Source organism: Strigops habroptila, chromosome 10 (genome assembly GCF_004027225.2).
Source record: "Strigops habroptila isolate Jane chromosome 10, bStrHab1.2.pri, whole genome shotgun sequence".
Lineage (NCBI taxonomy): Eukaryota > Metazoa > Chordata > Aves > Psittaciformes > Psittacidae > Strigops > Strigops habroptila.
In genome coordinates, this window is record NC_046359.1 from 36,065,713 (window position 1) to 36,185,639 (window position 119,927).

Sequence of the window (119,927 nt, forward strand, 5' to 3'; positions counted from 1 at the left end):
GAAGGAGGGTGTTAATGCCCCCATTCATGTTGAAGGCAGATTTTGAACCCAGCTTTTTGCGTTTGAATCAGTGCGGAACAGAAATAGCACTAGCTCACTAGGGACATTATCTTTTGCTATTTTGATTACAAAAATTAAAGCTATCAAAACAGTGGCATAAAAATAAAGTTTTTCCTGTTACAAATAATAGGAATTGCCCCATTATTGCTCTGTCCTGCCACTTGTAGTAGCCAACATCTTATTGCCCCAGAAGAATCATCTGTATCACATAAATGCGCTTGTGTTTGCTTGGTTTAAGAGAGCTCTTACTAGCCTGAACTCCCTCTCTCTGTCTGGGCTGGCTGGAAAGGTGAAAGCTCACCTGGTCAGGAAATGATGCTTGGGTGGAAATGCTCTATAGTTTCCAAATTTTCCTGTTTAAAAGGAACAGCAAAGATATCTCAGAGATAATGCACCCTCTTAGCTGAAAACTGGCCACATACTTTTCCTTTCTTAACGGAAAACCTGTATTTCACTGCAAGATGCCCATTTTCTCCAAAGGAGAGTAAAGAGATGAAGAACTACACTTCTTATATTGCTCTTTGAACTGATACATGATGTACTGATTAGAGGTAAAATCCTTTTTGAATAGCCTTCAGAGTTTTAGCTCATCAGGTAGCTGAGACACTTGAAGCTCATCAGGTAGCTGAGAAAGGTACAGCTCCAGCTGTACGTATACCTTTACCAATATCAACTGTTACCTTCAAAGCAGCAGGATGTGCTATTTCCACATGCTCTTGGTAGAAGCCCATGTATCTTTGGGTACTGGTTTGCATGGAGCCCAGGTATGTTTTGTCACAAACCTGTCTTCTCTTGCTCCCAGTTTTCTTCCCCCCGCTGTGCCCCAAGAGTCTGCTGCACACTTTAATTTGCTTCACGAATACCATCTCTGCAGCCTCCTCACTCTCTGCTACTGCTGGACCTGCAATGCGCAGAGGGCAAAGGGGTAATACTCCTACCCAGTCCACTGTGAATGGCACCAGGAAACACAGAGCTATACCACAGCTGTGACACAGTGTCGCTGATTCAGTGATTCGTGGCAGTGCATTTCACAGATTGACTAAATCCAGCTGGGTGATGCTTCCTAACAGCAAATTGCTTCAGCTGGCAGGCCTGGGTATACAGCCTTTCCCCACTGGCAGCTGATGGGTGAGTGCTCTGTCATACACCTTCTCACTTCACAAACTGTGAACGATGCGGCACCGGCATCAGCACGGATAAACCTTACCTCATACCTAACGCATGATGAAACATTGGGGCATCTTAAAGATGCTCCCTCAGAGCTTCCCATCAGGAACCCCCTTTTGAAGCGAAAACAACCAGAAACCACCAGAGGCGTGAGCATGAACTTCACGTTTCTCAGCCCTTGGAAGTGTTCGGGCTCCCGTGGAGCGGGGCAGTGAGAGCCCTACCCCCGCCCCACTTCCCACCCGGCGGGACACCCATTCCGTGCCGTGCGCGGAGGGGCGCCGCAGCCCTGCCCGCGGCTGCCATGCGTGTGCGCGGCGGCGGGGCTGCCCGCGCTGCCGCTGGGCGCCGGCGGTCCCGCAGCGCAGGGCTCCCCGCGGCCAAGGACCGGCGGCCCGGGCAGGTGAGCGCTGCGGCTCCGCGCTGCCCCCCCCCCGCAGGTAGGGCTCAGCCGCGCTGCGTGTGCCGGTGTCTGTGTGTGTGCGCGCCCGGCCCCGAGCCGCAGCGGCGGAGGCAGCGGCGGCAGCAGCAGCCGCGGAGGTGCCCGCCGGCGCTGGCAGAGGAGGGGGGGACCCCGCAGGTAGCGGCGGCGGTGCCGGGCGGGGGGGAGGCGGTCCGGGGGCGACCCTCGGAGCCCCGGGCACCGGCGAGGCGGAGCGGCTCTCTCGTTGCAGGCGGCGGCTAACCGGATGCCTTTGGCGGGCAGAAGATGTGTCATGGGAAGCAGGCGAGCGGCGGCGGTGCCGTCCCGGTGGCGCGGCGGCGGGCGCTGGCCGCGGCGCTCTGGATGCAGCTGGCGCTGAGCATCGGCCCGGTGCCGGCGGCGGGCGGTGAGTGAGCGGCTCCGGCCCCCGGGACGAGCCATCCCCCTTCCTCTACCTCCACAGCCCCGGGGAGGGGGGGAGCGGGGAAACTTCCTCCCCCAGCCCGGTGCCCTCCGCGGGAAGCGAAGCGCCGCTCCGTCCTGATCCCCCCGTCCCTCGTAGGGACCCCCGGGAGGAGGGAGCCTCACCCCGGCCCCTGCTAGGGAGCAGTGCCCTGTGGAAGTACAGCATGATTTTGAAACAGCCGATTTTCTTTGAATTTAAAGAAAAAAGGCCAAAAAATGAGCTTTCCCCCACCGCGGTCCACACGGCCATCTCTCTGCTGACTCGTATCCCCATGCAGCTGGGAAGAGCAGAGATCTGGGGAGGAAGCGGGCGATTTGGGTCTGAAAATGCAACGTCCTTCAGCACTCTCCTCATGGAGGAGCGACCCAGCCTCATTTGGCCTTTTTTGTTTTAATTACATTTTTTTTACGCTATCGTTTTAAATTATTGAGCCTGTGAGATATTTTCAGCAGGTACTTTTAATTACAAAATTGCTTTAAATTGATTCCATAATTAGACTTGGATTGCTGGAAAAGTCTTAAAGTAAACTGCTTTGCTGTAAAATGAACTTAGCTGTGATAATCAGAGCAGCTCCACATTTCTACTCTGGTATGATATTATATATCTGTGTTGGGGGAATAAGCCATTTTATGATTGAATCGCATCACTAATGGCAGATAGAGTCTAATATAAAAATTGCCTGGGTTTCTTCTCATGCCAGAGACTTATGCCAAAAATTTCTAACTTGAATGCCTAAGCCCAAGCAGCTCCGATCCAGATGTGTTTTCTGTCACTGAAACATAGACTTATAGAAATTCGACTGAAGAGGACCTCAAAAGGTCGTCTTGTCCATCCTCCTCCTGATGTGTTTCAGTCCTAATTTCCCATCTGGAGACAATAATGCCATTTTCCAATGGAAATCCTGTGACTGCAAATGTGATTCCAGCTAAACAAGCTTTTAAACTGTTGCAGTATCTACAAATCTCTCTTTAGAAATCAATGGCTTTTTTTTCCCCTCCAACTGCGTTACCCTTGGTTTCCTGGCCAGCTTGCGTTTCAGTGTGGTGATGCCATTCTGCCTGTCCTGTGCCTTCCTTGCAATCGGAGTTGTGTGAGCTCCTGTCCTTCTCTAACCTCCTTCTTATGGCTCCATTCATAAAAATGAGACTGTTCCATGGCCCCCTCCTCCCTGAGGCTGTGTATATCCTGCAGTTTGATTGTCGGCGTTTATTTAGCTGATTAGTGCAAGAGGTTCTTCAAAATATGGTTTATGTTTCCCTTGAATGTAGTGGTTTTCATCACAGCCTGCAATAAATTCTTGTGTGATGTTGATCATTATCAACACTGCTGCCTTTCACCTTGGTAGCATAACTAATTCTGTGTCCAATTGCATTTGTAAGGCATTTTAGGATCTTTCCAGAATTTTTATCTTTATTTTTTTGGTCCAGAACCTAGGAAAAGGCAACACACTGAGTGATTGTGCATGGGTAAAATGACCAGGGAACAATACTCATTGCTGTTCTGAAGTTATTATTGCTATTTTTTTTCAGTGTGGTTGTGCTTGGAAGTTAGGCACTATATAAATACCAGTAAATGTATAGATCTTTCATGTGGTAGAATATATGGTCATTGGGGTGGTTTTCTTTTCACCCTTTGTCATTCGAGTGGTAAAAATAACGAGCTTTGTAATTAGAACAGAGGACTGTAAATTAGGATCCCTCCTATTTCAGGCTCTGTTGTATCTGTGAGCGAGCTTACTGTGCTTATGCAGCTTGCTGTGAAGTCTCAGCCTGTAGATCCCCAGCTGTGACCCAGAGTCTGAGAACTTGTAGCAGTCATTGACATCAACCAAAGTCGTGGTTTCCCAGGACCTTTGCAAATTTGGTTTCTGTATGGATATGTGTAACCAGACAGATCCAGGCATTACTGACTGCTTTGGAAAACGTAGCCCCAATCTCTTTCTCTATCTTCTCATTATCTGTTAAATAAGGATAATCATACTTCTCTCCAAGATTTGAAAAGAGCTTTGATGACACTTAATGAAAGTACTATGGAGGTGGAAAGAATTTGTTTCAAAAGCTTTAGAAAAACAGCAGTGGTGAAATGCTGAAATAAAAACTATCTCATATTAAAAAATGAAAATGAATAGTTTAGGGTTATTTTTTTTATCTATAAAGCAATCCCCATTTTATGTTTTGGATCCCATTTATAGCTTCCTCCCTTCCTTAGCTGATAGCAGGATTTGGATCCTGTAATAATCCTGTCATGACTTGGGTGACTCCTGTTTTATATCTGACTAAGCTCTATTGATTGTCACGTTCTACCATTTCACCCCAAATCAATACTACTTATAACTCTTTTTTTCTTGTCAATAACCCTACAGAGAGTAACTCTGTTTATTACATTCTGACTTTCTCAAAAGTGAATCTAGCAGAAAATTTGCTGTAGAAGTGAACTCAAATGAACAAACCTTTCAGCTATCAATATACCTCATTCCTCCCTGATGTATTTAACTCTGCTGATACCGAGGATAAAGTAAGTCTCTCATACTTCAGCTTGTGGCTTTCATCTAAACACCTTTATTTAGAGAATCATAGAACTGTTTAGATTGGAAAAGTCATTTAAGATCATCGAGTCCAACCCAGCACTGCCAAGGCCACCACTAAGCCACTCAATGTCACATCTACACAGTCTTTTAAGTACCTCCAGGGATGGTACCTCCGCTACTGCCCTGGGAAGCCTGTTCCTATGATTGACAGCCCTTTTGGTGAAGAACTTTTTCCCAATATCCAGTTTAAACCTCCCCTGGTGCAGCTTGAGACTGTTTCCTCTCGTTCTGTTACTTGTTTCTTGGGAGAAGAGACCAGCCACCACCTGGATCCATCCTCCTTTCATGTAGTTGTAGAGAGCAGCTAGGTCTCTCCAGAGTCTCCTTTTCCCCAGACTAAACAACCCCAAGTCCCTCAGCCATTCCTCATCAGACTTGTGCTCCAAGCCCTTCACCAGCTTCGTTGTCCTTTGGACATGCACCAGTGCAGTGTTTTTCTTTAAGTGAGGCGCAAGAAAAGAAAGAAAGAAAGTAGGAGCAGGGTGGTGTTGTGGTTTAAGCCCGGCCAGTAACTCAGAACCACGCAGCCGCTTGCTCACTCCGCCTCTTCTTCCTCACCCTGCTCCTGGAGGGATGGGGAGGAGAATCAAAAGAATGTAAATCCCATGGTTTGAGATAAGAGCAGTCCAGTAACTAAGGTATAATACAAACCCACTACTGCTACCACCAATAATAATAATGATAAGGGAAATAACAAGGGGAGAGAATACAATTGCTCATCACCAGCCAACCGATACCCAGCCCGACCCAAGCAGCGATCTCGGCCTTCTGGGTAACTCCCCCCAGTTTATGTACTGGGCATGACGTGCTGTGGTATGGAATACCTCTTTGTCTAGTTTGGGTCAGGTGTCCTGTCTCTGCTTGCTACTCGCTTCCCCTCCTCCCTGGCAGAGCATGAGACGGAGAAAGTCCTTGATTGGAGAAAACATTACTTAGCAAGAACTAAAAACATTGGTGTTATCAGTGTTGTTCCCAGACTAAAGTCAAAAACACAGCACTGCACCAGCTACTAAGAAGGAGAAAAATGACTGCTACTGCGGAACCCAGGACAGGTGGGAAGGCTCATAAGAGGAAAAATGGAATGCGCGAGTGGATGGAGCTGATGACAAGTTATTTTTGAGTTTTAAGGCACTGTGCAGGGTTTACTGTTAAACATGTAGTTTGGAGATAATAGCTGTAAGAATATATTTTCCCACGTATTTCAGATTCCTGGAATTGTATTGAAATTGTGGGGGAGATGGGGAATCTAAAAGGAAAGGAAAAAAAACAGTTCAGTAAGCTTCTGGGTTTGAGGTTCCTTATGTGGCCTTAGAATTTTGTCGTTGTACCTGGACGTCTCCCAGGTACGTTTCTGCTTTTTTGTCCTAGGTCAGTTGGGCGAGCTCTGTTCTTCTGCATGTTCCTATGGAGAGGCTCAGAGCTGCAACATACATCTCTGTAGGCTTGGACAGGGCCATGGACTGTCACCTCATCTTGCTTCCTAGCCTCAAGCAGGGTCAGGTGTAATTGTGGTCTTCTTGCAAGATGTTTGTTTAATCTTCTTTAAAAGTTTCCACCTCTTCTTTAAGCATCCTCTGCCAGTGCTTCATCAACCTTTACACTAGAAAGGTTTTCCCAAGGTCTAACCTGAAACATCCTTGCTGCTGTTTAAGCCTGCTATTTTCCATCTTGTTCACAGCAGATGTTCAGCAGAGCTGCTGCTCTTTAGCTTTCAGGCTGTCTTTGGTGTTCTGTTCCATCTCTTCAGTCTTCTGCTGCAGAAATGCTGACTCCAGTTCCTCTAAAGACTGGATAGCTCTAGTTCCTCCAAACTTTTCTAAGTCTACATCATACTTTCTAGATTTCTGGTCATTTGGACCATGAGCTTGCTCCCATGGAGCCATGTCCCTGTGGAATACACTGCCCAGCAGCCTCACCAGTGCAGAACAGAGCTGAAGGATAGCTGTCCATGCCTTAGAGCTCTGCTCCTATTCAGACACCCCAGATACCTTTCCCATCACTATATGATGCTGCCCGTTTTTCTTCAGCTTCTGATTCCCTGTAGCTCCCACACTAGTTCCTGCAGGGCTGCTACCCTGCCAGTTGTTCTCATCCTATTTTACTGTTTTTATTGGTATTGCAATCAATTTGCTGGGTTTCCCTGTTTGCATGTCCTGCAAACAACACCTCTGCATGTCTGTGGGTGCTTTTAAGATGGGAAGTACTGTACGTCATTCATGACAGTAAAGAAATCTGGCATGTTATGGAGCCTTCAAACATTATATTCAATGTTAGTGATACCATGCAGAATAGTGGTGGGTTTTTTTCTGGACCAAAGCTGAATTTTTACTGCTCTGTGATTTTTATTGCATTTGATTGAAGTCTTGGTTATGCCTTGGTTATAGTATCTAACTGTTGCATTTGGCTATAGTGGCTACCAAAAACATATCCATCAGGTTTCTGAGGAGGGTGGACTTGTTTCCTTGGGGTAATATGATTTTTTTGTGCATGCTGATGATGCAAGCTCACCATAAGGCTTACTTTTTGTCAGCCTGCAGTTGGTTTTGATGAGAGAAGCCAGACAAAGATTCCCCCTAACCGCCTTGCATACGCTTCTGAGATTATGAACAAGGTTTTCTGAAAAATCAGAATGTTTTCTTATACCTTCTCACTAAGTCTTTAGTTAATGTATTTTACTCACTCCTTCTCAGTGCGTCTGCTTTGCTTGTCAAGCCAAATAGACATTTCAGCCTTGAGTTCTCTGTACATTTGATGAAATCATCAGTTATTTTGCAGGACTGTTTTTAACCTCCAGCTTCTCGGAGAAGCTCAGTATTTTGGAAGGAGCAGATTTTTCCCACTGTGACACAATCTTATTCTCTATCCCACATCCACCTCACACAACATCCGTTCAGCTCTCTGAAGACTTATCTTGGCAGTTAAGCACCATTTTGTAGCCGTTCTGATTGCAAGTGGCAAGGCCAATGTCATTGATGGCAGCTCATCATTTGTCTTAGTGGCACATCCACTGCCTACAGCCTTGTGAGAGGTGGGCATCTTTGATAGATTAACCTCAAATTAGCACCTTGCAAGAGGGAGGTTTATTCCTGATTTGCCGTGGGATTTAGAGACTGAAGTTAACTTCTCTGCTTTGCTCCCTTACTCCCAGAATTACCCAGAGTAATTTTGCTCCCTTACTCCCAGAGTATCTTTGATCTCTGTATTAGGGATGATTACAACTTTAGAAGAATAAATTAATTATGCTTTGCTTGATTTTCTCATCTGTAAAGTAGATAAGTGATGTGTTTCATGGACATGTTATGAAGTAGTTTGAGAACCTCCCCAAGAAAATGTTACAGGAGTGAGAAATAGGGATTTTAACAAAGTTTACCAAAACAGAAGGTCCTCTAACATTTGTGATTTTTGTTGTTGTTTTTGTGTGGATTAATAATTAAATATCCTTACCAGAATTAGGCAGATGTTATCTCTCTTGACTTTTACAGCTTCTTGGGATTCTTTGTACATTTTCCTTCATGTACATCAGGTTTTTCCATATATTGTCTACCTCTGATTGAGATTCTTTTTTTTTCTTTACAACAAAATACACATAATTAAAGTAGAAAAACCTTGCCCTTGTGCTCATGTTTCAGTGAAGTTTTAGGCATGAAAAGGACAACAAAGTGTGGCTGAATTCATACTCGCTATATGCCGGTGCAGACGTGAATGAAAAACTGGGCTGCTCTTAGCGGTGGACAAAACTTAGTCAGGAATTGAGCTTGAGGGATGTAAGTGGTGTAATGTGTACAATTTGATTCCGTAAGTGTAAAAATTTGCTTTGCTAACATATTAAAGGGACTGAAGGTACATACGTCTTACCAAATCCAGCAATTTAACTGTGAAACCAACATCTCCTCACTTGGTTTCACGTCTTCTCAGCTACTTTCTTTGACATGGCACAAGCAAAGCGTTATGAAACCAATTACAGGCTGTATGTGCATCTGTAAGTTTCACGGTGGAGCAGTTTATAGCAGCAGATTTTCATCTCCACGCTTACCTTCTGACTCTCCTACCCCATTGCTTCTGTTGACATGAGTTTGGCTACCTGTTTTTCAGAGGGGGCTCCCAATAGTGTTTCCTGAACAGCTGGGCTGCTGATGGGATTTATCCAAATCGAGGTGTTTCTTTTTCCATGTACTAAAAGCACTGGAAGTGGTTGTTGGTGCCATCTGTGCTCACTGAGCTCCTGCGGGGAAAACGTGTTGGATGTGTTTTCATGCTTGTGATGGGTGACCCCAGCATCGTCTCAACTTTTAAACTGGGTAGTGTCCATCTGAGTTCAGTTTGTTATTATGGGATTATACAAAGCTTTTGCTCTGTAGAAAAGTTTCAGAATTTATCAGGAATGTTTCTGTATTAAACAAGCCTTTTTTTTGTCAGTATGACCAGCTTTAGAAAGTGGTATAGGGGGCTTTTCTGCCAGCATCACTACTTACTTTTGATAAGTAAATCTTATTAAACCCATAATTTGACAAATATTCTTGCTCGTGTTAGGTTAATAGAAACAATAGTGATAAAAATGTGACCTTTTTTTCATATAGTCCTTCTCATCCATAGAGTTCAAAGCACTTTATAAAGGAAATTTTATTATGTCCCTTCATACATGGGGAAATGACAATAGAAAGATTAAATGGCTTGAAGGCACGTTCCACATAAGAAACAGATCTTGCCATAGACAGGGAAGAGATCCTCTGCATCTTTGTCCAGCACTTCATTCTGTAAATAGAATTTAGGGAAATTCCTAATCCACATTTGTATGACATGGCCTTTGTAATAGGATTTTTTGGCTGTGACTGTCTTCAAAATGAAATGAGCAGCAGATTTCCTATTCACATAAATTGCTACTTAAGCAAATCACAGAGGGAGTTTTTCCAGTGTGGTTTATTTGCCCGATTCCTTTTTGTCTGAGGCAGCACATAGCAGTTTTCCAGACATTGTAACATCATCTTCTGAATAATAAAAAAGATAAGAAAATGTTATGTTAGGGTCAAGCCCTGAAAAACGCTATCATGCAGTTTCTCATAGTGTGAAGCACATATCAACAGGAATGATATTTCTGCCTTGCTCAGTCATGTGGTTCCTGATCATAGTTTACATGAAACTTAGAAACATGAGAAAAATACCATGTGTGATTTTTAATTAATTCTAACATACTTGACCACTTAAAGAGGAGAAGAGCATTGCATGACCAGGTAGCTCTGTGCAGACTGTGGCATGAGTGCCATTGCCTTATACCGCCCATTGCAGTTCAGAAATCAGTGGATGTGAAAAATTGAGTTCAACAACTGGTTGCTTGTGAAAACGTAAGGAGTAATGTAAAGGACATAAAAGGATGAAATAGGAATAGTGCCTGGTTCCTTGCTGTTTCATTTGCTTAATGCAGGTGATGAAGCAATGCAAAATGCAGAGCTGGGAAGCATACCAGGGCTAAGGGTGCAGCAGAGTTTCTGTGTAAAGCCAAATTCTGCACTTAATAAAAAATTTCAAAATAGAAGAAAATAGATTAGGTTACTAAGGTTAGATTATGTAGAAGTTGGGTTATCAAGGGTACCATGAGATAGTGTTCTAATAATAAACTTTCTTGTACACTGCTAAAGAACAAGTGGGATAGAGCACACACATAAATCAGGGGAATCGTTGTATCACTGGACTCCAATTCTGGAGACCTAAAGAATACACTAAAAAGAAGAGGTCATCTTTGAAAATGCAGAGCTTTCAGATCTTCTTTCTGGTACTGCAGAAAGGCAGCACCACACATACTTGTTTATCTGTCAGGAAACTGGAGAGCACCATATAAATTCAAGAGAGAAGCTCCCATATGTGCCGGGAGGGAGGAGAAGATGCTCAGAAGTGAAAGCCTGTAAAGGTGGTGTCCTATTCTCACTTCTGTCATTAGCACCACAGCATGCATACGATAAAAAAAGTATGGAATAAAAAAAATCATTTCCATCTTTCTGGAGGTGGGACAATAGACTTGAGAGAAGCAGCACAGAAATAAGACTGGAAAAGATCTCATAAGCTCCCACAATTCATCCTCCTGTCCAGAACAGTTGTCATGCAAGACTTTATGTTGCAAACTCTACAATCTCCCTGACTATCTATCCCAGTGCTTCACTCTCTTAACAACTAAAAAGGTTTTTCTGAAGTCTAATTTGAATCTTTGCTGTAACATGGGGAACTCTGAGGATTTATATCTCTAGTGTGGGATTCCAAAGTATTGCTTCCTCCACTGTGCTGCCTGTTTGTGCAAATCTGCCAGTGCTGTGTCTTTGGCTATCCTGACTGCTGCTACCTACCACTTCCCTGGGTCAGAGTGGGAAACATCCTGACTGCTCCAGCCCAGTATAGCATCTCTGAAAAATTAGATGTTAATTAACAGTCTGGGAGCTCAGGTTTAGCTGTAACTGCTCTATGTTCATATGTTGAACCCACATACAAGGAGCTGTTGTGATTCTTCATGGTGGAACTTACATTTTCTGGTTTAGTTAAGGTCGTAGCTAAGTTTGTATTTAACATGAGATCAGACATCTTACCAGCAGCTATGAAAAAGGTCAGCTTCGCCTTGCTAGTTTGGAAGGGCTTGCAAGTATTTTCCAAAATCACAATCGGAAAGAATCAGGAATAACTCTCAGAGCCCTCTTATAAAAGATGCTTATTTGGACAATCTGTTCTCCTTGGGGATATTAGACCAACTCTTCGCACTTGATCATGGTGTAAACAGTATGTTATTGCCACACTAAATTGCACCCAAGTGAATTTGTATTTTACTTCTGTAGACTGAGCGAAGTTGTGTATACTGAATAGCCCCGTGGTAATAGATTAGAACCACACAAAAGCCAGTCAGTAGCTTAAGGCTTCCATTGTGTTTGCAAATAAACAATTTTAACTGGAATTTTTAGAAGCAGCTACTTAGAGCGGTTACCTCCAGTGCCTGAGTTCCCGTTCCCAGTAAAACAGATGCTGATAGTGGGTATCCAGGAAGATTGTGTCATTCAGGAATCTGGAGCGGCACAGGGACAGGTGGGGGATATTAGAGAGCGTGTGGGGAGGAACTGCTTGTTTAGGCTAAAATGGAAGTTTGGGAGATGTAGAGCCATGCAAAGAGATGAATTAGCAAGAGGAAGATTACGATGGTGTGGGGTTCAAAGTCAACAGGACTGCTTGCTTGAGTAAATCTAGTTGTAAGAACTTCATGGCATACAGTATGGTTTTTATTTATTTCTAATACTCTGTGTAAGCCTACCATGCTGTTCCTGTGTTTGTGTAATAATGATTTGTATTCTGAAAGCCATGGGTACTTATGAGACAGACAGTCATTCTTTCTGTGTCTCTCCACTTCGTTGACATTTTTAGGGATATTTTGTACACATCGTATTACCCAGAGAAAACCCAAATGATCCACTTAGAACTGAAAATAAATAATAAATAATTTGGTCTCCTGTAAATTGGACTTATAAAATAGCTTGATTGCAATTACCAGCATTGTAATAATCTTGAAGGAATTAAGATAAAATGGCATTATCATGAGCAGTAGTAAAAATGAGAATACACAGATGTTTGTCTTGAGCTTGTAAAATGCAGAACATCCTTCTCTCCTCTGAAGGGGCACCATGACCAACATAAAGTACAGTGACAGCCATTTTGGGGGAGCACCACGCTGCTGCGACTGCAACCCAGCTCCCACTCTATCCCTCCTTGGATTCAGGGATAATTGTCCATGGCAGTTCTTCCCATCACTGACTTGTTCAATCACATGCTCTCTTTTTGCACTCCTTTTTTGCTCTCTTTGCTGAGACTTGAGGTTCTTCTGTGCTGCCAGGGAAGAAGTAGGGAGGGTACAGCCTTTCTTTTCATCAAATGTAACTCCAGGTTAATACCACCTAGAGTTACATATGAGAGGTGGTATTAACCTGGAGTTATACGAGTATAACTCTAGGTGGTATGAGGGTGAGCTGGAGTGTATGACGTGGTTGTGATAGCACAACCCAGCTGCAATCATCAGGTGTTCCACCTCCCTTTTTGCTCCTCAGGAAGCCCTTCAGTCACAGCAGCAAGCAAGAAACAGAATGAATAAGCCTTATGTCTAGAAGCATCAATGGTGTAGATTTATCAGAGCCACAAAATCCTTAATTTACACACCTTATCATGATTGCACCTCTCTTTTATGTGTGCCCCTGTGCAAATTATACTGCTGTAGTCTGGTCTTTTGACAGCATTCAGATACCTCTCCCACATTTTAAAACTCTCCCTCTCTCCCTGGCATATGATTCATATCCCAAAGAGTGGGGTGGTTGTTTCAGCTTTTTTCTTTTTGAAGAATGACACTCTGAAGTGGTTGTCCAGATAGAAGAATCCATCTTGCAAATCTAGCAGAGCCATTCACTGCGCATAGCCTGTGTGTCATCTGTCACTGTTGCCTTTAGCCACTGCGTCTGTCTTAGAGGCCAGCGCAAGAAAGGTACAGTCTAGGGCTGATTTTGTCAAGACTAGGCTAGTTTGCAGAGGCTAGGATATTGTAGTCCAAACGGAATATCCCAGTGAAAATCCTCACCAAACAAAACACACAAATGATTGCAAAATGTGTGTAGATGAAGCCCAACTCTATTTTACCTATGATCTCTTTGAAATTGGGTCATGATGGGACACACCATGGCACACCTGTTATAAGAGGTGCAGTGGAAGAAATTGCAGGAAAAGGCACATGGACTATCAGGAGTATCTGGTGATGAAGGAGGGGTACGTAACTGTCTTTGTATGCACCCATGCACTATTGCACTTAAGCATGCCCTTACTAATCTTACATGGAAATAGATAGATAGATAGATAGAGGTGTGCATACATGTGGGATAATTGTTAAGAAACTAAAAAAAAGAGTAAGAAACTAAAAAAAACCCCTAGCAATGAAATTGCAAAAAATATACTACTCTCATTGACAGTCATTTCAAGGTTCTTATGCTTGTTCTTAACATTTGCAAGGTTGCTTTTCACACTGAAAAATGGATGAGCGTTTCCTCTAATGCTTCTCTTTGGGTGCAAGAATGATATTGGATTCATGCGAGGGATGGAGAGCAGAACAGTGTTGGGTATATTTAGATTCTATTTCATTTTTATTTCATATGCAGTAACATTAAATAGAAGGACTTCATTCCTCATTTCAAAGAAATCCATCAGAAAAATTGCATTCACTGTGGGTAGAGGAATTTTGTCAAAACCAAGATGAAAGATGCCTTTTTGCAGTAGCCTTGATGTAATAGGAGGTGTGTTTCGTGGGTGCTACGAATGGGTGCATTTTTAAACTCTGGGTTCTGCATGTGGTAGAGGTTTCTTGGTTCTTCCAGCAGGCTATCTGAGAAACCTTGCACTTAGAGCAAGTAGATCTATGCCATTCTAACTCATTCATAACACGAGTATGTCAGCCAGGCCAAGTTTACAGGGATATAATTTGATAAAGTAGACTGAAAAAACTTGTATTTGAAACAGTTTCTTAGAATGCTAGCATTATTAGAATATAAAAAATGCAAGGGGGCGTTCATTTAAAGTAGCTCAGGATTATGTCAGCTAAAGAGATTTTGCATTAGTATCACAGGTAAGTGATTCATTACCTTTGCCCTTCTGGCCTCTTTAAAGCTGTGATTTAAAAATGCAGATTTTCACAGGAAATAGTTACAAATCTGATCTGAATTCCAAACTGTTTTGTTGTTTGTTCCCCCCCCCCCAAGGAAGCAGAGTAACAGCTCCCAGTTGCAACTGTTCAGTCATCTTAGCATTTGCTGTTTGTGGTCACTTTTTGCTATATTGAATCTCAGTTTGATTCTTTGGTTGTTTTGATAGAGAGGAAAACGTTCTTTGACAGTGCATCTGTACATATATTGTTAGAAAAACCTATTTTCCATACGCTGATTTTTTCTGTCTTTGCAGTGAAATGATTCTGTTATCATAAAATCTCCTCTGAAATACAAAGCCAAAGCAGTACAAGGAGCTGCAGCAGCATTTCAGGAGCCAATGAGACTGGCAGCTTACTGTGAATGTTAACACAATACTGCTATTTGTTAGCTTGGAAATACCATTTGCTGTTTTTTCCCTGATCCGAATGTCTTTGGAAATATGATGTAGGGATTTTCCTATTCATCAGCTTTCCATTTCTCCTCTGAAATTGCTTTCTTGCTCCAAGGCAGTCATTCAGGCTGTGGGGGCTCTGATTGCCAGCAGCACTGCCAAATTTCCCACCAGAGCAAACGTGGATCCTCTGTTTTATCTCCTACACTTGACCTTGGGAATGAAAGAGGTAGTAGTGAGTGGAGGTTTTAGGAGGTGAAGAGATTTGGCCTTATGAAACAGTTCTAAAACAATATCTCACCTCAGTTTACATACAAGGATGAAGAAAATCTCGTATTTCTAGAACACAAGATGATGCTGGTCCTTCTGGTTGGATATACAGCCTCTCCTTTCAGCATCTGAAGACTGATCATTCTTGCTCCCTTACAGCCCTGACAGTCCATAATTAGCTCCTCCTCTGACCTATTTTCAAAAGTACTTAAAAGAAAAGAAGTGGACTGGTGCTTTTCCTGGGAGATTCTCTGTTCACTTCAATAATGTTTAATACGTTTCTTTTGTAATTTGGCTCCTGTGTAGCCTTCTATAGATCATCTGCTCTGTCTGTCTAGATCAGCTAGTTCTTAACAAAATTCTTCACAAATGCTTTATAACCGTTTGCATTGATCTGAAATAGCCAAAAAAAAGACAGGAAGAAAAAAAAAGACAGGGATGTACTCGATGGGGCTAAAAGGGATTGAGGGATGGACTATTCAGAGGTTTACGTATAGCTTCCCTTTTCTTCCTAGCTGTAATGTTAATTTCAGTTTTGCCTCTCCTATTGAACTTGACTGCGTTAATTTCATTTATTCCTGAACTACCCTACTGAGTTTTGAAACCAAGGGCTGGTTGGTGCCCTGTTCCTGAGTTCTCATGTCCTTACTACCATTTCATGACCCGTGGTATGATGGAAATCATTCTGTACATATAAGCCTAATGACCTGAATTTGTAAAGCTAAATAGCAACACTGCTACTGGCATAACTCACTATTATTTTTAGCTCCGATGAGGAGACAGTGGAGCAAAGGTTCATCTTTCCATACCAGCTCCTTCTTTTGTTGAATGACCTGATATTGCTGAGAGGTTTAACCTTCATGTTTCTGTTTTTAATCAGACTTCTGCAAGATGTCATGCATCTGTTCAGTTTCTTTTCATAATAGGCTTGCTTCTTGAGAGAATGGCTCTATGCTCTTCTTGTGCAGCATAGGTCCTTGTTTAATATTTGTAAGGACAGAGACTTTGCAACTTGCACTGTTGCTTGAAACAGCTGACCTAGAAAAGGTGACTGATTTAACTGAAACAGCAACACAAGTCTTTGGATCAAGTTTGTGCTAGTCAAAGCATAAATATTTTCTCCCTTGCCCTTCAGAATGCTAATTCTTTTATGTTTAAAGAACATTTTTCAGAGGTGAAACGTTTGGTAGCACTGATATAATAAAGACAGACTCATATTTTCCTGTGGGATAACTGATCCAAACTGATTCAGTTTGGAAAATTAAACTGATTTCTGAAAGCTTTTGCTCCTAGTCTTGTGGAATGCTGCAAAGCCTGGCAGATTGCATGGCCTCTGCATTCCTGATGGGGTTACCTGGTCATTAAAATCCCCTGTGGCATCCAAGCTGTTCCAGTTTCTAACACTGAATTTCTAAGCAAAGGTGAGTGGTGGTACTGTCAGATTTGGAAGAAAAAAACCCATGCTTGCATGTTAAAAAAGCAGTTAAGTGACTTTGGAGGTTAAAAGCTGCTTTAGAATTGGCATAGGCACTGAAGAAAACTTAAAGTCCACAAACTTTCAGTGGAACAAAGGCCCTCAGCTACTGTGAAGGTACAGGGCAGACCAGAGAGGTGCTACTGCCTTTGGGATACCTGCTAAAAGTATGACCAAAGCAAAAACCTGCATTTGAATTACATGGAGTTTAGGTCTAAGACTGTAGCTCATACTGGTGATGAAGCATATTTCGTAAGGAGGTTACTGCTTGTATGTTAAGTTGAAGAAAAGATTATTTTTGGGGTTTTTTTCACTCACAGTGGGAAGATACCCATACAGAAACCTTTTTCTGGGCAAAAACCTACCAAGCAACCAAAAAAACCACAACAAAAAATAACCCAATTTACCAGTATTTAAATTTAATTAGGATTATTTCTTAAGAAGAACATATGATGCTGAATGTCAACCGAGCGATACTAATACATTCTCTGTAATCAAGCCTTGTTCTGCTACATATGGAAGGTTCATCTGAGCCAAAAAGGGAAGCAAGGGCAGGGAATAAGGAATAGGGGGGAAGAATGTGCCTTGCGTTGTTAGGGAATTGCAAACTCAGATAAAGAAAGAGACAGACATTTTGTCAAAGAAGTCGGGTATGTAAGTTTAAAGCTTGCTCTAGGCAGTTTTAACTCAGCCAGCACTTCCAGCAGCTGAAAACCTAAAGTGACACTGACCTTGGCAGACTTACAAGGGTAAGCTTTGCACAAGGATGGATTATTTCTTGATCAGTTGCTCAAGTATATGAGGCACAGTCCAGTATTCCTTCAGTATAGATTATGGATGTTTGTTTTGTCCCAGAACAAATGTACTGATTGTAGATAGGGAAAGTAGAATCAGTCTACGTATTTGAGCTCTTCTGTATCCATAATATAATATCCTGGGGCACAGTGAACCACTGAGCTTATGCTATGCCTCTCTCTCCTTGCTTTTTTGACTCATTCCTTTTTCAAGCTTTAATGCACGGAATAGGAAATACTGGTTTTGTTCAGGAAGCTTCTGCACAACCAGCCTTTTGGCCAGGTTGTCTTTTTCCTGGCCTTGTTGCATTCATGTCCAGGAATGCTTCATGACCTTTGCTTGTGCACATGCAATTGCAATTGTACAGGTAGTCTTCAAGTATGACAAGTGGCTGCTTTGAGGTTGTCAGTGTTTAGAGATAGAGTGGTGGCAATTCAGCTACAACGTCACTATTTTTAATTCATCCTCTGTGTACTGAATCACTGTACCTCTTGCTAAATCTGTCCGGGTCCGTGGGTGTTAAGTGCTGCTAGGATGTAAATTGTTTCTCATAAGGAGCTACTCAGACTCAGGAAAGAAAGTGCCATGGTGGGAACAGAGCTTGATTGTACCCTCCCAACACGAATTGTAGTGGTTTCTAATAGCGGAATTGGGCAGCTCTGGAGTCGCACCATAATCCAAGCCCTTTTCTGGAAGGTCATAAATTGTGAACCATTGGACAGAGCCTTTTGGTTTCTTGAACTAACAGAATGCTGTCAATGCCAAAATTCCCAAAGATATTCTTCTTTTAAGCTTAATATATTAAAATGCTTGTGGCTAAAAAAAAACAAACCACAAAACCAAACACAACAACAAAAACAGCACCAAAAATGCTATCTGCTACGTTAGGGAACGTGACAGCTGAAGTATCCCTTCTAGTTCTTGCGCTGAGCAACTTGCTGGGTTCAGAGATACTTTCGCACATGCTACTTTGCCCATCTGTTCTCCTGCTTTCTCAGACCCCCTGAGCAGGCAGAGAAGCAAAACTCAAAAGATTTCTATTCTCTGCTCGTCAGAGAAAAAGAAATGGTGTCAACTGCAATACACTGCTTGGACACAAAAAACCTGAGCTGGCAGGAAGAAAAGCAGATAGTATCCCTGACATGTGAAAGGCTGGTCCAGAAAGGCTCCAGCCACCTTGGTTTTAGCAGTGGTCACTGAGTTACAGATCTGGATGCTAACACTTTTTAGACAGTTGTTTGTTTGTTCCCTTATTAGATATTTGAATTAAGGATGTAATATGTGGTGATAAATGGATTAATTTATAGCATTTTCTTTAACAGCATGGACTTTAAGGCAATAACATGTTGTAAGACTCAAGCTCTTTGTGAGCTAATCTCTGCTGACAGCACATAATTGATTCAATGTTGCAGATGGGACAGATTTCCTTGTTGTGTCTCAACCTGTCTTTTGATTACTTAGCCACTGACAAACCAAAAATGTTAATATGGATGAGTGCTCACACATATGCCTTACACATATGTGAACACCCACTCCTTTATGAATTGCTTGAGGAAAAAATATCCTTGTACACAATAATCCTGTCCTTTATACATGTGTAATACAGAATGCAAAGTTATGCAGCCAGAAATAGGAGCAGGGGTTGGAGAAGTTGGCTTGTAACAAAAATCAAAAATGAGGATTGAATGGTTGTATATTAAAGACTGCTGAGTACAACAGGGATTTGTACTTGATCATCGATCCTTCTTCCTTCCATAGGTCATCACTTGTTAGCTCCAAATCTGGAATTGCTTTTCAAGGCTGCCTTTTCCTGTGCTCTTACGGGATACTTATCTGTCTTACAGCTCTAGGTCACTTGACACTAATTTCTGGTAATTGCTGGCAGTTTTGAGAGAAAAGATAGTACTGAAGAGGCAAAGATTGTTCTCCTGTCCCTGAAAGTTTTACAGTTGTCCCACAAGGCTGCTGCTGTGGTCTCTTCTATGTATTTTCTGCATGTTGCCTGGTTCAGCGAAGACCACAGAAATTATGCTTTGGCTTGCATCAGATGCAGAATGTCACAGTTAAGTAGAGGAATTCAGTTTCCAAATTTTCCTGGAGATACCATATAGACATTGAAAGTATTTTAAAATACGAAAGTTCATTCAATATTCAATTTTCTTAATCTTAATGCCAATTGGTATTTCTGTTCAATAGACTGTAGTTGTAGTAGGCTGACACCTACACAGCAAGATTTTTCTGCCCTGCCAGATCTTGTAACTTATAAAACTGAGCAGGGAAGACCCTTGGTCTCTCTGAAGGCTATATTGTGACTGCAGTTTATTTGGGCAACTGATGGCTTGCATTTCTTTTAGGTTTCAGAGTTTGTTCTCTAAGCATTTATTTTCCCATTTAGTGTGAAATCTCTGCCTGTGCAAAAGAGCCATGACACATGAAGTGGCACCCCAAGATCAAATGTTATTAACATGAGAAAAAGCACTGGAGACCATTGGTTTAATCAAAGGACTTCATTTTCAGAGGTGGCCTGCCCCTAATTTCTACCATCTTTCAAAACTGAATCCTAACCAAAGACAACTTAATCGTATGGTACCATTAGTGGGGAATGATTTCTGGCTGCTGTACTGAAATCTCTTTAAAATGTGACCATCTGCCCAGAGTTTTTCAAAGGCAGGAAATATTAATTACAGGATATTCTGACAGCTCTGGATTTATACACTGCTGAATGTGGCCCATCATATTTACAAAACTGATGTTGATCAGAATTTATGTAAATGAAAAACTACATAGTTAAACAGTGCTTTGTTTTCCGAACCTTTACCTTTGTAGAAGAATATTAGACAAAAGGAGTAAATTTTAAAAGACATTCAGTACACATTTGCATGAAAAGGGTACTGTTGCTACAGGGTGTGTTATGAACTCTTATATAAATAATCTGTTTTTAAACAGACTCTAAATATCTGTTTATGCAATGTAGCAGTTAGAAAACTTAGTATGTTTTTTCAGATTGACAGTAGTTTACTGTGTTCAGCATCTTTTGTTTGTACAGCAGAATATTTTTCACTTAACATAGTTAAAAAAGCCAAAGCAAATACCAAGAGACATACACCGTGTACACACAGTATTTAAATATAAAGTTCAAGTTGTGTAATGAGTCAGCTACAACTAGGAAAATATTCAATCTGACAGTTTGTTAGTGAATGTTCTCCTATGCCTATATGTTATAAAGGTTATTTGTCAATAGATAATGCTGTATATGCTATGAGTTGAGTGAACTGAGACAAAAAGGAAATACACATCAAAGCTACAGTCTGATTCTATTTGCCAAGCCCATGAGAGGACTGTTCTCTTCAGCCACGCTATTGGGTTCTCTTACTTTGTCTGCAGAACTGCTCACAGACTGGAGTGCCTGCTTACAAGGGCAGTGCCTATGCCATCTTGTATCTGTTAGCACTGCCAGCTGGGAAGGCTCCTTAGGCAAAAGATCTGACTGTTTCAAAATTATAATGGTACAGAATAGATATAACATGTAGAAGATAATAATTTCATCCTTTGGGTGTATGTCTGTGTAGGATGAGGAAATTAGTGGAGCTGGTCTCCTGCCTCAGTTTCCTTAATACTCTGTATGTATTTTAGTCAACATTCTGGTTTTATAAAGAGCCATTCACACATCTGGTTTCTTTCTGTTCTATTTCTGGCTCTTGGAAAGTTCTGCCTTATATAATAGGTTTGGAGTTGTTGAGATATTGATTTAAATATTTAAATTGTGAAATACCTGAAATATAGCATATTTTACTTTAGAAACATCCTCAAAACTCTTGAAGACCAACCCTTTCTATATCACTGTCTTCTAAAACTCCAGGAAGGAGGATCTGATCACTTGTAGCTTCCAGTCTGTCCTTGTACTGGGTACAGATCTTTGAGATGCACTGAGGTCATTGGTAATCAATCCCGCATTCGTTTTCCAATAAAAGCATTAATCTGATTGATTTTCAGTAGCATTTTGCATTGAGAACTGTAGATATGAACCATGCACTTTGGCTTTCACATATTTAACCCCAGTTTGCCCTTGTATATCTGTCTAATTTGTAAACATGTCCAATACTAGAGCTTTCTGTGAAACAAAAAAAAAGTCAAAAAAGCAATCATTGACCATAAATATTCCCTCTTTCTTCTGCATTAAGCAAGAGTGCAACATAGCTAATTTTTTTCTTGATGCTTTTTCCATTTGTTCTCATTGGGAAAATTCCTATACGAAAACCTAGATTGAGACATGAGCCTTTTGTTTCATTCTGGTAACATTAGGTATTGAGATCACAATCATTCCATACTTGAGAGCTCTGCAGAAGAAGTGAAATTCTGACACCCATTGTCACCCACATCTGTTGTAGTTGTGGGTCTTGTCTTTGGCATCTCGGAGAGACTGCAGCAGTTGTGGCCATAATAAAGGAGAAGGTGGAACCTTCTCACATTGAGATTTGGAAGATCAATTTGATTTTGGGTCCTGAAACACATGTGGCATGCTGGGTTATGGGGAATGTGTTCTTCTTTCTGTTAATTATAAACTCTGTGGCTTTCATGTTTGTCTCCATGTATCGTGTGACATGATAGTTGAAACAGAAGATGTGAAAGATGTAGTGTGCTTTTGGCCATGACTTCAATTCCTAACTGACTTAACAGAAGAAGTATTTACAATTACAAAAGCCATGTGGATATCAAGTAAAGAATCCAGAATACACTCCAGATTGCAACAGACTACCTACCACTTGCCTTTGATTGAAAGCAATCTTCAGCATGTAGCAAATTCTTTAAAATATTTTCCTTTTCAAGGATTCACTTCTTCCTTGGCCAGACCTGGGAATCAAGATAGCTCAGTAAGTTTCATCTGTGTGTTTAAGATGATGGATGTACAAAGTAGAGGTTCAGTTGTATTTCATAGGAGACAGAGAACCTTGTGGTGTTCACTGGAAATTTATCTTCTCTTGTTATACAGGAGAGAATTGAATCTTATCAAATTACACCAGGGAGATGTTTTCAAAGCAGAAGACTAGCTGTCTCTTCTGATCCTGTGTGAATGTCTGAGAGGAATGTTTTAAATCAGGGTAGTGCAAGCTGAGCTCTCCAGTTTCAGTCTCATGTTTGACTCATCAACACCTCATAGTCAGCTGTAACAAATTTCACTGTCTGGCCTAGCCGAAAGTACCCCCCTTTTTTTTTTTTTTTGCTATTTGTGCATATACATCCAACTCTGTTGCTATGTCGGCACACATTTTAAAGCAGAATTTGTTTTCAGGTACTTCTGAATCCTATTAGTTAGCTTGGGCCCAACTGGATGGAAAGCAGCTCTGCAGAGAAGGAGCCTGGGGTCCTGCTGAACAACAAGCTGACCATGAGACAGCAATGTGCCCTTGCAGCAAAGGCCAACAGCATCCTGGGCTGCATTAGGAAGAGAGAGGGGCTGGGGCATGTTTCATGTGAGGATGGTGAGAGAGCTGAGACTGTTCAGCCTGGAGAAGGGAAGGTTCCAGAGAGGTCTTACTGATGTATAAAAATAACCTGAAGTTAGATGGCAAAGATGACAAAGCCAGGCTCTTTTCAGTGTAGAGATATTCAAAGCCTGACTGGATACAGTCCTGGGCAGCCTGCTCTAGCTAACCCTGACTGAACTGAGGCGTTCAACTAGATAAGAAGGTCCTTTCCAGCCTCCACAGTTCTGTTATTCTGTGATACGCCATGCTTCAACATACATTGGAGAAAGCCTGCCTGTCAGACTTGTCTATCAGTCCTGTCCAAGGACACAGGAAGTGAGACACACTCTGTTATACAGACATTATATAGTTATGGAATGACTGAATATGATGCACAGGTCACGTCCAAAGCATATGAACCCGCGGCAAGTTGGATGCAAGGCTAAGGTGTGTTTCTAACATGTAGAGGCAGATGAAGATCTAAGACACACTATTTGAATTTTTAAGTGTATCCAACAAGATTTGTGTGTATAGTACACACATGTGGGCATTCCTGCTGGTGTTCAAGAGTCTGAATGATTCCAGCGTGAAACTATGGCCAAAGAAATAAATCTGGTAGCATGTCATCTACCTTTCCTCCCCTTTCTTCCACATCTCTTCTAACTTTAGTCCAGAATGAATGTAGTACTTGATCAAAGTGAAGCGATTTAGCAACCCTTTCAATACAGAGTTAAAGGTCTATAGCACAATGTAAGTAAAGGGAATGACTGTTAAAAAATAAACTATAGAGACATTAGGTATGGCAATGCTGTTTTGTTGTGGTCTGTTATTACTATTATCATCACTGTTACTGCTATTATGACGGACATTGTTGTTTTTAACATAGTCTGGCTACAATTCTCAGCTGAAATTAGGAAGAGCTTGTTGTATTGGTGTCTTTATGAACACACAACATGACCGTATGCTGCCTTGGCGCAAGTAGGACCAAACTGCTCACATTCTTCAATGTCCTTGTGTTGCTGCTTTCATTATAGGAACAGATGGCTTAGCAGGAGTGTTCCCAGCTTGGTTAAGCAAAGATGCAGAAGGTCATATGAACTGGCTTTTATTGGAATATGCTGGCTATTACAGTTAGGTGTTATTTAACAATCACTCCTAGATGTACTTCCCCTCCATTGGACTGATAGAATAGAATAGAATAGAATAGAATCGTAAGGGTTGGAAAGGACCTTAAGATCATCTAGTTCCAACCCCCCTGCCATGGGCAGGGACACCTTGCCCTAAACCATGTGGCTCAAGGCTCTGTCCAACCTGGCCTTGAACACCGCCAGGGATGGAGCATCCACAACCTCCCTGGGCAACCCATTCCAGTGCTTCACCACCCTCACTGTAAAGAACTTCTTCCTTATATCTAATCTAAACTTCCTCTGTTTAAGTTTGAACCCATTACCCCTTGTCCTACCACTACAGTCCCTAAGGAAGAGTCCCTCCCCAGCATCCTTGTAGACCCCCTTCAGATACTGGAAGGCTGCTATGAGGTCACCACGCAGCCTTCTCTTCTCCAGGCTGAACAGCCCCAACTTTCTCAGCCTGTCTTCATATGGGAGGTGCTCCAGCCCTCTTATCATCCTCGTGGCCCTCCTCTGGACTTGCTCCAACAGCTCCATGTCCTTTTTATGTTGAGGACACCAGAACTGTACGCAGTACTCCAAGTGGGGTCTCACAAGAGCAGAGTAGAGGGGCAGGATCACCTCCTTCGACCTGCTGGCCACGCTTCTTTTGATGCAGCCCAGGATACGGTTGGCTTTCTGGGCTGCAAGCGCACACTGCCGGCTCATGTTAAGCTTTTCGTCAACCAACACCCCCAAGTCCTTTTCTGCAGGGCTGCTCTGAATCTCTTCTCTGCCCAGCCTGTAGCAGTGCCTGGGTCTCTTGGGTGTGAGAAGCATACATGACACAGAAGTTAACTGAATGATTTCAAGAAGTAACATGCAAAATGACTGATCTGGTAGACATAATTGCATTTTGAGGAATTTCTTCCCATATCTGATTCTGAATATGTAGACACAATGTTTTCGTTGTATAGCAATAAAATGACTGCTCTGTTGGCAGCATCTCATAGTTGATTACATAAAAGCCACAGTGGCCTTGAAACCTTGAATCTGGACAGAGGGATAAAGAAACAGTTGTATTTTGAGCTCCTGATTCAGTGACCTTAGTTCAACAGTGACAAAAGTTTGCTGCTATCTAAATAGGTATTAAATGACTTCACAAATGTAAAATGGTCTTTTCGGTTGCTCTGGTGTCTCCATCACATATGGTCTCCTCATGACCGTTCAGTCTCAGCAGAGATGCCAGTTTTGGATGAGATCTTGAAGATGAATTGTGCTCGGTTGTAGAAGTTAACTGCTTGGGGCTGAAGAGGTGCTGCTGGGCATGGGAGAAATCTGCAGTTCCCCTCAGGGTACTGTTATTTTATTTCCTAGCACCTCACATCCATGACAAAAGGAAAATCCTTTTGATGCTTTTTAGACTATATTCACTGATGTTTGCTCACCGTATTTTGGTCTTGCTACTAGATGTATAGTTTACTAGATGTGTGATTTATGTCAGCATGTGACTGCTTGCTGAACTCATTCCTGAAACTTGAGGCAAAAAATGCTGGGAACAGATCTGCAAAGTGGTTTTATCTCACTTTCTCCTTTATTGATTTTTGCATTATATTGATCTACATTCTTTTCTTTGTTCTGATGTGTATTTCTTGGTCTCTTAATTTTCTGCATAAAACTCAAGTATTTACTCACAGATCCATATATATATATCAAAAGAGGAAAGAGGTCAGTGAAGAGACTAATGATGAGAGGGAGAGGAAAGGTGCTTTTGAAAATGTGTTTCTAGTTTGATTTCTAGATTTTGCTCCTGGTTCTAACTATCACATCTTTGCAAACTTTTAACTCCTGCAACCTTGTTAGGTTATATTCCAAATCAATTGAACCTTCTGGCCAGCATGCCATTAAAGGGACATTTTCTAGTTCATAATTGTAGCAGAGACAATACTGCAGGTTTTGTGAGGAAGGCTTTGCATGACTGCAAGATGGTCCATTTTTTATAATTATCTTAATAGGTCTAGCAAAATATATTTATTTTCCCTACAAATGTTGCATTGGTATATCCTGAAGGCAGTCACAGCTACAGCACTATTACTGCTGCTCTGAAAGTCACAGCTGAATGTCAGTGGGAGTCAAAGTAAAAGGTGCAATAGAAATGTTATGAATTATTATTAAGATACATGAGAAAGCTCTGCAGGGATGAACGGGAACATCTTGGGAAATGGGCTGCAGTCAGCCATCTGGGAAAGCTGGAGACAGAATGTTAATAGAAATGTTGTTTTTAAAAATCACCATGACATCAACATTTATATCAAGTGCCTTGTGGTGGAGCTGGTTGTATAACTGTGATTATATTAGGTGTGATGAGCAGCTGTGTAGTTGAGGGGAGCTGTGCTGTGTTGGGGAAGGTGGAGTTGGTAGTAATGCCAAGTAGCTGAAGCTGCTTCAGTAGGTGTCCTTGTTTTCAGAGCCCTATGACTTTATAACTGTTCAGCTGAAATTTTCCATACTTGTTTTATCTCTGGCTTTATAGTTTTGGATTTCACGAAATGTTAGAACAAGGCTTATAAAGTACAGAATTGTGCCCAGTGTGTTACCTTTTGTATTAATTAATTATCAGCGCTTGCAAATGTCAGAAGGCATTTAGGTGCTTGCAAAAGAATCTCGGTATTCCTACACTGCATGTTACCCTGCCCCACACATTTGGAGCATTGAGTTGCAGGAGAGAGGTGTAGCCTCCCCTTTGTAACCTAAGGGAAGGAGTAACTGGGCTTGAGTTTGAGGCTGGAGCTACCCTTTTGCCCAGAAGAGTGTTGGTCAGAACAGAGCTACATAAAGCATCAGTTTGCCTTCGTAAATTCATACTCAGCTAAAGTTAAAGACGTACTAGAAGAGGTTGGAAGGACACTGGACTGCAAAACCCCTCACGTTACAAAATGCTGAAGTTATGCTTGCTCAATGACTATTCTTTCAGTCCTCTATATCTGAGCCAATTATAAGCATCTGTGATCTTTCTCAAGACTATCACTTATTTTAACCTGGGTTGTTTGTGTAGACTTCTTTAGGATATATGAAGAAAGATAGCTTCAAATTATCAGTGGTGTGGGTTCACCAGTAGGATATTCCAGCATGGGTATGAGACATAACCAGTATGGGTTCCAGTAGGATATTTGCTTCAGTTACGGAGAAAAAAAATCCAGAACTGAATTCCCCTAGCGTACAGGAGAAGCATCTTGGGAGAGTATGGTAAATACCATACATAATCTAGCAATCAGGCTGGTACGTGCTTGGCAACATTTTCCTCCACTAGTAGGAAAAGAAAGGGAATGTCCCAGTTCCAGCCTAAGTAAACTAAAACATAAGTTCTTGTCATTGTGAAGAAAAGCCCCTCTGGCAAAATTTCTGGATTAGGAGGATGATAGTTAAGAATAACAACGTACAAAGTCCTTATATGGCAAGCATCTTCTCAAAAACAGCATAAGCAACTTAGAAGTAGTTCAGGGACTAGAACAACTGATGAATATTTCAATAAATGTACTGTTGGAGATACCAGATACAAACATACTATATCCCTTTTCATCCTCTAAGCAATATATGTTTTAAGGCAGATTTCTTCTAAAGAGCCATGGAAGGAATAGGATATAAAAGCAACCTGGTCTAGTGGAAGGTGTCCCTGCCCGTGGCAGGGGTTGGAACTAGATGCTCTTTAAGATCTTTTCCAGTCCAAACCATTCTATGAAGACACAGATGCTACTCTGTAGTAGCATATTTTTAATATTTCATATTCCTAACAACATTTTGCAGTCAGCTGTCTAGGGAACATGAGAGAGTCGTGCAAGATGTTGAGAGGTCTGAGACAGCTCTGCTGTCTTTTCTGAAGAACTCTGCTTTCATCCATCTGCTTAGCAAGGCAGCTGTGATGCATATAAAACCTGTGTACACACAAGCTTCATATGTAGGAAACAAGCTATATGTTTTCTTTTGCAAAATCCATTTAGAAGTTGATGTCTAGATAGTGAAAATTTGATACTATTCTACTACCTTCGCATATTTATATATTAATATCTGTTTGCAGAAGGCTCTCTTGTGTCATCTGAATTGCTTCTAGCTACTCACTGAGACTGAAGAGTTGCTGCATTTTTAGATGAGGCAACTGTTAATCAAAGTTCTTCTCATCCCATTCTGGTTCTTGTCTTTCCTCTGCATGCTTTCCATTTTGGAGGGGGCCAGTTATGCCATAAATTAAATTTTTTCACAAAACCTTACACTGAAATAGAATTTGGATTTACAGCAAAGCTGCTGCTGCTGCTTGGAACTCAATTCCTCAACTGTAATTATTCCCACTAATTTCTGTGTCTGTTTCAATAGTTTTTCTTCTCTAGCAAGGTATCAGAGGCTCCCTCTGGAGGATACATTAACTTCATTTAGCTTTTGGCTTTTTAAAAAGAAAGATGAATTAAAGAGTACCCCATAAAATTAAAAGCCCAAATCAAAAGAAACAGTAATAATAATGCAACTGTTGTACAGGAGGAGCAGTGTAGGTTCATGCTGAAGAGGGAAAAGGTAATTTCTTGGAGGGATAGCTGAAGGATCTGCAGCACAAGACAAGTTAATTTAACACATTTGTACACCGTTGCTATTGAGCAGTGTGCTCAGATACGGGCAGGACATGAGATCTACTGAGTGGAAACACAGCCTCTTTTTTTGATTATCTAAAAAATTAGACCTGTTATCTCAGCATGAGAAACTATTCTGACTTTTGACCTTTTTTTAATAGAATTGTAATGTTCAGGGTTTTTTTGAAATAATGATGGAGACCGTTGCGCTCTAAAAGGCATCACTCAGTTCCCATTAGTTACTTCTTTTGTGTTTATTTTTTTCCCAGGCTTTCCAAGCATATGTAAAAGAATTCAGCAGTTCAGTTCTGCTGTTTGTTAGGAATCCATCTGGCAAATAGTCTGGATGCAGGAATTTAAAGCTAATGCATTTCATCTCATGGTCGATGAGCGTGCACAGTCTGTTGCCGTAGCTCAGCTGCCACTCACTACCTGGTTAAGGCACAGAAGCTTGATTGTACAGACACCAGCCTAAACAAGGCTCCAGGCAGCCTCTGCCAGCCTAGGAGACAGGCTTGACATCTCCTCTAGTTGCCAAAGCAAGGCCTGGTTTTAATTAGTGCTGTACCCATTTCCACACAGAGAGATTATGCTGTCCAGTTCATCCATTTTCTGTAGGTCATGAACAAATATTAGGAAGGTTTCAGGTTGAAAGCTGCACTTGCCGCTCTTCACATTCTGGTTCTCCCCTTCCGCTCTCTGGTACTGAAAGCTTCCCACACACATAGCTGTCATAATTTACAGGAAAATCCCTTTAAATGGCCCACTGGGTTATATATTTGGCAAATTTCCACTGGTTGGTGGAAGTTTGAATAAGTCTAGTATCTACAATGTAAATACAACAAAAATGGAGGGACGATTACGGGTTTATACTGGATTTATACACAGCCCTGATTCTCATGAGGATTTCACAGTTTTGCTGAAGTCTGTAACAGTCGATGAGTGTCCTAGTTTCAGCTGGGATAGAGTTAATTTTCTTTCTAGTAGTTGGTGCAGTGCTGTGTTTTGGCTTCAGTCTGAGAACAATGCTGACAACACACCTATGTTTTAGTTGTTGCTCAGTAGCACTTACCCTGGTCAAGGACTTTCCAGTCTCATGCTTTGCCAGTGAGGAGAAGCACAAGAAGCCAGAGGGAAGCAGAGACAGGACACCTGACCCAAAACTAGCCAAAGGGGTATTCCATACCACAGCATGTCATGCCCAGTATAGAAGCTAGGGAGAGGTCGCCAGGAGCCACCGATCACTGCTCGGGTCAGGCTGGGTATCAGCCAATGGGTAGTGAGCAGTTGTGTTGTGCATCATTTGGTTCTCTTGGGTATTATTCCTCTCTCTCTTTTTGTTATCTCCCTTATCATCATCATTATTATCTTTTTACTTTATTTCAATTACTAAACTGTTCTTATCTCAACCCACAGGTCTTACCTCTTTCCAGTTCTCCTCCCCATCCCGCAGGGGTGGTGGGCAACAGGGAGTGACCAAGTGGTACTTAGCTGCCAGCTGGGGTTAAACCACAACAGATTAAAATACTTCAGAAGCTTATTCCCAAAAGAGAAAATATATTACACAATGTGCAATTTACCAAAAATACTGTAATTCTTCATTACAGTTATAAATCACAACAGAACAATTTCCTCCCTGGTTTGGGTATGCTGTATTTCAAAAGCAAGTGTGACAGATGTGTTTTTTGGCATCAGATTAAGTTTACCTGATTACTGACTAAATGAATCTTAAAAAATGCTGAATTCATCCCAGTTTGGAGTACCTGTTCTTGTACTTCCTGCATACCATGTAGAACAGTTGATAAAGTTGAGACAGTATCCCTTGCCACTGAAGGGAAAGCTGAGGTGTTTGAAGCCAGAAATGCACACTGGGGTTTTGAGGAGTAGCAGTTTCCTCAATTTTTCCATTGATTACAGTCATTTTACTCCAATCTTCACTCCATTTCCAATTAGGCTTACGTAGCGGTGTCCTGTATGCATAATTATATCTATGGCATAGGAAACATGCTGAGTTTTAAGATGTGCAAAGACATTTGTATAAATAGCTATTTTCACTAAGATAGCTGCATTATGAGGCATTATGTCTAGTAAGGCATCAAGTAAGCAATAGAGTGGATTGTTTTATGAAGTGCTGGACATGTGAGAGGAAATCGGCTTTTGTATTGCCCTCAGAGAATCAGGCACAATCAATAACATTGCCTAGTTGGCATTTTGTATAAGGAAATCCCTCTTCAACTGAGTCAAAGAAGTTAAATTTAAACTTGCAATACAAATGAGTTAGCAAGGCAGGAATAAGGGTGAAGTTCCTAGAAGAATCCTTCAACCCTCTGTCTTCTTTGTAGCTAAAGCCCAGAGTATGTTCATGTACCTAAACGTGTATGTGTCCATGTGGTGTGTAGGCTCTGTCCTTGCCAACATCTCCTTTCTGAGTTGCATGTGGGGTATGCAGAGTTGTGCTTACTAAGCCCAATCCTAGCATAGTAAAACATTCAGCCGCTCACAGCCTCCTGGAGGAGGCTGCTTTGGCAAGGAATAATAAATAACATTGGTCCTTAATGGCTGAGTAATATCAGGTCTAAAGGGGAAGTTGCCTGTCCAATGTTAAAACAGCTACTAAACATGAGGCTGGCATTTATCCCTTTACACTGTTGTACATACATGTCCTGTAGCCTTTAATTTAATGTCAACTTTATCAAAACAATATATAGTTATCATATAACCATGCCTAGTTTCAACATGATGCTGATAAGGCAGAAGATGCTGCATTTTATGAGAGCAGTAGGTCTAAATGCATGGAAGACAGGCATGTTTTGTGAGTGGGGAAGATCTTTAGGTCAGGCCATACACTTGACACGACGTAGCGATATCTCAGTGTGGGAACTTGTTAATACTTGAGGAGGTCACTCCCGCCTGATGTGTGATGATTGATGCATCTTTGGTGAGCAGCATGTGGGCTACAAAACGGCTTGAGTTAGAAATCAGGATCAGAGGTATTTCTTTTCATACTGGGGACAAGTATTTCTTAACAATAAGACACATCAGATCAAAGGAAGTCTCTCTGTTTTCAGGTAGGGTAAGATATTCGCAGAAAATTAATTGCAGGTGAAGAAATTCCAGAAGGGACCTGTGGGATTTTTCCAGGAACATGGAAAGTTAATTAAAAGATAAAAATTTTCAAGCCATAGTTAGGGCAGACTACATAAAAGACCACCAAGTGTGGCAAGATGCTTTCTTGTCTTTGGATTTTGTAGCCCGAACTCCAAGGCCTCAAGGAGAACAACCATCTAAGTGGAAAGCAGCTGGGCCTGGTGAAGGAAGTGAAATAAGTGGGCTTTTGAGAATGCATTTAAAAGACAAATGGAGACAGATGGGGAAAAATGGGGGGAATAGGAAGGTGTCATAAAAAGATAAATTTAAGCCTGAGAAAAACAAAGCAGCCAAAAGTATCTTGGGGAGGATGCAGAAGAGTAGGGCTCAGAAAGAACTGAGAATAAGGATGTATAGTGAGGAGGAACAGGATGAGAGGCTTGAACTTCCCAAAGAAAGGAAAGCAGTGTAGGGAACTGGGGCTACACAAGGGTTGTTATTGTTCTCAGGAGGACAGTAAAACGGGCAATGATGAAGAGCAAAGGGGCTAGATAGTGTAATGGTCAGGAAACTGGTGCAGAGACCATACCAATGTTCTTCCACCAGCATTAACAACAGTCAAGTTCGGAGTTTTATTTTGAAACTGGTTTTGAGTTATTGGAGGCAAAGAATACTCGTGTATTTCGTGCATAATGAAACAAGGCTCTTAGTTAAGAACTGTCTGACCTTCTTAAAGCAGTTCATCTGTAGTCTCAAATGAGGTTCATGACAGTGCCAGATTATGAAGAAAAAAAGTCTTTCTCTGGTGGTTAGAAACTGAAGGTGGCAATACATTTAGGCATATTCAGCTCGTTTTTAACCTAATGTAGTAAGGCATGTTAGACAGGGTACTATTAAGTACCCTGCCATTAAGCCCATGTTGTTTTTGACCTAGTTCTGTTTGTCCCCGTACCCCTCATGTGAACTGATAACATATATGCCTGTCTTCGTTATAGGGTAATCTGTTGTCTGGTTCTAGGAGTAAAAAATCATTTATAATCCTAAGATTAGTACTGGCATGCTGTAGTCACAATAGCTCCTGAAAAGCCGTGCCTACTTAATAAGCTGCTTAAGTAACTCAGCATTTTGGGCTACATTTAAAGAAAGAGGCTTGTAGATGTAAAGTGTAGATATAATAATTAGGAAGAACAAAATTGTCTAAATAACCCAACGGCTCTTTCAAGTCAGGAAGCTTGATGTGTTGCTTGTATCAGTGGAGACTGCAATTCACCGAGCACTGGAAGGCAGGCTCGGAAATCTGTGCAGTTATAAAAGGAAATGGCTGAGCCAAATATTTTGTAAAAACAAAGTAAGATTTGAAAAGAAAGACCCAGAATTAAATCAGGCAACCCATTATGTGCATGGCTGGAGTCTATGGTGTAAGGAGGGAGCCAGACTCCTGCATTTATTTAAGTCTACTTACTATATAATTCAGGGTAGCGAGGTGAACTAAGGATGAAGCATTAGTTTCAGCATAGAATTTTTATTCCGATCACTGGAGCCTAAAGTTATTAAAAGAGCAAACACAATTATGACATCCTGGGGGACTGGCACACATATAAATCTGGATATGCTGCCTGCTTCTCGCAAAGCATATGTATGGATCTGTGTACTGCCTGCTTTTTATTTTAACTAGGTTTGCTGCAGCTGTTGCTCTGAAAAGAGCTATTTAACACTCTGGGGAAAGAGAAGCTGCAGAAATCTTCAAATTAATATCTACTAAGAAAAATAAGTTTTAAATAAATTGGTTATTTTTGTGCTTAAAACTCCTGTCTCTTGAATAGGAACAAAGAACCGTCACTTTGCTAGTTCTAGACCTTTCCTAGCTCCCAGTTAATCAACTTACAGTACCACAAAAATTTAATAACAGCTTATTCTTCCTCTTCCTCTAGTCCTTCAAAATGATGAGATTCTATTTTCATGATAGGTAGGGATGTGAATACCTTCTGAAGAACAAAAGCCCATAGTCTTTAAATTTAACCAGTATGTGTGACTTTCAGATTGGCTTTTATGAAAATATTTTGAGCATCAGGTTTCTCATCATTACCTATTATCTGTGCACATGAATGCCATAACTCTCAATCTTTCAACTGCCTAATAACGATGAGTATATATTATATAAACTGTATTAGATATCATCTGACAGCCTCAACTTCAGTGTTGTCAGTGCAGAGTACATTATGAAGCCTTGAGTTCTTAGAGGTGTCAGCAGAAAAAAAATAAAACAAAATAAAAAAACCTGATTTTTGTACTCTTCTGGTCCAAAAGCATAGGCCATCATCCCTTGGAAGGCTCTCACAATGTATTGCCAGCCTCCAAAACTGTTCTGCCAGGATTCCTTCTGGTTTTGATGCTCTATTCTTGCTTCAGGCACTGCCATCGTCAGCTGTACTGCCTGTGACTGAGGGTTTCCCCTCTTTTCCTTCTTGTCCCTCTCCAGCTCCCCATTTTAGCCTACTGACAACCCCATAGAGATGCTGCTTGTGTTCCCATTTCCCCCTCTCTTATCTTCTAGTGGTATCACCATCCAAACAGCTGTCAGTCAGCTTCCAGGCTAACATATTTTTGTATGTCACTACATCCCATCTCTGTACCTTTGCCAAGTCACTCCTGCTGTTCATCTACGGTTTCTTTGGTTTCTCTTCTGTCCTCAGCTGCCTCCTCTTCTGCATAAGTGCACTGCCATATCCATGAGTGAAAGGGAGTGACTTCCAGTAGTGCTTTAAGACACTATCTGTACTATCCACAGATTAAAGAAGGAAAAAAAGAAAAGGAATCCCCATGATCTGAGCAATCAGGGACTTGGTTCTCTCACTTCAATAATTCACAAGGTTTTTGATTTTTTAAGGTATGGAGACTAAAAGTCTTGGAGGTACAATATAAAATAAAACATAGATGTATTAAAGAAAGGTTGTGTCAGACTAATCTGTTAACCTCCTGAGACGGCAGCAGGTTTCCCAGGGAAGGGAAATGCAGCAGATATCGTCTATCTTGACTTCTGTAAACTGCCACCAGGGAAAGAATATGTAAAGATTTGGATTAATAGAAGAATTGCAGAATTGGTAGGAAACTGACTAGAGAGGAAGCAGACTGTGTTGAAAGGGGCAATACTGGGCCAGAGGGAACTTTACACGTCGATGATTTTTTGGAGGATGCCAGAAAAATTGACAGCGTGCCAGTGAAATTTGTCATTGACATTTTTATGGGGTTTTTTTTAGGGGTTTAAATACGATCGCTTTGTAATGATACAACATTTTAATTACAAATGTTTCAGTCTCACTCATTAGCTCTTCTGTGACTTTGCTTTTTGAGTTGCTTGTTCTGATGCTGTGAGCAGCCTGCCATTGCTTTCCAGCCTTGGGGAAGTCCTTAGGTAGGACTGCACCAGGAAAACGGGCCCACAGCGATTTTTAGTGGAGACAGCCCCACATCTGGAGTATCTGCTGTTACAGTCCTGCTCCTGACCAGCTGCTTAAACAGAACAGATTTTAGGGGAGGTTTTACCTTGTATTGAGGAATTAAATAGAACACAATTAAGAATCAAAAGAAATGGAAAAAATATGCTTCTGCATCATCTTAACCTACTACTGACTTTCCAGTCTTCTCAGTACAGACAGAATAACTCACAGGACAGAGCATTTTAAATGAGGAATTTGTGTAAAAAGCCTTTTGGTATGATGATAGTGCTTCATTGTCGGTGCCCAACTGGATTCCTGTTTCCTTTTATAGGTTTGTGGGTTTGTCTCATTTTTGGAAAATAACAAGCCAACTTTGGTTCATTTTCTTCAGTGAATGCATCCTCATGAAGGGAAACAACAGACTAAAACCTGTGCTTCATGCTAAGAGTACTATAAGAACATAGGAGAATAAAGTCACTTTTCAATATAGAAGGAAATCAGCTCTCCTTGCATCCAGATTAGGACCAAAATCAGCCAGGGTGGTTTTTTTTTCCCAGTGGATATTAATCTGCTTTCTTTCTAAAAGCTTTACTTGTGTAGAAATGCTTTGTGGTGTGATCTGAAGCCAACATGAAAGGTGCAGTGGCAGCCCTCATGTGTAAAATAACTGGTGAACCGGCAAAAGCACCTTGTCTTCCTTTACATCTTCTTGACCTGGGGGTGAATAATGTCCCAACTTTGCAAGGCTAACCAAATAAGTACCAGCAAGCAAACCATACACAGAGAGAAAGGCAAATAAAAAATGGATGGCAGCGATGAGGTCCCCGTCTAAGAGGAAAGGTCACGGTTTCACGGGTAGGTGCATTTAGAAATAAATCACTGTAGGGCATAAGAGCTGTCAGAGTATCCAGAAGCATCAGAGGATTTGTGATAAGGAATCAAGTGCAAAAGCTGGAAACAGTGTCTGCCTGCTCTTCTGCTTTAAGTATCTACCAGTTTTTTAAATCCCTTGTCTCTCAGTCTTCTCTAGTGTACACTTTATTTAAAAGTTTAATATTATAATATTCACACACTAATCCTGATTGTCCCTATATCCAATTCTGCCCGTTCTTGGGAAAGTATAAAATCAATTACTATAGCACAGCTGAAAAGCAAAAATTGTTGGATTACCATACTGTTGTGTGCAATAAAAATACAGCATTATCTAGGGAAGTCTGTCATTGATTAAAGCATAAATACCAACCCTCCAACCCAGACCTCTGAGTATTTGATTCCTGCATCTTACAGAAACAAGGATCTCTGCTGAACAACGTGACATTTCATTACTTTGGATTTGTTATGATGAATAATAATATTATATGCTATTGGCCTAGAAGAAATATTACTATAGTAACTAGCTCATGATTCATTTTTTATGTGGGTTTTTTTCTGTATTTCCCAAGGGATGACTGTCTAGACTAAAAATATTTAAACAAACTCATGGTAATGAAGTCTTTTTCAGAGTGCTAAAAATGTGGGACAGATAAACAACAATACTTAGATACTGCTTTTTAAAAACACAGCAGGCCCATAACATGCTTGAAATTATGGGAGTATAGTTTTATTTTATTTGGCACTTTTTTATTGGTAGCTTTCTGTGTTGTTATTAATCCTGGTTAGTGACCCAAGGCTGGATTCCCACATCGACAATATTGCAACTCTAATGAAATCCTTAGACGTATAATATGTAAAATGTTACATCTGAGGACGAAAACATAAGTGGGGTTGGTTGATTTAAATCAAAGTAATGAGCTCACTTATTCATTAAAATCAGTAAAAAGGAAATCTTGGCATAAGTGATATATTAATATTTTATATTTTGGATTTGCACATATTTAATCCCTTGTATGATGACTCTTATGGGTCACCAATCAACAAGCACATATTGGCAAATATCACCCTCATTATTCCTTCCCTGCATAAGGAATAGGAAGATGTGTTAGGCATGCACCCATTTATTGAAGCATATATAGAGCTTAATGTGTATTTACTGCATCCTTGGTTTTATTATTGTAAAAGATGTCATTTATTTATTTTTTTAATTAGATTGTTTCAAAAACTCATCATTATTTCAAAGCATGTTTATCTATAATTAGAATTCATAGATACTCAGGGTTTAGATAAGAAGCAGGGAACTACCATTTTAAAGAACCATTTTAAAGCAGTTAAAATTACCATAAATATAATAAATATGCATAAAGGTGAGCTTATTTAAGCACATTTTACATTTCAAATTCACTTAGAAACGTGAAATATTATCTGTAATGGGAGATTGAAGAAGTCATTCGTTCTCACCTGCTTCTTTTTCACTGAACAGAGAAGAAAACTTCATTTTATACTTCTTGAATTCCTGGTAGAGTTTGCAGCTTGAATAGAGCTGGTCATTAAACCAAACTAGCTCAATAAATGGAAATGAAAAAAGTATTCACCTTATATTTGCAGAAAGCTGAACAAACTCTGGCTTCAGGTTTTTAGTTGTTTATTGATTTGAACTGGCCTCAGTCTAGGCCTCAGCATGCAAGTGTTATAATGTTCAATGGCTTTCTTAGAAAATTAAATATCCAGTTTACACGTTTAGAAACTGGGAGGAGGTTGTGGGATTTCTAGTGTGATAAATTGGCCTTTTTTCACCCTGAATCATACCCCAGGACTGCCATGATAAGTCTCTGTAATAAAAACATAGAAGAACAGAGCTCTGTCAGCTCAACCACCTTTCGTTCTTTATTTAAGTGATAGGAGGTTCAGAGGATCCCAGAGTAGCATATGACATTTCATAAGGGTTCATAAATTATGCAGGCAGACTTGTTGGATTACAAAAGGCTGGAAGCAACAAGTGCTTCTTGCATTATAAATGAAATGGCTTATTTACAAAGATGACATAGCTATATTAATTGTGAGAAGTTATGATTACAGGGACAGGCCTGTGCTGTTTAAGATGTTAATTAGAAGAAACTCATTTTCAAGAAGAAGCAAATGCATGTTTTTCGTTTGCTGTGGGTTTACCGATGTGCTCTGCTGATTGTATTGTAAACTGTCTTCCCTTTCCAGCAATTTTAAGTGTTTTTTCCTCATGCATTAGCCTAATGTCTAGGCAATAAAAGACTCCTCTATCAAGGTTCTTATTCAAAATTAAAAATGGTGATCACCTCCATAGGTAGAAAATACAGCTTGTTCCCTGCTGTACAACACTGATCGAGTGCCGGCTGGAGTGTGTTATCATCCATGAGTGTTGAACAGTAATTGAAGGAACTAATTAGAGGCATGACCCCTGAAGTAAAGATGCTACTATTACATCTGCGATCATCTATGCAGGGCCCTTGTATCTGCCTTGATGATACTGAGGCTTTTCCCCCTTTCTCTCTGGTAACGTTCCCAGGCAGAAGCAGCTCCAGCGTGGCTCCTGGAAGACCCCTTTTGCCATCCATGAGTACTTTGTCCTACAGCTCTTCACGTTCTCTCCCCTGTGCCCGCTCGGGAGGGAGCAGCAATCCTGAGGCTTTCCAGGGAGATGTCAGTTTGATTTAATACAGAAATGCCCAGGGACTTGTCATGCCTAAGTAGGGATTTTGAGGTTGAGCTCACCATTGCTCTTAGGAGCATCTCTGAGTGACTGCTCCTTTTCAAGTGCATGTTGAGGAGAGAAGAAAGAGATGGTGAGTGTAATGGTGGGGAAGACTTGGGAGCATGAAGGTCTTAATAGGAGAGTGCATGAGCAGGTGGTGAGTTGGCTTGGCATAGGTTGGGGTGAAGGAGGATGGAGAACACAGGTGGGAGGCCAGATCTGGGGGAGAAGAGGGCATGAAATGGAAAGATAAGAAAAATGGGGCAACCTTTCAGCCTTTTGAATAATCAGTTGCCTCTCTTGGAGCCTGTTGCCCTTTGTGCAGGGCTTGAATGTGAATTTTTTATTGCAGATGGGTGGTTTTGGTGCTCGTGAACTGCATTACACACTGATTTTCTTAGTTTTCTGCTATGACACTCTTGGGTTCTATGGAGGAAAATTAAGCTTAATGAGTGTTCTTGATTTTATAGACCAGCTTGTGGCTTAAGCAAAGTACCCACCCCCTGCAGGTCTTATTTGTTTTTCTGTTTCACCTACAAAGTAATTTGAACTTCTTCCTTTCTTCTAGTGTCTTGTTAGGCTGCCCTGGGTAAGGCTCAGCCAAGTGAGGAGGGATATCCAACAGTGCTGGGAGTTGGGAGTATGTTTTGCAAGGATAGCAAGGGAGGTTGTGATTCACATTTTAAACAGGGTGGGGGTTTACAAAGCTGCTGAAGTCTCAGGGAAGCTTAAGCATTAGTGACCCTTAAGGGATTAGAGTTTAAATTTTAGCAGGCATTTCACTAATGAAATCGCAGGTTTATAATTTCATTTCACATCTACGGCTAGATGCTAATCGAAGCACATCCTTCCTTTTCTTGTTACAGGGCTATGTGGATAGCTCAATTAACGTCATCAACAGCAAGGAAGCATAAACAGCCAAAGGCACAAGATGCTGTGCCTGCATGGCTTTCACAGAAACAGGACAGAAACTCTTTAAGGGATGAAAATGACTTTTCCTTTACACAAGACAAGCAAGCCCTCGGCATGTTTGCACTTGTGGCCCTTCTGCTTTAGTCCTAGTACGCCTTTCTACTGAGAGCTGGCCTAAGATGACCTGCTCCTGCAGTGTTTACAGACTCCTAAAATGTGCATGCAAGCAGTCTGGTCCTGCCATAGGCTGCAAAACTTCTGCCTTCTCTACCCTCAGCTGAGATAGAAAGGACTTGCTGATTTTATGAAACCAAAATGCAGGTGCTGCTGTACAAGAAGCCCATTCTTCATCCTACTGAAGACAAATACTGAAAATACTCTATATCCTTAATATTATTACACATTATGTGTCACTTTTCCTTCACTGTGTGTATGTAACAAACTGGAATGAGAGTGATGTCTCTGCTCAGCAATGAATGAAGCCATTTCTGAGCTGACATGCATCAGCAGTGTGTCAGTGAAATGCTATATAGCAGTGTTAGAGGCAAAGAAGTCCATCAAATCTAGATTAGAAATCACCTCACCAGCACCACGAATTTACAAGGAGCTGTAAGATATGGAGGTGAAGGAAGAAGGAAACAAGGAAAACAGGAGAGGAGACTGAGAAAAAAGTGCAGATAAATAGAGAATGATGGGAAGAGCTGAGGGGTTCTTTCTCCGTACTTTTTTCAGGCATGTCTGGAGTTCAGTTGCGGCTATCATCATTTCTTGTCATCACAAATATGAAATTTTCTCAAGGCTTCCAATATTGAAAGCTTTTTTGCTGGCATGAGATGAATCATTATATGTTTGAGAACATAGAATGCAGAATTCTAGAAATCCACTCCATTCAAATGAATTATAATGGTTCATTTTACACCCCACAAAGGGCATTGCTTATTTTTCAGTCTTCTGATTAATGTGACATCATTTTTGTCTGACTGACTATACCAAGTAATTTAGGTAAAATAGGAACCCATATAACCAGCTTGTGTTTTATCCAGGTAAAGAGCATTGCTGTTTTTTGATGGCCTCCTGTTGGTCCAACAATAGAAATCTAGTAAAATACCACAACCAAAATATCTTCTGTATCAACCGCATGTTTTATGGTCATGATGACCTTATGTACTCATTAGCCTTATCAGAAGGTACTATTGTTCATTATATTTCATGCAACATCCCTTAAAGGTGCCATGATACAGAAAGTCTGCAACTTATACTAAATATTTAGCTATTTTGAAACCTGAATTTGTCAGCTCCAGCAGTAATTGTGCAGTCTTTAGGGATTTAAAGCCATACAATAGCATCCCATAAAGTTGTTGCTAGTGATGCAGTGCTGGTTATGGTGATGACTGCTGACCTTACAAAATTTTTACTATATAGGTAACATGAAAATTCACAGCTTTATTTGACAAGTGTGTTGCACAGTTTTTACTAGCAGGTGCTGAAGATTCCCCCTTCCCTCTTTGTAATCGTGAGAAGAACAGTCAAAGTAAAGTTTCATTCTTTTCCCCAAAGACTCATTGAAGGGTTTATAAAGAAAGAGAATCCATTGTAGTTATCTTTTATCTTATTTGATAGACTCTTTCTGCAGGATAACACCTTTCTATTATAACCAGAAGATTGGCTTTCCCATTTACTTAAGTTTTATGATTCTTTCCAAAGACTTGCCTTGTGGCTGTGTCTAAAACTGTTTTGGCTGGTTTCACCAGGTTCTGAAGGGACCAATGCAAAAGATGTCCCATCTGTAATGTGAAATTACTCCTGCCGTTAGAAAAATACTGCATCACAGCTTTGAGTAGCTGCATTTAAATGCCTACCTTTGAAAATGGAAAGAAACTAAAGATCATGGGAAAAACCCCAAATTGAATTTACCAAGCTGTATTTCTTTGAAGACATGTATTTACTCATTTTTGATAAGGTGGATCTTGACTAGATGAGATTATGTGGAAAAGATTATTACATAAAGGGTCCAAGTCTGATATCATTAAGGAGAACTGGAAGATGGCAATACTCAGGGATGTTTCAGCATTGTTGTTCTTGAATGTTGTACCAGGAGTTTCATACTTAAATTGGAAAAGACTGATGGACTTAGCTCCCAGCTAAATAAGCTTTTGAAATACTCAGCACACCTCTTGTGCAAGAGAGGTGAAAATCAGAGCAGTTCCGTGGCCCCAGGAGATTGTAATGGCCCTTTCAAACATGTGTGGTGTCCCTCTGTGCACTGGGAGATCCTCAGCACAGCAGCCAGCCTCGCTGTACCTCCCTCATGTGTCCTTGCCTCCTTCTCAGCCAAAGCACAGGGAGAGGTGGCACAGCACTGGCTTCACTGTTTTGTGCCTGGATCATATACATCTTCAAAAGAGAAGCTTGCCATACAAGTGTCTTCCACTGATTTTAGTATGACTAAGATTTGGCCCTATTGTTGATATCCATGGAGAGAAGATAGGGTTGGGTTTTTGTTTGCTTTGCCTTTATGATCTTAACATGTGAAGTTACTGTACTGCATGTGTAATCTGCCTAACTGGCCATTCCCTGAGGCTTTTTCCTTTTTCCTTGCTTCAGGAACAACCAATAGAAATGTTGCATGGAAGCAGTGATACTGTGCTGATTCCATGTGTCATCCCTTACTCAACACCTGAATAAGAGCTGGCTGCTGGCTACTGGCTTTGTAGAAACTAGAGGGTGCATAATTCAGTTTTTCCATTTGCATTCCAGTTCCTTCTTGGGATTCCCCTTGGAGATAGATTTGTGTGCTCAGAAACTGCGCTAGAGAAAAAGAACCTAAGAGACCAATTTACTGCAAAATGGTCCCTAGAAGGAATGAAAATCTTTGCTTGTGAAAGGTCACTAGAAAAGTGGCAGTAAGGTCACAGAATTGGGCTGCATCATGCAAAAAAACCATTCTTTCCTTCTATGTTGGGTCTCAAAATCAGTAACTTTGAACATCTGACTTAATGAAAACTGAGAAATGAGCTTGGCTTATTTTTTTACCAAGCAAATTGTGTGTGACCTCAGCAGCTTGCTTCTTTCTGTTTCTCCAAACGCATAGTAGTAGGCAGTTGCATACTTCTCTCTGATGCAGCTGGTAAGAAAGGACACAAATTTCAAGGTGGGTTATTATAGTCCTTGCCTGACTGTAAATTCTGAGATTACCAAAGTAACAAAATTGAGCTAAATGTCATGTTATTCCTTGTTTAATGAAAAACAATTAAGATCATCACTGACTTTATTGAAGGAAGTTGGTTTGCTGCCTGAAGCATAAGAAAGTTCTTTTTAATCTCCTGTAAAAATGGACAGCCCTTCTCTATTATTAAGCATTTTTTACAGTGTGTAATCCCATGAACATAATGACTGTATTTCTCCTTGTTCATCATGTGAGCAAATGATAGAGAGTCTTTGGCAGTTTGCACTGGAATTCTTGAGCCATGTGGCAGATGCACAGGCATGAAGTGCAGAGATTTGTTTGACTTGGTACTGCACTGACAGTAGCCAAATCTTGTGGTAAACTTTAGTTCTCATGATAAACTTCACTGGATGGGGGAGTAAAACTGCATAAGAGCAGATTCTCTGCTGCTTCAGCAAAGAGAGGGGACACTAGCGAAATCTCTTTCGGTGAACAACCCTGGCTATTGGAGCACTGCAGAGGGGCAGAGACTGGGTGTAGGTGGTGAGTGTCTCCAGCACACATGGCACAAAGATACTTGGACTGGGTTCTGGCCATCAGGTCACCATTAGGCTCTCTATTTGCCTACCACAGCGTCACACTGAGCCCTTCGGTGGAGGGAATGATTTAGCCTCAGGAAGCAGATCTGTATTGAAAAGTCTTCTACTGTAATAATCTCCTTCTCTCTATACCATGGAGGCATTTCATCCCTGTCATGCAGTAAGTAAGTAGCTGAGGCTCTCTGATGCTACTCTTAGGCTACAGTGCAATGATTTTCAAATCTTCCAGGCATCCCTCCCACTGGCATTAATTGCCCCCCCACTGCTCCTGTTGCAAAGCTATTTGCTCTTTCAGCATGCAGTACTTGTTCAGTGCTGCACTAAACCCTTGAGCTTTGCAGTAAAAAAAAAAGCTTCAGTTTATGCAAATGACATTGAAATGAGTTTGATAAAGTGATAAACAATCATGTTTTATGATTGCAGCTGTTGGAGTTTTGTTTGTTATTTTACAGTTAATTTTGTGGAAGTGAAGGGCTTTACAAACTCCCTTCTGGCATTAATGCAGTAATACAGCACTCCCATACCAATGTTTTAAGAATTTGGTAGGGCCACCAAACCAACATGATAGGGGGATCATATACATCCAACATCACAGTATCCCTTTTCCCTGTGGTAGAGCTTCATCCCAGCTCAAAATCTCTCTGTTTATAGCAGCTCATCTTCTGTTTTAGTTACTGTGTCTTTGGGTGGCAGTTAGGTTTCATGCCCTTTTCTTTATTTCATCTTCCTCTCTGTTCCTGACACATTATTATTCTTTCCAGTGACTGATCACGACTACAAAATCCCATAGTCCCCAAGAGTAATTGCAGATACATTTCTGTGCCATCCCCACTGGTAGCTTGGGTCAAGTGCTTTATTTTTATCCAGGTCAGCTACAGAGAAGTCTGGTGGACTTTGCTTTGTCAGTAGCTGCATGGCAAGACAGGACTATTTCTGAGTATTTCTGCTGCAGAGGTTGGTCCTCTTCAGAGTCTGGAGTACCTGGTACCACAGTAGGGCTGCTAGTGGCCATTAATATGCGGCCCCCACAAAGATTAAATGTCAAAAGGGAAAAGCTAGAAAGGCGTGAATACAGCTGCATGAGGAGTAAATGAACACAGTTTGATTGTGTCTTTGTCCGCATAGGGTTTGATGACCTGCATGCTTGTGCTGACCCTGGAGCTCCTGAGCATGGATACAAGACACCCAGCGCTGGTGTTTTCTTTGAAAGCGTGGTAGTCCGGTTTCATTGCCAAGAAGGATACAGGCTTAATGGTACTTCAAAAAAACTTTGTGTGAGACACTTTAATGGCTCCCTGAGCTGGAAACCAAGTGATAAACCTGTGTGCCTACAAGAAGGTAAGTCAATTTTCTTAAAGCACTTCACCAGCGTCAGTTCTCACTTGTCCACGTACCATGTCTGTGTGTCTCAGCACAGAACACAAAAGGCTGGAGTCCATTTTACTGTGTCTTATTTGATATATAGTTCAGTTTCCCATCCATCCCATCCATAATTCCCATTTTGCAGTTAAATATTTACTGTGAAAGATTGTGTGTGTGTACACATGCACGTCTTGAAAGGGACATAAAGAAATCTGAAGAAAAAAATATAATATATTTCCCCCTTTAACTAGTTACAAATTGATGCAGAGAGAAGATAGAACCTGCAGTATAAGTAAACCATTTGTAACTATTTATTAAAGTTACCCGCTTAATACTCCTTTCTGCTATATTTTACTAGGAAAATATAATGAATTTTCAATGCTGCTGTTCCTGCTAATCAGGAGGTGTCAACAATTATATTTTACAATGTGTGCATGATTCAAGTAGGAAAATCAAATACTCATGGACAGTAGAAGTTTACTTTGAGATAATTCAAATGATTATGGCATAAACCAATTTATTTTTATTGTATTGTGGTGTTGAAATTGTATATGGTTTTAAATAATTAGGATGTTAAATTATTTCCTGCTTCTAGGAGTTATACAGAGGCAGGATTAATTTGAATATTATAAGTGTAAATTTTGGCCAAAATACATCCAAGCAGCACAAATGATTTACTTTACCAAGTATATTAAAGATATAAATTGTTCTTTTTGTTGATCAATTTCGGTCAACAGAGCTGTTAAAATCAACAGGCGTGAAAAGTGTTAGTTAATCAAGTGTGCAAGTTTTAGTGTTGTGACTTCTCCACTGAGGTCGTTAGGCATTGCCTCCTTGTCTTCAAGGTGGAGTAAGATAAATTCTATTTCAGGATGCCTTCCATCATTTAGAATCAGATAAACATAAGGACATTATTCAAAAGTAGTCAAAGACTTATGAGGCTCATAAGCACACTCACTGCCTAGGATCATGCATCACTCAGCATGTACCAAAACTGCAGGTACTTGTTTATGCTGAGGAGTGGCTGGGTATGAGACTCCTGTGCCAGGCCAGGGGTGCAAAAAGGGATGTGCCACAGTGGGAGATGAACCATGCTCAGGAGATGCTTGTGAAGGGAACAACCCTGTGTGAAAGTGGTGCGCAAGGTATTGGAGAGAGTAGCCAGAGGCAGGTGGTAAGTAGCCCACGGTCTTTCAGGTTGCTGTCCTGTTTGCAGGAGAGGTCTTGGTAAAATGTGGGCTCCTGGATATGAATGAGGCCACAGGCTACAGAGCTGTGAGGGGCACAGTCATGAGCTGTCTCATGGTACACACCGAGATGGCAGCTGATGTGTAAAACATAAAGGCTATGGGGCCAGTTACACTTGGTCATGATGGTGGCATAGGTCAGCTTCACAGACATGATCTGATGCCTTTCAAAATGATGTATGTGTGAAAATCACACCCTCTCCTGCCACAGCACCTTTCACAAATGCCCTTGTCTCTCATCCCATGGTGATTTAAGAAAAAATACACGTAGAGTGACAGCAGCATATGTCTAAACTGGGCGTTTGAACTACCAAAAAAAGCTGTAATGCTTGGAAAATTTGTTTTCTTAACCTCTACAGGTAGCTTCTAGGAATTTTGATGTGCAGCTTGGAAATAGTACCTGCATCATCCACTGCAGGTGTTAAAATAAACATTAACGTGTTTGATTGATTATTCATACCTCTCCCCAGTGCCCCCCCCCCAGTCCAGTGTGAATCCGTGGAGGAGGTTTCTGATCACAATGCTATCAAAAGCAAAACTGCCACTGATGTCAGTGTGATCAACAACAAATCCAGGTGTTTTCAAGAAAGAAAGAAATTGGAAGATGAGAATGTGATGGATGATGTGGCAACAGTTGCTTAAGAGATAATCATTGCTTTACAGCACAGAACACTTAAAAAGGATTGCTAGCCAATGCTCTGATAGAGCAAAGCACTTAAGCTTAAGCGTAACTGTAATTATGTGATTAGTCTTGTTAAAGTTCTGTGCTCAAAATTAGGCATACGCAAAAATGCTTTTTATCATTTGGACTGAAAAGTAGGATCCCGATTCAGGATTTAGTGAAGTAAGTGCTTAAACACTTTCCTGATTAATGGTACAATAATACCTCAGGTAATATTAAAACAATCCTAGGGTTTAGCAATAGATGACAGAATTTATTCTTCTTTCCAATGCACGATACAGCCACTGATTCAGAAGAAATACTAAGCAGAGGTGCAGTAGCAACCCATGAGACCTAAGCATTTGCTTAAGTGCTTTTTAGAGTGATCCTTTTATATACTGGAGCAGCATCAGGCATGACAGGGAGCGGGGCAGTGTAGGAACACGGCACATCTGGAGAACAGTTAAGGAAGAATTATAAAAGGGTTTATAATTCTCAGCTGACAATGACATACGTAAAAGTCCTCATTGCAGAAATTCTGTGATGATATATAAAAAGGAAGTTGAAATTTGGAGCAACTACTGGAGAAGAAGTTAATGTTTTACCATTCATCATTAGCTATCACAAGGCAAAATAAACTTTAAATTGCATTTACCCGCTTAAGGCAGGGGCTGACTGCCATATGTGATGTGGTATGCTCTACACGCCTCTCATCCCAGTATATGTGAATGTCAGATATTGCCAGCTGAACTCGAACACTAAAAATACTCAACACTTTGGAGTTGGTTGTAAGTTCATCTCAGGAATTTGGATCCAACTAAGGATGGTTACCTATAATTTTATGTCTTTACGTTATGTACATTTAATTGTTGTTATGTGTTTACTAGAACAATCTCTAATCACAGATGAATGCTATTTACCAAGGCAACCTGTTTCAGAATGTAATTGATTTTAAAACTAATACATTTGCCTGGAGCTCTTCATCCAATCAATTTGATTTTATAGGCCTGTCATTTCTTGTTAAGAGACAGGAGATTTTAAGTGTCAATATGAGAATGAAGTTGCACGAGTAGGTGCTCAATAAATGCCCTGTCAAAAATTGGTGTGCTTAGAGTTATGTTCTCATGTTGATCTACAGCATGTTCTGACAGTACCTTCCATCAATTCTAATACAGTTATGCACATAAACACCAAAGGTCTAAGGTAGGAATTTTGTATTTACTGTTTAAGAGCAATATGCCATGTTGTTCACACTTTAATCTAATCTTCTCCCACTGTGATAATGTGGCTGCTGAGACTGTTGCCCTACTTGGAACAAATGCTACCTCTTTCCTATGAGATTGAATCTAAATTTACAGTCTACAGGGAGACGGCAACCAAGCAAAGAGCTCTTCTCTCCCAGTGCTTCTGCAGGCAGACACCTTTGAGATGTCCTCAGTGCCTTGTTCTCTCACTGACAGGGATGATAAACCTGCAGTGAAAGTAGTGGAGTAGTGGCTACAGGTTTCCTGTATGAGATTTAGCATTCATTTCTCTTTGCCTTTATCCCTGGATCTGTGAGGTGACTGAAATACTTTTATTTCTCCACCTCTTATCTGTCTTGCTCAGCGTTTGCTGCTTCTTAAGCCTGGTTACAAGCACTAGATAATGTTTGTAACCTGTGCTTAGCACAATGGCCGCAGATCTTAGGCAAAGGCTCTGTGCACTCTTGTAATACAAGCAAAGACAATAAACAGAAAGTGTTATTCAATATCCACTGAAATACTGTTTGCCATCTGCAGAAATATCCTGCTAACACACTACTGTGGATTTAACACTAATAAAACACAGGACACAACATCAATCTTAAATATTTACTTTTAAGAGCACAATGTCCAGATGAGCTGTCCCTGCATTCAACCCATTCTTCACGTTGTTCCTCTCATCCTCTCCATTCCAGCCTGTCAGTGCTGTGGCTAGGTGTAGCCAAGGCTAATTCAGAGACCGCTCCTCAGTGAGACACACAGGAGCACTGCATCTCTGCATTTGAGTTTACATACAGACTAGTAAACAAAACAATGCAGGGAGCATTGGAGCAGGGGCCAGGCCATTGTTCTTCAATTGTACACACTGCCACAGTGTTAGAAAGGTCCCTGACATGGTTTTGGCCAATGTCAAGTAGTACTTTCCAAGCAATTCCTGCAGGGACCTTCTGGATTAGCATGGACCAGGGACAATTTTTGGAGTTCACCTGCAAAAGACACAAGCTATGTCAAGCCAGCTAGCACCCATGGGTGATGTGGCTATCTCCATAGTGCCCAGGTCATGACTTCCTTCTGAGTTACCTTTATAGCCCAGGTGCTCTTGAGAGGAGGGAGGTGGTCGTCCTTCCCCATGGGCTGGAAGAAACAGTTCTGAGAGATGATGTGCACATAAACTAAAGCACTATAACTATAGCGTTTAACCAATTTTACTCTTCAGACCAATCCTCCTGTGATGGGGGACACACTTGGTTTGCTAAAGCCGAGAACTCCTAATGTACAAAGCTGCATCTTTGTAAGAAGGACATGGAGCTATTGGAGCAAGCCCAGAGGAGGGCCACGAGGGTGACAAGGGGTCTGCAGCACCTCTGTATGAAGACAGGCTGAGAAAGTTCATCCTGGAGAAGAGAAGCTGTGTGGAGACCTTAGAGCAGCTTCCAGTATCTGAAGGGTACCTACAAGGGTGCAGGAGAGGGACTCTTCGTCAGGGACTGTAGTGATAGGACAAGGGGTGATGGGTTAAAACTTCAACAGTTTAAACTGGGGCACTTTTTAACTAAACTTTTTAAACTAAACTGGGGAAGTTCAGATTAGATATAAGGAAGAAATTCTTTACTGTGAGGGTGGTGAGGCACTGCAACAGGCTGCCCAGAGAAGTGGTAAATGCTCCATCTCTGGCAGTGTTCAAGGCCAGGTTGGACAAAGCCTTGGGCAACATGGTCTAGCGTAAGGCATGCCTGCCCATGGCAGGGGTTTGGAACTGGATGATCTTAAGGTCCTTTCCAACCCCAACCATCCTATGATTCATGAAAGTTAGATCAAGAAGGTGAGCCCTTGCACCTGGCAGACTGCTGGGCCTGCACCCCTCCACTTTGTGCCTCTGCAAGATCAGGCATGTGTTCCTAACTGGAGCATTCTTTTGGCTGACCTGTTCTAATATTCACACAGTAGAGAGAAAGCAGATCATACAAAACTGCCAGTAAGGAGTGTAAGTCAATAGCCATTGCTGCTCATTGCTGTTAAAGACCTTGTATTCCTTTAAATGGTTTAGCAGCTTCCACGGATTTGCTGAAAAGTACTTAGAATAAAGCAGTTTATTTTCTAGGACAGAACACTTTGAAATTCAATCACTTATTCTCAGCTTTTCCAAGCAGAATTTGTGCCAGCTAATCCAGCTGTTTGTGGAGAGATGGCTACTGCAATTTACCCCTGACAAGCGCTAAACAATACAGATTCAGCCAGTGAGAAAGCATTTGCTCTCAAGGTGTCAAGAAAAGAGCTGTAATACTGTGGTCCATTGGTCTCATGTTTAGTGAGGGCTTGTAATAGGCCTGTTATCAAAGACAGCCAGGATGCTGCAGGCGAAGAATGGTACAGTGAGCAACTTATCACTGCTCTCCACCAACATCTAGCTGATTAAAATGATTTGATCTACAGCTGTTACTTGGAATAATGGGGATGAAGTCGCTGCAATAGATCATAGTTACAGAATCAATTTCCCCACTTTGAAAGTGAAATCTCATGTTTTAGTGCACTGTATATATACACACCTATTTTATTTGTATAGCAACAGAAAGCTGTTATGCCAAGAGCATGAGCTGTTCATTGACATTATCTTCTGGCATCCATCTCCAATCTCATCCTATGTGGCCGCAGTGCAGGATCCCCATCTATCTCATCCCATCTTTGGGAGTGCCTGAGGCAGTCTCTTTGTGACAACATTCATAGCTTAGCATCAGGCATTTTGTGTGGGCATCCTCTGCTGTCTCTGCTGATTAACTTGCCAGAGAGAGAGAGAGAAAACTCTCATCACAGTGCGTTTTATAACCTTCTGTTAGGGTATGCATCCTCCCAGGCTTGGGCATTTATAAACGAATAAATTCTAATCAAACTTCTTGCTGCAGTTTCTCAGACAGCCTGGAAGATTGACAGCCTTTCCTGTTACAGGCAGCAGGAGGTACCTGCAGCAGCAGCTAACTAAGAAGAGAAATGGGAGAATATTTGAGTAATTATATGTCCAGACCCCATACAACAGGTTAGCTAAGTGCAATGTATTTTAGAAAACATCCCTGTAATGCGAAGGTACAAAGGAAAATATGTTTTAACTGGGGAAGGAGCACTCTTCCACTTCATATTATTAAATCTAGTGATGGAGTCTCAGAATAATAGATCCCCTAGTTTGCCTAAATAAATAAATATATACATACATTAGGAAATATATTTGCTGGTTTGTGTGTGCTGTGCTAAATGACAGTTTATCTTGCTTCTGGTTGTGATTCTAAGCAAACAAGCAGGCTGTTGCCATTGCTTTAGTTTGTGCATGCTCACAGTTAATTGCTAAATACAAATTTAGAGTTGCCTTTTCCTCTTCAGTGAGAATTACACGTGAAAATGGCAGAAACTTTCTCTTTTATACAAGTCTCAAGGGACTTCTGAAACTTCTTGTTTTTAAATAAAGATTGAAAATAATTGTATCTTGTGGTAAAAGTGTTGGAAAAAAACCCAGCGTAAGACAGGCTTATGATATTTTTACTGTCTCGCTTTTATTTGAAATACTTCATGAGTTTTGATGCCTGGAAACTTTTATCACCATCTCTGTCATGGATTGACTGCTGGCAGACAGATGATTTTGATTATATTTTCCCAATATTTAATCTTTTCCTCTGTTCTGTTTAATCTCACTTTGCATTTACGAGGAGGATGAACTTTGAGTCACCTGGGCTATTCCTTCATATCCTCTTGGCTTATCTCTTAATTATTCAGTATTAGCAGAGGAATTTTTACCCTGCCTCACCCTTTCCTTCCACTTTCCAGAACATCTTTCAGCTTTTAGTCTTCTGGGGTTTATTTTATATTTTGGTGTCTTTGGCACTGGTATATACAGTGAGGCATGAGACTTTCTGATACATATATCACAGAGAGGTAATTGAGCCATGTCTGTATATCGCTAGAGGTTTGCAGTCATTTTCCTTGCTGAGAGTTTTCTACAAGCACTTGAAATGCTGCTCAGGGCCTTAAAACCCACTCCTTCTAAAGGCATATGAATTCAGGCACATAAAATGATCTGATTTAAAGCAGAATCAATGAGATTAAAGTGAAGACATTCTCATAATGAACTCTGTGGAATGGAGCTGGATAAACTCTTGTAAATGTACCTAATTTTCATCTGTCTCTCTGCTGCAGCTGCAGTTTTTCTGTGTTCCTCATGCCATATCTGTATTTTATCTTTGCTTTCGTCCTGTCCTTAGTGCTGTCAAGGAGTCTGCCTTCACGTGGGTCTTTGGGATAGTCAGACTATGCGCTGTAATGGTGACTACGGCTTCCATGAAGAATGGAACGACCAAGTTAAAAACAGTCTTCCTAAACACTTTTAATGTTGTTTGTTTAAAAAAGACTGGGGGAGTGATCTATTATTGTAGCACGTCATCTTCTTCCACAGTCCTATAGACTTTGTTACCGATGCTTAACTAGGGAAAGGACATCTTTACCGAAATGTTGTATTTTCCAAACAGTTTAAGCAGAACACTTATATTATCTGATAACTTTTGCTTAAGAGCTTGATTACTGAATAGCCAGCCATGGTTTTTTTTAATTAAGTTACTATTCTTGTTTTTCTCATGAAGTCACAGATTGCCTTGTTCCACACGTTGAAGATGCAGAGGTTCATAACAAGACATACAGGACTGGCGATAAATTAATAATCAGCTGTCATGAAGGATTCCAGATCCGTTACCCTGACTTAGACAACATGGTTTCAATATGTCAAGACGATGGAACATGGGATAATCTGCCCATTTGTCAAGGTTTAGTACACCAGCACATCCTCTTTTATAGCTCGTGATAGTTTGCCAGTGTTATTTCCTATAGTTGTAAGGATGTCAGCGATCTGATAAGCTCCACTGTACAGTATTTGAATAGTGCTGCTGCTATTTACTTCCCCACTGCTCACTGCAGGAAAGAAGATGTCACTTTCTGAACACACCCATACTTAAAATGCTACTTTAAATATTGCTTTTTGTTTGCTAGTCTAAAATCTGACACAGATACATTGCAATTTAAAAAAACTAATCAGGGTCAAATCAGTCAGAAATGATCTGGTGGGCAACTGACATTTCAGCCCCATTTCTGGAAAGATTTAAGCTTCTAACTGCATTTTACCTTCCTTCACCTCATGCAGCAGGCAGGGGGAGAGGAAAGAAGCTGAAACTTGTTCTTCTATCAGAGTTTTCAGCAGAGTTGATGATGAGGTTCACAGTCCATTAAACCCATAGGTATTGACTGAAAATTCAGGATGTGCATAAGAATGATTTTGGCCAGAAAACCCATTAGCTGTAGAACTAGTAGTATTGGTAGCTTGGGATCACAGCTTCGCTTAGACTGTGAGAAATGGATGGGGCTAAGCCAGCTTTAGTGATTAGAAATTCAATATCTTTGGGCTGCTACTACCTCTACATTTCTAACACGCATGCCTTAGTACCATTGACTTGGTTTTAACAGCATTGAGAGATTTCGTCTGTGCTAAGGAGAATACTGGGTTAGTATTAACTTTCCTCAAACCCATCTGTCATCTCCTAAAGGTGACAGTTCTCTGTAGGCACTTAATTACACCATCACATCAATTTGCAGAGTCGGAGCAGGCAGGAAGGAGAGCTGGGACACCTCTCAGGAGTGATGGTGACAGGGTGAGACATGAAAGGCAGGGCTTGGCATTTCGACTGTAAAGTGATGAGATTGATGAACGCCAGAGTCAGAAGTTACAGGAGCTTAGATTGTATGGGTCTCCACAGTTAGGACCCTCAGTCTGGGGCACATCAAACTGTCCCCCAAGGTCTTGTCTTAGACCATGGTGCACAGACATGTAGAAATGTAGGTACATTACAGGGCTAGCTCAGTGTTTTAGATGCACACATTGTAATTGAATAGGTCTAACAAGAAAAAGGGAGTTTTCACAAATCTGTAATAAAGTGGATACTAGTTTTGGGGTATCTTATCAGCACTGGCATTGTGTGTGGCAGTATGAAGTATACAGCCCATTTTTGAAGGTGGGTGCACCTCACATTGAATTAAGATAGATTAAGACTCTTGCAGTTAGGTGAGATGAATACTCAAAAGATTAATATTCAGGTACTGTATTTGCCAACGATTCAGTGGAAATTTTGCAACAGCCAGTATTAATTGGGTAAGCAAAAGAACCCAAAGTACCCCTTGGTTTACTACTTTCTTCTGTTCCTGTATTTATTCTATGCAACACAATCAATTGCTGCTACTCAATATTTGATCTTCACTGATTTCAAAACAAAAGCAGTGCTAATAAAAGTTAAGAAATCCATTGCACAAACCCCAAGTTCTGTAACTACCAAACAGGTAGAGAACAGGCATTTCAGATTAAAATACCTGCCATATTTTGCCGAATTCTACAAAACTGTTCCAAAATTGCTTCCAGAATTTTCCTTTTGCTATGTCAGGCACTAATAATATCCAAGCCACTTGTCTACATGCACTAGGTAGGCTGTCAATCACATTTCCATGGCCCTTTGATTACAATAGGCAGGGAAATCTCATGACACTCAGATACCCTTTTTTCCTGCCGGAGCAGGGGGAAAGGATTGTAGAACATATAAGAATCCAACCTTGAACTATTTTTGCCACAAGATAATAATGATAATTACTGATCTGAAATGATGAGGATTACTTACCAACAAAAAAAAAGTCAAAATGAAGTTTTCAAGCAGCTTGAGATGTTTGCAGACCCAGGGATTTTCACAAACACTTGGCTCTCATACAAATTCAAGTAAATCTCTGTCCTGCATTACAAGGAGCCCAACGAGCATTAAAATTCTGAGCCAGCAGGACAAAATTTCCCCTCATACAGTTCAGAGAAGAGTAAGCTTGGTCTTGCTCAGTCAGTCTGTGCTCTTTTTGTCCCACTGGAGGCTGCTTATATCACCCTGCTCAGTGGGCTGCTCAGCTTGCAGGAGTCGGTGTGTTACGTGTGGGGCATACTTGATCAGGGGTACCAGCAGTAGGTAGTAGACAGGATGCTTGAAGTTTTATTTGAGCAGGAAGATAAGCAGCTAGTAAAAGCAGCTATCAAACCACTGCTCTGGTAGCACAGTGTGCTGTAAAAATGCTTTCAAGCTCTTTTTGTTGTTTTCTTTTGCTTTTGTCCCTCTCTCAAAAGACCATTGCAACAAATAACCACTTGAAGTGGTGTCAAGACTTTCTTTCAGATGCCAGTATGTGACAAGAAGTTCTGAGGCTGATTTTAGTTTCCCCCTCAGGCTTAAAATTATGAGAGTCCTATGGACATCTTTCACAAATTCCTAGCAGCAGCAAGGGGCCTGTTGATGGATTGCCATAATGCACCTCCTATTATTCTCATATCTTTATATTATTATTTTTCATGTCCTGATTACTAACCATCTTTCTTCCACATTATTGCAAATTAAAAAATCAACAGTATTAAGTATTACCAAGAGGGTCATTTCTAAGGCCATGAGGAATTCTTCTTTTCTCTAGTACAAACTCTTATCTAAATACCAGCTCAAAACAGACTCTGAATGTGAATGACATGTTATAAAGGCATGTCATCTATTAAATTCACTGCTCTTTCCTGCACCAAATATGGTTGATGACCATTTAATTGTTACTGCTCAGCGCCATCCATGGTACAAATCCCTCAAAAGTAATTCCAGAAGTAGAACGTAGTCTCTGACTACATTTACAGTTTCTGATGATAACGGGTACCTTAACTTTTCGATAACCTAATCCAAGATCTCCTTCAGTGTTTATCATGGGACTGCTCAGAGGAAGTCATGTCCCTTTGGAATTTCTCAAACTGAAATTTCAAAATCATTAATTCCGTCTGCAAATCTTTTACAGTGGTGTGCACTTTGTGACAGAAGCAGTCTTAATATTAAAGATGGTTTATATGCCTGTCAGTTTTAAGAGGAGGAATAAAACTCATGGTTTATATAAATGACAATTTTTATTTACTAAAGATTCTACCTCCAAAAGAAATTGCCATCTGCTAAAGCAGTGAATGTTTGTGAAACAAAATACTGTCATTTTCAGTAAACCTTTCCTGGATTTGCTGAGTGTGAAGCCCACACTAGCAAAGTGTGTGGGCTAAACAACAAAAGGCTTTGAATCAGGATAATGAGGTATATGTGTTTGAGGGAGCTCATGCAGGCATGCCATTCATTGTAGAGAAGATGATAAATAAATACTGCACTCCTTAATTTAGGAATTAGAACCAAGATGTGTGAAGATGGCTGAGATAAGCACCTTATAATAAAAGATACCTTCCTCTTCTTAATTTGCAGGTTGCCTGAGGCCATTGGTTCTTCCTCATAGTTACATTAACATATCTGAGTTTGAGTCCTCCTTCCCCGTAGGAACAGTGGTGTATTATCAATGCTTTCCTGGATATAAACTAGAAGGGGCAGAGTTCCTTGAGTGCATGTATAACCTTATCTGGTCAGATAGCCCACCTAGGTGCCTTGATGTGGAAGGTAAATGTCTTATTGTTTGTTTATCTTTTAGTTTTGCAAAATCAGCATGCTCTATATGATTTTAACTCAGGGCTATAACCTCGGTTCCACTATATGCAATGTTTCCACTGGCCACGCAGAGCCTATATGGTTTTTGCTGTCTGAAACCTATTGTGGTTCACTGCACCATTAGCTCTTGGTGTTACTTAACCATAATGTTAGCAATCTTAGAGCCCAAAGTGCAAGAGAAGAAGCTAACGATGAGTGCTTTGCTCTTACAAAGTAAATTCTTTGCAGCTTTTCTAATAAAAATACTGAAGAAGTTATGGAATTCACATTCATGTGCAGATGGTCAGAGTTTCTAAGGATATGGATAGATTTCCATGATAACCTAAAAAATACTCCATAGAAACTGTGCCAGCTGCAAACATTATTCAGCGCTACACAGTGTTGCACGCTTGAGTATTTGTTATCTGTCATCATAGTTAACCTTAAAGAAGGATTTGCAACTCAAATGACTGAGCTAATTTATTGATTAGGAACATAAAAACCACTCAGTGTGAAACAGAGGTAAATTGCACCAAGCCAAAAGGAAAAATCTGTGACTATAGCTGCAGTGCTGGAATGGAGGGTATTGCAGTGCATTTATATTTTCATCCCATACATTTAAAACAAAGATATTGAGTGGATTGCTCCATAAACTGTCAAAACCTTTTGAACTACCTTCCTCCATCTTCATACTACATCTTTAATGAAATATCCTCAGAAGTCATCACAATACAAATATATCCTCTGCATTTCACTTCCCTAAAAGGACTACATTTTTTGCTCTTTTTCAAGCCTGTAAGGCAGCTATCTATATGCAGAATTTAGCTAAAAGTAATTACAGGAATTCATACGTGATACTTATGTCACTGGGCTAAATACTAAGCATTCCGGAAGCGCAAAGATTTGCCAACTGTATCAACAAAGTGATATACTGCACAGAAATATTAAATGATCCTTGTTATTAACTGACAGTGCAAGTTCCAGAATTCAGAAATGCCTTTGCAGCTTTGGAATGACATAACATGATTTTTGTTTGTTTGTTTATTTAGCACATCATAAAAGATTAAACCCAAATCAGCTCTATGTAAACTAGTTCTGGAAGGTTTGTTTGTTGTTGGAAAATGTTGCATGGAAAATACATTAAGTATCAAAAATATACTAAAAACCAGAAGGGCCCTGCTAGGCTTAATCCAAACAGTGTAACTGATTTGATAAAAATGACAATTCTCCAGTTAGGAAGATAAGAGCAGTAAAATACAAAGTCGTGTATGAAGCAGAAGAAGCTGTGTTTTACTGTCACTTAACACAGGTGAGCATTCCAGCTCCTACCAAAATACCCGAGAAAACTCCTGTTGTCATTGTTTATTGCTTGTATTATAAAGTCACAGCAAGGCTCATTTTTCTGGATAACTTTAAACAGGAGATGAGAATTGATGCCCTGACAGTTCTGCGCTTTAAGTAACATGTCAAAAGTTATCATCCCCGGTCAACTATGATGATCAGTGATGGAGGTATCAATATGCTCCAGATGCTGGGTTAAGGCCATCTGGGAGGCCTCCTAAGTTTTGGTTTTGAACCAGCCTCTCTTTTAATCGCTTTATTATTGCTCTCCTTAAATGTTAAAACTTTCTGTGGTGATATCATGTTGGCGTCCATCTGCACATGTGTTGAATGAACCGCAGGAGACCCAAACATAGAGCACAATGCTTGCGAGAGCAGGATCTCCTCAGCTTTGGGGCTGTCCTTGCTTCTGTTGGGGCTGATGAGAGAGCAGCATCACTAAAAGCATCACCCCTGCCTACACCCCTTGTGAACTCTGTTGTAGGGATGCTTCAACTGATACGCAGAGAACTTCAGAATAATACCCAGATTGGTCAATCAGCTTGAGATGCCCCTGTTTGAAAGCGCTTGTTCGAGTGATTTATGCAAGGAGCACTGGTCTCTAGGAATCTCTTACAATCCACTACTCTTAATTAGAGGACAGAACTCCCTCCCTGCATATTATTTGATTCTGCACCTTGCATGCCAATGCCAAGCTCATTTTTCAGCATTCCTTTTACATGTGAGGTATAATCTCGCCAAGCATTATACCTTTTTTCACAGAGGAAATCTGCAAATAACAAATTAATTCCATTTATTTATTTCCATGATCAATTCGAAATTTATTCTAATGACATTCCCTGCACAGTATTTTAATGGTAATGATTGATTAAAAGTAAATGGTTGTTAGGAAGCTATAGTAAACCACTGCAGAGCTTTTATACTGCTATAAACAACACTGCTTACAGCTTTCTCGTTTTGATGTATGTTCTTGAAGCCTTCACAGAAAGAATTTCTTAAATGTGCATGTAATCACACAAATGCTATATGCCAATCTCATGAATTTTTCCCTCTTTGTTAGGCCACATAAATTCTGAATGAAAGGTTTGTAGCTCCATTTAAATAAATGGTTACAGCAGGGGTCACTCAGCTCCCATGGTACAGTATGCTTTCTAATGTTCACTCCAGTCTTATTCTTACTATGCCAAGTGCAGAGCTTCCACCAACTCTGGTGAGAGACTATTTTTGCTGATAGGGAAGAAGATTTTTCTGATAATTAAAATCGCAGTTGCTTTAGTGCATAAAGGTTGTGATACCTGGTACCTGAAGCACAGCCAGCACTGCAGAGTTATGCAGCGGCTTCTCAGAAACAGCCGTTTACATCTGATCAGGGAAGTTGTTATAGCACAGGCAAATAAGGATGCCTCCAGCTCTGATTGCCAAGTATTTACTGGTATGAGATCCTCTTCTTAAATGCTTGTACCTTTGCCAGATTTAAAACATTCAGATTGATTTTTGAGTGTCTGCCTCAAGCCGAATCATTTGGGAAGCTTCAGTTGAAATGGTTCAGCTATATCTGAGAATGACTGGAGAGGAAATGCTGCTGCTTTACCAGCGCTAGAAAATTTTACAGTCATTCTGAGGATAAGATGAAGCACCTTAACACTGAATTTTCTTCTCCTTTAAGTCCTCAATTTACATCTTCAACTTTCTTAATATCCTTTTTTTCTAGTGGAATGCCATAATTGTGCAGAAGTTTTTTGAACTCTTTTTTTTTTGTACTGAAACTTGCTAAACACTTCAAGGATGTATAAAAATCTAAGGAATTATATATATATATATTTATATGACTTTCAAATTACCAATCTGGGGTTAATCATCCATCTGTAGAAATTGATCAAGTTAGCGATTGCCTTCTAGAAAATCAGATATGCAAAACAAGGGTGGAGAAACCCTTAAGTTGAAGGTTGCCACATGGGGTATAAACATTAGTTGTAAAATCAGATGGCTTCGAAAAACATTGGGGGAGAGTAAACACTTGCAAGCATACTGGTATGGAACTCTGTGAAATGAAACATATAGAACTAGGAAATGCGTATGCTGTGATACTTTCAGGTGGATAAAGACATTAACAGAGGATTTGGAGGAATCTTTGAAAAGTCAGAAAAGCCTGGCCATTAGCATTTTGGGAAGGTGATCTGCATGTGATTACACACCCTGCCATCTGGAATCTGTATTTTAATCTTTCATGCACTTTGGAAGACTTCCAAGAAGACTTAAGGGATAGTTCTTATAAAGAAAGTAGGCAAAGAGAGGAGATGCTGGAAGAATTTGATTAAAGTGTTAACACTAGAATATAAAGCATTTATATGGATAGTGTAATTGGGAATTCCTGGCTTTGTATGTAAGAGTAAAAGGGAAAACAGGTTGATTGAATTTGCAAACAACAGACATGACCCTATTACCAGGAATGTCTGGATTCAGCATCATCCCAGCTGAACAAAAAAGCCGGAAATCAGATATATTGCAATATCAAGGCTTCATTCTGCATGCCAGGATCAACAGATTCTTAAGCTGAGGTTAAGCTTGAAAGAATGTAAAATAGGAAATATTTCAAGTTTTTGTAGGTAGATTCAAAATTATAAGGAATACACCTCAAAGGAGAGAATCAATGAGTAGAAGAGGGAAAAATAGAAGAAAACTGAAGGCATTTCAGGAAGTAGAGAGCACAAAAGAGCACTGGAGGAGGGTGCTATTACAGGTGAAATGCCATAAACAATATTTCAAAACAAAGTAGCTTACAATTTCTGACCAATTACATGCAGGATACTTTGAAAGAAAGCTTCAAAAATCTTCATTCTTACAGCAATTGCTGATGCCATAAACAGTGATTGACACTGAGCTGTATGTCCAATCCACTATGCCCTTAAAATATTTTCAATTGTTGATGGAACGTACAGCAATACCCTGAGAAAAAGATTCAAGTCAGTCTGTAATCAGTTTATGTTCAGGAGTCAGAATAAAGCAATTCTCAGCCTGAGATATTGTACATTGGTACAAATAGATTTCTCTCCGTGTTTCTTTGTTGACATTGAGAAGGCTTTAGATAAATTTCAACATGACAGACTGGTGCGTATCCTCAGGGAAGATAATGTTGATGCGGCACATTTCCAACAGATACAAATCCCATAGAGGGAGCAGAGGGCAGCAATACAAGCGAGTTATGAAATGCTGTGGTATTAAGAAATTAAGAGAGGTAGATACCAGCTTTGTGTTCTGTGTTTACAACTACTCAGCTTGCAGGCAGGAGGAAGAATAAACTAAATATTGTTCAACTGCCAAAGAGGTCATCCAAGTTAACTGAGTTAATGTTAACATAAGACACATTGATAGCCTTGTTTTTAATAGTTCTGACTCAAATGGTGTTTCAGAATATATTCACTGCCTGCAGCAACACTTCTTGCAGCTCAGGAAAGACAACCAGCAGTAAATGCTCAAATAGCAGCAGCCAACAATATTTGCAAGCACCTCTACGTGGGCAACACCTTTACATCAGTGACACCTTTAGCCTGATAGCCAAAGAATGAAATAGTATTTCACCCTGGGGATGATTAAGTTGTAAAAAGCAAGTGTGATGAAGATGTTTAAAGAGATAGTTTTCTTTTTAAAAATAATTCAATAATTTTATGTGTTTCATCAGTTAATTCATTCATCACCCAGGAGTGCAGGAATGATATGCATCCAACCACCCTGTACGAGTGCAGAAACTGAACACTTCTAAGGAGCTGCTCATAGTGGCTTTGAGTATCTGGATATTTGCGCTGTTGGGGAACACTGAAATTTATCTCTACACCTTTACCCACAGCTGAAGAGGCACAGAAAAAAGTTCAGAAAGAGCACAGTGGCATGAAATACTAGGCAGACAAATCATATTCTTCTGTGGACATCCTGCTGCTTGATCATCCAATCTCTTAACTGCAGCAGGTGTACCACAAAGTGAAACAGAAAGAAAACCAGACCACATTTCGAGATGATACACAAAAGTTGGCCTTTTACAGCTCTAGGTATGAGGGATGGGGGGTTAGAGAACAGGCTCCAAGCTGAAGACATTGTTTGCAGAACATAAATAACATTATATTTCTAAGCGTCTGTTCCTTTTTTTGCATTGCAGACACCTTTGATCCTGACTGTGATTGAAATAGATGCCTTCTCCACTGTTCATAGGTTTTCAAGAAAGCAACAGAACAACTTGTAATCTGTTTCTTTTATGCGTTCCGTTTCTGCTTGATGCACAGGACTGTCACAGTAAATCATTGTTTTACACCTGCTCTATCACCTGTGCACTTTTCAGAAACCTTAGTACTTCCAGAATCAGCCAGACATCCCAACTTTTTTATAGAGCCATAATTTCTGCCCTGAAGTTCCACATTAGCTGCCAGATGGATGTAGTGTTTTATCCACAGTGCTTTAAATTTGCTGAGGATTAGGTGGGGGAAAGCAGAGAAAATTTCTCCCTGAGGGCTGTTTTACAATATTCACCTTCAGCTTTATCTTGCAGGGCTCCTCGGAAAGGAAAAGCACACTACATTGTCTACCTTGAAATCAAATATCTCTCTGCTTTATGGACATATTCATTAAATTTGGCTACACAGTGCAATCACAGAACATCTTCCACAAATGGAGCGAGCTGTAGCTGCAGACTCTATGCGTTAGCAATTCTATTCACTGCATAGGTTTTTTCTCTTTCAGAGATAAAAACTAGTATTTAAAGTCTGTCTGTTTCAGCAACCAGTGTAGGCAGGCACTTGATAACTAAATGTCAATAACAGAAACGGATACTCTTCCACATCTTCCTAGTCTTGTAAACTGGATTGTGGTATTACAGTGCTAAGATCGCCTGCTGGTTTTCCTCATCCTCTTTTTTTCCTAGTAGCACTCCATTAGGAATGGGATCTTGTGCTTTTCCTTCTCGTAGGTGGTATAGCTTGATTTCCTCAGCCTTCAGCTAAGTGCTGGAATACAGCTTGTCTATTCCAGCATTGCTTCTCTCCGTCAATCCCTGATGGCAGGGACACCACATGGTGTTCAAGGGATTCTTGCTTAGAAACAAAGAGTAAAAAGCTATTAAAGAAAGAGGGATTAAAATGACATAAACCCACTGATATGTCCAGCTCACAGTGAGCACTGGCTTCTTCAGACATCCCTGGCAGGTTTTTATCTGTCTGGTTTTCTTAGCCAGCTTCCCAACAGCTCTCTCTCCCTCCTCTACTTCCATTCTACTTCTAAGCAGTTTGACCTTTTCCAGGTCTGGAGTTATCCTGTGATACTTGTCAAATACCCAAGCCTTGAATTATTCTGAAGCTCTCTGCTTCCTGTTATGTGTCTATGCAGTCCCCAGCATCTGCTTCTTGAAGCCCTAAGGGACCATTACTGATCAGAAAGTCAACTACTCCTGAGAAAAGGAAGAAACAAAACTAGAAGCAAGTGATGAAGAATGCTAAAATGATCTGCTGTGAGACCACAGTGGTCTAAGCACTTGCTTGTGAATAATGAGCATAAATATTTCCTCAAAGATGGGCCTCCTGCTAAAATAACATATAGCTTTCTATTGCTGCAAGCTCATAATAATCCTTTTCGTAGTTTAAATGAAAATTGCACTTTTAAAATTTACAGGCAAAAGATCTCTTGGGGTGTGTTTTACCCCATATCTGCTGTGAAATGCATTTAAAACTAAAGACTTTGGCATTAAGATCAATGTTTTACAGGTTGCTGTGCCTGCAATGGCAGGGTTGTTGAGGATGAGTGTGAATTTGGCATGATGCTCCTGTAGGAGCTCAGCTGACCGGAACTGCAAAACGGGCTCTGTAATTTGTAGCTCCAGTAACGAGGAAGCTCTGTGTACGATAAGTGATTGTAAATCACCTTCTGTTTCCATCTGGGAATCAGCTAATGCTAAACTATTATTAAAATAGGGTTGGAACTAGTTTTACACTGGTTCAATTAGGCTTATACAGCTGGTGTCGGTGATCGCAATTTTCACCAAGATGGTGTTTGTCAAAGCTAGACCAGAGAAGCAGCTTTTCATTAAAAACTTAATCAGTTAACTTCACACTTTGTAGAAAGTGAAAAGTTTCCTCACTGTGTGCACATTGAGAGGCTTACCTCACTGTTGTAGCTGGTACAGAATTATCCAGGGGTGTTTGTCTAGGGGTAGAGCAAGCGGCTTGGAGCCATAAGACCTGGGGTATGTTCCTAGCTGCTTGAATGCTGGCTTGCTGAATGGTGGAGAAGTTGCCAAAGTGTCAGGCGTCTTTTCAGAAGAAAGCATGTAAGTGGCATTGTGAAGGTTTTGACCTTGAGAAAGGTTAAGATTGAAAATAATTCGGAAAATATTGGCTAAGAATACAATATTTTCAATAATTCTTCCTGTAAGCTGTCAAGAAATCAATTTGCTGGCAACTTCAGAGTTCAGAATAAGCATTTTGTATCTTCACTTCGAATGAGTAATCAGAGAAGTTCCTCAGAGCATGTCTTCACTTTCAAGACACAAACGCAAAGTTTTTCTCACTTGTTCCAGTACAGCTATAATATGCAATAAATCTCTCTTCACAATGCCAGTAACATTTCTTATAGGAATGTATCATTAGGATATTATTAAGTTCACAATAAATGAGAAGTTACTCCAGTAATGCTTCTTGTTCGGCTTACATTTCCAAAAGTGTCATTAGAAATAAAATCTTATTAAGCAGCTGTTCTAGACTGAGATGTTTTGACAGGACTTATTTTAAAGCAATTGGGTTTGCTACTTCCTTCCTTCTATAAACTTCTTAATTTCTTCTTCAACTCACATAGAGTAAATAATGGCTTGAATTGGTTGGAATTTAGTAGCCAGGTGACAGGCATCCAGATTTCTGGTGTTAGTGTCCAGATATGTACGAGAACAAGTCAGGAAAAGCTCTTGTTCTCTTCCAGTTTGTGAACAAACCAGACAGTGTGTCCACCTCTCTGATTACTATCTAATGAGATACACCAGAATTTTCCCAGCGTGAAACATTGGCAGGTTTTTATCTGTCTCTTTCTCAACATGAAGTTTCATCTTAATCTTTTCTCACCCTGCTTAATGAACAGGCATTCACAGTGTCTTTGAAGAAGTGTTCTTTTTTATGAGGTGCAAATGTGGCTAACCCTGTCCATACCTGTGTCAAGCAGAAAATGGCTGGCCTTACACTGGTTTTTAATGCTAACCCAGCTAACCGAGCAACTAATGTCCTACATGAAAGGCAGACTAGTAGCTAGAGAAAAAACATACCATGCAAAAAAAATCGAAGGTGGAAAATAAGCTTATTCCTACCCCTTTTTTATAAGCAAGTACCCTGTATTTCAAGACATTTTTGCTTTTATTTTTTGGCTCATGCACAAGAGCTGGGCAAAACCTGAATAATTTACCTCCTGCCTACTTTGACCAAAGACTAAACCAGCCAGCCATTGAACTAATTGACTATAAAGAAGGTTTTGAGCACTGTAAATATCTGTAGCTCTTTTATCTCTCTACCAGTGGCTATTAGAAAAGTGATGGGAGATCTTTATTCTGTGCCATCAATGTTAATTGAGAATATGCTAATGCCAAAAATCTTCCCTCCCTCCTACAGTTCCAGTGTCAACAGAGCAGAATTATTGCAACATCCTCTGGGCAGTTTAAAAAGCTTCTTGACTGTAGTGGGTAGGAAAAATTACTGGATGAATCTCATTTATTCCTCCAGTGTCTGGGCAGTAAGTGCCACAGCCTGCATCACCCTCACTGTGCCCCTGGTCCAAGGGATGTGGCTGCTGCATTGTGGAGGCTGCAACAGAAGGGGCACATAGTGGGGCAGAACTGCCTTTGCCTCTGCTCCAAGCCAGTGTGTGACAGTGTGTATAACACAAGGCTCAACTCCCCAGGTTTTAAGCTCTTTCTGAGAGTGGTAATCTTTCATTACAATGAGTCAGAGGAGAAAGCCCATAACTGATCTCAGAGGAGAGCCCTCAGCTCCAGCAGCTCCCTAAGAGCAGGCAGGGAAGCCGATCAAATCAGGAATTCTTCCCTTCAACTTCCTTGAGTAACAGGTGCCTTGAGCATCCCAGAAAGGGTTTGTTTACTATAGAAAACACATTTGTCCTTTCTTCTTGATGAACAATTCAGCTTTTCAGCCAAGAATGCAAGCTGTAAAGTTCCTGTAAGTCCCCTTACAGTCTGTGGCCAATTGCTCTACAAAGATGGATCTGGAGACCCAGGGTCACATGCTGCAGAGCCACCAGCAGACACTGCCTGAATTGAGCCCATCCCTCTGACAAGCTCCAAAGTTGAGGACATATGTGTATAGTTTTTTAATGTTGGTTGTCAGAAGATACTGCTGGATGTTGTAATTAGTGCATTAAAGTCCCAAAGGCCTTACAAAGTGAAGATGCTGAAAGGTATTGGTAGTAGACATTTGGTGTCATATTTAAGAACAGCATGTAGGATTGTTTTTTTAAGCTGTAAGAGCTTCCTGAAGTACCGTTTACTTGTTCCTATGATTATTTATCATTCATTCTCCTGTCAGCTTTGACAGTGAAAATGTACTTGTCAGACACACTTTTATTTTAATCAGTTTGTGGCTATTTTCATTCTGTGAGTTTGATGAAATTGTCTGAAGTCCATGGCCTGTAATTTCCAAACACAATTTGCTGGGAATGCTAGAATTTTAACTGTCCTGGAGAACTGCAGTGGGCTGAGGTTTGCCACCTACTTTTTCCTCCATATTTGACCTTGCGCATTGCTTTAATCTGTGTAACCAGTATCATACACTGGTATCCAGCATAAATAAGTGATCTGACCCTGTAAGACAAACAGCTCTGCACTAAAGATCTGTCTTTGGGAGCCCAGAGTGTTCAGTGGCCCTCCAGATTCTCATAATCTTGCATTTCTGTGATCAAAACTAAGTCCACTTCCTGGCTGTCCTTCCACTGACTTTAAAGGACCTTGGGCCAGGATGACCATGGGAATAGAGCAAGTTGGGAAAGGGACTGGATGCACAACTAAGTGCCCCGAGCTCAAAGAAAGTTCATTTTTGGTTGTTTGTGAGGTATCTCATTTGACTTGATTTGGAAAAAGAGGCTCCAAACCTGAGCATTAGTGATTGTACATGGGGGCCAGTTTGCCCATGCAAATGTCGAGGGATCCCGAAACCAGATGAACACAAAGTTCAGAGGAGGTGGTGAGGGATACCCCAAGTGAGTGAGAACCCCTGACTGACAGTCCAGTCACCATAAGAACGAAGCACTGTTTCAGTTGAGCTGAACAACCTGGTTTTCAAACCTGTTCCATTGCATCTACTGGTTATAAGAGTGTTTAATGCAAGAGCTGTTGGCAGGTATGACTGCTTAAAACTTGACTTTTAATTCCTGACTAATGCTCAGCAGTGCATGAAGTAAATGTTTGCAGATATTTCCATGCTGAAATGTGGAGGGATCCTGAAACTGCATGAACATAACATTCAGAGGAGGTAGTGACGGATATACCAAGTGAGTGGCAGTGGAAGGGGTTGCACTCTTTTATAGCACTGGGGACATATCCCACACAGAGTGATGCTCTTGTTTTCAGGTTTTATCGAATACATGTTGTAAGCAGACTGACAGCTCAAATCTGGGTTGTGCCCATAGGGTATCATTTCTAATATGCCTGGAAATGTGTGCTTCCTGAGCTGATCCACATTGCTGGGACACCAGCTTTGAGGCTTCTTTTTATTCAGCAAGCTGCTTTGGCTCTAAATGACATTAGAAGATTTGGGATGAAGCAGCAGGTACATTGTTGGAGAGTATTGCTCTTTGTGATAAGGTGTGCTCTGCTTGCTCGTTGCTAGAAAGGTACTGGGCATCTACACACCTCTTGCAGCCTGCCATAGCTTGGCAAAACTCAGTTGCAAAGAAGCTTAAATTGCTGTCTTAGACCATCTGTTCTCATGCTCTAAGTGTAGGTAATAAAAATATACCAGGTTTTCTTATGGCAGGCCAGAATTGTTGCTTTCACTGATTGTTTTCTTTTTAATAGAAGAATGATCCCTGATATGGCCAAAAGGTGCTTTCCTACTATGTCAATCTGACACCTTCGCCTAGATTGGTTTCAAACTTGAGTTGACTTCCCAGTAAAGCATTCCTCTTTCTTGTGGGCCCAGAGACTTTGGGAAGTATGCAGAGTATTAAGCTGTGAATTTTTATGTGAATTACTTGCTCTGATTTCAAGTTATTGTTAAGCCTTTCCAGTGAAAATGCAAACAAAGCCATATCTCCAAGGGATGGGGAGTAGACATTGCTGCACGTTGTAATCAGCCTCTCTTGAAGATTCATTTAATATCTTGTGGTTTGTTTTTTTTTTTATGAAATGCATTATTCATGGAAGAAGATGCACAGAGAGAAGCAGCTGAATTGTAATTTCTGGAAAGATTCTTCTTCTGAGAGATGGCATTTTCATTATATAAAGCGATGCAGTAGGTCTTGTCTGAATGAGGGAGGCATGAAGAGGAGGGAATAGCCTGCAGATGGGGCACTGAGCCAGTTAGTTACTGCCCCTGAAGGGACATAAAACAAGCCATCCAGTACTTCAAGCCCCTTTGGGTCAGTATGTAGCCATTGGAGAGATCATTACACTTTGTAGGGTTTTTTTTAAGTCTGTGCTAGAAGCACTTAAGAAAATAGTAATCAACTAACACTTACTCAGTGGAAAAGTTTCCTCTCTCATAAAAATACTGCTTGTGAGCTGCCTTCCTGCTGCTGTTTTCTAGAGAGTGCTCCCTCGGTTCTCCATTGAGTTCATCTGCCTAGCCATGTGAGAAGACATTTCTTCTCGTTTCAGGGCCTACAGTAAAAGTTCCACATGTTTATATTGCAATTCTCTCTTATTTACCTAACCTTATGTAAACCACTGTACTTAATTAACACAGGCTCAGCCTCTGTTATATTTAAGACCTCACTCCACCAGCGGTCCCACTGAGATCAGGCAGGCTATTCAGAGACTGCAAAACACAAATAACACCAGGAGAGTTTAAGCTTAATAATATTACAGAGGTACAGACTGTAAGTGCTCAAGCAACACTGTGTGCTGTGCATCTCGTGCAGCGCAGTTCATGGCAAACTTATTTTTTAAAGCAAATATTTAGAAATGAGTGCATATAACCATTTTAATTATGTTAATGAAACAAAAAATAGGATGTTACAGCTGAATTTGAGATGCTTCATAAGGAAAGGGATTCTCTCTCTCTCTTGCTTTGACTGTCCTTTTCCACCCCCATATAGCCATCTTACAGGCGTATGCATCCCCTTTTGTCTTACTCTCTCCCTCCCCTTCCCCCAGAGGATGGGAAGCTTCCCAGATCCCATCTCTCACACCTTTAAATAAGCTGGTGACAGCAGAGCTCACTGAGAGCCAAAATTGACCTTGCAGCACATGTTGCCATGCGGGAGGTGTGTGCATCCATCTGCTGGTGGTCTGGTACCCCAGACAAACCCAAAACTACAGAGAGCCTGACAGGGAGCCTGAAGTGTTTGCCCTGTGCATTTTGACGCAGTGAAGCTACACAGTGGTGGGTTGCTGGAATTAATGTCTGTCTTCTTTTCTCTTTATTCATTTGCCCAAGTTTGTCCACTACCTCCAATGGTGAGTCATGGAGACTACATCTGCCACCCGCGGCCTTGCGAGCGTTACAACCATGGGACGGTGGTAGAGTTTTACTGTGATCCTGGTTACACCCTCACCAACGACTACAAATACATCACCTGCCAGTATGGAGAGTGGTTCCCCTCCTACCAAGTATACTGTGTCAAAACAGGTAAGGGAGCAGCAATGGCATTACTCCTGTCCCTATATTTTAGAGTAAATCTGTTGGTCTGTAATGCCTGGTGAACTTCATCTGCTTCACGGTTAAGTGATGAACATTGATTTCAAGAAGCTATTAAATTCAGTATATTTCCAAGATCCTGAATGATACTAAACCACTTCAATTGTTAGCTCTTCAAATGTCTTTTTTTACATCTTCTGGATATTTTTATACGTCTATAAGTTAAAGTCATGATTACATGTATAAAAAAAAGTCAAGGGGAGAAAACAAGGTCCAGCCCCTGTGGCAGCTTAATGTTAAGGTTGGTTTTGGTATATGGCATTGGGTTCATGTGTTTTTACAACATACGTATAAGAGATGTCTTTTCCTAACTGGCACTTCTGAGTATTGTTGAGGTATTAATACAAAATAACAAAGGTAATAATGAAGCACAACTTTTGTATTGCCTTTTTGTTACAGAGCAAACCTGGCCAAATACACAGGAGACCCTCCTGACTACATGGAAAATAGTGGCGTTTACTGCTACCAGCGTTTTATTAGTACTGCTACTGGTTATTTTAGCCAGGATGTTCCAGACCAAATTTAAGACACATTTCCTTCCACGGTTTGTACTGTTTTCTTTTATCTTTTGAAGATTGAGGGCCTTGATTCGGTTTTCACATTCAGCACTCCTTGCTGAGGAGACGGAGTGGCTCACAAGCCTGGCAGATACCTCCTGCTTCTGTTCTGAGCAGAAGTTTCTGAACCACTGGTGTGGATGGGCACCCCCAAAAACCCCACAGTGGTCCTCACTGCGACTGAGATAAAAGGCAAAGTTTGCCAGATTCACTTTGGGAGTAATTACAGCTCTGCTGCTGAGAATTGCTGCTTCTGCATAGTAGAAATAGCTGACAATATTTTTAAATACTCATTTTCAGGTGCTGGGGGAATTAATTTTTTAACTACTGTAGACTTTGTAATGTGAGTTTTAAGAAATAATTTCTTTTTTTCTCTACGGACAAATTTATATTAAAAGTTTGCTTTCTCTTCATGAGTATTACGTTCATCATGATTCATACACATCTCCTACATCTTCCTTTATTCCTATCAAATATCATGCAGCTATAAGCATTTGTCATTGATTCTCACAGCACTCCTCATAAGACAGGTAGGTGGGCATTATTATCACCTTACAACAAAGGCAGGCATGCTGAGGTTTAGGCAAAGCCAGTACTCTATTGGGGTTTAGACTTGTTTCTAGTTTTCAGTCTGCTCAGTTTGCTATGGACCTCGACGGTGTGACTTCTCCTCTCCTGTGCTTGCTTTTTCTCGTGTCTTTATTCTACCATGTGCAGAAAGGAAAGGTGAAAAAGCTGAATGTCACTAAACATGTCTACATGCCAATGCAGTGGAAAGGACTTCACCATCTTAAACAAACATGTGTACATAAAAGTATACAGATTATATAAGTAATGTGTGAATTTATATATATGTGTGTGCATATATACACTATAGGGAGTAGTATACATATACATATACGAAGCTGGGGCAGTGGCTTGCTCTACAGATAGCTTTATAGCCTGCACTTTCTAGCTTATTGAAATGGCTTTCTGTCCTCCCCTTTTCAGACGTTTTCATGCCCCAAAGGTACCTGGGACCAATTCCCTCCTGTGATTTAACTGGCTACTAAACAAATACTTTAGGGTTTAACAGACCTTCCCAATTAATAGAAATGTTTTGCTTAAAAAAGAAACCAGCTTAGTACTGTTAAAGAAGCCTTCATCCTTTGAAAGTAAGACCTGAAGGAGGCCACAGATCTGGCCAACAAAGCCCTGTCATCCAGTAACAATCATCTCAGTGTCTGTTTAAATGGGCCGTGTGATCTAGCACGCATTTTTCCAGGGTTTCAGACACTTTTGACTGGTGAACTACATTTGTGATCTTACATCCATGATACCTACTGTGCACAGCACAGTAAATGGTGCTCCTCATATCTTCCAAGATAGATTTCTTGGAAATCTATCCTTTTCCTTCCCTTCTCAGAATTGTTCTTCACATTACTGGTTTCATTTCTCCAATTGTAACAGATTCCACCTGACTGTCAACCTGAGCAGAGCTTTGCAGCCCCGTGAAGCAAACAGTTCTGTGAATGTTAATGACCCTGTAGCTTCATTTTGCATGACTAGAAAGTGCTGTGTTTACTTAAGTTCAGGGGTTGCTCCAAGGTGCTTCTGACATGCTCCTGCTCTCTGTGATAACTCACCTGTGTTTGACGTAGAGGCAACCAGGAGGGCTCCATGGGTGACCCCGACTTTGTGGTGGTGGATGGTGTTCCTGTCATGCTGCCTTCCTATGATGAAGCTGTGAGCAGCGGCTTGAATGCTCTGGCACCCGGATACTCAGCTACTGCAGACCAGGGGCATATTTTGCAGACAGAAGACCAGAACCCTCCTGCTTACCCCGGCCCCAGGATTACAGACACACTGCCTAGCGAATCTGAGACCTGTGACAATAGGTCAGACTCCTCTGAACTGCTCCAAAGCTTGTACCCGTCCCCGGCATGCCAAGCGGCAGCACTTCCCAGTTCAGATAGAACTGATGTATCCCATGGCACTGCTGGGGAGGCTGCATCCACGAGTCCACGGATTGATATTGCAGATGGTAAGTCTTGCATAGGTGCAATAGGTGAGCCCATGAACAGGAGCCATCATTTGTTTGCACTGTCAGAGCAGGAATAAACCCAGCTGACTTGCTCATACTTTCTTCGTGGGTTTGTCCACATCTTAATTTGGATGTTTTCTAAACCATACTACTCCATGGTCATAGAGCTTCGTGTCTGTGATATCCTTGCTAGCTGTGGTGAAAGGATTTGAATCCCATGCTAGAAGCTTCCTGTCCAGACCCCAAAACCGCAGTCTTATCAACAGGGATGTCAGCAAGCACCTGTGTATAGCAGCAAAGCCAACCATCATCTTGCCTGTGTTGGTCTGTTCATCTGCTCCTCAACTTCCTCACATGCCATAGCTTTCACAGCAAAGAACAGGATTTTCTCCTTAAAATGGAAAGCAAATCATGTTTTCGTACTCAGCCAAAATTAGCTTGTTTATTAACAAACTTATCATGTGCATGTGTACAGCAACTGTTCATCTGAGGCATGTACACGTCAAGCCATGGCCATGGGAGTCACAGTGTAAGGTACCCACAGGACCATGTATGGCAAGGGAGATTGCCATATACTCTTGTCTGCATTTAAATTGAACATGAGCATACACTGATACCATTTCACTGAGTTCTAATGGAGCTGTATGGCGTGCTGCTCAGTGCTAGGGAAACTAAATCGCTTTCCTTGGAGACATTTAGAAGGAGCGGCTCTGATCCTGCTCTCCACAGTTACTAGGCAGAAAGCTGAAGCCCAGTGTCCTAAATTCAGTGTGGGTGAAGGTCTGGGTAAAAGAAGTCCTTCTTCATAGGGTTGGGGCTAACTTTTAATGGTATGACAAGGGGAAGAAGACAACTAGGAGGAAGAGGGAGAAATTACGATGGTGCCAGTAAAAGTCCCTGCCTACTCTAAAGGCAGTTTCAATGATCAACGTAGGAAAGGTTGTTTGCAATTAGGTTTTTGTGGGCCTGACTTGTTTTATTAAATCTAGGTAGTTTTAGAAGGTTAATTTTCATCTAAGTGTTAAAGTGGGTCCAGGATTGTTGATACCATATGTCCTGTTCAGACTTTTGCAATGTCCATTTGTAGCATTGCTAATGGTAATGTCCTGCAACTGTATAAAGGGAAGTTACAATCAGCAACCAATGCTGTTTCCGTTTTTTTTCCCCTAGAGATTCCTTTGATGGAAGAAGACCCTTAGCCTGCAGAGAGACCGGTCTTCATCGAATTGCACTGTTGGGTGTTGTGAATCATGAGGATCTAGAGATAGAAAAGACTATCTGTGGATTTGGGGAGGGTTTTTTTCCTACATATCAATCTTCCACGCGATGATGTCACCAGAGTAGGTGTACATCTTAATCCACAGCAGGGATAAGAGCATCAGTGTTTGGAACAGCAGCAGTTTTATGAATGAATCCTGGGGATTTGATGTGAGCAGATGTAGAAAAAGAACTGTGGCTTTTTAGAAATGAAATGTATATCTGCATCGCAGAAAGTCATATGGTTCTGTAAGAAATGCTATTGGATTTTGATACTAACTGCCTCACAAAAGCATGTCAAAGTATGTAAATTTGCTTATAAAGACTGCTTTAAATGATCTATGGACCTCTAGTTTATGAAGAATCCTTACACGTTTAAAAAAATACTAGTACTGAAACACACACAAAAGAGAAGAGGAAAGATCCTCTTTGGCTTTCCTACAGTGACCAGGAAGCTTTTGATTTAGCTGTTGGTGATTTTGTTTCAGACCATGTCTGCAGAGAATATAACAGAGATGATGGGATTCATATATACTTTGATGTATGATAGCAAATATATATAAATATATATATATATTTAAAAACTCTTAAAGAGAAAGAAAAGGAAAGACTCCAAGGTCACATAATGATCTGGAGATTTTTTTAAAGGTAAGGCAGAATTTATATCCTATACAATATTCAAGGTAAAGTATCAATATTTGTATTTATGCAACACTTCTGTGACTACATTGCATTTGATAAATCCTGCTATGAGAGATCTAGAAAATGTCAAACTTATTAAAATACGTGCTTAAGAAATGTTGAACTGCCCTGCTTCAACCTTTCTTAAGCTGTTACAAATATACCTATATATACCAGAGTAATCTACAGTCATAGCCCAGAGCACTGCCTTGTCCCTATACAGTGTGGTAGTATTCTGAGCCATTATTGTAGAATACTTTTTAAAGAAATAATAAAGTTCAATTTCAGTTCTTTTGACTTATCTGACTGTGTGTAGTTGGCCTTTCTTTCCTTCCTCACGTTTTCAGCTTTATATTCATTACCCAGCTAGAAATGGAGAGAGTGCTTTTGGTTAAGCAGAGCACATGAAATGGGTGCAGCAGTGGGGCAGCTTCTGTAGGTGCTACATGGCTTTTCTCTCCCATATGACACCAGAGCATTGTGCTAAAGCCCGTATGAACGGTTCACCTTTGTGGTGTTACAGGCTATTCATTATTTGCTTGAATAATTCCTGGCTGCTTCATATACTTCTTGAAAGCCAAGCACATTTTCTTGTCTTATTTTGGGTATTGCGCAAATGAAACATATGTTAAACTGGCAGTGTTTGAAGGAAGAACTCGCCGTATGTTAAAGATTGTCATCATGTGGGCTAATCCAAAGGAAAAGATAAGAATACATTCTGATTTTATGTATGGAGTAAACCAATAGTACCCCTAAACAGAGGATTGCTTCAAGTTGCTCTGTTATTTTTTCGTGATTGTTTTATTATTTATTGGTACTGTGGTAGCATCTGGTGGCCCCACTCATGAGTCAGGCTACTAGAATGATGGATGTGCTGCACCCATCCAAGAAAGTGTTCTGTTAGCATCCTGTCAGCAACTGTATATGACAGCAAGAAGGAAATGGAGACCAGAACTGTGTGATGGAGAGGCAATGATTACAATATTCTCGGCTATTCTGTGGTATCGTTGATGAGAATGTAGTGATTGGTGTTGAAAGATAAGACATATTCCACATTTCCTCCATTCTTACTTACATAAGATTTGCATTTTTAATGCTGAAATTCTCTCATTTGCAATCATATCTTCGGGTTTATCCCAGAGCCACATCTATGGGTATTAGTACTTTCTTTTCTACCCATTCCTTTTCAGGTCCCATGCTTTCCATGGTGGTTTTTGCACTACCAACTAAAGTTCAGGACTGTCACCCCAGCAAAAACAAAACAGGAGTACTGTAATACCAGCTTTGAATTGAAGCACGTTTCAAGCCTACAGTCAGTTAAGTGATTTTTGTTTCATAATGTCATTGAAAAGTATTGAATTTACTTGAGATGCACTATAAAATATTACGAAATCTGTCTTTGCTGGTTTTTTTAACAGCTTGTGAAATTTCATTCCTTATTAAATTTCTGGACTTCCATTTATTAATTTCTGTTATGAAAGCTTTTGATTAATATTTGGAGCCCTGCGGTTTTACAGATTTATACTGCTGTATGTATTGTATTGCAGTCATTTTGTTAAGGGAGCCAGACAGGGTAACTTAAGAAATGTAAATTTATGGCTTATTAGACCGCTTTTATTTTAGAAAGTGCAGAACTGCAAATACACCAGAGAACATTGATGTATTAATATTGCTTGATAGTCCTTTGATAGCACCACACTAAATACAACTTGCAAAGGTAAAAGAGAGATTCTTAGCATTTTTTGCTCATGATGTGTAAGACTTTCTGAAAGGGTGTTATGGGGGGATTACTTGTGTGGTTGAGTTTGGGGTTTTGCATGCTTGAATTCAGGGGGGAAGGAGAGGACTGTTTCTTTATTTCTCCACGTGGGGCTTGAATTCTCATGAGAGGTCTGCCTGCCCTCAGATCTGCACCCATGTATGGACCCACAAGCTGATGCCCTGCAGCCTGCCCAGCTCCCTGGCCTCCTCAGATGAACCTCAGCCTTCTCTCAGCCTGGAGAACCCTGCAGCTCCCTGACCTAAGAGCTCAGATCAACATCGCACACACCCTGAGCCCCGGCAGCCAAACCTTGAGGAGGGCAGATGCTCTAAGGGCCCCGAGAGACCAGAGAGCTGGTAAGATCATGTCAGTGTGTTTGCTGTACAAATGAAATCAGATGGGAGGATGAGCATGTCTTATGCAGATCATTCATAAGCTGTTTTTGCTTGAGATAACCGAATGTGAATAAAAGAACAAGCCCAGGAAAAGTCTTGTTGGTGAAGGGAGAATGTTAGCGAAAGCAACCTGCATGCCTTTGGCAGAGGGAGGAAAGGGTGCATACTGAGAACTCCAGGAAAGACAAACAAGAGCTGGATTCACCCTGCCAATATCCCTGAAAATGAAAAAGGAGGAGTAGAAATGAGCAATGCGTCAGCCTTCAACACTGACTTATGACCAAGGGCTTGACCTGCAGAGTGCTGGGGGAAGGATGTGGATCCGAGGTCTCACAGCAGCGCTGCAGGGAGTGAATCACAACCTGAGCATGAGTCAACAGGACCTGGCTGTTGTGAAAATGTTAAATATCAATACGAGGATGTTTACACAGAACTATAACTTATAAAATGCATGAAGCAATTCTTCAGCTCCACTCAGCACTAGTGAGGCCTCAGCTGTGTGAAAAGATTGAGCAGATTTTTTTCCTCTTCAAGGGAAATGTGAAGCAGCTGGATGGAAGCCAAGCAGAGAGAATCAAGAGTTATTAGAAGTCTGAAAGAGCCTGTCCTCACAGGTTATGACAGATTTAGTGTTCGGTGTGAACAACAGGAGACCAAAGGGGACACAGAAATGTAGTTTTCTTTAAGAAGCATATTTTGCATAGAAGAAGAAATTTATCCATGTAAGTAGGACAAGAATAATAGGCCTAATTGCAGCTTGAGAGAATTAGGTTAGATATTAGGAAAAACACTCTAGCCACAAGCATGAGGCAATGGTTACAAGCAGGGAGAGGTGTCAAAAACCTCTTGTTATGAGAGATTTTTAAAGACTCTTAAATAAACAGGGGCCAGGAAACCACTGAGGTGAGATGCACTACCTGAGCTTTGGGGCTTCTTCTCATTCCATTCCCAACGTCTGAGAACTAAATTTGGCTGATGCACTATTGGAATTAGTCTACATGGGTTTTGCCCATATAAACTAATTCCAAACTGATGGTACTGGGCAAACTGGCCTGCAGTCATCAAAATCACAGTCAGAATTACAGTCTCTTCCACCAACAGAAGCTTTCCGTGTTGCATGGGCTGAGCTCCAATAAAATCCTGTGAATTAAGCCCTGTTGCATTAAAGTGACATTAATTTCAGAATTTTATTCTATGACAAATCCAAATTTGGGATTTTCTGGTCTTTGTGTCTATCTTACGCAGCTAAATCAATGCAGCCCTTCTAATCCTTGTGCATTAGGTGAAGTAAATCCTCTCTCGGCAGTTATCTGAAGACACCTATTGAGCTCAAGGGAAAACAGCAGCTCAGGCACTGGTGTGCAGAGCCCATTGTCATGTTGATGCAGAACTTGCTTCCCATGGCCCAGAAGCTGTAAGCAGTCCCAAAACAGTGTAAGCACAGCTTAGCACATCAGCTGTCAGAGGAGGAGTACCATAGATGAGAGAAGCACGTCTCAGGCTCCTATTCTTGGTCTCCCACGGATTCCCGTGGAAAACTTGGGAGCAGGGAAAACTAGAAGGTAAATAAATATCTGCCCCAAACCCAGGAGCATTTCTCACTGTCAAGGGCAAGTCCAGTCCCTTTAACACAGTTCGCAAAGGAATTGCACTACAGCAGAGGGGAGGCAGTAAGGCAGAGGGGTGGTAGACCCTGCTTTGCCTATTGCTCTCCCAGGCCAGGCTGTGCAGCCAGAATAGACAGACAAATCCTTCTCCCCCAGAATAATATATATAACTTCCTTCATGCATTATAGATTTCTCTTGTCACTACCACTACATAGAAGCATACAGCTCATTCTTTCAGCGCTACCTTTTCCAGGTAAGATAAACATAACATAAAGATATGTTATTTAACAGTGACAGAGGGCATTAGCTTGAGATTAAATTATTTGCTGTCCAGGTGTCAGAGCAGACACATAGTTCACATAGACCTCATCACAGAAATTGGACGCCTAAGGCTGACTGGGATTCTTGAGGCAGCTTTCCTCAGCAAGGCAAAGGGACTGTCCTGCAGGGCACGGGGAGCTGCTACATGAGGATTTGTAACCCAGGAAAACTGGATTCATCTGATAAAATACATTAAACAGAAACTTGGAGAAGGAAGAAAAGACACATTTTAATGAAGTCCAGGGGGCATGGATAAGTTCCCCAGTAAGAATAGAAGGAGCTGTTTTCTTAATAGAACTGGTTCAAAAGGAAGTCAAGAGGAAGGGAAGGAAGACAAGCTTCCTGGATTGGGGATCCAGCAGCTCTCTTCCATCACCTCTGCATTTCAGTGGTCAGACTGGTTCTGCTTGCAATAAGGGCCTTGGTTTTGATCCATTTGGATCCACATTTCCCATTTTACTGTGTTTGCCTTCTGTTTCCCCTCTGCTTATCCTTCCACTCTCTTTCTCCTTGTTTTTATTGTAACTAATACTATTGTTCCAGTTTCATCCTGCCACCTCAGTCATGCTGGGAAGTGAAACAAGTTGCTTAATTGCAGTGCTGCACTCAGCAGGGCATGTCCCCTCCCTCATCAGAGGTTGCTCTTATTTGCCTTCCTCATTTACGTTCTCAGCAGAGAAGAACAAAAAGGGACATGTTGTTCCTCACTCTGCTGTCAAATGGTCCATGAAAATGGTTAGAGAGGGACACTGAGGGGAGCCCACATTGCTACATGCCCCAGTCCCAAGCTTGTCAGCTCATGATGTTTCATAGGCCCATATTCACTGATGCACGTGGATCCTCCTATGCAAACACAGATTTTGAAGAATTAGATAATATTTTAGGGTGTTTCAAGGTAACACATTTTAAAGAGACCCTCATTCCTGAAACTGGTGAGCTCACAGCTTCAGAAAACGGGCACTGACACGGTCCAGTTAGGGAACACAATGGTGCACAGCAGGCTGCTTCATCTGTCCGCTTCCTGGTGCTCCAGGATGAACTTCTTGTCCCCGGAATAACTGCTCGGAACAAACAGTTGCAGTTTCTAAGCTGTCAGGTCCACATCTCTTTTTTTTAACCTAATTAGGCTAGATTTATTTTTAACACTCCTTATTACCATCCACTTCTGACTTCCATCCATCTACTGCTGAGTACATGCTGCTCTTGCCAAAGCAAGTGTCTTTCAGCAGCTATCTCAGCCCCTCTGGAACTGTACCACCCTGCGGGAGATCACGCTTGCCACTGTTGTCCCTGCTATTAATTCCATGGCAGCACATGCTGTTCGTTTGCCTTGTTCAGTGCTCTCGTGTTAATAACTGTGCAACCAGTTGTTATTTTCTTTCATAACCATTACCATAGCTGCCTGTTGTTGGTAATTCAGGGTTAATTACTCACTAAAAAGTTTAGCAGAGCAATTTAGCTTTGTTTAGCCTCTTCCCTGATGAAGACTCTAAATGTCTGCAGTCTATCACTGATACTGATGTTACTGGAGTTCAGTATAATTGGCTTTTACTGCAGCAAAAATAAGGGTTAGTCCAACTGGCAAGTCAGCTGCCTGCTTGTACGCATACTGCTTGGTTTTCCTTTGGATTTTGGGCAACCACTTGGGAGGAGAACTGTCACAGTAACTTACCAGGTTCATTTCTGTATCTTTGCAGCAGTGTGCAGCATAGGTGCAGCTACAGGACTGTGGAAGCTCAGCATTAAAAAGGACATGATGGCAGCTGTGAAGTGTTCAGCAGTTCAACTAGGCTTACGGTGCTGGTGTGGTCTATCACAGATACATCTTACTGAAGACTGACATGTCTATGACAAGACTTGGATGATAATGTTCTCTCTGGTTTATGGAAAAAGTGAGGAAAAAATTGCCAAGAAGCAGCATCATTAAAAATGATGATGCCTTTCCAGTTTTCTCTGGTGTGGCTGTCTCCTATTCCCCTGAGATTTTGAATCTGGGAGCTGTTACAGAGAGAAGGCTTGGGATATATGCACTGCTCTCAGTTTCCAGCAAAATGGATGGGAACCAGGACCACTTTCAGCAACAAGCTCCTTCAGACCATGCATTGGGAGTCCCCATCTCCTGATACCCAGAAGGAGAAGAAGGGCCATGTGCTGCCATCCAAGGGAAGGTGGGGTTAAGCATTACACTCCTTTAGAGCAAAACTGGACCCTGGAAACTCCACCCAGCTCTCTGGTTTTACTTGCATTATACTGTTTGCAGTGAATTGAGGCTGACTGGGTACATTGTGGTATTCTGCATTCATTTAAGCCTTCACAATACAGGTCACGGATAGCCTGCTCTGGCCACCTCCAAGCAAGTGAAAGCAACATGGTTCCTCTGTTAGACACTTTCTAAATCCAGCACAGTGCTGTCTTCATCTTTGGATGCCCAAGTATCCTAAACATGCCTAAATATCTTCCTATTAAATTATGAGTGAGAAACTGATTAATTGTTCCCTGACCTTCAGTTTCTTCATTGAGACTGTGTCACCAAACCATATTTTATGTCACTAGGAGACAGCAGATGTAAATCAAATATCTGTCTGCTCTAGAATATCTAACAAGGGAGGAAATTACTTCCATCCGTTAACATAGACAGATTTTAGGGAAGGTTTTCTGCCTTCCAAATTCGGTTTTAAAATGCAATTTCATCCTCACAGGCCTGCCTGTTGGTTTCCAGCACAAGGGGCATTGCCTCAGTTTGTCTGCAGTGCTGGTAAGAACAACCTACCACTGTCTCTCATCTTCTAAATGGTTTTTTATGACTACATAAATTAAAAGCTATAAATAAAAAAATCGAAGGTAAAGTTAGGCTCTGGGTTTCTTCAGAAGGAAAAGTAGTGGGTATCCTTTCTCAATAAATTAAATGATAATTTAACTGGCTCCAAAGAAGGCTGAACCCCATGCACTTTACTTCTGTGGTCTGAGACTGAACACACAGTAAGTAGAAAGGGGACTTTTTTCCCAAATAATCAGCAAGAAATGACAGTGGGCCTTGGGTCTCTGAGAGCACCCATGATTGCAGCACATAACATCTGCACGTCCTAACTGGGATGTCACTGCCTTTGCATGCAATGGGGAGAGCCCAGTGCTCTGCCCCCTGTTCCACCTTGTGCTTGCTCAGGTATGCTGGGCACTGCAGCCCCCACTGAACCTGGTATATTCACCAGGTGCCCTGTAGCAGTGCTTTGTAATTTCTTCTCCTTCTTTTGTCCTTTTAGGTTTTTGCACTGGCAGCATTCAACACTACTAGGTCACTGTATTAGCATGTTCTTTAGGCTCAGCTGTATGAGGTAGTATTTTCAACTCACGTCAGCTCCAAAGCAAGTGCCACTGAAAAACAACAACAACAAAAGAACTTAAATGAAAAAGATCAAGCTTAGGATTAGCCTTGTTGTTGTGTTGTCCATGTGCATTCATTTTTCAGTTCCGATTAGTCATGCACTTAAGGGATAGGAAGTTCACAAAAGGGCAGCCAAATCTCGTGTTCAGAACTGGAGCACTGGAAGGAAAAACCAGCATTTAAACCAGAAAAATATGAGCCCACGATTGCAATGAAATCTCAAAGGTTAATGCGAGATGTGTTCATAACTGCTTTTGCTGGGGAAAACAACCCCAGCCTCTGCCATGCAATTACATATTTAAGCTCTGTGGAAAAGATTTGTTTACTGAGTGAGAAAGGCATACACGTCAGGCTGCTGGGCCGAGAGTCCTGTGTAATCATCACAGGCTGCAACACAAACACAACCGTTTGAAGACCCTTGACATCTGATTAGTGTTTTTCTCTTACAGAGTGAGGAGAGTTTGGACCTTAAAAGGAAAATGAGCTAAGTTGCTTTAGTTAGTAGGGCCAGAGAGAAAGAAATGAAGAATGACTCTGGACAGAGGTAAGTATATACTAAAGCTTACAAGGAAACTGATGCCAAGCAGATTGTAATAAACTCCAAATATAGATGGACTCACGTGTGCAGATGCCAAAACAACTGTTTCTATGTAATTCTAAGAAGGAAATGCAAAAAACTTCAAAAGCACAAATATGTGATAACTGGGAAACGCTCTACTTTTTATATTTATATTCACCCCTTGGCACGGTCATAGAGAATTGATTCTGCTCTCTTAAAAACAACAGCTGTTCACTGCTCAAGGCTGTTTCTGGATCTGCACCATGTACACTAGTGCAACAGGGACCCAAGTTTATGCTGTTGTAGCCCATCTGTACTGGGCCTTGACCCACATAGCTCCGTCAGTACAAATATTGGTGCATTGGCCAGCAACACCAGTAGCAAAGGTGACTGGACACAAATTTGTCTCAGATGTACAAAGAAAATGATAAATACCAGCAATCTGTGGGGCTATTTTCATGCTATTTTCAGGCAAATGTGATTTGTGAGGTGGTGGCTGCTTCACAGGCAGCGAGTCACGGAAGCTTAGCCTCTGCAGCATCTCTCTTTTCCTTAGGCAGCACTTCCCAGGGCAGTATCAGCTGTAGGTAAGAGCAGTGTTTTAGGGCTTGTGCTGACAGCACAGAGTGAGCAGAACCTGCTGTCAAGCCAGAACAGGTAGGGAAAACATAGGAAGAGGATATACGAAAGTGAAACACATTTCATGCCAGAAAGGTCGGACTTTCAGGTGTGGATGAAGCCAGAAGTAATGTGACATCCTGCTCCAAGCACTTTCTCCAGTTACTCCTGGTCTGCAGCTGCTGTCAGCATAAAAGCAGGCATGGAAGCAGCACTGGTTGGAGCTTGGCTACACCAGGCACTGAGTGAGATGGAATGAGATGCAGCACAACTGCTATATCCTTCTATCCTGGTATTCTAGTATAAAGACTTCAGGTTGTTAATCTGATGCCTGCAGGAATCTTTCCATATGAAAAAATGAATGTTTTTTTCTCTATTATGTGCTTCACTAATAAACCACTTTGAAGATTCTTGGAATTAACATTCCTGGGAGTGCAAGAAGTGATGTGCTGTCTTTATGCTCTCCTCATCCTTTGTGTTCTTGAGTGGTACAACGTGACATGTTGCAATTCATCTGTCATTTTCACATTTGGAGAAAGTGGTCAGAATGGAGCAATCCAGCCACGTCAGCTGAATACACTGTTGTTAACTGACAGATATCTCAAGTGCAACAGGAGTCGTGATGCTGTTGTGGAGGCGCTGACTTTTAAACCCCAGTCACATGCAGAACCCTGGCATATTGTCAGCATGCACAATTTCCAATTTCAAGGGACATTTCTTCTGGTGTTACCAGTGGATTTTGTTTAACCTTCATCTTCCCTTATTGTTAACATTGCAGGAATTATTTCTTGGGGCTTTTTCCTATCTTACTTGATGCTGCATGTGCCCTGTGATTCCCAGGGGGGTTCTGTGGGTATAGACCTGAGCTTGCACCACTGCATTCACACACAAATGCCAGACAATGCAATAACATGGAAGCTGTCACAGTCCCAGTGTTTGAAAGGTATTTAGTTAGTGTATAAAAGCAGGTTTCAGCTTCTCTTTGCACAATACAGGGAACAGCTGCCTGGCTGACGGGTGCTGCCTGAACAAAGGTCTCCTTCTACTCTTAAGTGGCCTCAGGGGGAAGCTGCCCCTGCATCTGGCTGGCCTGGCAGCAGGGCCTGAAGTAGGGGTTTGCCCTATAAAGCTGTGGAGGGCAGACAATCCAGGGCTGTATTTTATATTGATTTATGTATTTATTTTCAAGTCTGGGATTACATTTTTCTCCTACAGCCTACTCAGACCTTGGAGAGAAGCAGAGTGGGCTGAATCGGTTCCTCACACATTATCCTTTGGCATATTTTTACCTTATTTTTAAGAACCCAAAGCAGCGTAAGCACAGCTCTGAGCCTTTTTGCCAAGATCCAACCATGCTAATTTCAACAAACGACACCAGCTTCAACATGTGTTGAAATGAAAATATGGACATTCTCAAGCTAAAATGTAATATGTTGAATTATTCTTATGTCGAGACTGATAAAGCATTTTCTTCAATTGATCAGACTTTGCTCAGTTAGTCTTTACTGGTCTTGCTTGTCTCTTTTGGTCAGATTAACACAGACATATTTGTAATTGAACTCAGTGGTAGCCAAGGCTATAAAGGCATATAAATGGAAGAACCTGCCTCTCCAAAGCCTGCAGTCTCACTAGGAATGAAGCTCACACAAGCACATTTGAATCAAAATCAATGCTACCTACATCAGCAAAAAAATCTCTTGCAGGGCCTCATTTTGGAGCCTTCTCTATGCACAAAGGGAGAATAATTATCTTTTACATGTAGAAATTTATCTTTTCTTCTTCTATCCGCTCTGTGGACAAACTGTGGAGTTCACAGCTTTGACAAAAGCTTTCTGAAACACTTTAATAACTCCCCACACACTCAACCCACCCCATGCTGGCTGTTGTTGCTGCTGCTGTTAAGCTGGAGGTTTATTAAGGAGATCACAGATTTCCCTGTGTTTGTCGTGAAACCCAGGTGGGAAAAAAATCAAGTAATTCCTAGTATTTAATATGATAATTCTAACTGAGACTCGTGAGGTAAAGGAACTTAATGCCATCACCTGTGCAAGATATGAAATACGTGTCTCCAGAAATAACGACCTTATTGCAGTGCTGATCTTATGTGGGTGGAACCAACTTTAGAAGGAGCCTGTGGGAAATGCTCATGTATTTCACCTGCCTTTTGTTCACGCTAGGTGAGCCCAGAGATACAATAAGACACGCATTTGGTAAGTATCTTACATGTAAGAAATCAGTAATTTGATGCATTAATCACTAGAGTGCAATTATAGACCTTAATTTAGGAGGTATTAGTCATTCACCATAGATAACCTTCAGTGGCTATTAGAATTTCATAGTCTGAGTTCATTATAACTGGCAAATGTTGTTTGCACAACCAGCACGCACAAGGGCCTGGTTTTTGGCTGAAAGCAGATTTTTTCACTATTAAATCCACTCCATTAAATACAAGAGAGAGCACCTGTTTGGGTCTTATTTCAATAAAGATTATATTGCAGTTGCATTTTAAGAGGGCTTATAAAGATTGCGCATTATTAATATATTTTATTAGTACATTTAAAGTGGAGTGGGATACACTGGAAATATTCCAAGCACATCAGTAGAAGACATCACAGCTGGTGATAAACCATGGCAATAACCAGCTTATTGACCTGTTGCAGTCTTTATCAAAATCTGAGGCAAATGACTATCTTCTCTGTTACAAAATCTGTTAAAGCATTTACAGACCCTCTCATAAATAAACCTTCATATACGGCATGTTCTTGAAATCAGTAATGTGATTAGGTATCTCAGTGCGTAATTTCAAGCAGCTGCATTAATCTAGGACACAGTAAAATTCTGTAAGTAAGTGTTCCTAATTGTTGATGGTTTCATGTGTATAGTGGAGAGGATACCCTTTCTTTTCCCTCCTTCCTAATCCGTTACGGTGTCTACTAGCTGTCTAGTTCACCTTGTGTATGTGACTTGCATAAGGTAACAGAGGAGCAAGAAACATCTCTCTGCTTAACACAGACACCTTGACAGCAAGCCAGCTTTTGTTTTGGATTGCATCATTTCTTGCAAGTGACAGAACACCACAAGATGCTTGTGTAGGTGTGCCTTTTGCCACCAAAATATATCGTGCTCATCTGCATCATTTGGAATGACACTACTTCCTCTGCACAGGAAGGCACTTAAAGATGTCAGCACAGCGCTAGAGAGAATACGGCTGCAGGAAGAGACAACTTAGCTGTTTCTTTTCTCTCCGAGTTACAAGCAGCACAGTAGCTGAATATATTGGCATCTTTTATAGAGTTCTGTGATTTACACATTTTAAACTTGGAGGGCTTTAATAACCAAATCAAAAAGATTTAAACCAGAAGCAAGTCTGCAGTTGTAACAATAGTGGGTGAGCATTGCTCGTGAGAAATCAAAGTCAATGCACCAAACTAAAGCTCATGGTTGGATTTTCAACCATAACTTAGCAAGAGCTGTTGCAAAAGACACTTCTGTAAATTTCTGACCATTTGTTAGCAGCGGTTGACTGCACAACAAGCAGCAGTGAATACCTTGTTTCCATGCTGAAATGTACATTAAATAAAGAGATGCTCAAAGACTGCAGCCATGAAAGGACAGCAGACCTGCTTACCTGCTGCTGCAGCCACTTCTAAAGCTTTTATTGACAATCTGAAATGGGCTTAGCTGGCACCTAAACTGTCACTGACTCCTCCTTACTTCAGTAACTTCAGTATAAAGCATCTCAGCCTATTATGTATATGGGCAAACAGAGGCCCAAGCTAACAGGATCCATAAAACCTCTAAGTGTTTTCCACCTGCATCAACAAGCTACAACAACAGGATTATAAATGAAGTGTTCCCATTAGACACAGGTTGAGAGGTGTGTAAACTGGGGGCAAATATGTCTAAATTGTGATGCTGGTTCTTGCTGTAATCACCTGGAAAGGGATGCTGTAGTGGTAGGCTCAGTAGAAATGAGACTTTCTACAGACTCACTGTCTTTCGTGTTAATTACAGCACAGATTAATCCTGAAAATATTCAAAATTTAAGGTATCCAATTCCATCTATTGAATTGTAAGTAAAAGAGAGAAGCAGGACTGAACAGAAAATAAGTGTCATATATTTGAACATAAATATCACAACCATTTCCTTACACTGTAAATTTGCACAGAACAATGGGTGCTTCCAGATACTTCTGGAATATCTCATGTGACCTGACAGAACTCTGCAGGACTTTTCCTAAGCTGGGTTATTTGGTTTTGTCCAACCTCCTGTGTTTCATTTAAACACAGTATTCCAAATTTAGCAAAATTACTTCTCTCCAGATACACAGGCCCTGTTTTCAGTGTCCTTAAAACTACTGTTTCAGTGCCTGAGTGTGTTGTAATCTCTCCCCTGATTTAATATAAGTAGAATACATCACAAGCAAACAGAGAGGTGCATTGATATCATTAAAATACATATGCATGCAATCACTTATAAGAACTTCTAAGGAGTGACATAAGTATCAGTAACTAAAGGTACATAACCCAGATTAGCATGAAGACAGGCACTTTGGTGTCATCTCTGGCCCAATCGATTCCATGCAAAGCAGAACACCTTAAAGAGGAGAGAGTGAGAATTTCATATCTAGACACTCTCATGGTCTGGTGGGATGTCAGGGGGCACCTGGGACAGATGCAGAGCTCAGATCCTATTAGGAAGAGAAAGGAGCGATCTGACCATTGAATGGAGGGTTAGGAAGAGGGTCTACAACTTGTTGGGAGTTCCAAGCAAGAGCTGCCTTAGGCATGTAATTCCAAGAAGCTGAGACCTGGGAAACCTCAATAGAGTGGATCCCCGTTTTATTTAATAGGTGAATCTTCAGGCATGACTCTCAGTTTTGCATTTCCAACTGTCCAGATCGGATCATGCTTTGGTTAACATGATGTATTTTGTAGAGACAATGCTTTAAGGCACCTATGTCTCCCATGCAATGTTACTAAATCCCCAGCTCACTGCTGCAAGCATGGCCAGAGCAGTGTGCTTAACAGTTAGCTCAGAAGTGGCCACTTTTTCAAACAGCATCAATTTCCAGCAATTGTACTTAAATGCAAAATGAACATTTAAATTATAGTATTTTTTAAAATAAAGATTGCCCTGTCCTCTCTTCCCCTTTCTCCCCCTTCCATTCCTGGATTCCTCTTTTACAATTACAGTAACAAGCCAATAAATCACTTCAGCTACAGATCTATCATTCAATCTTAACTTCTTTAGTAGGCCTAAATATTCTACTTAGTATAAGGTAATGTAGAAAATGGAATATAATGACCTTTCTGAGGGTCATTATATTCCATTTTCTACCCATTCACGTTTCTTACCCATACATAGGGTAAGAATGTGAGCTGAAGACCAGCCACAGGTCAGATTAAGTGCACATTAGGTCAGCCATACTGGAGGTAATAGAGAAAAATCGGCTCTTCCCACCTGCAAAAGACCTGAAGAAACAGCTCAAGCACCACCAGCCAACATGAATTTTCACATTGCTTAGACTGAGCTGAGCTGCTGTTGGCATCTACAGATCAAAACGCCTGCACTGAAGCAAGCCCATAAAAGCTGGCTCCTGTGCCCAGCTGCACCCCTCAGCCTGGTTTCTCCTTACATGACCCCTTCTTGGTACTTAGTGGCTGGTGCTAGAAAGCCAGGGAAGATTTCCACCCTGCTGGGGAGTTTACCTGCCACTGTTTCCTCATTGCTGTCTCTACCTTTCTTCTTTCGTGGTTTTTTTCCATTCCATATCCACATAAGCACAGCTTTCCCCCATTCTTTACCCCCACGCTACCTGAGCTCCACATGGCATTGGCTTTTGCTCACCATGGCATTGCAGGAATCAGCAGCTGAAGAACCTTTTCCCACTTATGGCCACTGTGAAAGCCAGCTCCTGAGGCTGGCTGCTCCAACTGGCAAGCCCCAACTCCCCAGCTGCAGCTTCCCACCACTCAACACCTCAACCATTTCACACAGGTTTCACACACAAAGGCACATAAATGGAAGAACCTGCCTCTCCAAAGCCTGCAGTCTCACTAGGAATGAAGCTCACACAAGCACATTTGAATCAAAATCAATGCTACCTACACCAGCAAAAAAATCTCTTGCAGGGGCTCATTTTGGAGCCTTCTCTATGCACAAAGGGAGAATTTACATCTAGAAATTCATCTTTTCTTATTCTAGCCACTCTGTGGACAAACTGTTCAGTTCACAGCTTTGACAAAAGCTTTCTGAAACACTTTAATAACTCCCCACACACTCAACCCACCCCATGCTGGCTGTTGTTGCTGCTGCTGTTAAGCTGGAGGTTTATTAAGGAGATCACAGATTTCTCTGTGTTTGTTGTAAAATCCAGGTGGGAAAAAAAATCAAGTAATTCCTAGTATTTAATATGATAATTCTAACTGAGACTCGTGAGGTAAAGGAACTTAATGCCATCACTTGTGCAAGATAGATACGAAATACGTGTCTCCAGAAATAACCTTATTGCAGCGCTGCTCTTTTGTGGGTGGAATCCACTTTAGAAGGAACCCGTGAGAAATGCTCATGTATTTCACCTGCCTTTTGGTCACGCTAGGTGAGCCCAGGGGTACAATAAGACATGCACTCGGTGAGTGACTCCCCACAACACCTCCGCTGTTCACACAGGGTATGTTCCAAGCGGCCGGGCTGTGTGTGAACGGGGGTGAACGGTGAGCAGGGTGATAACCCTATCCCGCAGGCCCGCCGCTGGCCGGGTTCCATTCCCGGCCGCTCCGCTCCGCCCCGGGGCGGGGTGACCGCAGGCGGTGGCGGTGGCGGTGGCCGTGGCTGGCCTGGGCCGGGCCGGCGGAGGTGAGCGCGGGTGGCGTAAAGCGGCTGCGGCCCCTGTCTGGGGGTCCCCGGGACACTGGGCTGGGTTGGGCTGCGGGCCGGGGGCCGAGGCCGGAGCCGCAGGGCAGAGCGGGGCGCAGCGCTGTCCAGGTGCCGGGCTCCTTCCCCTTCCACCCTGTGCCTTTCCCCTTCAAGACGCGTTATCCACCCCAGGGGATGCTTTTTGGCATCAGAGTTGCACTTCGCATTTTCAAGGCAGTATGTTATTTAGCATTCTTTTTTTCTCCCGAGGCAGACAAGGATTGTTATGCTCATTTTTATGAGGAAGAAATAGATATGTGGGATATAAAGTTCCTTTAGGCACAAAGGCATCTGAGGTAGGGTTTGATGAGGCGCAGCTTCACCTGCACCTGATCTTGGATGTGTCAGTGTTTGAGCATGGAACAGTTTGCTGTTGGAGGTACCCCTTAGGGCCCGAGCCTGGTTAGCCAGCAGCTATCCAGCTCCATCGCACGGTTGTTTCGATGCAGGCAGCCTACTAGCTCAGACCCAGCCCAAAATGCAGCAGTGGCTCCTGCTCTGTTTTAAAGTGGAGGGATGAAGTGTTAATGTGCACCTTCAGTTCAGCGGCTTATGGCGAGGAACAATCACCCGGGTAATGGGAAAGCTCGTTCAATTCCATCGTCTTCCTAAGGACAAATGAGAGCTGCAGTCTTCCTCCTGACTGCGCCACGCTCTTCCTTTTGAAGCTGTGTAATCATTGCGCAAGAACTTTAGGAGCCGATTCACGTGCTAAGAGGCAGGAACTAGAAGGGAGGGTCAGAATGGCTTCTGAGCTGTTCTTTGAGGATGGTTTCTGCATTGAACATGTGCAATAGTCATGGAAACTGTCCAGAAACTGATAGAGCAGATCTCTGGATCTAGTAATGGAAAGTATGCAGAGCAGATCTCCTCCCTCCCCTCTCTTGGCTCCCATACAAAGCATTCCCCAACCCCTCACTAGGCTGAAACACGTCTGATTTAGTGAATCTTGAACATTATTCACTCAGTTGGAAGAACTGTAACAGGAGAGTGACTATCTTGTATAATCAGTAGATAAGTACTTGGACCTGGGATATATATATGCAGGTGAGCCCTAGGACTCTATTACCATAGCGTGAGTCAAGGAAATGGCTGTAACTCACCTACAGCCTCACACAGGAACTGTACCAGAAGGGCTACTAGCTACTTTTGTACCTTCTTAATTTACTAGGTCTCCTTTGCACAACAGGTTCTGCAGTACGAAGTGATGTCAGCTATACCTGTGAGTGCAATTTTCTCCTCCACTGACAAGGGAAGAGCTAACTAAAATTTATTCTGATGTAAAGCCTATTTCAAACAAATTCAGAAAATATCATTTCAACATCTCCATTCTAGGAAAGAGTGGAGCAGGTTTCTAACTTCACTTAAACACTGGGCTGTCTCTCTCTTTTGTACTATGTTTATGGTCCTTTTGTCACTGGACATTTGCAGCTTGTTATCTTTTGATTGCTTCTTTTTTTAAACATATGTGCAAAAAACCATATCTGCAAAAGCAAACAGCTCTGTGTTATCAGATGTTCCATTTGGCTCCACCTATTTAGGCACCATACTCTTTTAATAGTTCTTTAACAAATCACTTGCCCAGATAGGGTCCCACGAGTGCAGGTGTGGCAACCATGCAATTTCCCCTCTGGCTAGCCATTTAGTCATCTTTGCTGACTTCAGCTACCAAACCATTATTACTCTCTTATGCCTGACCATTATTTCAGTGGCTGATGAACTTTGTTAACTTTGCAGTTAAGGCTGCACACAGCTCTGCTTGTGGCCCTGGGACTTACAAACTGAATGCTGCTTCCTTAAGAATTTCTGTCCTATTTGTGAAAGGTGGCTTCCTGCAAGTTAGAAACTCGACTGTCATTCTTGAGAGTCCTTTCCTATTATCACTCTAATCTTTCCCAGGTGAGAGCTTTCATCCTGGCTGCTTCTAATTATCCTGCAAGCAAGCAAAAAAGGGACTTTCTGTCCCTGGACTAAATCCACTTTGTGAAAAATACAGTCCAAAATTACAGCTAAAAGGGAAGGGAAGGAAACAGGAAGGAAACACTACTTGCCTGGAGTGGCTTCTAGACTAGACCAGGCAGTTACCATACAACAGTTCTCAAAGAAGTCAACATGGATTCAGGGTGTGAGGCATGAATACCTGAGTGGTGTCTGGGACTGCCTATGGGTGGTTTGTGCAGCTTTGAACAAGCATCTCTGCTGGGAAACAACTATAGCACTGAGTTGAAAACACAAAAGTAGGAATATTCACTGTCCTCACTGAGGCCTCAAGAGGTTAATTTCCTTAGGACCTGGAAGAGCATAAGAAATCTTGCTGGTTCTCTTCTCAAGCCTAGCTGAGGTGCTATCTGCCTTCACCATCCCCTGCCAGACACACGAGCAGAGGAGCTGGGGCTGGCAGCTGGACCAGTGCCCAGGGTTGGGATGCTGCCCTGGAATGACCAGCCCAGTGGGCTACTCAGGAGGGAGGCATTTTGCGTGCTAGCAGATAGAAACAACTGAGCTGGGGCCAGGGGATGGAGCAGGGGTACAGCACCCTCCCTATGCCTCTCCACTTTACTCCTGTGCCCCAGAGAAACAGCCCAGAGCATGTTTTAGTCTGTGCTTTCAAAGTTTTCCCATCCTTCTGGAGACTGCTTTCTTTTAAAGAGCTGTTATAATAATAGAGGAATCACATTGTCTTTGTGTGCCTGCATCTCGTCATATAATCTGAGGGGATATAAAACCAAACAAATAAATATAAAAAAATACATCCAGATGATGAATAGAACTAGATCATTACATCCCACAGGTGGCTTCTGATTACCCGAACCAGTGGCTGTTTATTATGGTCTTTCTGCTCTGTCAGGCCATTAAATGCTTTATTGCCTTAGGTTTTCCCCATCAGTGACAGGAACTCACTTGCCTTATAACATGCTTTCTGATTTTAAGTTGGAAAATGCTGTATTTGAGCTAAGCATCCTAGCAACTTAAGGGAGAAGCTGAGGGGTAGGAAGGGGCATATTCATTAAGCATGTGATGAATGAAATTGTTTCCTTTTGGATTGCAATTGGTTAGAGGGTCCCTATGCAGAAAAGCATGTTTACCCTGCATAGCTTTTTACGAGCTCAAATGCAGATATTGTGATGGCTTAGAGCCTGGGCAAAAGCTTGGAGCTTTATTTTTGGTTCAGTAGGTAGATTTGATCTCATCACATAATAGCAGCAATACAAATGTTCACAACAGCCAGTTGGCCTTTATCTGGCCAGTCTGAGAACAAAGGCTTACTGTTGGCGATATATTGTTCAAGATCTTTTTTTATGTGTTAGATAAATATTACAAACAAACCCCTCGCCGGTAGGTTTTCTGTTAGATAAAAAGGGTGCTCTTTGAAGGTCTTCGGTGGTTTTTACTGAGAAATTTTATCAAGTACCAAATACAAACAGTCCTTCAGAGTCTGTGTATATCACCAGCCTCTGGGAAAGAGATGCATAATCATTGCCATGAGTGAGGAAAAGACTAATGACATTAGGGAATTAGACATAGAAATTTTACTTGTTTGGCACTTTCTCCAAAAAGTAGGAATGACTCTCCATTCCCTACAGAATTGTGACATGTGAATAGATAGGGGAAACTGAACAGGAATACTCACTTGGATGGCAGGAAGGGACCCAAGGACTGAAGAATGAGATTGAGACACATTTGTCTATTCAGGTGAGTTTCAGTAGGTTTTAGGCAACCAAGTCCCCAGAATCTGACCCAAAAGGCCCTTCCTTCAGTCATAAACCCCTGTGGCACCACCATTTCTACTGCTGCTCCCAGTACGTGTAAGCCATTGCACAGGAGCACTGCAGGATGAGGAGCCTTGCACAGTGACTGCAGATGTTGTGGAGATCGATATGAAGAACATGGCCCCAAGCAGGCCTCCTTGGGGGAGCCTGCATGGAGCACTTCTGCCAGAGCTGCAGCTCTGGTCTAGTGCAGGGCATACCAGCCATGGACATTTCTTTCAAACTTTAGCCAAAGAAAGGAAAGATCTCTGATATTACGATATTATGACCCAGTTAGACCATTAAAGGAAGTGGAAGACCTGGGTACTTGGCCTTCCTCAGTCTGAGAAGCTTCAGCCTGGATCTTACGCAAGGAAACTGCTTTAACCACAAGGCTATAAGCACGAAAGGGTGTTAAGTAACAGTACCTCGTGTATCTTCTGCAAAGCTTGGCTGTGCGAACAAGAATGCAAGGGCTGTGAGGATTTTTTGCTGAGCAGGAGTTGGAAGATAAACTTCTTGAACTATTTCAGACTAGAACATTGCTTGCTTGATTTTGTTTGCTAAATCCAAAATGCTAGTTTAGGTAAAATCCATAACCAGACTTCATCTTTAGAGTCCAATGTTGAATACAGAATTAGCAACTATTACTGTCCACTACTTCCCTTTGTCAGTACGTGCCTCGGGCATAATGCTGCATCCAGTCAGTATTCCTCTTGTTTTGTAGAACTATAGTTAACTCCTCAGTTCTTCTGTCAGCCTCTCCTTCCACTTTGAGGTTCCAGTTTCTGAAGTTACAGCCTCTAGCCTCAAACGCTTTGAGCCATTCTCACAAACTCGAAAGTAATAGGTAACCACCCCAACTGTTTTAGATATTTCAGAGGAAGTCTCAGCCCTGTGACATACAAAAACCAGAAACAAGTTTCCGCTGTTTGCAATTGGGATTTGCTTGTTACTTTCCTCATTTGTTTGTTTGCTTGTTTGTCTGTTTTAAAGTCTGCTTCATTCTGTTTGGGTGTTTCCACAGAAGGATCAGTGCAATCCAAGTAAGGTACAAGCTGCACTAGCCACGTACCAGGGATAGGGCACATAATTGTGGGTGGGCTGCATTAGGTTTGTGCATGCTTTCTATCTTCACTCTGAGACTTTGACTGGGGGTTATTTTTCTGATTGGGCAACTAACATAGGCAATTCCCCAGGCAGATAACTTAAGACTTACCTTTACATCCAGTCTAAAGAGCAATGTAGAAAGAGGACAGATGCAGTAGGTTATGCTAATGTAGGAGTTAAACTTCCTTTATATGCTGATGCACTTTGTGCCTAAGCCAAGGTATAGTGAAAAGAGAAAGGGACTGAAGAAAAGAAGATAGAGATGGGAACTGAGATCATTCATTGATATACCAAGTCTCAGGTCAGAAGCAGAGTCTCCCACAGGCTCCTGCGGTACTTCTGGGCTGCCTTAGCCATCCCATGCTGCTAATCTGTGAGAGACCGTTTCAGCCCTAACTGCCAACAGGCTGTATGTGTGTTTTGTTTTATCTTACAGATCAGCTTTGTCCTGTCAGCATGGCTGAGTGGTAATATAACCACTTTCCTGGAGCCATTCCAAGCACCTTATATGCAACGTGGTCAAAGATCAGTTACAGATGTACAAAGATCAGGTATTTAAACTTTAATGCTATCAGGACAGAACGCTTTCCAAACATTTGTTTTTAAAAGAAAATTGCGTTTGAAGGAAGGAGTGATGGGTTTAAAACAAGGGGAAAAAAAACTGTGCAACAGCAACTGCAGCCAGAGAAAAGAGTGAGAATATGTGAGAGAAACAGCTCTGCAGGCACCAAGGTCAGTGAAGAAGAGGGGAGGAGGTGTTCCAGGTGCTGGAGCAGAGGCTCCCCTGCAGCCTGTGGTGCAGCCTGTGGTGCAGCCCATGGTGAGGCAGTCTGTGCCCCTGCAGCCCATGGAGGTCCATGGTGGAGCAGGTACTCACCTGCAGCCCATGGAGGAACCCACACTGGAGCAGGGGAATGCCCAAAGGAGGCTGTGACCCTGTGGGAAGTCCACGCTGGAGCAGGCTCTTGGCAGGACCTGTGGCCCTGTGGAGAGAGGGGCCCACGCTGGAGCAGTCTGTTCCTGAAGGACTGCATCCGTGGAAGGGAGCCATGCTGGAGCAGGGGAAGAGTGTGAGGAGTCATCCCCTAAGGAGGAAGGAGCAGCAGAGACAATGTGGGATAAACTGACCACAGCCCCCTGCACCTCATAGGAGAAAGAGAGAAAGAAATTGGGAGTGAAGCTGAGCCCAGGAAGAAGGGAGGGGTGGGGGGAAGGCGTTGTAAGATTTAAGTTTTATTTCTTATTACCCCTCTCTGATTTGATTGGTAATAAACTAAACTAATTTCCCCAAGTCGAGTCTGTTTTGCCCCTGACAGTAATTGATGAGTGATCTCTCCCTGCCCTTAGCTCAGGAGCCTTTTATTTTCTCTCCCCTGTCCAGCTGAGGGCAGTGATAGAGCAGCTTTGGTGGGCACCTGATGCCCAGCCAAGATCAGCCAAGCACAGGTTCCAAACTCCTCCTGTTCATTGTTTCCCTTTCCCAGTGGCTCTTTCATGCTCATGTGCTTTGTACCTACAGCCAGTTTCTTTGTTGATACTATTTGTGAGGACTGCACTTTTCCACCTTCTGGCAGCAAGATGTGGTGTTAACTCTTCTAGGAATCTGTTAATCCCTTGTCCCAAAAGGATTTAACAACTGACTGATTTGGGATATGGGAAAGACATCCTGCAACTTTTGTCAGTAATACTGGATGCTATATAGAGGCACAGTACACCAGAACAATTGTACACTAAAAGCATAACCACCTCAAGCAGAGTTCAGAAGCTGTGTATGACCAGGACCCCCAGTTCATTATACCACAACTGTAAACGTGTCCATCCCTAACAGGCAGGACAGATACTTTGGTGAACATGAGAGGGACAGAAGTTGGCAATAATATATTTACATTAGTATCTAACAATCAGAAGCAAACCCTTTGAAATTACATGCTTTTCTACACATTTCTATTGCTGATTAGATTTGAAACCAGAGAATTATTTCAAATCTTAGAATTTGCCAGAAAGCAGAAGTGTGGCACCAGCCTGTCTAGAAACTTGTTCATAAACACTGCTGTAAACTCAGTGCAGTTTAGGTTAGATGAATATAAAACAGTCTCTGTTCAGTTAGTTGGATTCTGGACGTATACGTATAGAATTTGGCTTAAATATGTTTTCCAAACAGTCACAAGAAAAGTTGTAAACTGATGATGAAAGCAGTGTGCATATCAAATTTTAAGTTAAATCAGTGTGATTTTATACACAAACCCATCTGACTACAGAACAAAAAACATTAAGGAACAACTGAGATGGTCTTTGCCTCTTTGTGCCTAATGTTTTTGCATATAGAGAGAAGAAAAGAGGACTATCTTCTATGCATTGATTTTTCAAGGCAAGAAACACACCCTGAAGTTGTTTAATCCTATCTTTCTTTCTTCCCTTTCTCTGGGGAGCATTTTTGCTACCTGTGACGACTAGTGGTGTTTCACAGACATCAGGGTTAAGCAGCACTCAGGCAAGCTCTAAGTGAGCTCTAACATCTTGCTGTCCAAACAGCAAAACCCTTAGCTGTGGAGCTAAAGGGGCAAAAAAGCCTTCCAGCTTGGCAGTCGGATTAATGTTTGTTTATCCCTTAATCCTAAAGCAGGCTTGCGGCAATTAGAAATGAGATTCTCACAAACTCAGCCAAAAATACTGCTACTTTATTATATATATACCCTATTTCATTATATTTATACCCTGCTCCTCTGTGATTCAGTGACCTACAGAAAATGGCCTGCATGTTTTTGTAAAAATTAGCATAAGCAAAAAAGTTACCTTTTTTTTGGTACAGATAATGGATAATTTACCAGCTTTACCTCTGTCTTTACCTTTTTATCTACCAACCACATCCAAACACCTAAATGACCAGTGTTCTTGGTCACCCGACTTCATGTTTGTGGCATTATTTCAAGCAATATGCACAGGTCCTGTGGCTGACTGAGTTGTCATCCAGGAAAAGTCTACTTGGGAGGGTATCATGGTCCCTACAATAGGTTATTGAAAATATATTTAAACTCTTTATTCATGATTATAACAGACTGGTCTTCTCTAGAGCCCACCCAGATAGCCAGCACCTCTGCTGCTTGGTTCCCCAAAACCTGTGGCTGACAGCTGAGAACCATTTAGGTCCACTACTTATTTTGTAAGCACATCTGGTACATGTCTGTTCATTTCCACTGGTGTGTGCTGGTTCATATTTGACTTAGGGTTATGTGGTAGAAGCACAGGAGGCTGCTGAAGAGAGCAAGCACGCTACTACTGAATGCTGCACAAAACCACTTCTGAGGCTGAAATTTTCCTTTCAGATCACTTGAAATGCAAGCCAATACTCCCAGCCATCAGCAGGGACAAAAACAAGGTATGTAACCCATTCTTTACTTACGTGGATTCCAGTGCATTTTTGTTGGGGGTGTGGAAAGGGGAATGGCAAGCGCTTTCCAACTGTCCATGGGAGAATTGTTACTCCAACTTCTTTCCTGGCCTGTGTACATTGAAAAGGAGACAATCTTAGTCCTCCCCTTCAGCTACTTCAGGCCCTGCTTACTGGCAGCGTCTGTAGGCACTAGGATGTACGCAGGCACTACTACAACATCCCCTCTAGGGTACTGTCAGTTCCATTCCTTTTTGCTGTGCTAGTGGAGGTTTCTAGGTGATTTAAAACCAAGTTAACAAAACTGAGTTTTAAAAGAAGTTAATACAATAGTGTGGGCCAGTTCCAGAGGACTCAGAGTATCTGCATCAGGCTTCACTGATCCAGACACACACTTCCCAAGGAGGCTGAGACAAGAGCTAAAGTATTTCCATTCTGTATGCACTTGCTCGCTGCTTTTAGATCTAGGTATAATATCCACCCTGCATTGCAAAAGTTCTTTCCATTGCTCAGAAACATACTCTGCTTAGGACTTTCCATCCCAAAAGCATTTGCTGCATTTTTCCTCCCCTTCCTCCTTTTCCCCTTCCCTTTACTGCTTTTCCCCTCTGACATCAATATGGTAGAAGGAAACAAAAATCCCCCATAATGAGCTCTTGTCTAAACTTCATTGCTCCAGTTTTCAATAATGAATGATGCATTTACACATCCCTTCATCTCCATGTCCATGCACAGGCATGTAACTGAATGGGTGATGGTCATTTTGTGGGAAGAATATTCTTCCCAAAAGCTTTTAGGTGCTAATGTACAATGGTGATGGGTTGTATAAGATGCTACGTGGAGGGATTCTGTTAAATTAAAAGTATTTGCTGTCCTCATGCCAGCATTAAGAGGTATTACTTGCCGCCAGCATCCTCCTCCTGCTCATGGAAGGCCAAGTTTGGGGGAAAAGGTAGTAACTCATGCAGAAGAAATTGAGGAAGCAAAGAGTTTACCAATGAACCTTGTCACCAAACCAGAGCAGAGGTAGTATGTAACAACTGTTATGAGATTGTTAGAGACTTCTTGAACTTACAAGAACATGAAAATGCAGGTAAGTATAAAAAGCAAAGATGGCTTGAAATACATCACCATTTACTTAGTTTCTAATACTAAAAACAAATCTACATTTTTAAATTTAAAACCAATGTTTTCTAATTCTTCCACTTCAAACATTTTGAGCTTTTTCTGGTGGTAAGTTGATACATGTCTATTAAATTTTTACTGCCAAAGTACTTTCAGTTTCTCATTGCTACTGGTGATGCTGTGATTTTGCCCAAACTTCAAAAACCAGCCACAGTATTTGGGCAAACACAAGGAATGGAAATTTAAATATGTGAAAGATAAATGTAATTTAAAACTGTTTGTGCTAAACTTCTGATGTTACGGTGTCAACAAGAACCATTGTAATACTTAACAAACAATAAAAGGGAAGCCTGGTGTCTGGTTTTCATGGTTCAGGCAAAGAGAAAAATAAAAAGTAAACAAGGTCTTAAATGACCTGCTGTACTTTTAGTTGTGTCTTTTTTAATAAGCTACAATGTTCTGTAGTCACAAAGACAAACATTATGTAGTTTATAATGTCCCCTTTTAACAGTGCATGCTAGGTAGAAGAGGGTAGAAAGCACAGTTATTTTCTAGTACTAGGAATTATTCCCTATAGATGCAGTTAAAATCTCTTAACAGAATTTTGATACTCACTGCCTGCAATCTGTTTTTCTTTGCAGCACATCCTACATTTTTTAGTGAGGCAAAATGTTAATGAAATTTGAATGCCAGGACTTCAGAATTCAGCACTCTCACCTATATTCGTAATCTCCTTTGCTTTCAAAAATCAGATATTGTCCCAAACCCATGAAATTGTCTTAAAAAATGACAAGATTCTATTTAAGTTGCAAGGTATATGGTATATGTGTTTCCCACTTGATGTTTGAGGTGGAAATTTGCAGACTCATCCTAGTAGTCACAGTTGTTACAAGTTAAGGTTTTAGAATAACCACATGACTTTGAGAACATCACCAAAAACATTAGGTACAGTGAGATTGTGTCAGTTATGAGATCCAACAGTACTGTAATATCCTTGTACTTCCTATTTAGCAGATAGTCTCTAAAAACTAGCTAGCTCTTTCACTTGGTATTTGCAATGGGAATATCATAGTGGTTTCTAGCAGTGTGCTTTATTATTATTTTTAGGGTTTACCTGGTTTTAATTACTGGCTCAAGGCCCAACTTTTCTCCTCTCTGAAGCAGATTTACTTTGCAGACATTAGATGGCCACTGGGGGTTTGGTTCCACAAGAATTTACACTTAGGATTTTTAAGCAGATTGTGCTGGAGGTCACAAAAATTCTTCAGCTGGGTTGTCATTTCATTTCAGTAAATGCTTTTTTAAAAACAGAAGCAGATGGCTGCAGTCTTAGTTAGTAGGGTTTTTTTAACTACAGTACACAAACAACTACTTTAGGGCTAATAATTTGCTCTGTTCTTTACCATGCTTACTGATAAAGACCTTCCTTGCTTAGAAGAGGTTTTTGTCTCAGAGAAAGAGACAGGCAGACAGATGGCAAAATGCCAGGAAAATCCAGAGTGGGAATAAATTAATAAATGGATTCATCAGTCAGTTGCATGAGTTGTTATGCACCTTTTTGTGTAACTTAGGAATTTACAGTTCTGGCAATTTAGTTTTTCATAAAATGTGAAATCTTGCAGCACAATTTCAGGCTACTGCAATTTTTCTTCTCATTTTCTGTTAGCCTCGCTCCTGCCTATGTTTTCAAAACCATATTACAACCTTTCAAAACCAATTCCACATTGCAGGGTTAACCTGAGGCTCCAGGAGCCCTGACAGAGTCCCCCTTTTAAAAGTTCATGGCTGTTAGGACAGCAATCTGAACTCCAAATATCACATCTGCCCTCACAAGGGGAGTGCTCAGGGAAAGAGCTCTGTTGAGACGACTGGATGACTGCACTGTACTTTGGTAACCCAAACTGTTAAACCTGTCTGGATAACTGATTAAGGAGTAAAGCTGACACACCAGCATTATCAGTTCCAAGACACAAATTAAATAGTTAGGCCAAGATTTTCACACTTACCTAGTAGAGGTTTGGTGCTGCCCTGAAGGTACATAAAGGAGGGTCACTGTTGAGGTTGTAGGAGGTGCTCACATCTCTTTGGCACCCATCTTCTGACCAGCCAGCCCATCAGGTGATGCCTGTTAGACTTCAGAGAAAGGATAAATCCCAAATCACTAGTCATTTTTAGTGTGACATTAGTCTTTTTTTCTACAACTGTTAAAAACATGCTCTACAACTTACTGCATAGATAGCCAACTACAGAACTAATGCTTACTATTTTCACTTTTTTCACATAGGTTCATGATGTTATGTCAACTGCTAGTACTTGTCTTTGGAATATCACTAACTAGCAATGTATATGCATTTAGAAGCTGTTATTCAGAAGCCCAAGTCTCCATATATTATTACTGCAACCTCACAGATATTCCAATTGTGCCAAAGGATACAGTGAAGCTTTTGCTAACTTTCAACTACATCACTCAAGTGACTGCAACTTCGTTTCCACTGCTGGAGCACTTGCTGCTGTTGGAAATCGGAATGCAGTATGTCTATCCTGTTACCATAGGAAAAGGAGCTTTCAGGAACCTGCCAAACCTTCGTATCTTAGACTTGGGATACAACAGAATTCTTCAACTGGATCTTGATGCTTTTGTAGGCTTGCCAAGTCTGGCTGTACTCCGTCTGTTTCAGAACAACCTTGGGGATTCCATCCTGGAGGAACGTTACTTTCAAGATTTGAGCTCATTAGAAGAATTGGATCTTTCAGGGAATCAAATCACAAGACTTCGGCCTCATCCCTTGTTTTATAATCTAACAGCCTTGAAAACTGTGAACCTGAAATTCAACATGATATCCAACCTGTGTGAGAGCAACCTGACCAGCTTCCAAGGAAAACACTTCTTATTTTTTAGCCTCAATTCGAATTATTTGTACAAGACAGATGAAACAACGTGGGCCAAATGCCCAAATCCTTTCAGAAATATTACATTTAACTCACTAGACCTTGGTATCAATGGCTGGAGCACAGAGAAAGTCCAAGCTTTCTCTTCAGCCATTAAAGGGACACAAATAGGTTCTTTAATGTTTAGCTTTCATATAATGGGTTCTGGATTTGGGTTTAACAACTTCAAAAATCCAGATGAGAATACATTTGCAGGACTAGCAAGAAGTGATCTTCGTTTGTTTGATATTTCAAATGGTTACATTTTCTCTCTCAATTCTTTAATCTTTCAAAACCTTGGTAGTCTGGAATTGCTGAACCTTTTCAAAAACAAGATAAATCAAATCCAAAAGCAAGCGTTTTTTGGCTTGGGAAACCTAAAAACTCTCAATCTCTCAAGTAATCTTCTAGGTGAGTTGTACGATTATACTTTTACAGGTCTACATAGTGTCATGTATATTGATCTACAGCAAAATCATATCGGGATGATTGGTGAAAAATCATTCAGTAACTTAGGAAGTCTGAAAATAATTGATCTCCGAGACAATGCCATTAAAAAGCTCCCTTCCTTTCCACATCTGATGTTTGCCTTTTTAGGTGACAATAAGCTAATGTCCGTAGCTGGCAAAAAACTAGCAGCAACATACCTTGAATTAGAAAGAAATTGGTTGGCAAACCTGGGTGACCTGTATATCCTTTTCAAAGTTCCAGATGTGCAGTATATCTTCTTAAAACAGAATCGCTTCTCCTACTGTGTGAAAAGTGATAATGTTATAGAAAACAAACAGTTAATCTATATGGATCTAGGTGAAAATATGTTACAGCTTGTGTGGGAGAGAGATTTATGTTTGGATGTGTTCAAGGGACTGTCCAAACTTCAGGTTCTACATCTGAATAACAACTACCTTAGTGCTCTTCCACAGGAGATTTTTAGAGGTTTAACATCCCTAAAAAGACTTAACCTAGCTTCCAACCTATTGTCTCATCTTTCTCCTGGGCTTTTCCCACAAAGCCTAACAAACCTAAACTTATCTGGAAACCAGCTTTTTTCCCCTGAGCCTGAAGTCTTTATGACTTTGACTATTCTGGATATAACACATAATAACTATGTTTGTGACTGTACTTTAAAGAGCCTAGTAGTGTGGCTAAATGAAACCAACGTAACCCTAGCTGGCTCAGAGTCTGACAGGTACTGTGTATACCCACCTGCATTTGCAGGGGTACCACTGTCATCTCTGACGTATGATGGTTGCAGTGAAGATGAACTCCAGCAGAAACTCAGGTTCTCAGTATTTGTCTTCACCTCCACCACTCTTCTAATGTTTCTGATGGCAGTCATCATTTTTACTCGCTGTCAGGGGATTTGTTTTGTCTGGTATAAAACTATCATCAAAAAAGTGATAGACAGGCATCCAAAAGTAGCAGATAAAAGTGAATACAAATACGATGCATATTTGTGCTACAGCAAAAATGACTTTGAATGGGTCCAGAATTCTTTGCTGAAGCACCTGGATTCACAGTATTTTGATAAAAATAGATTTACCTTGTGCTTTGAGGAAAGAGATTTCTTGCCTGGGGAAGAACATATCAACAATATTCGGGATGCCATTTGGAACAGCAGGAAAACAATTTGCATTGTGACCAGGCATTTTCTCAAAGACGGATGGTGTGTGGAAGCCTTTAATTTTGCCCAGAGCAGGTACTTTTGTGAGCTGAAAGATGTCCTCATTATGGTAGTGGTTGGGTCCCTTTCTCAATATCAACTGATGAAACACAAACCAATTCGAAACTTCTTACAAAGGAATCATTATCTGCGGTGGCCTGAAGATTATCAAGATATGGACTGGTTTTTAAATAACCTTTCTTGCCAAATTCTGAAGGAAAAGAAAGTGCGAAGGAAAGCCAATGCTATAGAGCTGCAGACTGTAGCAACACTCTCACATTGATAGTATGTGTGCCACTGGCTTTCTAAATAGCCCATTTCGAGCTGTGCCATGGTAGGAATAAACAGAAGTTGGCTTCATCTTTCCTTGGAAAAGCAGGTAGAAAGATAACTATTTCAGTATAAATCCTACTAAACACGGAGACTGCTTGAAAGCAGCCAGCAAATATGTGAAGGTCCAATTATTTTATGGGCTACAACCCACATTTTCAGAAGAATTAAATGAATCACAGATGCTTCACATTTTGGATGCTCAGCTTCAGACACTAAAGACTTCAGACTAAAAGTCCTGATTTTTGAAGTACTACTTACTGACAGGTCTGTTTCGGTTAGAGAAGGTTGTTGTTTTAAACAGAGCCCATGGTACTGTGCAGGAGTGACCAAGTACAATTTCACATATGGCCTAGCCTGACCATCGGTTCATGGATTACTTACTCCTGTGCTTTCTGAACTCGGTAACTTTTCATGCTCTGTTTCAAAGTAGAACCAGTGCTTTGCACCTTTATGCTTTAAATGGGTGTAACACAGACTTCATTTCTTTTTCTACTCAATTAGCCTCAGCTTCTCAACTGGAACACACAAACTCTGAACTTCATTCATCCCCTTCCCCTCCACAACTTCTCTGCTTGGTGGTAAAATGAGGATCATCGGTCTACTTCATTTGCTGCCATTCCAGCCTGGTGCTTTTTCAGTTGTGCTGCCTCCTGCCCTGCAGAGAGGAACAAGTATTCCCAAAGAGCTGAAGCAATGCTGGGCTTGAAAAGCAAACAAGAAGCTACCTCAGCAGCCATGTGGGCTGTACACCAGTGACACGGCCAATAGCGCAGTGACTGCCTGACAGCTGTCACATCCTGGGAGTGGAAAGTACAGACAACTGGTGTGTAATTTGTGTTGTTCCTCCTGTGTCCTGATGAATTCTAAGGTGGTTTTCTGCTTCTGGTGAAACATTGCCAACCTTATGAAGTTTAACCAAGCCAAGTGTAAGGTCCTACACCTGGGTTGGGGCAATCCCAGGCACTGCTACAGGCTGGGCAGAGAAGAGATTCAGAGCAGCCTGAGGGGAAGGACTTGGGGATGTTGGTTGATGTGAAACTTAACATGAGCCGGCAGTGTGCGCTTGCAGCCCAGAAAGCCAACCGTACCCTGGGCTGCATCAAAAGAAGTGTGACCAGCAGGTCAAAGGAGGTGATCCTGCCCCTCTGCTCTGCTCTCGTGAGACCTCACTTGGAGTGTTGTGCACAGTTCTGGTTTCCTCAACATAAAAAGGACATGGAGCTGTTGGAGCAAGTCCAGAGGAGGCCATGAGGATGATCAGGGGGCTGGAGCACCTCCCGTATGAAGACAGGCTGAGAAAGTTGGGGCTGTTCAGCCTGGAGAAGAGAAGGCTGCGTGGAGACCTCAGAGCAGCTTCCAGTATCTGAAGGGGGCCTATAAGGATGCTGGGGAGGGACTCTTCGTTAGGGACTGTAGTGGTAGGACAAGGGGTAACGGGTTCAAACTGAAACAGGGGAAGTTTAGATTAGATATAAGGAAGAAGTTCTTTACAGTGAGGGTGGTGAAGCACTGGAATGGGTTGCCCAGGGAAGTTGTGAATGCTCCATACCTGGCGGTGTTCAAGGCCAGGTTGGACAGAGCCTTGGGTGACATGGTCTAGTGTGAGGTGTCCCTGCCCATGGCAGGGGGTTGGAACTAGATGATCCTAAGGTCCTTTCCAACCCTAACTATTCTACGATTCTATGATTTTTCTAGAGTCATTATTTCCTGGTACCTCTGTAATCGTTTTACCACTGTTTGTTCAGGTATCTGTCTCCAGGAGGTTGTTCAGGGTCATTTTAATAAAAGCCTGACTCTGTGTTCACTGTTACAGAACCTGCACCTCTTACTTCAACGGTCACATACTCCTTGAGTGTGCTGTTCAGCTCAGTTTATACCTTTGTTTAATAAAAGTTTACCAAAATAATTCCAGTGTGGCCTCAGTGAATTTTTCACTAGTGAGGAAGCAGGAATGGGAGGGTTCATAAGTCGACTTTAGCTGCAAACTAATAGTACTATCTTAAGTATTTTGATGGAGATGAAAACACACAATCCACTTCATGTAAATGCAGTTGTTTGAATATAAATGTGCCTCTGGCAGATCTAATTTACTCTCAGTGCCCCAGTATACAGGATTTCTATTGATAAAATTATGATAGTAAAATATTGCTTCCTTCCAATTAGGGTAGTCGTTCAGGAACAGAAAAGGGCTAAACTTTGGAAAGTTTTCCAGGCGGCATGGGGTGTGGGGAAGCAGATTCAAATGGGATTGACTGTGCTGGTGCGGCCCTGGGTGTCGCTGTTGGCTCAGGTAACAGCTAGGGCTCCCTAAAATCCTCCTGCCTCCCCTCCACTGCAGCTGCTGGCATTAGGCATAAAATGCTGCTGCAGAGGGAGGTCTGAAGAACAATCAGCAGCCTCGACCTCCCAGAGCCCCCGTGGGCTGCCAGAAAAGCCAGAACCTGCATTTCAACTCCATGAAAATGTACAATCTTCCTTTTTTCCCCACAACCACTGTAAATGTTTACAGGCAACCCTTAAAGCCACGGACAGATAGGCAGAGCGGAATGGATCTGTACAACGAAGTTCATGTGCAGGACTAGGCTGTTAGCCTATGGATCTGCATATACTGTAAGAGAGGGGAATTTTAAGAGCATACTTAAGAAATTGTATTTGAATGAATGTCACAAAACATTTTTGGTCAAGTGTTAATTGAGAGCCCTCTCCAGGGCTTATTCCTTATTGTATTCTTATAAGACATTCCTATATCACTTCAGATACTTCTGCTAGCCTACGGATGCAGGAATGACAAGTAGATGCAGAGATTACTGGGATGGCTTTAACCAAAGCTTTTCTATTTTGTTTGACATGCTTCTATGTACTTCATGCTTGTGCCACTGGTGGGAGGTGGCTACATAAACCTTGCATTTACTTCTGTCTTTGGAAAGGTCTGACTTTTTACACGGAGGTTGTAATAAAACCTTTGGATGAAATTTCATTCTTTGCCTCCTCCCTTTCCATTTTGGAAACTTAAATAGATCAAACCTGTCTCAGGAGCAGCTGGGAAAACTTCTTTCTACCACAGAGGCAGCTTAGAAACACAGAGGTAGCCCAGCCCCCATCTTGCAAATTGTATTGGAAGGGGTCTACAAAAGGCAGTAAAAGGATTTTTTGGAGAGCATATGAATAACTGCAGTGCCAAATTTCTAAGAGATCCAAAATAACTCTCTTTTTTACACACTGTGAAACCACTCCAAGCCTCTCAGAACAAATGCAGTTGGTACAGTCTGTCCTATACAATGACAAATCAACTTCAAATAGATCACAGGACCTTGATCACCACCTCTGTAGAGTCTCCTATTCTTAAATGATAGAGCCTGGGGAATTGTCAAGAAAGAGCTTACGCAGACTTTATACTCCTCTGCTCAGCAGGAACCACAAAAGCATCCTGTACAGAAATGGAGAATGACTATGCTTGATGAATTAAGGTCATAAATTGAGCCTCAACCTCATAACTATTGATCAGATTCCTTTCAGGCTCACTGGGAACATTACTGCTCTATTAGAATTTTATGGCTCCTTAGTTAAGGATACTCTCATCAGTTTTACTCACCTTCCTCAGTGAAAGACATTAACTTGTTGGAGAGTGTCCAGAATAGGGTGTGAAGTGTGGCACTGGCTCTAAAGCAAGCTATTAAGACGGAAGCGAGTGAATTTATTTGCAGTAGCAGCACAGGGAATATTCAGAGGACAGTGACTCAGTGCCCCATGGTATCAGCTCAGATATTTAACTGTAAAAGACTACCTCCACCATTGCAACATATATTAGAAACACTAGCTGGGCAAGCAGGCCGTGTTGTTCAACAGCAACACCTACCCAGCCTGGCAGAGTCCAAAGTTTGCATGGGCTCCTACTCAAAATCAAAGCACTCAGAACCCAGATTCTACAAATATATTCCTATAGGAATAGGAGGCCAACAATAGGCTCACATATTATTTCACATTTTACATTATTATTATTTCCACATACAGTGAAATCAAGCTTCTCCTCTCCCCTCCCATCTGACATGTATATTAGTCCCAGAAAGTATTGTCCAATTATATATTTGCTAATCCCAATTGCTAATTCTTCCTCAGAGAGACTGTTCCACATGCTGGTAGATCTATCACCTTGTTAATTTACAGTTAGTATCCATCATTGCTTCCATAGTACAACAGCTGTACTACCTGCGTGGAGAACACTAGCATAGATAAGACTACAGAATGTTCAGTCTCTTGGGGGGGACACTCCTACATATGTTGCTTAGAATCACTCTGCATTTACTATTTTTGTGTCACATCATTAACTCAGCTCATTTGCTGACTTCTGGGTCTTTTTCAGCACGACAGCTCTCCTACTTCTCACTGCCAGAGACCATCTGGGTTTCAGATTATTGGATCCCACCTTCTCAATTTCATGTGGTGCTGATTATTTTACAATGGCTTTAATGTGTTCTCTTCTTGCTGGAACTGTGAATAGCAGCAGTCCTGTTAAATCACAAAGCAAGGTTCATATCTGGCAAAACACTTAGAGACGACGAGCTGTACACAGCTGAGTGGCAGGAGTGAGTGGTGAAGACACTGCAAATGGAGCAGAAGCAGCACATGCCCATCTCTGGGAAAGCAGCAAAGTTAGGAAGGGTACATGTGGTGGTCTAAGCATCTTGCCATCCAAAGGGAACTTGGGCTCCATGAGAAGTGGAAACCCGAAGCAAGCAAAGACAAAGAACAAGATACATCTTTAGGGCCTGACTTTACAAATATAACCAAACGTAGTGCCCTAGTACAGTACACAGAGTTAACTTAAAATAGGACTAGGAGTAACAAATACTTGCAAGGTTTCTTTGCACTATACAGTAAGTTCTGGAAAATAAGGCTTCTGAAATCAGAAGAGTAGTGTAGAAAATCCAAAAGTTTAGGGAAAAAAAATTATAAATGTCTGGTATTTGACCCTGTAAGATCATATTTTTACACTTTCTTCATGATCATAGGAAGGTGGATATTCATGTAGTCACTGAATACAAGAGCCAAGGCCTTAAGAAATAAACTAAGTCTCAGGGGAGACTTGCAGTCTTCCAATACCTAAAGGTGCCTATAAGAAATCTGGAGAGGGACTTTTAATAAGGGTCTGTAGCTATAGGACAAGGGGGAATGGCTTTAAGCTCAAAGAGGAGAGATTTAGATTAGATATTAGGAAGAGGTTCTTCACTATGAGAGTGGTGAGACACTTGGCACAGGTTGCCCAGATAAGCTGTGATAGGAGAGAAGCTGAAGGAGAAGTGACAATAGGAACACTTCCCAGCCCTTACAAGGCCTCTTCTGATGATTATTCCATTAGGCTGCTTGTCAGTCTCTGAGAAGGTATCAAACACCTTTGGGATGCCAAACAGCTCGTTCTGCTTTTGGGTACAAGCACTTTTCCACACATAGCGTTTAGTTACCGATTTTCTGTTTGTTTCTTCACAAAGACAAGCTGAGCATCTTGGTCTTCAGTCCCACCACGCTGCCCCTTGCAGGCACCAAAGATTCCATATACCTGGAACAGAACTGCAGGTGCTGCTCCACCAGTATTTCCTTCAACTAAGCAAAAGTTGCGAAAGCAAAGTTTAGAAGCTGAGATGTACCCAGAAGGCCACTGTGAGCACTGACCTGAATCACAGAGAACGCTGGATGATGCCAAGCAGGTACCAGGAATTTTTGTGCCATTATTGTTGGACCAATCCAGCTCCTGCATGATTCCTTCCTGCTGTCTGTACAGATTGACAGGAGGCTTCCCTTCCCTTTCTAACCTTAACTTTGCTATCTGTATTGTGTATATACAGTGTAGTGCATGCCAAAAATACGTCTACATTTCCTTTCCCAATATGCAGAAGTCAGTATATAGGGATGACATGAGTTATTTTATAGCGCAAAGACTATCTATTCATAGCAGACTCTGTTTGTTTCAGACATGTGGTTTTCCTTCCTTTTAGATAGCCTATTGTTTGTCTTTTCCATTTGTATTAAAAATAAAATCTTTGAAAACTGCAATAAGAGAGAAAAATCTATTTCTTCTGAAACTAACAATTCTCCAAACAGGAAGGTGAGGCTTCTTCCTGTTTAGACACTATGTTCAAAGAAAGGAAGTCAGGATTTTCAATGATAATAATTACATGGTATGTAAACATCAGTAAGTACCAACGAAAGCTTCACTCTTTATTTAGTGTGTCCCAAATACTACACTGCTGTTTCGAGTATACTTACCAGGTCACCAGCCTGTTGCAAAAATGGATTTATGGGCAATCACTGCACAGGTTGGCCACCTGTATGCATACTTGCACAGTATAAGAACAGCATTATCAGTCTTCTCTTCCATGCAGAGCAGTGATGGAGTGAAGCAAACAGAATCCTCATACAAAACAACAGTTTGATATGGCAGGGGGGTTTCTGCATTAGGATGGCACATATCAGGTTATGTAACCTTTTCATGTTACCACCCAAAGCTAAGTACTTCAAATCATGAAATCTTTTGACACTGCTCCTAAAAATTGAACTGGCAATGTAATTTCAGCATTGTGATTAGATGCAATATCAAAACATAGATATTTGGTACATGTGTAGTAATAGTAAAATTAATAATAGTGAAACTAGAAGTGCTTTATAAAGATATGTGCATTTTATCATCTTCCCTTTAAAGAGGGAGGAATTGAGGAAGACAGAATAGTTTCATACCTTTTGTCATAGGCAGCACTGGGAAGAGAACTCAGGTTTGACAAAGGATAATCAGTTAGGTCTGTTTGCTCTGGTTTGTATGAGTTTTACAACATTCAGTTTTATTACTTTGAAAACTAAAGTCTTCTATTTGTCTGCAGAACTATCTGCCCATGTGGGGCAGAATTAGTTTTACAGGAAAGAAAAGATACTTGAAGATTCATTGAGTGCCAGTGAATTTGGAATGATCTGAGCCTCAGAGCAAGAATTCACTGGGCATTTCACTGGGAGCTTTTCAGGTGGCCACATGGGCTGGTATTTCTGATGAGGGCAAGTTAAGAACAATAGGAAAAGAGTGGAGGACCTCTAGCCTAACCCAGATGCAGATGCACCTATGGGAATGCCAGCAATGGAGTAGGGAGAATAGGGAGAAGGCAAAGTATTTTTAAACACATGAACTCTCTCTTGAGAACTCTTAAGATACTAAAATTTCACCAGTGAAATGAGTAAGCTTTGGAATGAGCCATGTGGATATGTTGTTTCAAAACAAAGAAGCCTGAGAATTTAATGTGAATAAAAAAAAGGTGAGACAACTAATGGTAGGAAGTACGAGAAATGAACAAACATTACCCAACTATCGCTTCCTTTTCCCGAAGATCTGATGTTCTGGAATTCACTCCCACAACTGCTCATCAGAAAGGAAAACCCCAGGCCCATGCGCCCAGCCTTCACTTTGGGATGGTGAGAAACGCCGGGGTGAATCACTTACTTTGTTATGAGAGTGTTGGCACCTGCAGCCCTCCTGCCACAAACATTCAGCACTCCTGGAAAGCAGGCCTTGAATTTCTCACTCTTTTTCTAGGGAGAATAGCCTTCAAGCTGCAGAGTGAATGCATTCCAACTGCTCCTGTTGGAAGCTGCTCAGTGTCAGCTGCTTTAATTCCAAACTTAAACTGCTTTGTGTAACCTCCCTAGTTCCATGTTGTCAAACATCCCTGGACCGTCTTTTGACCCAGCCAGGAAAGGACCATGTTACGAGTGAGGACTGACAACAGCTGCCACGTACACCACACAGCAGGAATGTGTGTGTGATTAAACACAAGATAGGAAAGCTCTACAAACCATTGACCATTATGGTATGTCTGCCATACTCACCACCCAGATTTCTGATTAATCACAGCCCTCCCTCATGCCTCTGAGGTCTGCCCTGCACTCTTCCTGCCAAAGATGACAGCTCGGTCTTCAGCTGTAGCAGCCAGTGTTGCCCCTGACAGACCTCATGGCACAAGGGGAGATACAAGCTTGTATGGAACAAAGAGAAATCCAGAACACAGAGCACCTTTACAAAAATCCCTCGATACTCTTCAGCGGCACATCAAGCAAGAGGAAAACGTAGGCTATCGGTTACTCCAAAGCTACTGGAGTATTTCACTCAGTTCAGTCTTTACAATTCTTTATCAGGAGTAATTTGGAATGTGATTTGATGAAGAACAGACTCGGGCTTGGTCAGTTTAAATAATGAAGGAATTACTTCTTTTTTGTTCCTAAATCCTGAGTCAGGGCTTTCTGCCTTGTTTTCCATTTTTGTGCAATTCTTCTAGCCTAGATGCAACAAATCATGAAAGAGAAGACAGGTTGTGAAAGATCTGTAGTCTGATTTGAAAGAGCTGAAGAACCTAGAGAAGCAAAAGAACTACCAACAACAATAGCTGCAAGAAAATACTATCTGAAGCTAGCAGAAGTTTCCAGTGTGAAGACAGGGGAGCTGCATTACTCCAGAGGGCACCATACCTGCAAACTCACTACCTATTCATATTGTAGATGCAGAGACTATATGAAAGGTAAAGAATGGTATGAGAAGCCAATAACTTGAAGTAAAAGGGATAAATACAACATTAAAGGAATCTTGTGCAAATCACCCTCTCCATGCCTCACTTCATCTTTTTCATGGGAAGACTAGCACAAGCCTTCTATCCTAAGGATGCTGTAATTGTGAACATGTTAAAATTGAGAGGCATTTAAACACCATGCTGATGAAGCAATGTAAGCACAAAAGACACATAAGGGCTTAACTTCTTTTAACTTACTCCCCTTTTGAGAGAGGAATCCATAGGCTTGTCCTATGGCCATGGAAGAACACTGGCACTTGTCTTCACACCCAGAACTTCCACCGAGGACAGACGTTATTTCAGTTTTTCACTAAAACTCGAAAATCTTTCCTATTTAGCAGGACTTCTGAAAAGAAAACGATGTAGTTCACTAGAAAGTGGGAACGCACTCCCCCTGGGTGTTCTTCCTTTCGAGTATTTGCTCATACTTCTGTGGTCGGTTTTGCCAACAGTGTCCTTTTCACCAGTGTTCTTCTCTGAAGAGACTCATTCATAATATTCTCATTTGGGTATACACACATTCACCCCCTTGACACTTCAGAGATCCGCAGCTCCATTCATACCCAGCACACACATCAGAAGGCTGTTTAAAAAGCCCCAGGAAGTTTGCTCAGACGTGCTATTTTAGGAGCCTTGGACTGGCTCTTGGAATTTTACAATATTTGGAGGATTTGGCACCATGACTATTTCTACACCAGGATATGCTGCCAGAACATGCACCATGCACCTCATGAGAGAGGAATAGGCTACCTGCAAGCTAAGAGATAAAGAGGAAGGCCTATAAAATGCTTGAGAATAGATGTAGTAAATAATCTGGGGAAGACTGACGCAGTCAGCCAACAGCCTGACCCCGAAGAGAGAGGCCAACTGCAACAAACACAGTGGGGACCCATCCACTGCTCCACTACCAATACTGTGCCCTGCAAGGAGGAAGGGCCAGTGTATACAGAATACATTAGCCTGTCTGAGGATGCATGAGAACATCATCTGGTGTTAGCTGATGGGACAGAACTAAACTACCTTATTCATGTTAGGGCACTATAAAGCACATAGCTACAAAGCCTGACACTTCCTCCGCACAATTCCACTATGTCAGCATATGTATTATGGTCTCAGAACTGTCAGGAGATAAAAGGGCTGCCCAGTCAGGTGAAGCCTGAGGAAGTAGAACAAATAAGATGCTGCAGTTTTCTATACAGCTCCAACTTACTTGCTCGCAGCTGTCAAAGGCACCAAAGAGGCACCTTTTCAGCAGAGGTGGCCGGGGCAGTCCATAGTGCTGACACTGGTGGTTGCCAGACTTAAATCCAAGTGTTAAACAACCAAATGAGGAGGTGGCAGTGGCCACGTTACCAGCTTTATCCTTCTCATTCAACAGGCAACCTGGGACACCTCTCAGACACCACCAACTGACTTGAGGGTCCAAGGTTTAGGAAGGATCCCATGGCTCACCTCAGGTTTGCATGTACTTGGTATTTGCAAGCCCTTGGGAAAGAGGCCCAGCACCTTAGGGACCTATCAGGAGTATCTGCAGAGAAATACTTTACTAAGTAGGTAGCTGCAAGTAACCACTGTGGCTGGGCTGTTCTGCCTTGTGTCATGCTGTAGACTGACCCTTCTCAGATGACCTCAGAATACAGAGTTTTTAGCTCAGTAACTTAATGCTCTCTGACCTTAGCTTTACCCCTTCAAGGAAGAAGCTTAGCAGGAGATGCTCTGGAGGGATACAGCTTGTACTTCACATATAGAAGCAGTAGCTTTTTCTTCTAGTGACCCTTTGGTAGCCCTTACACTCAGCTTGGAGATCTCCTCATATCCTGTTGATTCTATTCCATTGGCATGACAAAGCAGCACATCCTGCCTGAACCTATCAACCTTTGGCCAGACCCTCTCATCTTTAGAGCTCCAGGATACATATATTAATAATGCCTGATGAGCTATCATGATGTGCTTGATGCCTTAGTCACCAAAATTCAGCATTGCAAAATAGCATTCTTTTCTCTTTTGACTTGTATCTGAAGCCAGAATCCTCACTAAAAGCTGCTACACCACCAAAACACCATCCACAGCAAAACCAGCAGAGATTTTAGATGAAGGCTGTTCGATTTATTCTGACTTACTGCAAAGGCTCGAGATGTATCAAGCCTCAGTTTTCAGAGCAGCATCTGCGATCAATGCAACCCTTTGTCACAAGTGGCTCAAGGTGTGAGACTCAGGTTTGCCTCCCACAGAGATCCAGCAGCTGCCTAGGTTTTTGACAGACTGATAACTGTTTATGCAGTAGTAAATATTTTCATGCTCCACCTATTTATACTTTCATGTCACTTCATAAGTATTTATAAAGAAATCAAACCCACCAAGACGGCTATGTAAGTCTGTGTGTTGCTTCACAGTTTGACAGAGAAAACATGACCTAGGAGGGTAAGAGTCTGAGGAGTGAGATGTGATTGCTTTAGCAGGAAGGTTAATTAAATAAAATTCCTTAAGATCTAATCCCTCCTGCCTAGCTCCCTCTTGCCTTTTGTGACTACGCTGCATGTTTCGATCTACCCACTGAGAAGTTGCTGAAGGGGATAATGGTTGCAGCCCTCCTGCCCTAAATCCGCTGACTTTGAGGAGGATGGGAAAAACATCTTTGAACCATTTTTGCTTCAATACTAATACTAGAAATAAGCCTCATCAGTAAGATGGTGACTGGTTAATGGGTGTTTGGCTTTGATGAGACATCTGAGATGAGAGCCTGAGAAATACCTAGATGGTTGTAAGCTGGATGAAGTGGGGAGAAGCTTCACACAATTCTGTCGTAGTAAAAGGAGAACCAGGGACCACAAGGCAGAAGAAAACAAAAGGGCTTGAAAATCTGAGACAACTAGAGAAAACCAAAAAATGCAGAGAAAAACAAATGGGCTTTTTTCCATTTTAAGGAATCTAAGACCTGACCCAGTTTCATCAATAGAAAGACACCCAGGAAGTTCAATAAATATTTCAGTTTAAAAATAAAAGGAACTTTTACTATATCTTGAGTAGATTAATCCCACAGCAAGAAGTATAATCTTTGTTTTCCAAAATCTTAGCCCTTCTTGAGGAATTCTGAAAACAGTATTAGATCTCGATGGGGAGAATCAGATGAGCTCAGCTCTGGACCAGCTTCTGACTTACAGCATCCAAAATGATCAGGATTATTCTCCTGCAGATGTGGCCTTAAGTATCTTTTAAATATGCAGCTGTCTCTGAACTCCACATCTGAAAAGGAGAAGTTACAGAAAGGGACCACCTCCATGGTGACTCACTGCTCTTAAATCTCCCTCACAAGAGATGTCTCTATCCCCTCCCAAAATATGAGTCACAATTTTCTGATGTGGGCCAGAAATCTGCCCTCCAATTCTCAGAAAATGGTGGTTTGAGCATTGCAGTATGTAATGATTCAGGAACGGAAAGTCCTCTTTGAGAAACACAAGGGCTGCTACACCCAGGTTACAAGCAAATAGCATGGCCCCTGGAGAGAAGACATCCTTGTGGATGAATGCAGGGGATGAGGAAACAAAGATGCAAGGATTGCTCTTGATAAGGCACAATCTCTGTTTTCCCTGTGACAACCACACGCTTCCACAGTCATAACAGGAATTCACATGGTAACAGAAGCTTCTCAATATGTATTTTAAATAATTCCCAGGTTTTGATGCCTCCAGAAATTTCTTCAAAAGGTGCCCTAGCAAATAGGTACTCCTGTTTCATCGGTAAATCAGAGTTCCAAGCACACAGGAAAATCAACTACCCAGGAACTGCTCTCAGCAGGAGTTACAGGCAACATCTGCCCCGGTACATTACCTTCTCCATCAGCCTTCTGAAATTAGATTTGACTTTGCAAGAGGGAGCGTGCAGGTACCCTTGTCAGCTCCAGAGGCATGAGACAGGAATGACACTTTAATGACCCACTTAAAAGTAATGAAACAGCCATTTATCCTAATTGGAGGAACACTAATTATATCAGAAAGTGGCGCACTCTTAGATGGCAGAGTGCAAATGCTATCTAATCAAACTTAATGAATAGGTGAAGTATCCCGACAGAGCATCTGTGCATCACTCAGGCATTCCTGCAAACAGAAGAATGAGCCTGTAGGGAGCTGATCTGAAAATGGAGGGTTTAAAATGGAAGGTTACTTATGGTGGTTGAATACATGTGCTTCATTTAAAACCAAGTTCACATCATGAGCCTCAAGGGAGGTTTTCCTTTTGAAAGCAATAAAGGTAGCTGAAGGGTGGCTGGGGGAGAACACCGAGTGTGGAGAGTGGTTACATGTGAGGGACTCGCAGTCTTCATTTATGGGATAGAAGGAGGAGATTCCAGACAGCCTTTAAGTGAAGCCTCCACTGATGCTCACCACCACTGCTAAGCCACAGAGGTGAATCTTATGATTTATGTGAAATGTCTTTGTTTTCTCTCTAATTGGCTCCCAGCAAAAGGAAGAGGGACGCTTTTGGCACTGCTGCTGGGAAGGAAAAGTCAATTCCAGTATCTTCCCAGTATCTTCCAGTATCTTGCAGACAGTCTGGAGTGCAGCAGAAGCAAAGTGTACAGCCCTGGGCTGGCAAGAAACACCTCACATCCTTCAGCCTCAGTCCTTAAGAACAACAAGCGCCAGGCTCTGAATGAGATCTCATTTGGTCTGCATTAGCTGGAACAGTGGCTGGGATGCAAGGGCTGGGAAGGGACATGAAACAAGGATCAGTGAACAGGTCCCAGACGGTGCATCAGAGCCCAGCACTCCTGGAAGAGGAGATTGTTATTACAGGGTGTTGCCTTCAGCAATCACAGGGATATACTAATGCATCTGTATGAAAGTGAGCTGGGCTTTCTATGATCTGTTCACTGATGGGATCCCAACAGCTATAAAAGAAAGAATAAAAACTTTGCCACCTCTTTAAAAGAACCTGAGGAATAGCAGGGAATTGACAAAATGGAAAGCTCTGCCAATGAAAAAAGCCATCAAAACTTGCTCCTGTGAGCAAGGTACAATGTTAAAGTCAGAAAACTTTTACCCTCAAGCCACATTAGTCAGAGCCTTAAAATATTAGCAGAATTGGCTGCATGGAAGCCATGCGAACAGCGCTAGTTTTATATGCTGAAGATGCCAAGTAAACACAGCAGTCTTGACCAAACAAGTACTGCACTGACAGCTCAGCTAAAAAAAATAAGAAGCCATAAGGGATGTAATAAAATTCCGAGCAAAATGTGTTCCCAGCCAAAAAAACAAAACAAACCTCAACAACTTAGGATAAAAAGACATTCACAGCCTCTGAATGCTTACTGAGATTAGACATAAAAGCCTCTTCAACTTATCTTGAGTTGTGCTTTCCTCTTAATGTCAAAGGTACCCTGGCGCATAGGGAGATGTTTATACCCTCTCAGGGGAAGCCAGAGGCTTCAGATAAGGGAGTTTCTTTGGAAGAAGAGAGCTTTAAAGGCTTGGGAAGATAGCCTTTATTATCAGCCAACCCTCTATTAGGTTGGTGAGATTCCTGTTTGATTTGGCTGCAGCCTCTAGCCTCAAGTTCCTGCCCTAGCTTTTAAAATAGAACAAGATCTCCCTGCAGCTGAAAAAGGGCAAAGGGTGGAACGTGTAAATAGCAATTAAAGCAAAAATCTTGTTTTTAAAAAACCCTCCCCTAAAAGATACTCTGTGCTCTTCCCCAGTGACCAAGGTTGGCAGGCTGACAAAGCCAAACATGCCACACAAACCAGTTCAAGTTAAATGTAACTTGCCCAGCTATTTCAAACTGTGGACTGTAACACAATCCTGACATCACCCTTCCTTGCCATCACAATTAGAAGCAGTTCTGCCGACAGGAATGACTTCTGAACCGGGGTTCATGAATGCTGAGGGCTGTCCTGGCTCCCTATAAATAAAGGTATTATTATGCATTCTTACTATTAGCAGGTTTTGTTCCATATAGGTTGGTAAGACTACATAGAAAACTAAAACAGCCAAGCAAACCAGTCTTGGTTTGGGGAATAAGAACCCAACCATATCCTTCTTTACCATCATGGAGCAGCCCTGTCAGGCTGGTGCTTCACAAGAGTCGAATGTGCTGGGCTCCCATTTACCATTCATGCCTTGTGACCTGACCTCATCTGTTTCTCAGTTTTTCACTGTGCTGTTACAGATCCTGACTTTCTTGTTTCTCAGCATTTCAATCAATATATAAAATGTCATATCAGATAACTGGTACTCTCTCAATGCAGACTAATGTAATTTCATAATGTGATTTCATTTTTCAGAGAAAGAATCAGAGAAGCTGTTATTGGAACAGGAAGAACTGGATAATCAATCAAGGACACTTTTAAAGGCAAAATTCTGTGAGTTCTGAGTGCTATATTTGGCTTTGGATTACACAAGCGTCTTCTGTGACTTCCACGCCATTTGCACATGCCACAAACCAAAACGATTTCCACAAGCTAAGCACATACACAACTGACCTAGGACAAAGTGGATTCACAGGATGGTTACGTGCCAGTACCATGGGAGATCAGTTAAGTCATGGAAGTTTTTCAACATCTATGATTTCTTTTTATATAGCATTAGTATTGTGCCAAAGAAGTCACACTCCAACCCACTGTTTTCTATCTCATTTCCAAGTAATATCTGACATATGGGGTAGATGTAAGCTAATATGTATCTGCAAGCATGACAACACTGTACAGAGATCTTGAAGAGCTTCAAGGTGCATGGTGTAAAATGGAATTCACTACAGAATTTCGGGGAATTAAAGAATTCATACAGGAAACCCCCCCCACACCAAACCAAACCAAAACCAAACACTCCAAAACTCTATTGGTTTGAATCTGCTCCAACAGAAGACAAGGAGGCAGTCAAGACCAAATCTCAGTCCTGTTGGCTCTGAAACTACAACCATGGAATGACAAGATGAAGTTCTGCTCATATCTCTACACATTTCCTCATGGCCGTACCATCCCATCTGTGTCGGGAGATGATGAGAGTTTTCCATTGGTATTCACTGACTAGGTAGTCCCTTTCAGGAACAGATTAGGAATGTCTGGGTGAACTGTTAACAGTTTGCTATATAACAGCAGTCTGAAGTTTCAGAGTACTTTGTAAACTTTCCTCAGTTTTCGGAATTATCAGCATTATCCTCCCCACTGCTCAGACCTGAGAGCACAGAGAAACTACATAGTACAAGTCATCGCAAAAGCCAGGGTCTGGGCCAGAATCACAATCCTTGTTTCTTGCTTTAACCACCTCTTGGACCACCCAAAATCTTTTGAAAGAATAATCAAATAGTTTAATTTTTGCTCAACTTACCCATTGAACTCAGATTTTGTCTA

General features: G+C 41.5%; 2 protein-coding genes across 4 annotated transcripts; both read left to right on the forward strand.

The window, feature by feature from the left end:
* The first annotated feature begins 1,507 nt into the window (after positions 1-1,507).
* Positions 1,508-74,427, forward strand: SUSD4 (sushi domain containing 4). Of its 3 annotated transcripts, XM_030500247.1 has the most exons (9): positions 1,550-1,630; positions 1,902-2,057; positions 44,453-44,665; positions 52,461-52,640; positions 56,163-56,351; positions 69,347-69,538; positions 70,007-70,151; positions 71,805-72,187; positions 73,358-74,427. In XM_030500247.1, the coding sequence occupies exons 2-9, from the start codon at positions 1,937-1,939 to the stop codon at positions 73,384-73,386; spliced, it is 1,452 nt and encodes a 483-aa protein (XP_030356107.1). In that variant the 5' UTR covers positions 1,550-1,630; positions 1,902-1,936; the 3' UTR covers positions 73,387-74,427. The 3 variants fall into 3 exon arrangements, with proteins under 3 accessions (XP_030356110.1, XP_030356107.1, XP_030356108.1); XM_030500250.1 differs by lacking the exon at positions 56,163-56,351 and having other exon boundaries at positions 1,508-1,630; XM_030500248.1 differs by lacking the exon at positions 1,550-1,630 and having other exon boundaries at positions 1,707-2,057.
* A 23,173-nt stretch (positions 74,428-97,600) lies between these two features.
* On the forward strand, positions 97,601-104,933 carry TLR5 (toll like receptor 5). The gene is made up of 2 exons (XM_030500251.1): positions 97,601-97,924; positions 101,346-104,933. The coding sequence occupies exon 2, from the start codon at positions 101,350-101,352 to the stop codon at positions 103,933-103,935; it is 2,586 nt and encodes an 861-aa protein (XP_030356111.1). The 5' UTR covers positions 97,601-97,924; positions 101,346-101,349; the 3' UTR covers positions 103,936-104,933.
* The last annotated feature ends 14,994 nt before the right edge of the window (positions 104,934-119,927 follow it).

Bases quoted from the DNA above. Each gene is read 5' to 3' on its own strand.
- SUSD4 (XM_030500247.1), top strand. From the start codon at position 1,937: ATGTGTCATGGGAAGCAGGCGAGCGGCGGCGGTGCCGTCCCGGTGGCG. The intron at 56,352-69,346 runs GTAAATGTCTTA...CATTTGCCCAAG, and splicing joins TAGGTGCCTTGATGTGGAAG to TTTGTCCACTACCTCCAATG. The intron at 70,152-71,804 runs GTTTGTACTGTT...TGTTTGACGTAG, and splicing joins AAGACACATTTCCTTCCACG to AGGCAACCAGGAGGGCTCCA.
- TLR5 (XM_030500251.1), top strand. From the start codon at position 101,350: ATGATGTTATGTCAACTGCTAGTACTTGTCTTTGGAATATCACTAACT.